This window comes from Homalodisca vitripennis, chromosome 3 (genome assembly GCF_021130785.1).
Source record: "Homalodisca vitripennis isolate AUS2020 chromosome 3, UT_GWSS_2.1, whole genome shotgun sequence".
Classification (NCBI taxonomy): domain Eukaryota; kingdom Metazoa; phylum Arthropoda; class Insecta; order Hemiptera; family Cicadellidae; genus Homalodisca; species Homalodisca vitripennis.
Genome location: NC_060209.1, coordinates 191343310 through 191487488, shown reverse-complemented (window position 1 = coordinate 191487488; position 144179 = coordinate 191343310). Strand labels below are relative to the sequence as shown.

Below are 144179 nucleotides of genomic sequence, written 5' to 3'. Positions count from 1 at the left end.
GAGCTAGTGAGGGATGTCTTCGAGCAGAACATCCGCTCAACAGGGATGGAGCTGAAAAGCCCCTCTTCAGGACGGGCCCAAGAGACCCCGAGACGTGTCACTGGGTCTGCGAAATCAGCCCTGGCAAACTGTGTGTCGTCAGTCTATGCGAGTTCCTAGTCAGAAACAGGCTTATTGTGGTGTTTTCTGTTAGTGAGTTGCTGCTCTTTGTGTTTCCTACTCGATTGGTAAGTGAAGAACAATGAGTAAGGACACAAGATAATGTAATTTCGTTAATACAACTGTACGAATCGCACAGGTTACTTTGGTACACTAACGAACCAAACTATAAAAACAAATACAAGAGGAAAGATTCCTGCACTGGTATAGCTAAAGAGTTAGGTGTAAACAATACCGAAGAAGTTAAGAAAGTCTTTTAGTGCAATTTAGAAGAGAGAAAAAGGGAGTAATACCAAAGTCAGGAATGGGAACTGCCGACAAGAAAAAGGCTTGGTGGGGTTTACAATTTTTTCAGTTTTTAAGTGACAAAAATGTACCTAGACAAACAGTGTCAAGCAAGCAAGACACAGGATGAAGTTTCTGAAATCTATTGAGTGAAAATGAAGATTTACTTTCATCTGCTAGCCCTTCAAGAACCAGCACACCTTTTTCGTCTGCTAGTCTTTCTAGTAGTACTTCGAATAGTAGTGTCAGTAGTAAGCCTGTTGCCAAACGAGGAAATAAAAGAAAACTAGTTGATGAAGCATTTAATATCATGACAACTTGTTTCAACGAAATGCAGCAAGAGCCAAAACCAATGAAAAATAAGCATGCAGTTTACGGGGAGTGCGTTGCCAACCGAATAAAAAAAATACAAAACCCCATGAGACTCTGCATTGTTAATAACAAGATAGACAATATACATTCTGAAGCTGAAATGGAAGAGTACAAGGACGTATCTGAAAAACCTGAACAAACAAAACATCTGAACAACCAGGAACTTTTGAGAAACCAGTGGAAGAGGAAGACATCGGAAATATTTCTTCATTGATAGCCTCATCAATGAATACAGTTTCTGGATACTTTGAGGACTTATAACATTTACACTTCTAATCAGTTGTTGCAGTTATTTTTTATTACATTTAATACAATTTAATGACGGTTAACAGTGTTGTATTCAGTATTTGTTAACAGTGTTATATTCAGTGTTTGTTCAAGAAAATACAAGTGTTTCAGGATACAATGTGAGTAGTATTTATTTGATTTACCTTACAGTTAGGTTAGATTGCAGTTAGGTTTAGTTAAATTATATTTAGGTTATAGTTATGGATTAAGTTATGTATGATATGTTATATATTTACAGCCTTTAAGGTAAATGCCCAAATTTCGAAGAACATCTAACTAACATCACTTCCAATGAAACAAATTCAAACTTAAAAAATAAAAAAAGTCAGCTGTAGTTGTTTATGCCAAAAGGAACCATAGTTCATCCCACACTGCTCATGAGTAGTCATTTTGCCACGGTACACTACCAATGTTGGAGACGAAGTACTGTAGTTTGCATATTCTTCTCTCACAGATTTCGCAAACTCACTGGGTTTTCTTCCTATTCGAGGAAGTGGATAACATGATTGTAATCCTTGGTTGTCTTCCCTCCTATCTCCAGGAACAATACTCCCATCTGGAGCTACGCTGTCTAGGGAACCAGGAGGTGTGTATAAATTTGCTGATGATGTGCTTTGAAGCAAAAAGTTATGTAAATGGACAGAAGCACATGTAACAAGTGTAGATTTTTCTGGGTCTAGGAGCATTGGCTTTCTCAGTACTCTAAAGACTGAACTGAGAATCCCAAAGGCATTTTCAGAACATCTGCGAGCTCGAGACAAGCGATAGTTGAATATCCTTTTTTTTTGCTTCCCTTTCTTGGTGGCCTGGGAACGGTTTCGTTATGTGCTTATGTAAGGCGAATGCATCATCTGCCACAATCACATATGGGACAGCAAATAATCTTCCAGGTAAAGCTTCTTCCTCAGGTAGACCTGTTCCATTTTCCAAGATTCTCCACAAACTACAATTAATTTTAAAAACACCACCGTCAGATATTCGTCCTTGGCATCCAATATTCACATAGATGAACGAGTAATCAGAGTCTACAAGTGCCATTAACACAATGCTGTGGTAACTCTTGTAATTGAAAAAAGTAGAGCCACTGTTTTCTGGAGCTTGCCATCTAGAGCACCGATGTATTGGTTAAACTGCGAAGCTCACTTAAAACACATTCACTGCGGGTGCCTCCGATCGGAGGCCTGGAGGCCTCTCGTCGGGTGCGTCCGCCTCCGATCGGAGGCATTCGGCAATAGCATGTTTCAATAGTCATTGTTCCCTCAGAGGTTGTGTGAGCCAGTTGTTTCGTTGTTAGCTTGTAGTTGACATGCGTATTGTTCTTTGTTTAGGCTGGTTGAGATAACTGATGATGCACAGTGTATATATTTAGTGTATTAGTTTCTGTTATTTGTGATCATGGAACGAGTAGAACTAAGTAGTGAAATAGACCGAATGCTATTAGACAGTGGTGACGATATTGACTATTCTAGTGAGTCAGAAGCTTCGGATAACTTGGACACCCCGATCCGCCATGACAGTGACCTCGACGAAGCCCAACAATATGCCGCGTCTGACCAGGAGGACGACACCATCAATGACATTGATCCCGGTGATGTAGTATAAAACGATCCACAGTGGCAACCCCGAACTGCAGGTTTGAAAGATATACCTTTTACAAAGGAAAATAAAATACTAGTTCCATTTCCTGAAGATAATACACCTTTTGGTTGGTGGGATTATTTATTAGATGATGATTTTTTACAAACAATAGTTGACAAAACAAATGCGTATGCTTGGGAAGTATTTTTTTCAGACAGTTTACAACCTAATTCCAGAATAAACAAGTGGTCAGACCTCACTGTGGCTGAGTTAAAAATATTTATAGGTTTGGTTTTTCACATGGGAACTGTCCGACTCAATAGGATAAATGACTATTGGAAAACTGATAAAATGTTCAATTTCTAATACGTAAGAGAACAAATGTCCAGAGATAGATTTTTATTAATTTTTAGATGTCTCCATTTTTCAGACAATAAACAACAAACTGATGACAGACTATCAAAAATCCGGGTTCTAATAGATTATTTCAATAATAAAATGAAACAAGTTTATTACCCTGGCTGTGAACTTTCCCTAGACAAAGGTACTGTGCTATGGAGAGGCCGTCTACTTTTCAGACAGTATATTTCTGGAAAGCGTCATAAGTACGGCATCAAAGTGTACTCTTTATGTGAGCCTGATGGTCTTTGTTTAGCATTTACGGTCTATTCTGGGAAAGGGGGAGAGCTTAGTGGCAAAGGGCATGCCGGAAAAGTTGTGATGCACCTTATGGAGGGAAAATTAGGGGTTGGCCACATTTTATATATGGACAACTATTATAACAGTTTTCCACTGGCTTCTGAGCTTCTTTTTCATAATACCTACTGCACAGGAACATTATTGACAAATAGAAGACATCTCCCTGCAGAAGTAGTAGGAGCTAAACTGAAAAAAGGAGAAAAAATAGAGCGTTACGCAGACAGCGTAATGGTAGGAAAATGGCGTGATAAACGCAACGTATTGTATATTTCTACCAGATTCGAAAATGATTGGGCAATGTCTAATAATAGGTATGGTGAACCACGACAAAAGCCATTGCCCATTGTGTATTACAATGCTCACATAAAAGGTGTTGATAGACATGACCAGCTAATGAGCTATTACCCTTGTGAGCACAAAAGCCTACGATGGTACAAGAAAATGTTTATTCATTTTCTACAAATGGTCATGATAAACAGTTTCAAATTGTATCTTGTAGCAAATCCCAGAAAAAAAAACAAATTTGTATTCCTTCAGAATTGCAGTCATTGAAAGATTGCTGACAACAAATGTTGCTACACCACCACTTCGCCCCCGACAAGCTCTTACTGTCAGACATGTGCTATCAAAAACTGAAAGAAGAGAACTAGGTTCTTGAGAAAGAGGTGCAGGCAGTGTGCAAAGGACAAGAAAAAACCAATGACTGTATATATCTGTGCTCAGTGTCCTGGAGAGCCAGGATTATGTGCCTTGGCTTGCTTCGATAAGTGGCATACCCCGTGAAGAACTAAACCAGTTCATGAACATGTAGATATGTAAATAGTAATTTTGTATTTAGGTTAGTGACATTTTATTCTAAGATTACTTAAACAATAGTGAATATATATCGTGTTTCACGTGTCATTGGGGGTAAGCATCCTATAGGAGGCCTATGGATTTATGTACCATGTGCGGAACGCCTCCGATCGGAGGCACATGAAGAATAGTGCGATGTGCGGACGCCTCCGATAGGAGGCAAAAACTTAACGTCACCGGCGCCGCCATTTTGTTGCCGGAGAATTATTTCCATGCTGTTTTTGGATTCTAATGACAACAAGGTATGATAATTTGTAACAAAATATTTTAGCATAGTGCATGAGTTTTATATTATTTTTCAGCAGTGAATGTGTTAAAATCAGTTGCAATCGATTTCCACTCTTCTGGTTTGCAAGGGGTCTTTACATAGTCCTCCAACATACTAACAAGGGCAGAACACACTTCAGGAACGATTTGGGATATGCTTTGCTTTGATACTTTAAATAAGTACATCAAAGAATGGTAAGAATCACCAGTTGCTAAAAATCGTAAAGTTATAGCCAAATGATCATTCACACTTATCACTTCTCGCCAGTTTGTATTTTTCTTAGCAACCATGGGTCCTATCATTTGACACTCGTATAAAGTTAGTGAACAAACAGCCAGCTCTCAGGTCAGTACGCAAGTCTTCACCACTATACTCGTACCTCCTTTGCAACAGCTGCCCCTGCCACCATCTTCGAGGTCTAGGTGAGTTGATGAACACAAACGCCGCGGTTAGCAAACACTGAAATGTTTGGCCAAACAGTAATTTTTTGTTTGACAAACAATGTTTGACCAAACTTTTTAAAATGTTTGTCCCTGATCACCTCAACGAACGTATTTGTCAAACAATTGTTCAGTGTTGACGCGACTTTAACCAATAATTTGATTGCTATAGTGATAACACAGTATGATCCATATATGAGTCATTATGGACTGAATGACAGTATTGACTTTGAGGTTAGATACGATTTACATTGCTTATGCTGTTTGTTTTGTGGTGTTTTGGGTCGGTTTACTCCTTATTATTGTCAAAATAACCTGCAAATAGTGACGTATAGTGTGCTGATGGGTTGGTGAGGTTAGATAATATACTATGTATTGATTGTCTTCCTTCAAAGTTTACTCCGCATGATAGTTGGAATAGGTTTATACACAGTGTATGTTTTAGAAGAGCTATTGTGCACTTTTATTTAGTACTTATTTAACTAGGCCTATACTATGGATCGACTAAATAATTTATCCAGCTCCAGGGTGTTATAAGTACCTGTCCTCTACAGTACAGTGTTACAGAGGCTTCAAACACAGACGTGGACTGCAGTGTAACAGAGGCTTCAGGCATGGACCTGGGCTACAGTGTCACAGAAGCTTTAAACCTAAACTCCAGTGTTACAAAGGCTTTAAACGGAGGTGAGCTGCAGTGCTACAGAGGCTTCAGGCATGGACGTGGGCTACAATGTTACAGAGGCTTCAAAGACGGACGTGGACTGCAGTGTTACAGAGGCTTCAAACATGGACGTGGACTGCAGTTACAGAGGCTTCAGTCAAGGACGTGGGCTACAGTGTTACAGAGGCTTCAAACACGGACTTGGACTGCAGTGTTACAGAGGCTTCATGCATGAACGTGGGCTACAGTTTCACAGAGATATCAAAACTGGGCAAAGATGTAACTTCTCCAGAAAGCTATAAACCAATTTCGCTTACCAGTAGTCTCTGCAAAGTACTCGAAAGGATGGTCAACAGACGTCTTCTTTGGTTTCTGGAGGAAAATAACCTTTCACGTCCTGCGTATGACGATAAACTGCCTCTTCCCACCTAACCATTCCCCAATTCATACTAAATCCCCCTCCAGGGTCTTATAAGTACCAGGCCTCTACAGTACAGTGTTACAGAGATTTCAAACACGGACGTGGACTGCAGTGTCACAGAGGCTTCAAACATGGACGTGGATTACAGTTTTACAGAGGCTTCAAACACGGAGGTAGAGTGCAGTGTTACGGGGGCTTCAAACTTGGACTATAGTGTTACAGAGGCTTCAACCACGGACGTGGATTGCAGTGTTACAGAGGTTTCAAACATGGACGTGGGTTGCAGTGTTACAGAGGCTTCAAACAAGGACGTAGGCTACAATGTCAAAGAGGCTTCAAACACGGACGTGGACTGCAGTGTTACAGATGCTTCAAACATGGACTATAGTGTTACATAGGCTTCAAAGAAGGACGTGGACTGCAGTGTTATAGAGGCTTCAAACATGGACTGCAGTGATACAGAGGCTTCGGGCATGGACGTGGGCTACAGTGTCACAGAGGCTTAAAACACGGACGTGGACTGCAGTATTACAGAGGCTTTAGGCATGGACGTGGGCTACAGTGTCACTACTACGGAGGCTACGGTGTTACAGAGGCTTCAAACATAAACGTGGACTACAGTGTTACAGAGGCTTTAAACACAAACGTGAACTGCAATGTTACAGAGGCTTGAAACATGGACGTGGACTGCAGTGTTACAGAGGTTTCAGGCATGAACGTGGGCTACAGTGTCACTAGTAAAGAGGCTACGGACATAGACGTAGGCTACAGTGTCACAGAGGGTTCAAATATGGACGTAGACTGCAGTGTCACAGAGGCTTAAAACGTGGGCTACAGTGTTACAGGGGCTTCAAACATGGTCTATAGTGTTACAGAGGCTTCAAACACGGCCGTGGACTGCAGTGTTACAGAGGCTTAAAACATGGGTTACAGTGTCACAAAGGCTTCAAACACGGACGTGGACTGCAGTGTTACCGAGGATTCAGGCATGGACGTGGGCTACAGTGTCATAGAGGCTTCAAAACTGGGCCAAGGTCAAACTTCTCCAGGAAGTTATAGACCAATTTCGCTTTCCCGCAGTCTCTGCAAAGTACTCGAAAGGATTGTCAACAGACGTCTTCTATGGTTTCTAGAGAAAAATAACCTTTCACGTCCTGGGTATGACGTTAAACTGCCTCTTCACACCTAACCATACCCTAATTCCTACTAAATCCCCCTCCAGGGTCTTATAAGTACCCGGCCTCTACAGTACAGTGTTACAAAGATTTCAAACACGGACGTGGACTGCAGTGTTACAGAGGCTTTAGGCATGGACGTGGGCTACAGTGTCACTACTACGGAGGCTACGGTGTTACAGAGGCTTCAAACATAAACGTGGACTACAGTGTTACAGAGGCTTTAAACACGGACGTGGACTGCAATGTTACAGTCTTCAAAAATGGACGTAGACTGCAGTGTTACAGAGGTTTCAGGCATGAACGTGGGCTACAGTGTCACTAGTAAAGAGGCTACGGACATAGACGTAGGCTACAGTGTCACAGACGGTTCAAACATGGACGTAGACTGCAGTGTCACAGAGGCCTAAAACGTGGGCTACAGTGTCACAGAGGCTTCAAACATGGACGTAGACTACAGTTTTACAGAGGCTTCAAACACGGACGTGGATTGCAGTGTTACAGAGGCTTCAACCATGGACGTGGGTTGCAGTGTTACAGAGGCTTCAAACATGTACGTGGGCTACAATGTAACAGAGGCTTCAAACATGGACGTGGACTGCAGTGTTACAGAGGCTTCAAACATGGACGTGGGCTACAGTGTCACAGAGGCTGCAAAACTGGGCCAAGATCAAACTTCTCCAGGAAGCAATAGACAAATTTCGCTTACCAGCAGTCTCTGCAAAGTACGCGAAAGGATGGTCAACTAACGCCTTCTTTGGTTTCTGGAGAAAAATAACCTTTCACGTCCTGCGTATGACGATAAACTGCCTCTTCCCACCTAACTATTCCCCAATTCCTACTAAATCCCCCTCCAGGGTTTTATAAGTACCCGTCCTCTACAGTACAGTGTTACAGAGGTTTCAAACACGGACGTGAAATGCAGTGTTACAGAGGCTTCATGCATGAACGTGGGCTACAGTGTCACAGAGGCTTCAAACATGGACGTGGACTGCATTGTTACTGAGCCTTCAAACATGGACTTCAGTGGTACAGAGGCTTCGGGCATGGACGTGGGCTACAGTGTCACAGAGGCTTTAGACATGGACGTGGGCTACAGTGTCACTACTACGGAGGCTACGGTGTTACAGAGGCTTCAAACATGGCCGTGGACTGCAGTGTTACAGAGGCTTTAGGCATGAACGTGGGCTACAGTGTCACTAGTACAGATTTTTTTTTTTTTTTTTTTTTTTTAATAAGGGCATAAAACACGCAGGTTATCAATGCCCGTAGGGTTAACGGGCACCTACACTTTGAAATATGGTGTCACGTTATCAGTGCAAGGAATAAATAGCGGATCGCTGTGTCAAATAACATTATCACATTAAGACTATAAGAAAAACAACAACAGTGGACGGAGGACTAAAACTAAATAACAAAATTAACCGAGGGGCTGTAAAGGGGCCCGATAGTTAAAATATGTCAGATAAATAATAACGATAATAAATATAACAAAATCTAATGCTAAAACTAGGTAAGTTAGTGAAGGAAGGTTGTAAAGGGACCCACCCTCACCAATAATAAATAACAAATCAATAGAAGGACAAAAGTGCCCGTCTCCTTACGTGACACCTACATATTAAGATAGTGGTGTCTCTCACCTCACAGAAATTTTTTTTTTTAATTTTTTTTTTTTTTACTGTAAAGGGGTTTACCCTTGATGAAAACACATAAATTTTCTAACGAAATTTAAAAGATTGCACCTAGGCGGTGCTAGTTAAAAGCCTTAAAACTAAATAACAACTCAGGGGTGAACTGTAAAAGGGCTCACCCTTACCTAAAACTAGCGGTTAAAATGTTTACTAAAACTAATCAGGTACTATATCACTCATATTCTGGACATTAATTTGGTGCTCTCCAGAAAACTAAAGAGCTTTGTTAAAACATCTTCTTTGTCACCAAGCAACTCATCTAACCGGCCTGGCAAACGATGTGCTCTCCTCTGCCCGGCGTAGAGGCGGCAGTCTATCAACACGTGGCTGACGTTTAACGCCATATTACACTCCGCACACTGCGGTGGATCACCACGACTCATTAGGAAACCGTGAGAGAAGCGAGTGTGTCCGATACGGAGTCGACACAGTACTACCTCCTCTCTGCGGTTAGTGCGGTAAGCAGTCGACCAAGGCTTTACTGTGTATTTAATCTGCCGAAGTTTGTTATTGGCCACTTGATCCCACGATATATTCCACTGATGTTGTAGTCGTGACTTTACAATTGGCTTTAGATCGGACGCGATTGATCGCCTAGTACATGGAGTCAGAGAGATTGCCTCCTTTGCTGCCCTATCTGCGATCTCGTTACCAGGTATTCCGGTATGTCCCGGTACCCATAGTAACGTAATTGCGATACCCCGCGACATCATCTCGCTCAAAGCGTAGCGGATCTTACGAACCAGGACATGTTTGGAGTACATGTCCTTGATAGCCAGAAGACCGCTTAACGAGTCCGAGCACACTACCACCCTATTTGTTCTTGGACATACAATATTTAACGCTTTCAATATAGCTGTTAGTTCTGCTGTGTATATTGAAGATTCAGGAGTGAGGCAGAATTTGTACTCTCTATTGGAAGTGACAAAGGCACAACCCGTTCCTGCCTCACTCTTTGAGCCATCCGTGTAGATGACATCGCAGGGTGAACAGGATGACAAAATTTCTCTACAGGCGCTTGTGGACAACAGTGATGCGTCTTGCTTGTCCAATTGTAATAACGACAGTATTACATTGGGAGTTCTCACTGTCCATGGTGGCCTATCCATCTCGTGACATACTTCAACATCAATCGCTCTCATGTCCACTTCTGCGAGATGTAACAGGATTCTAATGCCAAAAGGTGCGGGGGCATTAGGTTTATTGTGGTACAAGGGAGCAAGCGATGTGTCTAGGACTACCTCGAAGGCCGGATTTTCTGGCCTTGATTTTAAATTTAAAAAATAGTTCATAGCCAATTGAACACGTCTCAAAGATAGGGATGGCTCACCACTCTCAGCTAACAGACTGACAACGGGGCTGGAACGAAAAGCCCCAGTAGCCAATCTGATGGCAGAGTGATGGATTGAGTCCAACATTTTAAGGGCTGTTGGCTTGGCAGAAGAATAAACCTGGGATCCATAATCAATACAAGATCGAATATATGCCTTGTAAAACTGAAGCATGCATTTTCTATCTGCACCCCACTTCGTTCCGCTTAAAGCTCTCATCGCGTTAAGTCTCTTTAGGCATTTCGCTTTAAGTTCTTTAATGTGCGAAACCCACGTCAGTCTGTAATCAAACCACAACCCGAGGAATTTCACACAGCGACTCGCTGGGATTATTATTCTATTTATCCTAAGAGTTGGATCAGTGACGTTCCTCAGTCGAGAAAAAGTTATACATTTAGTCTTTGAAGGAGAAAAAGAAAATCCGGTTTGGTTGCTCCAATCTTCAAGACGGTGGATGGTGAGCTGAAGGTACCTCTCTGCAGTAGCCAGCCTCCTGGCAGGGACAAACACAGCAAAGTCATCTACGAATAGAGAGCATCTGACAGGAGCTCTGACGCAGGAAGTGATGCTGTTTATGGCCACAGCGAAGAGAGTACAGCTAAGGACACTCCCTTGAGGTATACCGTTCTCAAGAATTTTGATGTCGGACAAATGAGTTCCTAGTCTTACATTAAAAGAACGTTCATCCATAAAACCTTTGATAAAATATAATATATTACCGCCGACGCCCCAATTTGAAAGGGTGTTTATAACTCCCCTACGCCAAGCTGTATCATACGCTTTTGTTATATCGAAAAATACAGCAACAAGTTGCCTCCGTTCAAGGAAAGCATTCAGGATTGACGATTCCAGGCATACTAGGTGGTCTAGAGTTGAACGGCCTTGACGGAACCCACATTGCTGTGGAGACAGGAGATTATTGTGTTCTAGGAACCATACCAGTCTACGATTAACCATCCGCTCCAGTATCTTACAAAGACAACTGGTAAGCGAGATAGGCCTGTAGCTAGCAGGGGAGAACTTGTCTTGGCCAGGTTTGTATAATGGTACAACGTGAGAGTTGCGCCATGAACTTGGAAAGCTGCGTTCTTGAAAAATTCTATTGAAAAGGGACAAGAGGCACGCTTTAACCTCTACAGGAAGGTTTCTCAACATGGCGTAGTGGATGTCGTCAGCACCGGGAGCTGAGTTTATAATGGGAGAAATAGCGGATTCTAGTTCGTCAAGGGAAAACAATAAATTTAAGGGACTTATATAGTTATTTTCATTTATGGGCTGTGCTTCATGTTGTACTTTATATCGCTGGAACAAAGGACTGTAGGACGTCGTCCTCGATACGTTAGAAATAGACGAGGCCAGAGCGTTTGCCACATCTTTCGGCTCGGTTAATATGATGTCGTTCACCCTTAAGCCAAGAATAGGCAGAGGTGGCTGTTTTCCGCAAACTGCCTTTAGTCTCCTCCACACCAGAGATAAAGGGGTGGTACGGTTAATCGAGGAAGTAAATTCCTTCCACGAATTTCGTCGACATCTTTTAAATATGAGACGAGCTTTAGCTCTGGCAAGACGAAATCGTGCGAGGTTTTCCTCGGTCGGAGATCTATTAAATATCCGCAAGGCTTTCCTGCGCTCCCGAAGCGATATCCTACACTCTTCTGTCCACCAAGGTACGTTTCTTCTTTTTGTGATTCCTTTTGTTTTTGGAATACTTTCCAGAGCGGCACTTGAAATGGCAACAGTTATCTTGTTAACGGCGGAGTCTATGTCTATTGATGTTGAAACATCTGGTGCCTGTAAAACTTGTTTAAATTTGCCCCAATCTGCCTTATCAAGTACCCATTTAGGTCTTTGGGGCACATTACCTGGATTATCGAGAACTTTAATTATGACCGGTGCATGGTCGCTACCGTAAAGGTCAGAGGAAACTGACCAGTCGAAGCGGTAAGCAATTTGTGGTGTGCACACGGTTAGGTCTAATACTGACCAGGAACCTGTTCTCGGGCAAAGATAAGTTGGCGAGCCATCGTTTAATAAAACAAGATTCAGATCGTCAAGGACCTTGGAAACCATGTTGCCCCTTGGAGAGCAAGTAGTAGAGTCCCAAAAACGATGGTGGGCGTTGAAATCCCCCACAAGTACGAAAGGACGAGGCAATTGATTAATAAGGTCCGCTAGATCTTCTCTTGGAAGACATTCTGGTGGCGGGGGGACATAAACACAACAGATATGTAATTTAAACGGTATGTCAATCTTTATGCATATTACTTGTAGAGGTGTGTTCAAAGGTACCTCCACTGTATTCAGAGAAGGATTCGCGAGAACCATAACTCCTCCACATGCATGTCCGTCATTATGGTTGTCATGGCGGAAGATATCCCATCCCCTGATGGAAAATTGGCATGCACGGCGAAGCTTGGTCTCCTGAATACATATGATATTTGGTTTTATTTGTGATGCTAGTAGATTCAGGTCTTCCAGATGGCTTCGCAGTCCGTTAATATTCCATTGTATAATATTCATATAAAACTAGGTTTTAAAAGTAATTTTGTTTTTTGTTTTTTCCTTGATTTTGTTTAAAATTTACAGTAGTTTTTTCAATTTCTGAATGTGGCCTAAGGTCGTCATCAAACAAATCCTCCTCCATTAGGCTGGATTTGGAGGACTGGTATGAGGGAGGGGTTCTGTTGGCACCCTTTGACCGTTCGACCACTTTAGAGGCAATTTTTTGATTTATCCCAGAAACGAGTTTTTGGCGTACTTCCGGAGATATATCTTTCTTTCCCGTCACGCTGGAACTTCCAGCATTAGGGGTTTTTAAAAATTGAGCAGCAACCTGGCCTTCAGTAGACTGTTGCTTGTTTAAAGTGTTCCGTCCCTTGGGTTGACTAGGTATAGCCGGTCTTACAGACACAGAAGGTGCAAGGTCTGGTATATCAGTGCCTCCACTATATGGGAAGGACTTGGCACTAAGTTGTTGTACCAAAGCAGCAACCTGTTGGGTTAGTTCTCTAACCATGCCTTCCAGAGCTGAGCAGGAAGAACACGGTTTCGGTTGCACAGGGACAGAGGCAGCTTGAGAATAGGATACGTCCTTCTTCGGGGTTTGCCCAAGTCGTTTCCTATATTCTTTACGAGCATCGCCGAAAGATAATTTCTCGCTAGTGACTATTTTTAGCACTTCCTTTTCTTCTATGTATACTTTACAGCTGCGAGAGCTTGAAGGATGCTTGCCCTTGCAGTTGACGCACTGCTCTTCGCCACCGGCACAGTCCTTGTCACTGTGACCACTTTTTCCACAAAGACTACATGTTTCAGGGTTATTGCAAGTTTTGCTCGAATGCCCAAAACGTTGACATCTATAACACCTCTGAGGATTTCTAAAGTATGGGCGAACTTGTAGAGAAAGATATCCTGCTCTAATTGTGGCTGGTGGGTGAGGAAGGGCAAAAGTCAAAATGTGACCTGGTGTAGGTGTCGGTACACCGTGTTCAACCTTCATTATTCTCACCACATCAGTCACAAGACAATCTTTCAGTTCTTGTTTCAACTCTTCAATTGAGCAACATAACATATCGCGACAGAATACAATTCCTTTGCAGAAGTTTAATGTCTCATGAGGATGGACAACGACTTCTACTTTGTCGTAAAAGGATCTCATGGAGAGAAATTTCTGAGCCTGTGGAGCGTTCGCAGCCTCTACCAAGATGCTTCCATTACGGAGCTTCCTAACAGAAGACGGCGAGCCGCCCACTCCGACTAGAGCCTTGTTAACAAGGAAGGGGCTCACCTTTGCCAAGTTCTGAGTATCGTCTTTGTGTTTGAATACTAGAAAAAGTGGGGTGGGAAGATTTTGAATATTAATTTTCTTGTCTGCAGTTTTTCTCTGTTTGTTTGTTTCCTCTTCAGATTCTGAAGAGAGAGCACGCTTCTTTTCCAGATCCATAGAATCTCTTTCTACAACTCTATCATTTGCTTGAGAAGGGTTTAATGTAGCCATTCAATATTTGAACCAGCGCATCGTGATTAAAGGTGCAGGCCGAGACATCGGGAACGGGTATACCCTCGGGAACCTGTCAGCCTAAGCTTGGCAGGGCACCCTACCCCAGTTCCCCGGGGCCCGATGTTATCTCGTTTAACCGAGTCGGGAATTCACGCACGACTCGGGCTCGCACGTGGCAACAGAAATCTCCGACATTTCTGTCCAATAATCACTTCCTGGCCAGGGACCGAAGTGGCTGGCACCAGGATTCATACTACCGTTTGCTTCGGCAGAGCAAGCTCACATCAGCTCTCTTCTGCTACACCTTCTCAGAGTGTAGCAGTTCAAGCACTCCCCGCAAACAATAGCACGATCCAGTCAGGAAAAGGGAGGAATTAGGAATAGGTAGGATTTATGGATGGGACAGGGAAAAGTGCCAGGATTGGAGATGTGTCTGGCACTAGCTCGGGGTACGAAAGGTCGCCAACCTTTAAACGTCAGAGTAAGACGTCCCCCTACGGGCTCACTAGTACAGAGGCTACGGACATAGACGTAGGCTACAGTGTCACAGAGGCTTCAAACACGGACGTGGACTACAGTGTTACAGAGGATTCAGGCATGGACGTGGGCTAGAGTGTCATAGAGGCTTCAAAACTGGGCCAAGATCAAACTTCTCCAGGAAGTTATAGACCAATTTCGCTTTCCCGCAGTCTCTGCAAAGTACTCGAAAGGATGGTCAACAGACGTCTTCTATGGTTTCTAGAGAAAAATAACCTTTCACGTCCTGGGTATGACGTTTAAAATGCCTCTTCACACCTACAGTGTCACTAGTAAAGAGGCTACGGACATAGACGTAGGCTACAGTGTCACAAAGGGTTCAAACATGGACGTAGACTACAGTGTCACAGAGGCTTCAAACATGGACGTGGACTACAGTTTTACAGAGGCTTCAAACACGGAGGTGGACTGCAGTGTTACAGGGGCTTCAAACGTGGACTATAGTGTTACAGAGGCTTCAACCACGGACGTGGGTGTCAGTGTTACAGAGGCTTCAAACATGGACGTGGGTTGCATTGTTACGGAGGCTTCAAACATGGACGTGGGCTACAATGTCACAGTCTTCAAACACGGACGTGGACTTCAGTGTTACAGAGGCTTCAAACATTGACTATACTGTTACAGAGGCTTCAACCACGGACGTGGACTGCAGTGTTACAGAGGCTTCATACATCGACGTGGGCTACAGTGTCACAGTGGCTTCAAAACTGGGCCAAGATCAAACTTCTCCAGGAAGCTATAGACCAATTTCGCCTACCGGCATTCTCTGCAAAGTACTCGAAAGGATGGTCAACAGACGTCTTCTTTGGTTTCTGGAGAAAAATAACCTTTCACGTTCTGCGTATGACGATAAACTGCCTCTTCCCACCTAACTATTCCCCAATTCCTACTAAATCCCTCTCCAGGGTCTTATAAGTAACCGTCCTCTACAGTACAGTGTTATAGAGGCTTCAAACACGGACGTGAAATGCAGTGTTACAGAGGCTTCATGCATGAACGTGGGCTACAGTGTCACAGAGGCTTCAAACATGGACGTGGACTGCATTGTCACAGAGGCTTTAGGCATGAACGTGGGCTACAGTGTCACTAGTAAAGGGGCTACGGACATAGACGTAGGCTACAGTGTCACAGAGGGTTCAAACATGGACTATAGTGTTACAGAGGCTTCAAACACGGACGTGGACTGCAGTGTTACAGAGGCTTCAAACATGGACGTGGGCTACAGTGTCACAGAGGCTTCAAACATGGACGTGGACTGCATTGTCACAGAGCCTTCAAACATGGACTTTAGTGGTACAGAGGCTTCGGGCATGGACGTGGGCTACAGTGTCACAGAGGCTTCAAACATGGCCGTGGACTGCAGTGTTACAGAGGCTTTAGGCATGAACGTGGGCTACAGTGTCACTAGTAAAGGGGCTACGGACATAGACGTAGGCTACAGTGTCACAGAGGGTTCAAACATGGACTATAGTGTTACAGAGGCTTCAAACACGGACGTGGACTGCAGTGTTACAGAGGATTCAGGCATGGACGTGGGCTACAATGTCATAGAGGCTTCAAAACTGGGCCAAGATCAAACTTCTCCATGAAGTTATAGACCAATTTCGCTTTCCAGCAGTCTCTGCAAAGTACTCGAAAGGATGGTCAACAGACGTCTTCTATGGTTTCTAGAGTAAAATAACCTTTCACGTCCTGGGTATGACGTTAAACTGCCTCTTCACACCTAACCATACCCTAATGCCTACTAAATCCCCCTCCAGGGTCTTATAAGTACCCGGCCTCTACAGTACAGTGTTACAGAGACTTCAAACATGGACGTGGACCCTTTATGTTATTGCAATTAAAATATGAACTCAACTTTTTTTGCATGTCTTCACAGATTTTGAAAAGTGATTTAGAGAATTTCTCCTGATTACTTTAAATTGTGTTGTTAACAAATAAATATAAATGTTCATCTCGATTTACTTTGTTAACGGGTTACATTAAAAGCGCATGTTTCTAAAACTAGTTGATCGTTACATCCTCCCTCGTCGCGATCTTGTTCTCAACTGCTTTCTCGGTCTACTTCCTAACTCTCTTACCCCCACTATCTACAGCCATTACGATGAAAATCTAAAAGAAAGAGGGTGATATCTTGCAGTGCATGTTCCTACATGCAGATGGGGTTTGCGGGAGCATGTTTTACAATAATATGGTTCCTGTTCTTCCATTTGGAATTTTGCGATTGCTGCACACTTTACAATCACGGCTTCTCGGGGCATCGTTTGAATATGGAAAATGTTTCCTTAAGTCTCGGCGTTCTTCATGGTCTGACATTGAAGGTCTCTGTATTAGGTGTTGCAGTGGTCAGCAGTGTCCATACCTGCCACCTTTTCTGTATATTTAGCAACAAAGGTTGGTTTTACAATGGTTTCTTAAGCACAACGGCTATTCGTCGTTTCAACTTCTGTTCTTCCGAGACCATAAAAATAAGTCAGCAGGGAGACATTTCTCTTATCTTTCTAGACTAAAGCCATCAACTCGTTTTCCAGACAAAGTGTTATCTGTTCGTTTTGTTTCAATTTGAGTTTTTTCGATTTAATCTGTGGTGGTAGATTTTGCCGGTCGGTTCCTAACTGTACCCGTTATGTGAGTTTTGAAAACTTCAAGTTAAAATAGGGCTATTGTAGAATCTGTCTACAAATAAATGATACTCAGAAGGAATCCTTGGCACAATCCAAAAAGTCCTTGATTCTATGAGAAACTGCATTGTTTGATAAGGGAATTCTCTAAAAGAATGTGTACGTGTTCTTCACCTAACATACAGTTCACAGCATCTTTAACGCAATCAGATATCAGATTTTGAGCTATTATGATAACTTATTTCATGGAATGCTTCTACTGCATTCCCATTATCATTGTTAGCAGATGTATAAATTTTACTGACGTTGGGGCCTTTTAGTAATATAAAAAAAAACTTAAATCTTTTTGTTTGAAGTTAGGATGTTTTGTATGTAAATGGCACATCAAAAGGTAAGGTTTCGTACATGTAGTCAAAAGAATTTTCCCACAAACAATTCGATAGTTATCGTCAGCCGTCAATGAAAATCAATAACTCAAATATTCGTCACAATATTTTTTTTTGTGTGAACAGCGCATTGGTGTTTTGAGTTCTTTAATTAGAAGTTGTCTTACCGCTTAAAGTCGCTCTGTTCGTTGACGCAGCCTTATCTGAAGATGATTGTAAATGAGATTGGTTTGAACAGCTAGTTGCTACACTATGCCGAACGTCTGTGTAAGTTGCAGAAGTCTTACGTGTACCGGTTTTAACACAATATGTTCACTCGGTCACTGGGATCACATTTACAAATACGACAAACAAATAAACAATATGGCAGTAACAGTGAAGCTAACTTAAACCTTAGATGCATGATTTTTTAAATCTCATAAATAAATTTCATCGGCCTATCAATCCTTTAATATCACTAGAACAAAATATTTTCTTTATTTACGTAAAAAAATGGTCAAAACTGGTATGATGCATATATGGGTCATCATGCAGTCATCGATACAATTTTCACTTTAAACTTTGCATTAAAGTCCACGAAACGAATCTTAAATGTCTACAATATATAAATTGTACTTAAATGTAAATGGGTACAAAATAAATAAAACTAAAGATAGAAGATTTTTATTCTCATTTAATTTTGCTATAGCCTATATTCTTATGCAAGCAAAGAACTATAAATATACTAGTGTGAAAAAAGGCCTTAGGCAAATATTAATATTCTCTTTAGGCTTAATTACAGTGAAATGACCTAAAACAGTTCCTATCTTTATTTAGGCACAAAAATAGCTCACACTTTATGTATGAAAATCCCTTGCACTGCAAGTTTTGCACCGTAATCTGTCTTTGGTCCACACAGGCCAGTGACTTGTGTTGTCTTGCCTCACATCTTGAGGGGGTGGTTTTAATGCTGGGCCTTTCTTCCTTTTAGCCTCAAGCAGGTTGTCAACCGATGTACTTGAAGGTCTTCCCCTCTTGGGTGTAGGTTTTTCGCCTAAGGTACATAAATTAAACTGCTAAGTCTTCTCTGAATTTAGTTTGTATCATCGAATCCCCATGGGCACGGCGATACAATAGCCAAGCATTTACCACTGTTAAGTACAAAAGGTGGTGAAAGATTCAAAAATACAACTTTTTTGACTTCATTGATATCTTGTGTTGAGCCAGTATACTATCTAATAGGTCTACACCGCCCATGAACTTAACGTATTCTTCAATGAGCTTTGGCCGTGATACGTCAACTTTAGATTTCAGTTTTCTGTCAAACCGCTTGAATTTTCCCATAGGGTTTGAACCCACAAATGTAGATGCAATCGTTACCACTTTGTTATCTATCCATTGAACTACTGACACATCAACCCCGTCTACACAAGCAACATTTTCATAGGATGTACCCCGAGGTGATTTTTTAAACTTGTTTTTCCTCAGAAAACTACAGTTAAGGCCAGGGAAACTGTTTTTTCGTACAGTTCCGAGAGAGTGAAATTGTTTCTTCTCCAAAAGTACAAGGAGAGGTAATGTTGTGTACCAATTGTCGAAGTAAAGTTTGTACTGTTGGCCATCTGGGATGATTCTAGGGAGTCTGATGACAACATTGGCACATGCGCCTAGGTCTGGTTCCTCTGGTAACATTACAGAGTCTGCCCCCGAAAAAATCTCAAAATTGGATGCAAGACCAGACACACTACTTAACACAAACAATTAAAACTCCCATTTGTGAGGCTTCATTGGATTATACTGCTTCATAAAGTACCTGATTTTTGTGGCACAAATTTATTCATCAATGGAGAGTTCTGGTTTTAATAGCATAGACTGGTATTTGTTCTGCAGGTGATCTTTAACTGGTCTAAGGCGGAATAGCCTGTCATGATCATGATCTCTTGGTTTCATTTTTGCCAAGTCATTGAAATGAAGAAACCTGCGGATTTCTTCAAACTTATTTATGGTCATCGTTTCAGCAACTAAACGATTGCCAATATATTAGGAGACCAGTATGATCGAACATTGTTCAGCTTTACAACTGACATCATTATTAATATACCGAAATATTTCCTAAGATCTAGTTTATTCAAATTGTATGGTTTACTAGGATCTTTCATAACACTGTAAATTAGTGTCTCATCACAAATTGTCTGAATAAATTCATTGTCAAAGAAGTAAGTAAAAAATTGATATGATGTTTGTAGAGCAGAAATACTTTCTGGCAAAGTTGAAGAGCCTGTAAATATCATATCATTTTTATAGTCTAAGTTCTTGACCATCCACATCGGTCGAAGTGGCTTTTCTTTCTTTTTAGACTGAGACGCTCGTAAAATTGGTTCAGGTGTTCTTGAATTTGAAGGCCTATCTATTATTGTAGTGTTGTTGGAGTTAATATTTTCATTATTTTGTGGTTAACTTACACTTAGAGACAGTTCTGTTAGGCGTACATTTAGAATCAAGCTTAGTTGAGCATGAAGCCAATTCGCCATCATCTAAATTTGTATCATTATTACTGTTAAGACAATTTCGCAGACAATTGAATCATGTTGTACATTATGTGTATCTACATCACTGCCTACAGGTATCTCAAAGCCAGTTGACATAAGGACATCAATAATTCGATCTTCGGTTAGATTACCTCGATTTACAAATAATAAATTATTTAGTCGATCCATAGTATAGGCCTAGTTAAATAAGTACTAAATAAAAGTGCACAATAGCTCTTCTAAAACATACACTGTGTATAAACCTATTCCAACTATCATGCGGAGTAAACTTTGAAGGAAGACAATCAATACATAGTATATTATCTAACCTCACCAACCCATCAGCACACTATACGTCACTATTTGCAGGTTATTTTGACAATAATAAGGAGTAAACCGACCCAAAACACCACAAAACAAACAGCATAAGCAATGTAAACCGTATCTAACCTCAAAGTCAATAGTGTCATTCAGTCCATAATGACTCATATATGGATCATACTGTGTTATCACTATAGCAATCAAATTATTGGTTAAAGTCGCGTCAACACTGAACAATTATTTGACAAATACGTTCGTTGAGGTGATCAGGGACAAACATTTTAAAAAAGTTTGGTCAAACATTGTTTGTCAAACAAAAAATTACTGTTTGGCCAAACATTTCAGTGTTTGCTAAAACAGTCAGTGCTGAGCTATCAAATGGAACAGACATGAACGATAATTTGTTGTACCGTCGTCGTCGCCATGCTTGTATAGCCGCGACCGCGGCATTTGTGTTCATCAACTCACCTAAACCTCGAAGATGGTGGCAGGGGCAGCTGTTGCAAAGGAGGTACGAGTATAGTGGTGAAGACTTGCGTATTGACCTGAGAGCTGGCTGTTTGTTCACTAACTTTACACGAGTGTCAAATGCAGATTTTGAAATACTTGCTAACATGATAGGACCCATGGTTGCTAAGAAAAATACAAACTGGCGAAAAGTGATAAGTGTGAATGATCATTTGGCTATAACTTTACGATTTTTAGCAACTGGTGATTCTTACCATTCTTTGATGTACTTATTTAAAGTATCAAAGCAAAGCATATCCCAAATCGTTCCTGAAGTGTGTTCTGCCCTTGTTAGTATGTTGGAGGACTATGTAAAGACCCCTTGCAAACCAGAAGAGTGGAAATCGATTGCAACTGATTTTAAGTGAGTTTCGCAGTTTGACCAATACATCGGTGCTCTAGATGGCAAGCTCCAGAAAACAGTGGCTCTACTTTTTTCAATTACAAGAGTTACCACAGCATTGTGTTAATGGCACTTGTAGACTCTAATTACTAAAAAAAGTAAAGAATGTCTTATTTTACCAGGCGAAGTTAAGGCTAAGAAGCCCTCTCTAACACTTAACCTGGGGACCAACGGCTTAAAGGTGACTTACGAACCACCACCAATGGCCGGGCAGGCGGGCCGCTTGCAAGGACAGGATCGCTCAGCGGTCACCTGTCCAAGCAGCAGCCACGCTCGGCGTTGCTTGATCTGGTTATCTTGCGATAACCGCCGTACCCACTACACTGCGCCATTGGCTACTTACTCGTTTATCTATGTGAATATTGGATGCCAAGGACGAATATCTGACGATGGTGTTTTTTAAATTGTGGACAATGCCGGACAAAGGGCATATAGGGGAACCCGGGGCGGAATGGGGTAGCGGGGCAGAATGAAGATGTAGATTTTTGAGGTCAAGCACGTGCTTCTACCTAGCGGCAATCACTGTAACTAGATCACGCCACTTCGGCTCGACACCGGCAGCCATGTTTAGTTAGTTTCGTTGATGTTTGCGGAGTGAGTGTGCTGATGATAGTTTTCGTGCTTCTGCGTTGCAAATTTGATCGGTATTGGAACCAAGGTAAGGTCAATTTACAGCTTTTAAGCTCAACTATCATTAGTGGATACTTGAAGTACATTTAATTAGCTTATGTTACGTGTAGTAGAATGTTTCTTTACACATCGTTTTTTAGTCACCATACCTCCATAACCTAAAACATATCACTGGGGCGGAACGGGGTGGGGCAGAACGGGGAAGTACCCCGTTCTGCCCCATACTCATTTTTATTGGTGACCATATTACTTAGGCTATTTTTTATATTTCAGATGGTTCGAGACTATAAAAGAAAAACGGATAGACAATCATGGTCCTACGAGTCTATGAATAACGCAGTTGATGCAGTTATTTCCGGCCAATTCGGTTACAAAAAGTCGTCTCAACAGTTCAATGTGCCCCAATCAACTTTGGAAAGATATGTAAAAAAAAGAAAGAAAACCCTGACTATAAAATTAATAAATCAGCAGGAAAATTTCAAAAAGTATTTAGTGATGAGCAGGAACAAGAGCTAGTAACCTACTTAAAATCTATGGAGGCTAGGTTATTTGGTTTGTCAATGAAAGACTTGAGGGAATTAGCTTATCAATTAGCTGTAAGGAATGGCATTGGCCATAGATTTAATAATCAAACCGCAGGACAAGATTGGGTCTCAGGATTCCTTAAGAGACATCCTACTTTAACTCTTCGGACACCTGAGTCAACATCTGGTGCACGAGCTATGGGGTTCAACAAAGTGTCTGTTGACAAATTTTTTTTGTTACTCACAAAAGTAGTGGACAAGCACAAACTAACTGCCTCCCAAATATATAACTGCGACGAAACTGGAATTACAGTTAACCCAAAGAGCAATTCAAAAATCATTGCCCTAAAAGGAAAGCGTCAGGTTGGGTTGTTAACTTCGGCAGACAGAGGAGAAACTGTAACTGCCCTCCTTTGCATGTCAGCAAGTGGAGCGTACATGCCTCCTATGCTGATATTTCCTAGGAAAAGAATGCAGCAGGAGTTTGAGATGGGATTGCCTCCTGGGGGTTGGGCAGAGGTACACAGCTCGGGGTGGATTACATTAGATACTTTTTTTGCATGGTTCAAGAAGTTTGTTACATTCTCTAATGCATCTAAAACATCGCCTGTTCTTCTTATCCTTGACGGCCACTCGACACACACTAAAAACCTGAACGTTATTGACTATGCTAGGGACAATGGAGTTTCCATGCTATGTATTCCACCGCATTGCTCCCAGAGGCTTCAGCCTCTTGATGTTGCATTTATGAACCCCTTAAGTCGATACTACAGCGAGGAGCTCCGAAAATGGCTTCGGAGCAATCCAGGAAAAGTGGTAACTTTATTCCAGATATCGACTATTTTTGGGGCAGCCTATATTCAATGCGCCAATATGAGAACTGCCATAAGTGCGTTTAAAGCTACAGGAATATGGCCTACTGATCCCTCCATCTTCAAAGAGGAAGATTTTCTCCCAGCAGACGTAACCGACATTCCTGTTGAAATACCTCCTTCCCAAGAGGCTGTCTTATCACCAGGAGAAGAACTGATCCAAGGAGGCGAAGAACTTATCCAAGGAGGTGAAGATCTTAACCAAGGAGGTGAAGAACTTATCCAAGAGCCTTCTCCGAACATTCCAGTTAAAAAATGCCAATCAGCAAGCTCAAATGATGTTGATGAAGTTTTTTGCACTGATAAGGAGCAAACACCGGCAAAGAAACCCCGGCTCAATGATGGATTGAGTGTCCCTGGATGCTCTCATTGGGTAGATGGTAACCTGGCCTCTCAATTAGGGGAAACATCCAAATTTGTAGTCTCACCCGAAGTTGTGATGCCAATTCCCAAAGTTAAGGCCACCACAAAGAGGTCAAATCGGAAAAAAGGGAAGACTGCGATCTTAACAGAATCGCCATACAAAAGAGAACTTATGGAGGCTATAAATGAAAGGGAAGAAAAAAATCGTATCAAGCAAGAAAAAGCAAGAATGAGGTTGTTTAAGAAGGAGAACAAATCGAAGAGTAAGGAAACTAAAGAAAAAAAACCTGAAGAAACTTGAAAAAAAGAAGGAGCAGAAAAATGAAGACAATGATGACAGTGATGATGATGATGATGCAGACTGTGCCTGTTTGTATTGTGGAGAGTTCTATTCAAAATCAGTAGAAGGGTGGGTATCGTGCTGTAGGTGCAAAAAGTGGGCTCACAATTCATGCGCAGGCATAGACAGTGAGGACGATGAAGCTGTATTTTTATGTGAATTATGTGACGATGAGGACTGAGAATAGGATTTGAAAACAATTGATGTTAGTTTAAGTAGCCTTAGGAAAAAAAGCTATGACAAAACACGTTTTAGTAGTTATAATTAACAATATACGTTTGGAGGGAAGTTTTTCAAAAATGTTGACATGTATTTAATGACCACCCCATTCTGCCCCGATACCCGGGGCAGAACGGGAAATTGTAATAGGTGTAATTTTCAAAATATAAAAAAAATTATTGATGTTTAGTTAAGATATGAATATTTTCTTGTTGTGTGCTAATGTTCAATAAACATGTATAAAATATTTCAGCCTTTTTAATCAACCCTTTTTACATGAAAAAAATATATATTTACTAAGTACCCCATTCCGCCCCGGGTTCCCCTAGGTGTATGTGCCCTTTTTCCGGCAATTGCTTTATTGGATCCGCCATGTTGTTTAGAATGTGCCCTGAAAGTTTGAAAAAAAAATCTCTATTCTTTGGTTTCTGAGAGAATTTCTTTTGCAGCTGTGCAGCTGACAAAATCCAAAACAATGACATCTAACATCAGTGCTGTTTCTATTTTCAGCTTGTTGAATTATTGAGGTTATGTTCATTGTTCATAAGTTAAATCCTTTTAAAAACTAGAGCTATTAAGTGCAATGGATCAGCCGAAAGTTAAACGCAAACGTAAACTATACAGTAACAATACAAATTTGAAACGTGAAAGTGCTAAAGTGAAACGATTTAAAGGCAAAGAGTATGTCGGTAGGTCTGGAAAGACTGTAAGTGGAAAGCAGTTTTTTTTATGTTACCGAGTGTTGTAGTAAGAAATGTTTTGAAAGTTTTACTGCAGAACATCAGAACGAATTATTTTCATCATTCTACAACCAAGGTAAAGAGTTGCAAGACTCATTTATTTCTAAATGTATAGAAAAGATTGATCAACAAACTCAGACCATTCAACCCAAAAAATCCCGAATTAATATTTGGGCCTATAGTATCAACGTTGGTGGTTTTAAGGTATCAGTCTGTCAAGGTTTCTTAAGAAAACTTTTACAAGTAAGTCCTAAAAGAATAAGAGTAATCCAACAAAAAGTGTTAAATGATCAGGACTTTACAGAACGGAGAGGTCATCACACTAATCGACCACACAAATTGAAACATAATGTTTTTGATTTGATGAAGACACACCTTGAATCAATTCCATATAGCCTAAGCCATTATAGTGGCAATAAAACCTCTCTAAAGTACTTTGACAACCCGGAGCTCAATATTAAAACTCTTTACACATTGTTTCAAGAGTTTTGTAGGTCTGAAACAAATGAAAACTTGAAAATGGGCTACCCCCACTACTTTAAGTGTTTCAAATCTAAGTTTGGCCATGAATTTGGTATGAGGTCACCTAAAAGTGATGTGTGTGATTATTGTACAGAATGCAGAGAAAAACTGTCAAGAAATCCTAATGATCCAATCAAAGTACCTTATCAGATTCATCAGCGTAAATATAAAAGAAGACTAGCTTTAAAACATGAGTTCATAGAAAAAGCAAAAACTGATTCTTCTTTTTTGGTATGTGAATTTGACTATGCTCAAAACTACCCAGTGCCAAGAATTAATGTGAACAGCCAATTTTACAAAAGGCTTTTATGGTTATATGCATTTAACGTACACATTTTCAATGATGACGAGTCTTACTTCTACTGTTTCATGGAATCACAAGCATCTAAGAATTCGAACAGTGTGGCTTCATTTCTGTACGATTGCCTTAAGAAGTATATTGAAAAATCAGAAGTAAAAACTGTTGTTTTGTTATCGGACTCTGCTGGGGGACAAAACCGCAACGCCACAATGGTTAAATTTTGTTCGTGGTTCAGCAAAGTGTTTGACGTAGAAATTATACAGTTGTTTCCAGTTAGGGGCCATTCATTCTCACAATGTGACCGGAACTTTGGTCTTGTTAGGTCTCATATCAAAAAGAGAGAGGTCATCGGAACTGCAAAGCCATGGCTGCAAGCTATGGTTCAGGCTCGGCAGAAGCCTAGCCCTTTTACAGTAATAATGGATCGAAGTCTCATAAAAGATTGTGATAAGAGCCTTCAGCCTTTCTTCGAAGACTTTCAAAAGTTGGCTAAAAAACAGAAGTTTACAATCATGAAGTACGTAATAATTAAATACAAAAGTGATGGAACTGTTGTGTGTTCTAGCACTTTTGTTCCTACCTACTCTCCTTTCAAGTTTATGAACACTGTATATAAACAAACATTAGGAGAAATTCAACCTGCAACAGTGCCATTTCTGGAAGCTAAAATCATTGATGTCCGAAGTTTGATGAAGTACTTGACCGCAGATGACGAAATATGGCTGGAGCAAATTTTTGAGGAAAATTCTTGAAAACCTTATTTTTATATTTCACTGCATTTATCCATTAGTTTAGGTTATAGGCTATGTATTGCTAAAAAAGGGCACATAACATCTCTTATAAATTTTATTTTTACTAATTAGTACTTTTCAGTAAATACAAGAGTAATAACATTATAATAAAGTTTATAAAATATTCCAATACAATAAATTTTAAGCACAGGATCCTTTAAGTGTTACAAAATATCTTTACAACTATAAACTTTAAGAGCCGTTTCCCGAAAGTACAATATCTTACTATGTGCCCTTTGTCCGGCAAGGTCCTCAATTGTAGTTTGTGGAGAATCTTGGAAAATGGAACAGGTCTACCTGAGGAAGAAGCTTTACCTGGAAGATTATTTGCTGTCCCATATGTGATTGTGGCAGATGATGCATTCGCCTTACATAAGCACATAACGAAACCGTTCCCTGGCCACCAAGAAAGGGAAGCAAAAAAAGGATATTCAACTATCGCTTGTCTCGAGCTCGCAGATGTTCTGAAAATGCCTTTGGGATTCTCAGTTCAGTCTTTAGAGTACTGAGAAAGCCAATGCTCCTAGACCCAGAAAAATCTACACTTGTTACATGTGCTTCTGTCCATTTACATAACTTTTTGCTTCAAAGCACATCATCAGCAAATTTATACACACCTCCTGGTTCCCTAGACAGCGTAGCTCCAGATGGGAGTATTGTTCCTGGAGATAGGAGGGAAGACAACCAAGGATTACAATCATGTTATCCACTTCCTCGAATAGGAAGAAAACCCAGTGAGTTTGCGAAATCTGTGAGAGAAGAATATGCAAACTACAGTACTTCGTCTCCAACATTGGTAGTGTACCGTGGCAAAATGACTACTCATGAGCAGTGTGGGATGAACTCTGGTTCCTTTTGGCATAAACAACTACAGCTGACTTTTTTATTTTTTAAGTTTGAATTTGTTTCATTGGAAGTGATGTTAGTTAGATATTCTTCGAAATTTGGACATTTACCTTAAAGGCTGTAGGTAAATATATAACAAATCATACATAACTTAATCCATAACTATAATTTAAATAAACCTAACTGTAATCTAACCTAACTGTAAGATAAATCAAATAAATACTACTCACATTGTATCCTGAAACACTTGTATTTTCTTGAACAAACACTGAATATAAAGCCCCCCACAGACTGACGAGCATGTTCGCGAGCATGCTCGTGACGGTGTTGGCGGCGAACATGCTCGCCCGTGTGTGGGGTCGACGAGCATTCCAACTAGAGGTGTGCCTTTGGAGCTGGAGCTGTTTCAAATCAGCGCTCCGCTGCTGGAGCGGAGCGGAGCAGCGCTCCGTGACTCTCGAAACAGCTCCAGCTCTAACCTTATATATTCATATAATTACTCTCTCGGAGCGTCTGTGGAGCTATCAGCTGTGGCCTACAACTTGTTGACAAACCAAAACAAACCAGTTTCAGTTTCAGTAGGAGTTCTAACGTAGACATACAGTGAAAAGTGATATTTTTTGTGCGGTTTACGAGTATGACTAGTATTGATTGGTTTTTGTGCAGTTAATTAACATGGCATCAAAAGTACAGAAATCTAAGACAAGTTCAATTTGGTCTCATTTTACAGTTATTGATGCTAACCTTAAAAACTGTAGATGTGAACATTGTGGCTTGGTTATGTGCTACCGTACATCAACGTACAATTTGAAGAGGCATATTGAGAGAAAACATGTCGGAATTACTTTGAGTGTTATAAGTTCAAAATCAACAAGTGTAAGTGATCGTGATGTGAATGTTACAACCAACACTGGACCTACCGATTCAGCCGCTTCATTTAGTAACTTTGCAACTGAAAATGAACCTCAACCTGGTGAGTTGCCTTCTAATCAATTAGATAAGCCAAAGGGAAGTGCTAAACAAACCACTCTATCGAGTTTTATACCAAAAAAAATGAATAACAACCAAAAGAAAAAAGGTAGAAGCTGCGTTTCTAAAGCTATTTTACAAAGATTTCCAACCGTTTTCTATTGTGGAGGACTCTGGTTTTCGGGAATTCGTTACAGCTTTAAACCCTTCTTTTGAAATTCCATCAAGGAAAGTGGTTTCAAAAAACCTAATACCCACCACGTACGACAAATGTAAGCTTCAAGTAGCTGAGTTAATGAAAAATGTGGAAAACATCTGTTTAACGACAGATGCATGGACATCTACGATCAATGAATCGTATATAGCTGTTACAGGGCATTTCATTACCAATGATTTTGTGTTGAAATCAGTTCTCTTAGACTGTATTTTAATGGAGGGCTCACATACTTCTAGCCATTTAGCCGAAGAAATCAAGAAAATAACGAATTTCTATAAAATCTCAGACAAAATCTTAGTTGTTGTAAAAGACAATGCCTCCAATGTCGTTGGAGCCATAAAAAATGTTTTAATGTGGAGTCATTGGCCGTGCTATGCACATACTCTTAACCTAGTGGTTCAAGATGCCATATCAAAGGTAGATACAGTAATCACCAAATGCAAAAAGATTGTCTCATTTTTTAAGAGAAGCAACGCAGCCACTGAAAAACTATTAAAATACCAAATCAACAATGGCGTTAAAGACCCTAAACGCTTACTTCAAGATGTAAGTACGAGATGGAACAGCACATATTACATGCTTTGTAGATTTGTTCAGTTAAAAGAGGCTGTAATAAGCACTTTGGCATTGCTGGACAAAGACTTGCCATCTTTAATTTCTAATGAATGGAAACTTTGCAGTGACCTTTGCAAAGTCCTAAAACCATTTGAAGAGGTCACAGCAAAGATGAGTGGGGAATCCTACTTCACTGGAAGTCAAATAATTGTTTTGACGCTTGGGCTGCAAAATGTTTGCAGCAAACTATGTACACTAAATTTGCACCCTGATGCAATACAGGTAGTACAGAACCTGCTCATGGGGTTATCAGCCAGATACCATGACATTGAGTACAACAAGTTAGTAGTACTTAATACCTTTTTGGACCCAAGGTTCAAATTGTATGCATTTTCTGACGACAAATGTCAACAGTTTGCTAAGAATCATGTGATTACGGTCGTTGCAGCTATGATTTCCGCCACTTCTGCCACCGCAATGGAACAATCCCCTCCTGGTACACCATCTTTGACTTTGACCAACCAATCTGGTCCATCACAATTTGAAGAAGAAGAATGTTCAGTATTTTCTATGTTTGATTCTGTAATAAAATCTGTACAAAGGCAGACTCCCGGAACTCCCAACGATTGTGCTACCGCCGAAATCGACAGGTACATCGCTGAACCACCACTTCCCAGAGAAGGCGATCCTCTGTCCTGGTGGAGGATTCACGAGGCAGTCTACCCAAATCTCAGCAGACTCGTTAAAATAAACATGGGGTTTGTGGGTACGTCAGTACCTTGTGAAAGAATTTTTTCCCGAACGGGAATAATAATAAGTGACCGAAGATCACGTATCAAATCCATGAAAGTGACTCAACTTGTGTATCTAAATGCAAATCATGAATACTTGTGTAAATAATTTGTATATTATTTTATATTTTCTGTTACCGTACTATTTTTTATGTTTTATTACTACAGTGTGAAAATAAATATAAATAAAATGTACGTGTAGTCTTCTTACCCAAAAATTAGATTTTCATAATACGTATTATAAAAAAGTAAGTAGTAATTAAAACTGTCAGCACCTTAGCATATTTGTTTACAGTAGTATTTGCTGTTTATAACATAACCAAGCAATAAGCTCCAATCTACAAGGGAGCAGACAGATGCCGCACATCGCGCCGGAGCGGTTGCCGGAGCTGGAGCTGTTTAAAGAGCTAGCTCCGCAAACGGAGCCGGAGCTAGTTTGGCTTCTCCGCTCTCGGAGCTACTTGGCACACCTCTAATTCCAACCGGCGAGCATGTTGGGCTCGGCGCTCGGCTCGTCGGAACAGGCGAGCCGAGCGCCGAGCCCAACATGCTCGGCCGTCTGTGGTGACGACCAACATGTTCGCGAGCATGCTCGCCGGTCACCCTCAGCTGGAAGTCTCGGTGTCATGTGGTCAGTGGGAATTGTTGGTGGGAATTGTTGTTATTTCGGTTGGCAACACTGATGTTTGTCAGTCGGAGCGTCGGAGGGCGGGAGAAAGAGGTCAGTGTGCTGTAGGCTATTGTTCTTGTTGAGGAAGTGGTGGCGAAGTGTAGCTTGTGCGGTTATAGTGCAGTATTGGTGATTTTTTATTTGTCTAGTTGACAATATGTCGTTCAGCGATAACAAAACCATTTTGGACTGAATTTATAGAACTGTATAGGGAACAGCGGTGTTTGTGGGACGTGAAAAGTCCAAATTATTGTAACAAACATTTACGAAAGGAAAGTTTTGACGTGTTAATAGATAAATGTAAGGAAGTATTTGTGAAAGCTGATGAGAAGTTCGTCAAAGCGAAAATTGACTCTTTGCGTGCGTCGTTTCGACGAGAACTAAAAAAATTAAATGCCTCGAAAAGCACAGGGAAGGGACTTGACGAAGTGTATGAACCATCATTGTGGTATTTCGAGTTACTTATGTTTACAACAGATGTGGAAACGGCGAGGAAAGGTTTATCTTCGCTGCAAAAGATAGTTGCCCCGCCCGAAGATTCAGAAGATAACACTGAGATGACGGACGAAAACGTAAGTTGTAGTTTAGTTTAGTTTAAGTTGTAGTGTAGGGCAATTAAATTCATAAAGTAACATTTGAACTACTTTATTATTTTATTGACAATGTCAGATTTGACTCAAATAATTTTACAAACAAAAACTGAAACACATACTTACCAAGAAAGTACAACCAACTGTAGTAAAATGTGCATATATTTATAGTTAAACACATATTAAAAGCAAAGCACATCGTCATTATTTTCCATTTCAATTATTTACAGTGGACCATTAAAGAGGTAATGCATTGGGTTACCCTTGGCTACAACATATACATTACGCCCATCTGTTGTTTATTTTAGAATGTATAACATTAGCGGCGATTTATCATGCGCTCTTGAAACTCTACTTGTCCCTCGTTGTTGTAGAAGTCCCTGTAGTATTTTCGGATTGGTTCAGCCAGTGATGTTTCTTTCCCGGACCGATTGCGTTGCTTCATGCCTAAAAGTTGGCGAACATTCTTCCTCCATTCGCCTTCAGTGAGAACTGCAGTTTCCGTGTTTTCCCAGTCTACCGAACTAGGCGTCAAATAAGTTGAGCTTTTCCTTCGTAAATAATTGTGGAGTGCGCAGCAAGCTAAAATAATAACTTCAGTGGTTTCCAAGCTCGTCCTGATTGTTGTTTGCAATACTTGGAACCTATTTGCTAAAATGCCGAAGGCATTTTCAACAACTCTTCTTCCACGGCAAATACGATAGTTGAAAATCCTTTCATCGTGGGTGATTCCCTTATTAGGGTATGGCTTCATTAGGTTTTCTTTTAAGGGGAAAGCTTCATCTCCCAAAAAAACAAAAGGTAAACATACATCTCTGTTGTTTGGAAAGGTCGTTGGTGATGGCAAATTCAACTGGCCGTTTTCCAACTGTTGCCCAAAATCGGTTTCAAAGAGAACTCCCCCGTCAGACACCCGTCCATTCACTCCACAATTTACGTACATAAATTCATAGTTTGCGTTTACCACAGCCAATAATACAACGCTGAAGAAACCTTTGTAATTGAAGAAATACGAACCACTTCCAGGAGGTTGAAGGATGGCAATATGCTTTCCATCAAGAGCCCCCACGCAGTTTTCTACTTGCCAGTATTTTTTAAAATCTGTAGCAATATTCATCCAGTCGCTTTCATTCTCAGGCAACTGAAAAAGAAAAAAATATATACTACTATGTTTTGAAGATGTGTCGTTATAAGTGTACTATTTCCATTGTTCTTTCACAGGAGGCCGAGAACTCGCCCAGTATCCTGGCCAGTCCAGACGGAGGTTCATCCACCCCTGCTACGCCTACTAGTTCGCTCTCACAAACACCTGCTCAGAACATCAGATCACAAACATCAGACTCCGCGAGCAATGTACAACGGCGTCAGCGTAAAAGAAAAAATGTCTCGGAGTATGATCGAAAGAAAGAATCATTTTTGGACGTAGCAACCAACGCTTTGAATCAACATGTTAATGAAAATCAAGCATTTGGGAACAGTATCGCCTTCCAGCTGGAAGACATGGATAGACGCCAAAAGATATTTGCACAAAAACTTATTTCAGATGCACTTTTTCATGGTAAATTAGGACATTGAAATGAAAACTCAGTCATTCACTTAAACAACATACAGAACCCTGACAATTACGGACCAAATTGTTCACGTGGATTCGCTAATGTACAACCTACCACTTATCAATTCCAGGAATACAATTACGGGCAACAGAACTACCCTTTTCCCCAGCGATACTTACCACCACAACCACAACAACAACAGGCCGCAAACAATGCAATGTTTGTCAATGAATCTACTGCCGCCAAGGGGTCTACTACCACTGAAGTAGATGAAGAAAATTTAGGACAGTTCTTAAAATTCAACTAAAGTTCACAACCAATTACTTATTGAACGTTAATTTTAATGTTATAGTTCATATTGAGTAATACTATTTCTTTTTTTAAGTTGTTTCAATAAATTTGCTTATTAAACTTTGTTTTAAGTCATTTTACTTGCACCCGTTTCACCGTTTTACTCAACTGATCACTTCGATAGTTATTAGGCCTTGTATTATTAGCTGCATTTCAATTCGTATACGGTATAAGATTTAAAAACAAATGTTAAACTTACGTGCAGGTATTCCTCACGTAGAGCATTATAAATTGCAGTGCAGGTTTCTGGTATGATTTTTCCCAGCGACTGAGGCGAAATGGCGCAGCTAAACTTTAGGTTTTCATAGGTTCTGCCACTTGCTAAAAACTGAAGTGTCGCTGCAAGGCGCTCTTTACAGCTGATCGGCTCCCTCAAAATACTATTCTGTTTCACAATATCTGGAGAAATACGTCTAAGAATGTCTTCGAAACAATCTTCAGTCATCCTCAGGTAATTTTTATAATCATTTGGTTCATTTGATGCTAATTCTTGCAACAGTGACATGTGGCTAAACTGGTTCCTATTTTTAAGCCAATTCTTGCACCATATTTTACGTACCTTGCGTTTTTTCTCCTCCAAACAAACGAAACCCCCACAAAGGGCCACCACAGCGTTTGCATCCATTTCGCACCCGCACTGCAAAACTTGACTATCACACCGTAGAGAAGCAACAGTACTGAGCGGCGACGGCGAGCATGTTCGCGAGCATGTCCGGTCGTGTGTGGGCAACGCCGAGCATGTTCGCGAGCATGTACGCCAGCATGCTCGTCAGTCTGTGGGGGGCTTAACACTGTAACTGGTAACGTGGGGTGTACAAAACACCCCAGACTCTAAATGTGGGAATATTTTTTTTCCTAGGTTGGCAGCAGTCGGGACGCTCCAAGTACCTTCCTGTGACCTTGCAGACATCCGATATTCAGTTGAGCCACTAAGTTCGCTGCACGTGTTTGTCCGTCATAACCTCAAAAAGTGTTTGGGGTGTCGCTAACACCCCACGTTACTAATTGTGTTCCAACTTTTTGCTGGACGGATTATTCTATTTTTATTGAAGTAAGTGTAAATCCTGTGCATAATAGTTAAAATATATGAATTAAATTACTGTTAATTTTGCATGATAACGAACCTAACCTTTACAATCTGTTTAACTTAATCTAATCCTACATAAATAGTATTTATATTTATAGCTTCTGATTTATGTTGCAGTATGGATCAAGAAGAATGCCAAAGAATACAAAGGCTCCTTCAGGAGGTTGAGGATGCGAGTGAGTCAGCTGCTTCTTCAACAAATGAAGATTCTGAAGAGGATGAGGTTGAACTTTCTGACCATCTTTCAGAATCTGAGCAATCTGGAGATGAAGAACCGGTGGTTGTTACCAACGACGACCCAACATACACTGGCAAGGATAATCTTACTAAGTGGAGGAAACATGCGTTGCCCAGAAATGTGAGGACACGGCAGCAAAACATTGTGACACATTTACCAGGAGTGCGGGCTGCAGGTAAAAACAGTAAAACTCCTAAGGAGTGTTTCTCATTATTTATAAATGACGATATCATTGAAAAAATAGTAGTGTAACACTAACATAAAAATTGAAAAAGACTCAGAAAAAAATAAAAGCGACAGAAGTACTTATAAAACCAACGTTACAGAAATTAAGGCATTTATTGGGCTACTAATTCTCAGTGGATTAGTCAAATCTGGTCATCAAAATCTTGACGATCTTTGGAATGTTGACAGATTAGGGATTGATATTTTTCAAACCACTATGAATTTGAAGAGATTTCGATTTTTACTGAGATACATCAGGTTTGATGACATAAACACTCGGCCTGCTAGAAAGCAAGAGGACAAGCTAAGTGCATTCCGAGAAATTTTTGAAATGTTCAATAATAACTGTAAGAAATATTACAGTGTTTCTGAATACTGTACTCTGGATGAGCAGCTAGTCGGTTTTCGAGGAGGCTGTTCATTTCGTACTTATATTCCTAGCAAACCGGCCAAATATGGCTTAAAGGTGTACTCATTGGTAGATGCTAGAACATGGTACGTTCTGAACTCTGAGGTTTATGTGCCGAAACAACCCAATGGACCATTTCAGGTATCGAACAGTACAGTTGATGTATCAATGCGTTTGTCTCAACCCATTCATGGAACAGGAAGAAACCTAACTACCGACAATTGGTTCACCAGTGTTCCCTTGGCAGATTTATTGTTAACACAAAATGTAACATTAGTAGGGACTTTAAAAAAAACAAAAAGGAGTTACCTCCAGAACTTATTAGTAAAAAATAGACCTTTGAAGTCTTCAATTTTTGCATATCAGAAAGATAAAACAATCGTTTCATACGTACCAAAAAGAAATAAGGTCGTTGTGCTTCTTTCAACCATGCACTTGGAAGATGACTCAATCGATGAAAGTACTGGAGACGACAACAAGCCCAATATAATAACCTTCTATAACATGACAAAAAGTGGAGTAGACGTTGTTGATAAACTATGTACGACATACTCTACATCAAGAAAAACTAACCGCTGGCCTTTAGTGCTTTTTTTTAGAATTTTAGACCTAGCAGGTGTAAATAGTTTGGTGTTATTCAATAGCAACGTACCTCAAAATAAGCTGAGTCGTAAAAGCTTCCTAGAAGAGCTAGGATTAAGTTTTGTGGACGAACAAGTGACGTTAAGAGCTACAACAAGCCGCGTGCCTAAAGCTATACGGAAGAGAGCAGCAAAGAGAGCTAAGCTTGATGATGTACCTCCACCTGCTGCTCCCGTTCCTGGTCGAAAGGTAAGGTGCTCAGTTTGTCCCAGGATGAAGGATATGAAGGTTAAGACAACATGCTACAAATGTAATAAGCCTATGTGTAATACACACATGAAAACCATCTGTGAGCCCTGCCTTGAACCTCCGGATAACTTTACAGAAGAATCCGACAGTTAAATTTTAATGTAAAATTTGGACTAAATATGGACTGAACTTAGTAATTATATCAAGTACTTTAGTATTTTTTTTATATTTTTACTATTGAATAAATATGTAATTTAAGAAAACCACATGTTTTGTATATGGTAGTTACACTTTCATGGGCGTTTATTGCTTGTATATACTAAAACTTACTAAAAAATCCAAGTTTTTGTAAAATTAGTATAAAAATTTGTTTAATGAAATATAATTTTTTAAATACAAAACTACAGTCGTTTTATTGATCAACCTAACTGATCTAATGAAGAACTAACATAAAAAACGAGCTATTAGTAATAAAAAACCACAAAAAAATTGGGGGTGCTGAGACACCCCACGTTACCAATCATGTTACATTCACTCACGTTACCAGTTAAGGGTTAAATAAACCTAACTGTAAGGTAAATCAAATAAATACTACTCTCATTGTATCCTGAAACACTTGTATTTTCTTGAACAAACACTGAATATAACACTGTTAACAAATACTGAATACAACACTGTAAACCGTCATTAAATTGTATTAAATGTAATAAAAAATAACTGCAACAACTGATTAGAAGTGTAAATGTTATAAGTCCTCAAAGTATCCAGAAACTGTATTCATTGATGAGACTATCAATGAAGAAATATTTCCGATGTGTTCCTCTTCCACTGGTTTCTCAAAAGTTCCTGGTTGTTCAGATGTTTTGTTTGTTCAGGTTTTTCAGAAACGTCCATTTCAGCTTCAGAATGTATATTGTCTATCTTGTTATTAACAATGCAGAGTCTCATGGGGTTTTGTATTTTTTTTATTCGGTTGGCAACGCACTCCCCGTAAACTGCATGCTCATTTTTCATTGGTTTTGGCTCTTGCTGCATTTCGTTGAAACAAGTTGTCATGATATTAAATGCTTCATCAACTAGTTTTCTTTTATTTCCTCGTTTGGCAACAGGCTTACTACTGACACTACTATTCGAAGTACCACTAAAAAGACTAGCAGACGAAAAAGATGTGCTGGTTCTTGAAGGGCTAGCAGATGAAAGTAAACCTTCATTTTTACTCAATAGATTTCAGAAACTTCATCCTGTGTCTTGCTTGCTTGACACTGTTTGTCTAGGTACATTTTTGTCACTTAAAAACTGAAAAAAATTGTAAACCCCACCCAGCCTTTTTCTCGTCGGCAGTTCCCATTCCTGACTTTGGTATTACTGCCTTTTTTTCTCTTCTAAATTGCACTAAAAGACTTTCTTAACTTCTTCGGTATTGTTTACACCTAACTCTTTAGCTATACCAGTGCAGGAATCTTTCCTCTTGTATTTGTTTTTATAGTTTGGTTCGTTAGTGTACCAAAGTAACCTGTGCGATTCGTACAGTTGTGTTAACGAAATTACATTATCTTGTGTCCAAAAGTCCTTACTCATTGTTCTTCATTTACCAATCGAGTAGGAAACACAAAGAGCAGCAACTCACTAACAGAAAACACCACAATAAACCTGTTTTCTGAATAGGAACTCGCATAGACTGACGACACACAGTTTGCCAGTTGTAGCTCTGAGAGCAAACATCGAGTCGAAACAAAGATGGCGGCACTGTTCTCCCTTACCTGGAAATATTTTGTTTGTTGACGGGTCCATACTGGCCACGGGCAAACATTGTTTCTAAAACATAATAAGATATGCCCAAACTGTTAGAACAATCATGTTTGTCAAACATTTGTTCAGTGTGGACCCGGCTTAAAAAACACCATTTAATTCCAAAAGGCACTCTTGATCATATTTCTTTCTTCAAAATAATTTTTAACAGTAATGCTTGTCTAATCTCCGGGCTGACTTCGCAGACCCAGTGACACGTCTCGGGGTCTCTTGGGCCCGTCCTGAAGAGGGGCTTTTCAGCTCCATCCCTGTTGAGCGGATGTTCTGCTCGAAGACATCCCTCACTAGCTCGTTTGGTTCCAGGACCCTGGGTACGTCGTATACCAAGATCTTTGGCAATCACTTCTTCGGCTGTCTTGTGTTTACTACAGGCTGCAGCGTTTCGGCTAATTTCTTTGCTTGCTCTTGACCTTCAATCTCAATAGCCACCCCACCGTTTCGGATCTTGGTCAGCCTTAGGCCTAAGGCTTTGGGGTCCACAGTCCGGTGAACCAAGTCCTTCACTTCCTCAAAGGTCGCTCTTTCCGTCTTCGGATAGACGAGAATTGTCTGAGTCGGTTTCGGAGGCCTGGGTGGGATGGTTCTGTGCTGTGGTACTTGCCTAGCCGCAGCCTGCGCGTATGAGGATCCTGGGTTCGATGCTGTAGTTGGCTGAGTCGGAGGGATGGCTTCCTTGAAGATCTTCAAGATGCTGGTCCTCTCTTCAAGACGTGCCCTTAGCGTCAAGTTCTCCTCGTGTAGCGATCTCGCGCACCGGAGGGTAGAATGGAGTTCCTTCTCGATGTCGCGGATCTTGTCAGACGATCCTGACTTCTTTTGCAGCAATCTCAACTTAACCAGGACCAGGTTGATCGAGTTTACGACGGCGTCATAGTTGGTCATTCCCGATGTCGCGGAGTCTTCCTTGTCGGATTCGTCGGTATCTTCGTCCGTGCCCATATCTAACCTGAACCTGGAGGCCTCTATTTTGTCTTTCTTGCTTTTCCTGGCATCTGTGGTCAGACTCGAACGGTTCTTACGCTTCTTCGTAACAACAGCATAGCCCTCCGAGTCGTCGTCTGTTCCATCCGTGGTTCCCATCACCATCCTCTCGGTTGCTATCCGAGTAGGCGTGAGGTCGTCCGTCAATTCCTTGTTTTCAGCTCTCCTTCCGGATCCAGAACGAAGCCGAGAGGGAGAACCAACCGTCAAATCCTTGTTGGCAATTGCCATGTCTTTATAGGTATTGTCATTGCCATTACTTTGTCTTCGCCAAGTGTCTTGTTGGTGAATGTCATGTCCGGTATGTGCCCCCCCCCCCAATTTTAACGAGGTCTTTGTTGGGGGAGTGGCTTGTGGTCTGTGCCGAGGTGGACCCAGGGGGTGTCTTGACCCCCTTTTTCTTTGGGTCCACCGGCTTGGTTGGTCCAGAAGGGATCTGGATCCATATTTGATGTCCGGTCCGGTTGTTGCTCACACACCTCTCTCGGAGGTGGTGGGTACTGGGTAGCAGGACGGTTGCCTGGAGTCCGTTGCCCGGTCGCAACCGCGTGGAGGTAGGGGTACCGAGAGAGAGGGAGATTGTCTTAATCTTGGGTAGGGGTGCCAGCAGGTCACCAAGTTTGGGTAATTTGGCCGAATGGCCTGGTGTTGCAGTGAGTTCCCGAGTCCTGAACTGGGAAGAGATTAAAACTCACCGTAGAGAAAGGTCCAAAGGTACTTTGTTGAATTTACGCTCTTTCTCGATCTGTTATTTATTTATACTCATATAAATCTCTCTCGGCCTGTGGCCACCTAAGGGAGGTTGTGCAAACTCCTTACTACAAAAGCCAAAATAGATTGGTGGTCCGGGTTGTACTATAGGAATTGATCAATCCTGTTTCTCCAGGCGCAAACATAAAGTTGGGAGAGTATACCCACAACTGTGGGATTTTGGTGGTATTTGTCGCGAGACTCAAGATTGCTTCTTGTACGCAATACCTGACAGAACAGCTGCAAAATTGGAGTTTAGTATTAGAGACTCGATTTTGCCAGGTACGACAATTATTTACCAATGGTATACCAAATATGCCAGGTATTAATTTCCAGCACTTAACTGTAAATCCCAGTAAAAAATTTCGTCGACCCAGTTACTGGTGCTAACACGCAGTCGGTTGAATCTATGTGGGCGTCTGCCAAACGCAGGAACAGGCGGGAATGTGGAACTAGTCATAGTCACGTTGATTCCTATCTATATGAGTTTATGTAGAGGAAGAGGAACAAAGACGTTGATTTGTGTGATGCCATTTGGAGGGATATCAATGGGTATTGGCCTCCAGAACAATAAGTTTTGCTCTTAATTACTTCCATCTTCTCATGAGTAAGTTATACTTAGTTTTTTCTTGTTCAATAAAGCGTGGAAAGTTGATCTAGGCTTGGACTTTGCAAGCTCGAGTTAATTTTTTTTCTAAAAGAGCAGGCAGCGCAAAGCGCTGCGCAGCGGGGTGGGCATTGCGTAATCTGAGTCTTGAAAAGGCAAGCTAGGGTATTTTGTGCTGGCCCTTAAACGAAAAAGACCCAAAACCTCTGTAGCACTGCAGTCCACATCCCCGTTTGAAGCCTCTGTAACACTGCAGTCCACGTCCGTGTTTGAACCCTCTGTGACACTGTAGCTTACGTCTATGTCCGTAGCCTCTGTACTAGTGACACTGTAGCCCACGTCTATGCCTGAAGCCTCTGTAACACTGCAGTCCACGTTTTAAGCCTGTGTGACACTGTAGTCCACGTCCATGCCCGAAGGCTCTATTACACCTTAGCCTCTGTACTAGTGACACTGTAGCCCACGTCCATGCCCGAAGCCTCTGTAACATTGTAGTCAACGTTCATTTTTGAAACCTCTGTAACACTGTAGTCCACGTCCATGTCCGAAGCCTCTATTCCACCTTAGCCTCTGTACTAGTGACATTGTAGCCCACTTCCATGCCCGAAGCCTCTGTAACACTGCAGTCTACGTTCATGTTTGAAGCCTCTGTAACACTGCAGTCCACGTCCGTGTTTGAAGCCTCTGTAACACTGTACTGTAGAGGACGGGTACTTATAAGACCCTGGAAGGGGATTTAGTAGGAATTAGGGAATGGTTAGGTGGGAAGAGGCAGTTTAACGTCATACCCAGGACGTGAAAGGTTATTTTTCTCCAGAAACTAAAGAAGACGTCTGTTGATCATCCTTACGAGTACTTTGCAGAGACTGCTGGTAAGCGAAATTGGTCTATAGCTTCCTGGAGAAGTTTTATCTTGGCCAAGTTATGAAGTCTCTGTGAAACTGTAGCCCACGTTCATGCATGAAGCCTCTATAACACTGCAGTCCACGTCCGTGTTTGAAGCCTCTGTAACACTGTACTGTAGAGGACGGGTACTTATAAGACCCTGGAAGGGGATTTAGTAGGAATTAGGGAATGGTTAGGTGGGAAGAGGCAGTTTAACGTCATACCCAGGACGTGAAAGGTTATTTTTCTCCAGAAACTAAAGAAGACGTCTGTTGATCATCCTTACGAGTACTTTGCAGAGACTGCTGGTAAGCGAAATTGGTCTATAGCTTCCTGGAGAAGTTTTATCTTGGCCAAGTTATGAAGTCTCTGTGAAACTGTAGGCCACGTTCATGCATGAAGCCTCTATAACACTGCAGTCCACGTCCGTGTTTGAAGTGTCTGTAACACTGTAGTCCACGTCCATGTTTGAAGCCTCTGTAACACTGCAGTCCACGTTTCAAGCCTCTGTAACACTGTAGCCCACATCCATGCCTGAAGGGGGGTCGGCATGTCCTATCTTCCCTATGTAAAATACCATATCTTTAGGTACACATATCTCAATAACTAATAAAGATATCCAGTTAATTCTTTTTTTGTTGTGTTCCCCACACCTTAATCTTTAATTAGAGCGATTGGTTTTTATTTCTCAAAATGTTTTCCCAAAAAAATCTTTTTTTTAATTAGTCATTAAATATTTGCGGATGTTATTTGTATATTTTTTTAATGACAAATTTAAAAATAGGAATATCATAAAACCCATCGCTTAAAACAAAGATATAAGTGTGGGGAACACAACAAAAAAAGAATTAACTGGATATCTTTAGCAGTTTTTGATATATGTGTACCTAAATGTAAAAAAATCTACTTTTCGGAAAACGCCAAAAAACCAACTTTATTATGAAAAACGGAAAAAACCTACCTTAGTGCATGCCTGCTCCATAGAAAGGGTTGTCAGGGTCTTCCATATCTTCATAAACATCTTCTAACCTCTTATTGGCAATGCTGAGCTGTTTACGGCACCGTTTTTCAATTTCTTGCATAGCTTTATCCGATTTTTTTATCCGCACCTCGTCAAGCTCCTTCATGACACGGATGCAGTTTGACCCAGGATTGATTCCAAGTTTGTGTAAAATTTTACACTTTATAATATTACCACGGTTGTAAGTAGCTATTGCTTCACACACTCCTAGTTCCAAGGTATTCTTCATTACAAAAACTGCTTTAGGAACCCGAGACCAGATGACACTGTTCAGGGATTCGCTAGGATTCTGCGTGCCCCCGTGCAGACACTTACGCAGCAGATGCTCTTGAGAGAGATCCCTGAAAATAGGCTTTATTTCATCCATAACAATTGGAGGCAGATGGGTGTGGTCCTTATGATTGTATGGTTTTTCCTCAGCTATAGCTTTCTTGAATTTGCACCATGTATCAGGTCCATTGGGGCATAGTGCATGAGCAGGTTCAGCGTTAGATGAAACAAGATGAAAGTAAGTCGCCCAGACTGCTGCTTTCATTTTCTGCAAACTATCTGTATTCCTCATAATTGCCAGACCATAATATGTCTGTATTTCATCTATAACAGAGTTAGTCAAGCGACCACGGCCTCCTATCTTTTTACCATCGGAAAGATCTTTTTTCCCTATTTTAGTCTTTAGAGTTCGGAGCCTGGTGCCCATACGTTTTCTAACATGAGCTATACACTCTAACTTTTCTGTTACATACTCTGGGCCATAAGGGGCTTCCTTTTGAATGGTTGGGAATGCAGCACTGTCGCCGTCACCTAAGTAATATCTGTATTTGATACCCCTAGTAGCCTCTGATTTCCTGAACATGTCAACAACACCGGCCACCTCCATTCCACCACTTGTCCCGGCATAGTTAGCAGCACAATTACCTTCATGTTGTTGATTTAGTCTGTTTTTGCACCTACAAAATCTGCTAAATACCCTAACATCTACTACTTTCCCGGTATTAGCGGCAATAGCAGTAATAACACCGTTGTGTGAGACATGGCCGCGGCGCTGCCAGGTTCCGTCAAAAATACCAGTTATATTCATATCGCCATCATTTTCAACCACAGCTTCTGTGGCTGCTTGTTTCATTTCTTCTTCACAAATTTCTTTTGCTGTTGCTGCAAGGGTTTTGTTGTATACCTTGAAAGAAGGAGGCTTTGGTAAGTTCATAACTGAACAAAATGTGTTCGCTGCCTGCTCCCCCTTCCCAATACAGCGAAAAGCATAAACTGCTCGAACATTTACTTCTGATCTACGGTTTCCTAATTTTTCACTGTTACTAGATGATACAGAAAATCCACACTCATTACACTTTATTTCAATTGTCACAGATAGGCCTACTCTGTTACTTGTTTGAAGTGAAAGTGAACCATTGCATTGAGAGCAAACCGCTATGTCTAAAAGCAACTTCTCAAAACTCAGCAAGTTTACAATATCATTACTACAATTGTTACTCATACTTATGTATTGCTCATACTCATCTAAACTACTAACTAACTTTTTCCCTGATGTGCTCTGTTTATTTAGATTACAATCATCACTTGGTCCAGGAGTAGGCGTAAGTTCAGTGACATTGGAGCTAACACTAGGCCTAGCAGAAGTATCACCACCACTTCCATTGTTTGTCTTCCAAGCTGGTACCCCACTGAATAAACTTTTACGTTTTTTAAATGTCTTACTAGGTACGCGAGGCATTTCGAATAAAAATATAAACTACAACCACTTTCAATAACTTTGGTAACTAAATTTCACCATTGAAGCATAAACAATCACTGTCACAACATTACAAACACAAACATAACCAACAAGTCAGACAAACAATAAACAGAACATCTGACTGACACAACTAAAGTGTATCACGTGATGAAGTGTTGCCAACACAGCTATAATAACAAAAAAAATCTTTCGTAACAGTTTTAGAGTGAGTACTATATTGAAGCCCAGTCGGCGTGGTGGAGCCACGAAAAAACTACGGTGCATACTGTAATAAAATGTCTCATAACAAAATAAATATAATAATAATAACAGTAATTTTGGTATCAAATTAATGCTAAAAAGTAGAGGAATTTAGATAGCTAAAAATCTAAAAATCGATAATTTTGACGAAAATTCGTTCCGACCCCCCTGAAGCCTCTATAACACTGAAGTCCACGTCCGTGTTTGAAGCCTCTGTAACACTGTACTGTAGAGGACAGGTACTTTTAAGACCCTGGAGGGGGATTTATTAGGAATTAGGGAATGGTTAGGTGGGAAGAGGCAGTTTAACGTCATGCCCAGGACGTAAAAGGTTATTTTTCTCCAGAAACCAAAGAAGACGTCTGTTGAACATCCTTTCGAGTACTTTGCAAAGACTGCTGGTAAACAAAATTGGTCTATAGCTTCCAGGAGAAGTATGAATTTGGCCCAGTTTTGAAACCTCAGTGACACTGTAGCTCACGTCCATGCCTGAAACATCTGTAACACTGCAGTCCACGTCCGTGTTTTGAAGCCTCTGTGACACTGTAGCCCACGTTCATGAATGAAGCCTCTGTAACACTGCAGTCAACGTCCGTGCTTGAAGCCTATGTAACACTGTAGTTCACGTCCATGCCCTAAGCCTCTATTACCACATTAGCCTCCAGTACTAGTGACACTGTAGCCTACGTCCATTCCGAAGCCTCTGTAACACTGCCAGTCCCACGTCCGTGTTTGAATCCTCTGTAACACTGTAGTTACACGTCCATGTTTGAAGCCTATGTGACACTGTAGCCCACGTACATGCCCGAAGCCTCTATTACACCTTAGCCTCTGTACTAGTGACATCGTAGCCCACGTCCATGCCCGAAGCCACTGTAACACTGCAGTCCACGTCCGTGTTTAAAGGCTCCATAACACTGTAGTCCAGGTCCTTGTTTGAAGCCTCTGTTTACACTGCAGTCCATTATCATATTTGAAGCCTCTGTAAAACTGTGGTCCACGTCCATGTTTGAAGCCAATGTAACAATGCAGTCCAAGTTTGAAGCCTCTGTGACACTGTAGCCCACGTCCTTGCCTGAATACTCTGTAACTCTGCAGTCCACGTCTATGTTTGAAGCCTCTGTGACACTGCAGTCCACGTCCGGGTTTCAAGCCTCTGTAACGCTGTTGTCCACGTCCATGGTTGAAGCAATGTAACACTGTAGCCCACGTTCATGCATTGAAGCCTCTATAACACTGCAGTCCACGTCCGTGTTTTGAAGTCTCTGTAACACTGTAGTCCACGTCCGTCTTTGAAAGCCTCTGTTACACTGCAGTCCACGTCCGTCTTTGAAGCCTCTGTAACACTGCAGTCCACGTCCATGTTTGAAGCCTATGTGACACTGTAGCCCACGTCCATGCCCGAAGCCTCTATTACATCTTAACCTCTGTACTAGTGACACTGTAGCCCACGTCCATGCCCCAAGCCTCTGTAACACTGCAGTCTACGTCCGTGTTTGAAGCCTCTGTTACACTGCAGTCCACGTTTTAAAATTCTGTGACACTGTAGCACACGTCCAAGCCTGAAGCCTATGTAACATTGCACTCCACGTCCGTGTTTGAAGGCACTATAATACTGTAGTCCAGGTCCTTGTTTAAAGCCTGTCTGGACACTAGCCCACGTCCATGCCCGAAGCCTCTGTAACACCGTAGCCTCCGTACTAGTGACACTGTAGCCCACGTCCATGCCTGAAGCCTATGTAACACTGCAGTCCACTTCCATGTTTGAAGCCTCTGAACACTGCAGTCCACGTCCGTGTTTGAAGCCTCTGTAACACTGTACTGTAGAGGACGGGTACTTATAAGACCCTGAAAGGGGATTTAGTAGGAATTAGGGAATGGTTAGGTGGGAAGAGGCAGTTTAACGTCATACCTAGGACGTTGAAAGGTTATTTTTCTCCAGAAACTAAAGAAGACGTCTGTTGATCATCCTTACGAGTACTTTGCAGAAACTGCTGGTAAGCGAAATTGGTATATATAGCTTCCTGGAGAAGTTTTATCTTGGCCAAGTTATGAAGTCTCTGTGAAACTGTAGCCCACGACCATGCCCGAAGCCTCTGTAACACTGCAGTCCACTTCCGTGTTTAAAGCCTCTGTTACACCTTAGCCTCCGTACTAGTGAAAACTGTGTAGTCCACGTCCATGCCCGAAGCCTCTGTAACACTGCAGTCCACGTCCGTGTTTGAAGCCTCTGTAACACTGCAGCCCACGGCCACGTTTGAAATTCTCTGTGACTCTGTAGCCCACGTCCATGCTCGAAGCCTCTGTAACACTGCAGCCCACGGCCACGTTTGAATCCTCTGTGACACTGTAGCCCATGTCCATGCTCGAAGCCTCTGTAACACCGTAGCCTCAGTACTAGTGAACTGTAGCCCACGTCCATGCCTGAAGTCTCTGTAACACTGCAGCCCACGTCCATGTTTGAAGCCCTCTTTAACAATACAGTCCACGTCCGTGTTTGAAGCCTCTGTGACATTGCAGTCCACGTCCGTGTTTAAAGGCTCCATAACACTGTAGTCCAGGTTTCTTGTTTGAAGCCTCTGTGACACTGTAGCCCACGTCCATGCGTGAAGCCTCTGTAACACTGCAGTCCATGATCATATTTTGAAGCCTCTGTAAAACTGTGGTCCACGTCCATGTTTGAAGCCTATGTGAACACTGTAGCACACGTCCAAGCCTGAAGCTATGTAACATTGCACTCCACGTCCGTGTTTGAAGTCTCTGTAACAATGTAGTCCACGTCCATGTTTGAAGCCTTTGTTAAACACTGCAGTCCATGTTTGAAGTCTCTGTGACACTGTAGCCCACATCCATGCCTGAAGTCTCTATAACACTGAAGTCCACGTCCGTGTTTGAAGCCTCTGTAACACTGTACTGTAGAGGACGGGTACTTATAAGACCCTGGAGGGGGATTTAGTAGGAATTAGGGAATGGTTAGGTGGGAAGAGGCAGTTTAACGTCATGCCCAGGACTTTAAAGGTTATTTTTCTCCAGAAACCAAAGAAGACGTCTGTTTGACCATCCTTTCGAGGACTTTGCAAAGACTGCTGGTAAACGAAATTGGTCTATAGCTTCCAGGAGAAGATTAATCTTGGCCCAGTTTTGAAGCCTCTGTGACACTGTAGCTCACGTCAATGCCTGAAGCCTCTGTAACACTGCAGTACACGTCCGTGTTTTGAAGCCTCTGTGACACTGTAGCCCACGTTCATGAATGAAGCCTCTGTAACACTGTAGTCAACGTCCGTGCTTGAAGCCTATGTAACACTGTAGTTTACGTCCATGCCCGAAGCCTCTTATTACACCTTAGCCTCCGTACTAGTGACACTGTAGCCCACGTCCATTCCGAAGCCTCTGTAACACTGCAGTCCACGTCCGTGTTTGAATCCTCTGTAACACTGTAGTCCACGTCCATGCTTGAAGCCTATGTGACAATGTAGCCCACATCCATGCCCCGAAGGCTCTAATTACACCTTAGCCTCTGTACTAGTGACACTGTAGCCCACGTCCATGCCCGAAGCCTCTATTACACATTAGCCTCTGTACTAGTGTCACTGTAGCCCACGTCCATGCCCGAAGCCTCTATTACACCTTAGCCTCTGTACTAGTGACACTGTAGCCCACGTCCATTGCCCGAAGCCTTTGTAACACTGCAGTCCACGTCCGTGTTTAAAGGCTCCCATAACACCGTAGTCCAGGTCTTTGTTTGAAGCCTCTGTAACACTGCACTCCATGATCATATTTGAAGCCTCTGTAAAACTGTGGTCCACGTCCATGTTTGAAGCCTCTGTAACACTGCAGTCTACGTCCGTATTTTAAAGGCTCCATAACACACTGCAGTCCATGATCATATTTGAAGCCTCTGTAAAACTGTGGTCCACGTCCATGTTTGAAGCCTCTGTAACACTGCAGTTCCACGTCCTTGTTTGAATCCTCTGTAACACTGTAGTTCACGTACATGTTTGAAGCCTATGTGACACTGTAGCCCACGTCCATGCCCGAAGCCTCTATTACACATTAGCCTCTGTACTAGTGTCACTGTAGCCCACGTCCATGCCCGAAGCCTCTATTACACCTTAGCCTCTGTACTAGTGACACTGTAGCCCACGTCCATGCCCGAAGCCTTTGTAACACTGCAGTCCAACGTCCGTGTTTAAAGGCTCCATAACACCGTAGTCCAGGTCTTTGTTTGAAGCCTCTGTAACACTGCACTCCATGATCATATTTGAAGCCTCTGTAAAACTGTGGTCCACGTTCCATGTTTGAAGCCTATGTAACACTGCAGTCCAAGTTTGAAGCCTCTGTGACACTGTAGCCCACGTCCCTTGTCTGAATACTCTGTAACTCTGCAGTCCACGTCTATGTTTGAAGCCTCTGTGACACAGCAGTCCACGTCCGGGTTTGAAGCCTCTGTAACGCTGTTGTCCACGTCCATGGTTGAAGCAATGTAACACTGTAGCCCACGTTCATGCATGAAGCCTCTATAACACTGCAGTCCACGTCCGTGTTTGAAGTCTCTGTAACACTGTAGTCCACGTCCATGTTTGAAGCCTCTGTAACACTGCAGTCCACGTTTGAAGCCTCTGTGACACTGAATCCCACAATCCATGCCTGAAGCCTCTATAACACTGAAGTCTACGTCCGTGTTTGAAGCCTCTGTAACACTGTACTGTAGAGGACGGGTCCTGGAGGGGGATTTAGTAGGAATTAGGGAATGGTTAGGTGGGATGAGGCAGTTTTTAACGTCATGCCCAGGGCGTAAAAGGTTTATTTTTCTTCAGAAACCAAAGAAGACGTCTGTTGACCATCCTTTCGAGTACTTTGCAAAGACTGCTGGTAAACGAAATTGGTCTATAGCTTCCAGGAGAAGTTTAATCTTGGCCCAGTTTTGAAGCCTCTGTGACACTGTAGCCCACGTCCATGAATGAGTAACACTGTAGTCAACGTCCGTACTTGAAGCCTATAGCCCAGTCAATCTAGGTAAAAAATCATGCAAACCCGGAAAATGCGATGTATAAAGCTGAATTTTGGCACAGATGTTCTTTATGATATCCTTGACCATATACTAAAAGTCCCCTACCGTCCCCTGTGTGCTTCTTTCGGTATAACGAAAATAGGGGGGAGGGGGGCGAATATTACTTAAACGCTTACTGCTTTAGAACGGTAAGATATACAGAAATGTAAAAAAACTGATTTAGATTCAGTAAAATGTGGCCATTAATAAAGGTCATGTGATAAAATGTGATAACTGTAACCGTTAAGCATTAATAATTTATTTATTTATTGTTTTACTTTCTTTTTAGCTAGAATTGTGTTATAATGCTATATTCTAGTGTTATTTCTTGATGTAACAAAGTTGTAAAAAGCTCTATTACATGTTAATAAAGTATACACAACTTATAGACAATCGTGAGTGTTTACTTAATAGCGAAGCCGGAACGCCCGCCGCGCCGCGCCGGCACGGTGCGATGACAGCGGTCGCGGTGCGGCAGAGGCACAGTCATCGCTGACAGGAATTCAACGTGAACGGCGTGTCGCGCATGCGTTCTTGAACATGTTTTACAACTGCACTGTAGTTGAGGCGGAGTGCCCGTTCTGTTTTACACCCAGTGCGTGCGTTTTGTTAATATTTCACGTTTTGTGCGTGCGTGTCTTTTGAAGTGATGTTAGTGTACTTTCAGATTGGTTGTATTTTTTGCATTAAATATGGAAATAGATTGTTTTTTGTGTGCCCATGGCTTTGGTGCTGGTTGTGATTCTAAAAACACACTGAACATTGTTAGCGTAACTGAGAAAGGTGTAGAAGGACTAAAAAGTGCAAGTGAAAAAACGCGGAGATGGCTTACATGACAAGTTTAGTACAGTTACAGACCTGAAAGTTCATGATGTTTGCCGAAAGAATTATACCAGACCTACAAGCATTAAGAAGTATATATCTAAAAATGTTGGAAGTGAAGTTTCAAGTGAACCGTCAAACCTCGTATAGAACAAGATCTACAGAAGAAGAAGGTTTCGATATTAAAACTCATTGTTTTATTCTGTGCTAAGCATATAGATTTCCAAGCAATAAAAAAGCGGGCTTTAAAGTATAGGAATTCAGCTCATCACGTTGAAACATTGACAGTGCAGACTAGAATTCTCAACATTGCTTGCATTCGTGGTGATGATTGGGGCAGAGTAGACACACGTGTCCGTGCAGCCGGTGATCTAGTTGCTGCTGAAGCCATTTACCATGGAAACTGTTTAACTCAGTTTTTTAAGTAAAAAAAAAAAAATACGAAGTCCGATGATAATGATTACAAACATGATGCCTTTTTAAAGTTGTGTAATAGGTTAAATGAAAACGACGAATGCCAGTACAGTTTAGGAGAACTTTCAGATATCATGGACACCTTTTTGGATGGAAAAGATGGATATACTACTAAACATCTAAAGAACTAACTTATTGACCATTATGGCTCCGATATAATTATTACTGACATACCTGGGCGCAGTACAATAATCAGCTTCCGAATGGCAAAACACATAGAATTTTACATGATATGTGGTATGTAGACAGAAAATCCAATCCCGAAGAAGAGCAACTGAGGATAATTTCTGCTGCTGCTGAAGTAATTAGATCAGACATTCGCGGCTGCGTTTACAATCTTGGTGAGTATTCTACATTGCACCCTGATTGCGTGGATTCACAAACTCTAATGTCTTTAATACCTAAGTCCCTTCAAGTATTTCTTAATATTGTAGTTAATAGTATAAGGGCACCAATGAAGAAAATACTGAACTACAAAAAGCTGCGATAGGCCATGCTATTATAAGTGCATGCAGGCCACGCTCTTTCTTATCACCAATTTTGATAGGTTTGAGCATGTATGTTCATAACCATTATGGTTCAAGGCTTTTGGTTGATATTTTGAATAGACTTGGTTTCGGAGCAAAATATACTGAAGTACAGCGTTATGAGTATTCTCTTATGGTATAAAAAAAACGGGTAGAAAGTTCCCAAAAAAAGCTACATTCAGTTTGTATATGATAACGCGGATGTAAACATCCGAACACTAGATGGAAAAAAATACCTTTCATGCAAATGGGAGGTATTAAGTGTCCCACTCCTCAAAATACTACTAAGCCTAGCAACGTCACACGAGTCTTATCAGTTCCAACAGCTGCAGAAACAGCTAAAAAGGGCTCCATTCAGATTTCTTGGTATAAAAAACCTGCAACATCAGGTCTGAAAAGAAAAGTTATAAAAGAAATATGTTCTCCATCTGACCCCAAAAATGAAAATCTTAGTACATCCATCGATGTTTTATGGATGGTGGGCTCTTGGAAAAGTCTGTCTCCTAGGCCGTCTTGGAATGGTTATATGCAAGGAACGTTTCTGGGATCTGGATGTGGAGTGAAAAGCAGCATAGAACCATTTTCCTTTTATCAACCTTGATCCAAGCAACTTGAGCACGATCTATACGGCACTACAATTTTGCAAACTGAACAATGTAGAAAGAATGGTCAAAAAAGTTGTTTTGTGACATTTGACCAGCCTCTGTATGCAAAAGCTGTCGAAATCATTGCTTCAACTACAGACCTCAACTCTTGACAATGTCATAATCAGATTAGGTGGTTTTCACCTTTTAATGTCATTTTTGGGAGCCGTAGGCTACATAATGAGTGGGAGCGGTCTTGAAGAGATTTGGATGAAAATTTATGCGAAATCTTCAATCCCACATATGATAACAGGGCATGCTTATGCTAATTGTTAAACCATTAAAATTTTATACTGTATTCTGTACATTATTTATTTAATACCATGCTAATGTTATACTTTTTAGACCATTGACCACGTTCATTCTACATACTTCAACTGGAGTTTATTCATATACCAGTTTTATTTCCCAACTGAAAATATACATTTAAGGAAAGAAAATAAAGTGTAGTGTTGACGGAAAACCATTGATAAAATAAAAAATATAGGAGAAAAAAACTTCAGTATTAAAACCTTAACAATAAAGAGTAAATCAACATTTTTTTGTTGGTTAACAATATTTCATGCACTAACTAAAACTGATTAAAAGAAAATCATCATAATATTTTGTAGCTTATATTTTTCTGAATTAAACACAGTTGTTATTTTTCCTCCATCTGCTTTTGTTCTCGAGTAATGTGCGTTTAAGTAAGCCGCGCCCCCCTCCCCCCTTTATTTCGTTAAAACGGGGGACGCACACGGGGGACGGGCGGGGACTTTTAGGATGTGATTTGGTATACCATAACGGACATCTGTGCAAAAAATTAGCTTTATACCTCGCATTTCCGGGTAAAAACCTAGATTGACTGGGCTACCATGTGACACTGCAGTTCACGTCCATGCCCGAAGCCTCTATTACACCTTAGCCTCCGTACTAGTGACACTGTAGCCCACGTCCATTCCGAAGCCTCTGTAACACTGCAGTCCACGTCCGTGTTTGAAGCCTCTGTGACACTGTAGCCCACGTCCATGCCCGAAAAACCTCTATTAACCTTAGCCTCTGTACTAGTGACACTGTAGCCCACGTCCATGCCCGAAGCCTCTGTAACACTGCAGTCCACTTCAATGTTTGAAGCCTCTGTAACATTACAGTCCACGTCCGTGTTTAAATGGCTCTATACACTGTAGCCCATGTTTATGCATGAAGCCTCTGTAACACTGCAGTCTACGTCCGTGTTTGAAGCCTCTGTAACATTACAGTCTACGTCCGTGTTTGAAGCCTCTGTTACACTGCAGTCCACGTTTTAAAATTCTGTGACACTGTAGCACACGTCCAAGCCTGATGCCTATGTAACATTGCACTCCACGTCCGTGTTTGAAGGCACTATAATACTGTAATCCAGGTCCTTGTTTTGAAGCCTCTGTGCCACTGTAGCCCACGTCCATGCCCGAAGCCTCTGTAACACCGTAGCCTCCGTACTAGTGACACTGTAGCCCACGTCCATGCCTGAAGCCTATGTAAACACTACAGTCCACTTCACTGTTTGAAGCCTCTGTAACATTACAGTCCACCGTCCGTGTTTAAAGGCTCTATAACACTGTAGCCCATGTTTATGCATGAAGCCTCTGTAACACTGCAGTCCACATCCTTGTGTGAAGTCTCTGTAAACATCGTAATCCACGTCCATGTTTGAAGCCTCTGTAACACTGCAGCCTACGTTTGAAGCCTCTGTGACACTGTAGCCCACGTCATTGCCTCAAGACTCTGTAACTCTGGAGTCCACGTCCATGCCTGCAGTATCTGTAACCCTTTGTCCACGTCCATGTTTGAAGCCTCTGTAACATTGCAATCCACGTCTGTGTTTTGAAGCCTCTGAGATATTGTAGGCCACGTCCGTGTTTGAAGGCTCTATAACACTGTAGTCCAGGTCCTTGTTTGAAGCCTCTGTGACACTGTAGCCCACGTCCATGCCCGAAACCTCTATTAACCTTAGCCTCTGTACTAGTGGACACTGTAGCCCACGTCCATGCCCGAAGCCTCTGTAACACTGCAGTCCACTACAATGTTTGAAGCCTCTGTAACATTACAGTCCACGTCCGTGTTTAAAGGCTCTGTAACACTGTAGCCCATGTTTATGCATGAAGCCTCTGTAACACTGCAGTCTACGTCCGTGTTTGAAGCCTCTGTAACATTACAGTCTACGTCCGTGTTTGAAAGCCTCTGTTACACTGCCAGTCCACGTTTTAAAATTCTGTGACACTGTAGCACACGTCCAAGGCCTGATGCCTATGTAACATTGCACTCCACGTCCGTGTTTGAAGGTACTATAATACTGTAATCCAGGTCCTTGTTTGAAGCCTCTGTGACACTGTAGCCCACGTCCATGCCCGAAGCCTCTGTAACACCGTAGCCTCCGTACTAGTGACACTGTACCCCACGTCCATGCCTGAAGCCTATGTAACACTACAGTCCACTTCAATGTTTGAAGCCTCTGTAACATTACAGTCCACGTCCCGTGTTTAAAGGCTCTATAACACTGTAGCCCATGTTTATGCATGAATCCTCTGTAACACTGCAGTTCACATCCTTGTGTGAAGTCTCTGTAAAACATCGTAATCCACGTCCATGTTTGAAAGCCTCTGTAACACTGCAGTCTACGTTTTGAAGCCTCTGTGACACTGTAGCCCACGTCATTGCCTCAAGACTCTGTAACTCTGGAGTCCACGTCCATGCCTGCAGTATCTGTAACACCTTTGTCCACGTCCATGTTTGAAGCCTCTGTAACATTGCAGTCCACGTCTGTGTTTGAAGCCTCTGAGATATTGTAGGCCACGTCCGTGTTTGAAGGCTCTATAACACTGTAGTCCAGGTCCTTGTTTGAAGCCTCTGTAACACTGCAGTCCATGTTTTTTTTTTCTTTCGAGATGGGGGAAAAACCTTACATAGGCACCACCTACCCCGTAGTAGGTGGTAGTGTGCGATTCTTACTCACTAAAAAACCCCCTTTCTCCGCTTCACTCTGGGATCACCTTGTTGGTATTGCTTCAAAATGAAGGGACTGTTTCTTCTACTCCTCTGTATCAACCGGGCATCTCATCATACTATATTTCTCTTTTTCCTTGCATTATTTTTCTTATTTAGTTGTTAACCTCCTCCCATTTTTCTTTAGATTCTAACATTAGAGGCACTAATGTATCTACGGTCAGCACACCATGTATCACTTCCTCTACCTCCCTTTTTTCTGCAGTCCATCTCTGGCAAGCAAAAAGTGTATGCTCCGGTGTGTCAATCTCATTGCAGTAATCACACAACTCATCATTTGCCAAGTGAAAACTCTTTAGGTACGACTTAAAGCAACCGTGTCCGCTCAAAGCTTGTGTGAGGTAGTAGTTGCATTCTCCATGTTCTCTATCGACCCATGCTCTAAGGTCGGGAATTAGGCGTTTGGTCCATTCAGCATTCCCTGTGCCCTGGCTCCATTCCATTTGCCATTTGGCCATGCATTCTTCTGTCCTACAACTTCCTTCCCGGTATGTTTCGGTTCTTGCCTTAGCCTGCAGATCTATTGGAAGTGTCCCCGCCAGAACCAAAACTGCTTCCGTAGAAAACTGTACGATAGGCGCTGCAGACGCGGAAAGCCATTCTCCTTTGAGCTCTTTTCAGTTCTTCTTTGTATTTCTTGTACTGAAGCGCTCTTTGCCATATAGGTGCTGCGTACAGCAGTACTCAACTCACTACTGAACTAAGCACCTTGCGCTTGCTCGCCCTTGCTCCTCCATCATTTGGCATAATCCTTGATAGTGCTCCAGCCATTTTTTGCGCTTTTTCTGAGACTTCTTATATGTGCTCTGTCATCCTACAATTCCTCTCCAAAGTAACACCCAGATATTTGACCCTGTCTTTAGTTTGCTTTACACCGTCCATCTCAATTGTAACATTCCTGATTTTCCTTCCTGCATATATCAGCACGGATTCCGTCTTTTCCGATGCCAGCACAAGTCCCTTACTTGCTATTGCTCTTGAAATCATAAAAAGGGCGTAGTTTGCATTTCCTACTAACTGCTCCTCATCCCTACCTCTCACAATTAAAGCCATATCATCAGCATATCCTACGACTGTTACTTTCTCTGGAAGCCCAATTCTCAGGACACCATCATAGAAAACATTCCACAGATGTGGCCCAAGAACAGACCCTTGTGGAACGCCGCAGGTTACCTCCAAGCAATCAATTTCACCAACCAAGATCTTTCTGTTTGAAAATAGTCTGCGATGATTCTTTGGAGATATCTTGGTAATCTTCTCCTCATCAGTTCTTCTTTGATTCCCTTCCATGAAGCGCTATTGAAAGCGTTCTTTATGTCTAGCAAAATCAACAAGCACAAATCACGATACTGGTACGTCTTCCGTTTGATACTATCAACAGTATTGATAACCTGCTGCAGAGCATCAATTGTGCTTCTACCTTTTTGGAAGCCATATTGGTTATCTCCTAATCCACCTTCACCTATTTCAGATAGAAATCGTCTAGCTATAAGGTGCTCAAAGAGCTTACCAAAAACATCTAACATACATAATGGTCTGTACTTCTTTTTCCCAACTAAACCTCGTTTCTTCTCAATAAGGACTAGTCTAGCAACTTTCCAACTATCTGGAAATTTCCCGGCCATAAGTTGACTATTGATTGCCTGGAGTACTTCCTTCGGGTAGCGTTGTGCAATAATCTTAACCAGGTCTGGAGGTATCATGTCTGGTCCAGGAGCTTTCCCTGTCTTAATACCTTTTACAACAGTTTGGAGATCCTCTTCACTAAATGGTATGCATTCATTTCGTTCCTGTTTTCCGTATTCTTCGATTTGTAAGTCATATCCTGGATCTCCCATTGGGAATAACTCTTTGGCAATCTTTATCTGCTCTTCATCACTAGGTTTACTCGTCACAGGTCTAATTTTACCCATTACAATCCGACACCCTAGGCCCATATGTCTCTATCTACTTCCTCACACTTCTTTCCATGCCCTGTTCTTAGCTTCAAAAATGGCCTTTTTAAAATTATTCCTCTTCTCTCTACAAGTAACCAACCATGTCTCTCTATCATGAAGATCAAGATTCAAGCGGTTTCCTCGGGTAACTTGTCGTCTAGCTTTGATGCAATCTTTCCGAAGTCGCGTTAATTCTTCATTCCACCAATAAACTGGCTTTCGTTTACCTTTCAAAATTTTTTTACGCAGTGTCATAATGCAGGTGTCAACGCAAATTCTCAAGAGTTTCTCAACAGTCATTGATTCGTTTTGTTCTCTCCATTCCTGTATTCCTTCTTCAAATCGATCAATGAAACCTTCTACGTTATTCAGGCACCATCCCATATTTGCAGTCCACGTTTGAAGCCTCTGTGACACTGTAGCCCACGTCCTTGCCTGAATACTCTGTAACTCTGCAGTCCACGTCCGGGCTTAAAGCCTCTGTAACACTGTAGTCTACGTCCATGGTTGAAGCAATGTAACACTGTAGCCCACGTCCGTGTTTGAAGCCTCTGTAACACTGTACTGTAGAGGACGGGTACTTACAACAACCTGGAGGGGGATTTAGTAGGAATTAGGGAATGGTTAGGTGGGAAGAGGCAGTTTAACGTCATACCCAGGACGTGAAAAGTTATTTTTCTCCAGAAACCAAAGAAGAAATCTGGTCACCATCCTTTCGAGTACTTTGCAGAGACTGCTCTTAAGTGAAATTTGTCTATAGCTTCCAGGAGAAGTTTGATCTTGGCCCAGTTTTGAAGCCTCTGTGACACTGTAACCCACGTTCATGCATGAAGCCTCTGTAACACTGCAGTCAACGTCCCTGCCCGAAGCCTCTATAACACTGGATTCTACATCCGTGTTTAAAGCTTCTGTTACACTGTAGCCCACGTCCTTGCCTAAAGCCTCTGTAACTCTGCAGTCCAAGTTTTAAGCGTCTGTGACACTGTAGCCCACGTCCATGCCCGAAGCCTCTGTAACACCGTAGCCTCCGTTCTAGTGACACTGCAGCCCACGTCCATGCCTGAAGCCTGTGTAACATTGCAGTCCACGTCCGTGTTTGAAGGCTCTATAAAACTGTAGTCCAGGTCCTTGTTTGAAGCCTCTGTGACACCGTAACCCACGTCCGTGCCCGAAGCCTCTGTAAAACCGTATCCTCAGTACTAGTGACACTGTAGCCCACGTCCATGCCTGAAGCCTATGTAACACTGCAGTCCACTTCAATGTTTCAAGCCTCTGTAACATTGCAGTCCACGTAAGTGTTTGAAGGCTCTATAACACGGTAGCCCACGTCTATACCTGAATTCTCTGTAACACTGTAGTCCACGGCCATGTTTGAAGCGTCTGAAACACTGCAGTCCACAGCCATGTTTGAAGCCTCTGTAACACTGCAGTCCACGTTTGAAGCCTTTGTGACATTGTAGCCCACGCCCATGCCTTAACCCTCTGTAACACTTTACCTTAGAGGACGGGTACTTATAAGACCCTGGAGGGGGATTTAGTAGGAATTAAGGAATGGTTAGGTGGGAAGAGGCAGTTTAACGTCATACCCAGGACGTGAAAGGTTATTTTTTCCAGAAACCAAAGAAGACGTCTGTTGACCATCCTTTTGAGTACTTTGCAGAGACTGCTGGTAAGCGAAATTGGTTTATAGCTTCCTAGAGAAGTTACATCTTGGCCCAGTTTTTAAGTCTCTGTGAAACTGCCCCAAGCCATGCCCGAAGCCTCTGTAACACTGCAGTCCACGCTCGTGTTTGAAGCCTCTGTGACACTGTAGCTGACGTCCATGGATGAAGCCTCTGTAACACTGCAGTCCACGTCCGTGTTTGAAGTCTCTGTGACACTGTAGACCACGTCCATGTTTGAAGCCTCTGTAACACTGCAGTCCAAGTTTGAAGCCTTTGTGACACTGTAACCCACATCCAAGCCTGAAGCCTCTGTAACACTGCAGTCCACGTCTGTGGTTGAAGCCTCTGTAACACTGTTCTGTAGAGGACGGGTACTTATAAGACCCTAGAGGGGAATTTAGTAGGAATTAGGGAATGGTTAGGTGGGAAGAGGCAGTTTAACGTCATACCCAGGACATGAAAGGTTATTTTTCTCCAGGAAACAAAGAAGACGTCTGTTGAACATCCTTTCAATTACTTTGCAGAGACTGCTCTTAAACGAAATTGGTCTATATCTTCCAGGAGAAGTTTGAACTTGGCCCAGTTTTAAAACCTCTGTGACACTGTAGCCCACGTCCATGCCCGAAGCCTCGGTAACACTGCAGTCTACGTCCGTGTTTAAAGCCTATGTGACACTGTAGCCCACATCCATGCCTCAAGCCTCTGTAACAATGCAGTCCACGTCCGTGTTTGAAGCCTCTGTAACACTGTACTGTAGAGGACGAATACTTATAAGACCCTGGAGGGGGAATTAGTAGAAATTAAGGAATGGTTAGGTGGGAAGAGGCAGTTTAACGTCATACCCAGGACATGAAAGGTTATTTTTCTCCAGAAAACAAAGAAGACGTCTGTTGAACATCCTTTCAATTACTTTGCAGAGACTGCTCTTAAACGAAATTGGTCTATATCTTCCAGGAGAAGTTTGAACTTGGCCCAGTTTTAAAACCTCTGTGACACTGTAGCCCACGTCCATGCCCGAAGCCTCGGTAACACTGCAGTCTACGTCCGTGTTTAAAGCCTATGTGACACTGTAGCCCACATCCATGCCTCAAGCCTCTGTAACAATGCAGTCCACGTCCGTGTTTGAAGCCTCTGTAACACTGTACTGTAGAGGACGAATACTTATAAGACCCTGGAGGGGGAATTAGTAGAAATTAAGGAATGGTTAGGTGGGAAGAGGCAGTTTAACGTCATACCCAGGACATGAAAGTTTATTTTTCTCCAGAAACCAAAAAAGACGTCTGTTGAACATCCTTTCAAGTACTTTGCAGAGACTGCACTTAAACGAAATTGGTCTATATCTTCCAGGAGAAGTTTGAACTTGGACCAGTTTTAAAACTTCTGTGACACTGTAGCCCACGTCCATGGCTGAAGCCTTTGTAACACTGCAGTCCACGTCCGTCTTTGAAGCCTCTGCGACACTATAGCCCACGTTCATGCATGAAGCATATGTAACACTGCAGTCATCGTCGGTGCTTGAAGCCTATGTAACACTGTAGTCCACGTCCATGCCCAAAGCATCTATTACACCTTAGCCTCCGTACTAGTGACACTGTAGCCCACGTCCATTCCCAAAGCCTCTGTAACACTGCAGTCCACGTCCGAGTTTGAATCCTCTAACGCTGTAGCCCACGTCCATGGCTGAAGCCTCTGTAACACTGCAGTCCACGTCCGTCTTTGAAGCCTCTGCGACACTGTACCCCACGTTCATGCATAAAGCATATGTAACACTGCAGTCATCGTCGGTGCTTGAAGCCTATGTAACACTGTAGTCCACGTCCATGCCTGAAGCATCTATTACACCTTAGCCTCCGTACTAGTGACACTGTAGTCCACGTCCATGCCCGAAGCCTCTATTACACCTAAGCCTCCGTACTAGTGACACTGTAGCCCACGTCCATACCCGAAGCCTCTGTAACATTGCAGTCCACGTCCGTGTTTGATAGCTCTATAACACTGTGGTCTAGGTCCTTGTTTAGGCCTCTGTGACACTGTAGCCCCCGTCCATGCCTGAAGCCTCTGTAACACCGTAGCCTCCGTACTAGTGACACTGTAGCCCACGTCCATACCCGAAGCCTCTGTGACACTGTAGCTCACGTACAAGCCCGAAGCCTCTATTACACCTTAGCCTCCGTACTACTGACACTGTAGCCCACGTCCATGCCTGAAGCCTCTATTACACCTTAGCCTCCGTACTACTGACACTGTAGCCCACGTCACCCCACGAAGCCTCTGTAACACTGCAGTCCACGTCCGAGTTTGAATCCTCTGTAACGCTGTAGCCCACGTCCATGGCTGAAGCCTCTGTAACACTGCAGTCCACGTCCGTCTTTGAAGCCTCTGCGACACTGTAGCCCACGTTCATGCATGAAGCCTCTGTAACACTGCAGTCCACGTTTGAGGCCTCTGTGACACCGTAGCCCACGTCCTTGCCTCAAGACTGTAACTCGGCAGTCCACGTCCATGTTTCAAGCCTCTGCGACACTGTCGCCCACGTTTAGGCATGTAGCCTCTATAACACTGCGGTCCACGGCCGTGTTTGAAGTCTCTGTAACAATGTAGTCCACATCCATGTTTGAAGCCTCTGTAACACTGCAGTCCAAGTTTGAAGCGTCTGTAACACTGTCTCCACGTCCGTGTTTGAAGACTCTGTAACACTGTACTATAGAGGACGGGTACTTATAAGACCCTGGAGGGGGATTTATTAGGAATTAGGGAATGGTTAGGTGGGAAGAGGCAGTTTAACTTCATACCCAGGACGTGAAAGGTTATTTTTCTCCAGAAAGCAAAGAAAACGTCTGTTGACCATCCTTTCGGGTACTTTGCAGGGACTGCTGTTAAGCGAAATTGGTCTATAGCTTCCAGGAGAAGTTTGATCTTGGCCCAGTTTTGAAGCCTCTGTGACACTGTAGCCCACGTCCATGCCTGAAGCCTCTGTAACACTGCAGTCAAAGTCCGTGTTTGAAGCCTTTGTGACACTGTAGCCCACGTTCATGCATGAAGCCTCTGTAACACTGCAGTCCACGTTTGAGGCCTCTGTGACACTGTAGCCCACGTCCTTGCCTCAAGACTGTAACTCGGCAGTCCACGTCCATGTTTCAAGCCTCTGTGACACTGTAGCCCACGTTCATGCATGTAGCCTCTGTAACACTGCGGTCTACGTCCATGTTTGAAGTCTCTGTAACAATGTAGTCCACATCCATGTTTGAAGCCTCTGTAACACTGCAGTCCAAGTTTGAAGCGTCTGTAACACTGTGTCCACGTCCGTGTTTGAAGACTCTGTAACACTGTACTATAGAGGACGGGTACTTATAAGACCCTGGAGGGGGATTTATTTGGAATTAGGGAATGGTTAGGTGGGAAGAGGCAGTTTAACTTCATACCCAGGACGTGAAAGGTTATTTTTCTCCAGAAACCAAAGAAAACGTCTGTTGACCATCCTTTCGGGTACTTTGCAGGGACTGCTGTTAAGCGAAAGTGGTCTATAGCTTCCAGGAGAAGTTTGATCTTGGCCCAGTTTTGAAGCCTCTGTGACACAGTAGCCCACGTCTATGCCTGCAGCCTCTGTAACACTGCAGTCCACTTCCATGTTTGAAGCCTCCGTAACATTGCAGTCCACACTGTAGCCCACGTTCATGCATGAAGCATCTGTAACACTGCAGTCAACGTCCGTGCTTGAAGCCTATGTAACACTGTAGTCTACGTCCATGCCCGAAGCCTCTATTACACCTTAGCCTCCGTACTACTGACACTGTAGTCCACGTCCATGCCCAAAGCATCTATTACACCTTAGCCTCCGTACTAGTGACACTGTAACCCACGTCCATACCCGAAGCCTCTGTAACACTGCAGTCCACGTCCGAGGTCGAATCCTCTGTAACACTGTAGTCCACGTCCATGTTTGAAGCCTCTGTGACACTGTAGCCCACGACCAAGCCCGAAGCCTCTATTACACCTTAGCCTCCGTACTAGTGACACTGTAGCCCACGTCCATGCCTGAAGCCTATGTAACATTGCAGTCTACGTCCGTGGTTGAAGGCTCTATAACACTGTAGTCCAGGTCCTTGTTTGAGGCCCCTGTGACACTGTAGCCGACGTCCATGCCCGAAGCCTCTATTACACCTTAGCCTCCGTACTAGTGACACTGTAACCCACGTCCATACCCGAAGCCTCTGTAACACTGCAGTCCACGTCCGAGGTTGAATCCTCTGTAACACTGTAGTCCACGTCCATGTTTGAAGCCTCTGTGACACTGTAGCCCACGTCCAAGCCCGAAGCCTCTATTACACCTTAGCCTCCGTACTAGTGACACTGTAGCCCACGTCCATGCCTGAAGCCTATGTAACATTGCAGTCCACGTCCATTGCAAAACGTTGTTGACCATCCTTTCGAGTACTTTGCAGAGACTGCTGTTAAGCGAAATTGGTCTATAGCTTCCAGGAGAAGTTTGATCTTGGCCCAGTTTTGAAGCCTCTGTGACACTGTAGCCCACGTCCATGCCTGAAGCCTCTGTAACACTGCAGTCAAAGTCCGTGTTTGAAGCCTCTGTGACACTGTAGCCCACGTTCATGCATGAAGCCTCTGTAACACTGCAGTCCACGTTTGAGGCCTCTGTGACACTGTAGCCCACGTCCTTGCCTCAAGACTGTAACTCGGCAGTCCACGTCCATGTTTCAAGCCTCTGCGACACTGTAGCCCACGTTTATGCATGTAGCCTCTATAACACTGCGGTCCACGGCCGTGTTTGAAGTCTCTGTAACAATGTAGTCCACATCCATGTTTGAAGCCTCTGTAACAGTGCAGTCCATGTTTAAAGCATCTGTAACACTGCAGTCCACGTTTCAAGCCTCTGTGACACTGTAGCCCACATCCGTACCTGAAGCCTCTGTAACAATGCAGTCCACGTCCGTGTTTAAGCCTCTGTAACACTGTACTGTAGAGGACGGGAACTTATAAGACCCTAGAGGGGGATTTAGTAGAAATTAGGGAATGGTTAGGTGGGAAGAGGCAGTTTAACGTCATACCCAGGACGTGAAAGGTTATTTTTCTCCAGAAACCAAAGAAGACGTCCGTTGACCATCCTTCCAAGTACTTTGCAGAGACTGCTCTTAAACGACATTGGTCTATATCTTCCAGGAGAAGTTAGAATTTGGCCCAGTTTTGAAACCTCTGTAACACTGTAGCCTACGTCCATGCCTGAAGCCTCTGTAACACTGCAGTCCACGTCCGTGTTTGAAGCCTCTGCGACACTGTAGCCCACGTTCATGCATGAAGCCTCTGTAACACTGCAGTCATCGTCCGTGCGTGAAGCCTATGTAACACTGTAGTCCACGTCCATGTTTGAAGCCTCTGACACTGTAGCCCACGTTTTAAGCCTCTGTGACACTGTAGCTCCACGTCCATGCCTGCAGTATCTGTAACACCTTTGTCCACGTCCATGTTTGAAGCCTCTGTAACATTGCAGTCCACGTCTGTGTTTGAAGCCTCTGAGATATTGTAGGCCACGTCCGTGTTTGAAGGCTCTATAACACTGTAGTCCAGGTCCTTGTTTGAAGCCTCTGTAACACTGCAGTCCATGTTTTTTTTTTCTTTCGAGATGGGGGAAAAACCTTACATAGGCACCACCTACCCCGTAGTAGGTGGTAGTGTGCGATTCTTACTCACTAAAAAACCCCCTTTCTCCGCTTCACTCTGGGATCACCTTGTTGGTATTGCTTCAAAATGAAGGGACTGTTTCTTCTACTCCTCTGTATCAACCGGGCATCTCATCATACTATATTTCTCTTTTTCCTTGCATTATTTTTCTTATTTAGTTGTTAACCTCCTCCCATTTTTCTTTAGATTCTAACATTAGAGGCACTAATGTATCTACGGTCAGCACACCATGTATCACTTCCTCTACCTCCCTTTTTTCTGCAGTCCATCTCTGGCAAGCAAAAAGTGTATGCTCCGGTGTGTCAATCTCATTGCAGTAATCACACAACTCATCATTTGCCAAGTGAAAACTCTTTAGGTACGACCATTTGGCCATGCATTCTTCTGTCCTACAACTTCCTTCCCGGTATGTTTCGGTTCTTGCCTTAGCCTGCAGATCTATTGGAAGTGTCCCCGCCAGAACCAAAACTGCTTCCGTAGAAACTGTACGATAGGCGCTGCAGACGCGGAAAGCCATTCTCCTTTGAGCTCTTTTCAGTTCTTCTTTGTATTTCTTGTACTGAAGCGCTCTTTGCCATATAGGTGCTGCGTACAGCAGTACTCAACTCACTACTGAACTAAGCACCTTGCGCTTGCTCGCCCTTGCTCCTCCATCATTTGGCATAATCCTTGATAGTGCTCCAGCCATTTTTTGCGCTTTTTCTGAGACTTCTTATATGTGCTCTGTCATCCTACAATTCCTCTCCAAAGTAACACCCAGATATTTGACCCTGTCTTTAGTTTGCTTTACACCGTCCATCTCAATTGTAACATTCCTGATTTTCCTTCCTGCATATATCAGCACGGATTCCGTCTTTTCCGATGCCAGCACAAGTCCCTTACTTGCTATTGCTCTTGAAATCATAAAAAGGGCGTAGTTTGCATTTCCTACTAACTGCTCCTCATCCCTACCTCTCACAATTAAAGCCATATCATCAGCATATCCTACGACTGTTACTTTCTCTGGAAGCCCAATTCTCAGGACACCATCATAGAAAACATTCCACAGATGTGGCCCAAGAACAGACCCTTGTGGAACGCCGCAGGTTACCTCCAAGCAATCAATTTCACCAACCAAGATCTTTCTGTTTGAAAATAGTCTGCGATGATTCTTTGGAGATATCTTGGTAATCTTCTCCTCATCAGTTCTTCTTTGATTCCCTTCCATGAAGCGCTATTGAAAGCGTTCTTTATGTCTAGCAAAATCAACAAGCACAAATCACGATACTGGTACGTCTTCCGTTTGATACTATCAACAGTATTGATAACCTGCTGCAGAGCATCAATTGTGCTTCTACCTTTTTGGAAGCCATATTGGTTATCTCCTAATCCACCTTCACCTATTTCAGATAGAAATCGTCTAGCTATAAGGTGCTCAAAGAGCTTACCAAAAACATCTAACATACATAATGGTCTGTACTTCTTTTTCCCAACTAAACCTCGTTTCTTCTCAATAAGGACTAGTCTAGCAACTTTCCAACTATCTGGAAATTTCCCGGCCATAAGTTGACTATTGATTGCCTGGAGTACTTCCTTCGGGTAGCGTTGTGCAATAATCTTAACCAGGTCTGGAGGTATCATGTCTGGTCCAGGAGCTTTCCCTGTCTTAATACCTTTTACAACAGTTTGGAGATCCTCTTCACTAAATGGTATGCATTCATTTCGTTCCTGTTTTCCGTATTCTTCGATTTGTAAGTCATATCCTGGATCTCCCATTGGGAATAACTCTTTGGCAATCTTTATCTGCTCTTCATCACTAGGTTTACTCGTCACAGGTCTAATTTTACCCATTACAATCCGACACCCTAGGCCCATATGTCTCTATCTACTTCCTCACACTTCTTTCCATGCCCTGTTCTTAGCTTCAAAAATGGCCTTTTTAAAATTATTCCTCTTCTCTCTACAAGTAACCAACCATGTCTCTCTATCATGAAGATCAAGATTCAAGCGGTTTCCTCGGGTAACTTGTCGTCTAGCTTTGATGCAATCTTTCCGAAGTCGCGTTAATTCTTCATTCCACCAATAAACTGGCTTTCGTTTACCTTTCAAAATTTTTTTACGCAGTGTCATAATGCAGGTGTCAACGCAAATTCTCAAGAGTTTCTCAACAGTCATTGATTCGTTTTGTTCTCTCCATTCCTGTATTCCTTCTTCAAATCGATCAATGAAACCTTCTACGTTATTCAGGCACCATCCCATATTTGCAGTCCACGTTTGAAGCCTCTGTGACACTGTAGCCCACGTCCTTGCCTGAATACTCTGTAACTCTGCAGTCCACGTCCGGGCTTGAAGCCTCTGTAACACTGTAGTCTACGTCCATGGTTGAAGCAATGTAACACTGTAGCCCACGTCCGTGTTTGAAGCCTCTGTAACACTGTACTGTAGAGGACGGGTACTTACAACAACCTGGAGGGGGATTTAGTAGGAATTAGGGAATGGTTAGGTGGGAAGAGGCAGTTTAACGTCATACCCAGGACGTGAAAAGTTATTTTTCTCCAGAAACCAAAGAAGAAATCTGGTCACCATCCTTTCGAGTACTTTGCAGAGACTGCTCTTAAGTGAAATTTGTCTATAGCTTCCAGGAGAAGTTTGATCTTGGCCCAGTTTTGAAGCCTCTGTGACACTGTAACCCACGTTCATGCATGAAGCCTCTGTAACACTGCAGTCAACGTCCCTGCCCGAAGCCTCTATAACACTGGATTCTACATCCGTGTTTAAAGCTTCTGTTACACTGTAGCCCACGTCCTTGCCTAAAGCCTCTGTAACTCTGCAGTCCAAGTTTTAAGCGTCTGTGACACTGTAGCCCACGTCCATGCCCGAAGCCTCTGTAACACCGTAGCCTCCGTTCTAGTGACACTGCAGCCCACGTCCATGCCTGAAGCCTGTGTAACATTGCAGTCCACGTCCGTGTTTGAAGGCTCTATAAAACTGTAGTCCAGGTCCTTGTTTGAAGCCTCTGTGACACCGTAACCCACGTCCGTGCCCGAAGCCTCTGTAAAACCGTATCCTCAGTACTAGTGACACTGTAGCCCACGTCCATGCCTGAAGCCTATGTAACACTGCAGTCCACTTCAATGTTTCAAGCCTCTGTAACATTGCAGTCCACGTAAGTGTTTGAAGGCTCTATAACACGGTAGCCCACGTCTATACCTGAATTCTCTGTAACACTGTAGTCCACGGCCATGTTTGAAGCGTCTGAAACACTGCAGTCCACAGCCATGTTTGAAGCCTCTGTAACACTGCAGTCCACGTTTGAAGCCTTTGTGACATTGTAGCCCACGCCCATGCCTTAACCCTCTGTAACACTTTACCTTAGAGGACGGGTACTTATAAGACCCTGGAGGGGGATTTAGTAGGAATTAGGGAATGGTTAGGTGGGAAGAGGCAGTTTAACGTCATACCCAGGACGTGAAAGGTTATTTTTTCCAGAAACCAAAGAAGACGTCTGTTGACCATCCTTTTGAGTACTTTGCAGAGACTGCTGGTAAGCGAAATTGGTTTATAGCTTCCTAGAGAAGTTACATCTTGGCCCAGTTTTTTAAGTCTCTGTGAAACTGCCCCAAGCCATGCCCGAAGCCTCTGTAACACTGCAGTCCACGTTCGTGTTTGAAGCCTCTGTGACACTGTAGCTGACGTCCATGGATGAAGCCTCTGTAACACTGCAGTCCACGTCCGTGTTTGAAGTCTCTGTGACACTGTAGACCACGTCCATGTTTGAAGCCTCTGTAACACTGCAGTCCAAGTTTGAAGCCTTTGTGACACTGTAACCCACATCCAAGCCTGAATCCTCTGTAACACTGCAGTCCACGTCTGTGGTTGAAGCCTCTGTAACACTGTTCTGTAGAGGACGGGTACTTATAAGACCCTAGAGGGGAATTTAGTAGGAATTAGGGAATGGTTAGGTGGGAAGAGGCAGTTTAACGTCATACCCAGGACATGAAAGGTTATTTTTCTCCAGGAAACAAAGAAGACGTCTGTTGAACATCCTTTCAATTACTTTGCAGAGACTGCTCTTAAACGAAATTTGTCTATATCTTCCAGGAGAAGTTTGAACTTGGCCCAGTTTTAAAACCTCTGTGACACTGTAGCCCACGTCCATGCCCGAAGCCTCGGTAACACTGCAGTCTACGTCCGTGTTTAAAGCCTATGTGACACTGTAGCCCACATCCATGCCTGAAGCCTCTGTAACACTGCAGTCCACGTCTGTGGTTGAAGCCTCTGTAACACTGTTCTGTAGAGGACGGGTACTTATAAGACCCTAGAGGGGAATTTAGTAGGAATTAGGGAATGGTTAGGTGGCAAGAGGCAGTTTAACGTCATACCCAGGACATGAAAGGTTATTTTTCTCCAGAAAACAAAGAAGACGTCTGTTGAACATCCTTTCAATTACTTTGCAGAGACTGCTCTTAAACGAAATTGGTCTATATCTTCCAGGAGAAGTTTGAACTTGGCCCAGTTTTATAACCTCTGTGACACTGTAGCCCACGTCCATGCCCGAAGCCTCGGTAACACTGCAGTCTACGTCCGTGTTTAAAGCCTATGTGACACTGTAGCCCACATCCATGCCTCAAGCCTCTGTAACAATGCAGTCCACGTCCGTGTTTGAAGCCTCTGTAACACTGTACTGTAGAGGACGAATACTTATAAGACCCTGGAGGGGGAATTAGTAGAAATTAAGGAATGGTTAGGTGGGAAGAGGCAGTTTAACGTCATACCCAGGACATGAAAGTTTATTTTTCTCCAGAAACCAAAAAAGACGTCTGTTGAACATCCTTTCAAGTACTTTGCAGAGACTGCACTTAAACGAAATTGGTCTATATCTTCCAGGAGAAGTTTGAACTTGGACCAGTTTTAAAACTTCTGTGACACTGTAGCCCACGTCCATGGCTGAAGCCTTTGTAACACTGCAGTCCACGTCCGTCTTTGAAGCCTCTGCGACACTATAGCCCACGTTCATGCATGAAGCATATGTAACACTGCAGTCATCGTCGGTGCTTGAAGCCTATGTAACACTGTAGTCCACGTCCATGCCCAAAGCATCTATTACACCTTAGCCTCCGTACTAGTGACACTGTAGCCCACGTCCATTCCCAAAGCCTCTGTAACACTGCAGTCCACGTCCGAGTTTGAATCCTCTGTAACGCTGTAGCCCACGTCCATGGCTGAAGCCTCTGTAACACTGCAGTCCACGTCCGTCTTTGAAGCCTCTGCGACACTGTACCCCACGTTCATGCATAAAGCATATGTAACACTGCAGTCATCGTCGGTGCTTGAAGCCTATGTAACACTGTAGTCCACGTCCATGCCTGAAGCATCTATTACACCTTAGCCTCCGTACTAGTGACACTGTAGTCCACGTCCATGCCCGAAGCCTCTATTACACCTAAGCCTCCGTACTAGTGACACTGTAGCCCACGTCCATACCCGAAGCCTCTGTAACATTGCAGTCCACGTCCGTGTTTGATAGCTCTATAACACTGTGGTCCAGGTCCTTGTTTAGGCCTCTGTGACACTGTAGCCCCCGTCCATGCCTGAAGCCTCTGTAACACCGTAGCCTCCGTACTAGTGACACTGTAGCCCACGTCCATACCCGAAGCCTCTGTGACACTGTAGCTCACGTACAAGCCCGAAGCCTCTATTACACCTTAGCCTCCGTACTAGTGACACTGTAGCCCACGTCCATGCCTGAAGCCTCTATTACACCTTAGCCTCCGTACTACTGACACTGTAGCCCACGTCACCCCCCGAAGCCTCTGTAACACTGCAGTCCACGTCCGAGTTTGAATCCTCTGTAACGCTGTAGCCCACGTCCATGGCTGAAGCCTCTGTAACACTGCAGTCCACGTCCGTCTTTGAAGCCTCTGCGACACTGTACCCCACGTTCATGCATGAAGCATATGTAACACTGCAGTCATCGTCGGTGCTTGAAGCCTATGTAACACTGTAGTCCACGTCCATGCCCGAAGCATCTATTACACTGTACTGTAGAGGAAGGGTACTTATAAGACCCTGGAGGGGGATTTAGTGGGAATTAGGAAATGGTTACGTGGGAAGAGGTAGTTTAACGTTATACCCAGGACGTGAAATGTTATTTTTCTTCAGAAACCAAAGAAAACGTCTGTTGACCATCTTTTCGAGTACTTTGCAGAGACTGCTGTTAAGCGAAATTGGTCTATAGCTTCCAGGAGAAGTTTGATCTTGGCCCAGTTTTGAAGCCTCTGTGACACTGTAGCCCACGTCCATGCCTGAAGCCTCTGTAACACTGCAGTCAAAGTCCGTGTTTGAAGCCTCTGTGACACTGTAGCCCACGTTCATGCATGAAGCCTCTGTAACACTGCAGTCCACGTTTGAGGCCTCTGTGACACCGTAGCCCACGTCCTTGCCTCAAGACTGTAACTCGGCAGTCCACGTCCATGTTTCAAGCCTCTGCGACACTGTCGCCCACGTTTAGGCATGTAGCCTCTATAACACTGCGGTCCACGGCCGTGTTTGAAGTCTCTGTAACAATGTAGTCCACATCCATGTTTGAAGCCTCTGTAACACTGCAGTCCAAGTTTGAAGCGTCTGTAACACTGTCTCCACGTCCGTGTTTGAAGACTCTGTAACACTGTACTATAGAGGACGGGTACTTATAAGACCCTGGAGGGGGATTTATTAGGAATTAGGGAATGGTTAGGTGGGAAGAGGCAGTTTAACTTCATACCCAGGACGTGAAAGGTTATTTTTCTCCAGAAACCAAAGAAAACGTCTGTTGACCATCCTTTCGGGTACTTTGCAGGGACTGCTGTTAAGCGAAATTGGTCTATAGCTTCCAGGAGAAGTTTGATCTTGGCCCAGTTTTGAAGCCTCTGTGACACTGTAGCCCACGTCCATGCCTGAAGCCTCTGTAACACTGCAGTCAAAGTCCGTGTTTGAAGCCTTTGTGACACTGTAGCCCACGTTCATGCATGAAGCCTCTGTAACACTGCAGTCCACGTTTGAGGCCTCTGTGACACTGTAGCCCACGTCCTTGCCTCAAGACTGTAACTCGGCAGTCCACGTCCATGTTTCAAGCCTCTGTGACACTGTAGCCCACGTTCATGCATGTAGCCTCTGTAACACTGCGGTCTACGTCCATGTTTGAAGTCTCTGTAACAATGTAGTCCACATCCATGTTTGAAGCCTCTGTAACACTGCAGTCCAAGTTTGAAGCGTCTGTAACACTGTGTCCACGTCCGTGTTTGAAGACTCTGTAACACTGCAGTCCACGTCCGTGTTTGAAGCCTCTGCGACACTGTAGCCCACGTTCATGCATGAAGCCTCTGTAACACTGCAGTCATCGTCCGTGCGTGAAGCCTATGTAACACTGTAGTCCACGTCCATGTTTGAAGCCTCTGACACTGTAGCCCACGTTTTAAGCCTCTGTGACACTGTAGCCCACGTCCATGCCCGAAGCCTCTATTACACCTTAGCCTCCGTACTAGTGACACTGTAGCCCACCTGAAGCCTATGTAACATTGCAGTCTACGTCCGTGTTTGAAGGCTCTATAACTCTGTAGTCCTGGTCCTTGTTTGAGGCCTCTGTGACACTGTAGCCGACGTTCGTGCATGAAGCCTCTGTAACACTGCAGTCCACGTCCGTCCAGGTCGCCCTCCAGTATGGCGTCTTCCTCAGATGTATCGACTCTGGCTGAGGTGGGGGATTGAGGACTTCTATTAGGAAGTCCGCCTGTCTTTAGTGTTTGTTCAGGACAGCTAGAGTCAGAGCCCCTTACCATTCCCTCTATTTTTTGTGGATTTTCAACCACTTTTTGAATGCTGCTAGAGCTCTCTGGTTTGTTTAAATAATCTTTAACATTATGTTCCCACGAGTAGCGGAGATCTAAGGAAGGCTGTTTCCTAGAGGTCGCCAGGTATCCAGATTTCATATATTAACGACCAAGAACACCCTTGATCATGCAGCCCTCGGCATATGCTGTTCCACCTTGACTTGGATAAAGAAAGAAATTTAGGTTTTAGTAATAGTATAGTTTAGTTGAAGCTAGATTTTGGGAAGTTTTCCCGATAGGTGAGAGTAGTGTGAAATGAAAAATGAGCGTGGTAAGGATAGTCAGAAAGAAATCTGCCAGATCATCTCAGCCTGATCGGAATTACCAAGGAAGACAAGATTTGGATCAGGCAGTTCCCAGGTGCGCGCGCATGAAAATACAGCGCTTGAGAAGAGAGAAGATTGTGAGAAGAGCTGTGCGAGTGCTTCATGGACGGACGCTCAGGCTTGGCACATGTGTTTGGGTATGAAGACCTCGCCACTTCCGCACCCACATTTGACACTTACTCAAATAATGGCAGTGTCAAGTTCCAATGGAGCAATTACTTCTGCACCAAATTTTTTTTAGATTCAGATCAAGAATTTGGCAATGAAATTTAAGTTCCCACGAAGGACACAAGATATAATTTGTGGAAACAATGATTTTAAGGACAAAAACGTCTAAGGTTATAATTGCCTTTGAGCTTAACGTAACATCTGACACTTACTCAATTAACGGTAGTGTCAAATTCTAGTTGAGCAATTTTTTAGTACAACTAAGTTAGATACATTGCTGAATAGGACAACTACGTTGCCCACTGGAGAGAACAGATAACTGTACTCCAAAAGTAGTGTGCGTACTGAAGTTTCCTATCAGGAAAGGAGAGGACAACTGATTATACAGGTCTGATAAGGAATTTCTATCAAGGACGGAGGTACTGGATAGATATATCCAGCCAATACAGATACAGGAGCCTAAGAGTGGACTGTTTAATTTAACACTAGGAACAGGAAAACCTTGTGGTCCTTGAAAGAAATGGACTCTACCCGTCTTCTGGAGCCTGGTGTTGTTAGCTTGTTAAATCGAAAAGGGAAAAATGGTGATGACTTAGACTCACACATAGCAGCAGAAACTCTGACATCTCTGCTTGCTTATGCTTTTGACCAGGGCTGATTTCGCTAGTATTTTCAGATAAGAGCTGGGACGCTTACAGCACAAGTGCATAGTGATTGGATCGAAGAAAAGGACTAGAGGAAGAGGCAGTTTAACGTCATACCCAGGACGAGTTTTTGTTTTGTTTGTCTTATATCACTTTACTAATATTACAGATTCTGATTTTGAAAGTTGTGAATTTTTTCTAGTTCAATCCGTAAGTGTGACATCTGAATTTTTATATTTAGGTTGAAAGCAAAAGCCTTTGCAAGCACACTGTCTGTATAATTCGCTAATGTAAATGTGTAATTGAATCAAATAAACTCTGTGATACCAACTTGTGTGAATGCACTTCTTAGGAGGACACAAGTAAAATGGATGCCTATTGCACTTTTAAATCAAAACTTGCCAAGAGCCAATTAGCATTTTATAAGCACACAACCAAGTTTTCCTAAAAAACTATAGAAATTTGCCCAAAAAATCTTTTTGAATTGTCAGCCACGCTAGTTTTGGTGAAGGTCGAAACGGGGAGACATCAACACTAACAGACACATAAATGTTAAACCAGCGTAGGCTAGCTATATGTAGAGCTTCAGTGGCGACTTTGTTTCGTTATCTAGTTGTCTGATGGTGAAATAACTGTTATTTATGTGTCTGGCGGTTGGTTAGACGGTTGGCGATAAACATATCTCTGAATAAAGTTATTGTTACGTATTTTTAACCCCTTTGCTACCCTCCAACTTTGATCTTCAGCAAAATTATCTTCGCTCATGATAAATTTATTGATTTGAAAAAATTACTCTATCGATTTCAAGTAAAACCAGGCTGTGTGTTCATATAGTGCACATATAATGTGTTATAATTATGTGTAGCTCGGTATCTAGGAATAACAAGATACAGTAGTTATTATTCCTAGATAGATTACACAATCTGTTACTCTTCATGTTATCAGGAGGTTGGTACCTGAGAGGTCTGTGGACTTAATAACTATTCCTTGTGGAATCAGTAACTCTTTGCCTTCACAGGGAGTTTGCACCTGAGGAGTCTGTGGAAGTAACAAGTACTCTATTGTGGAATCAGTGACTCTTTTGCTTACCGGGGGGTTGGCACAATGGCTACATTTGTGTCTGCAAGTAAACTTATTTCTACCATTACAAGATTCAGAACTGAACCATCTTTACTTTAGTAGACTGGATTGTGAGGCAAAATAGAACTCAAAAGTTTAAGCACTGTGAATTTAATGATGAAAACATTGGAGCTACATCAAAAGTACAATCACATAGCTTTTATATAAAGTTATTCTTCTTAATAAATCATGTCTTAAAATCACAAATATTTGAGCAAACTTACATATTTACATTGCCAAAATCCAACACTTGTTAAATATTTATATCTTATTTAGTTAACAGCACCAACAAATTATTATAAACAAGAAATTGCCTAATAACTGTGTGTTTGCTAATTATATAACATTGTTGATTAACATCATATTATTTATACTTTGGTATTTAACATTCTACAAGCATTTTAAAAATTAACATTTAAATCAAATAAAGTGTATCACCTAACAAACACAGATACTTTAAAGTGTATATTATGTCTTCTAACAAACATTTCATATTTTAGATGTTACCATTAATTACAGTAGGATTTTAAACTTGGCTTCTAATCCGATTAGCTTTCTAAGCTATTTTTAAACCCTGCTGAAGATATGTTCTGCATCATTTCTAAACCTTTATCTATCTAATTTAACGTACAATCAACATTGTTGAATATTTTTCGAAACTCTTCCAAGTTGTCAAAACCGGTTTAGACTATTTAAAAGTCGCTCTAGTCAAAACAGATTCTGCAAATAAACAAAGTCACAGCTGTATGGATTGCACAATAGCTAACTGAAGGGAGTGTAGTTATCCAGGTTCAAGTAAACAGTACAGTATTACCGTTGCCATATCAGCCCAGTTGTACTCTGTACACTAAGCGATTCAAGGTCAACATGACAACATCCCTAACTCTCCCATACCGAGCGTCAGACCTATTTGGTAATCAATTCAACAACAATATTAACGTGTCAATTATACTGAGGCACTCAACACAACTAAGATTGGCAACAATAAATGTACACTAAATTGATTGTGAAATTGATGACAAAAAGTCACGAAATAAAAGCAAAATTAAAATTAAGATTAAATATTGTGTTTGACAGAATTCAATCTTGGTAGTGTTAAAAGACCAGACAGCAATCAGCTGATTACCAACTTTGGCTCAGAGACTCTGAGTGGTCAAGAGGCAGGTGTCTGGGGAGCCAGCTCTAGAGCCAGCTGTAGTTGTAGACATAAAGACAAAACCATCTACACTTACTCGGATAGCATGCCTACTCTGCAGGCCTTGGCCAACCATGGCTGCATCTAAAAGATAGTGTGGGAATGCCAAATGGCCATGAAATCACAGGCCAAAACCAATAAAGTTATTCTACTATTTTAGGTGCCTGGACACAGAGGGATCTAAGGTAATGATGGAGCAGATAGTTGCGCTATCTTAGTAGCCAGTTATCCTATTATTGGTTCTGAACTAATGTGTGGAGTTTCCTATAACTTAGCACAGAGATCGGTTGCCAAGCGGGTGTCTTACAAACACCAAAAACATTAGGAAAGAACTGAGGGAAACGTTCAAGCAAAGCGGTTTTTCAATGGCCATCAAGAAAAATTACAGCAGATGCCCTTAGAATGAGTAGAATGAAGATCCGTAAGATGGCTTACTTTTTTACAGAACATTGGATATTCCGAAACCTCCAGAACAGAACAGGTATTCATGTTCAGGAAACCCTGTGCAGTAAATATGGCGAGGTTGATGAAACAGCTGAGCACGTCATATTCAAATGTCGGTGTTACAGAGCAAACACTCAAAATCCCTTGGTTTCTTAAGCATACTGAAGAGGTATTGGAGCAGATAAGCACTGTACAGAAGATCTCATGGTTTGTAAAGGCCTGGCATTTGACACAGCTTAAACCTGGAAGAGGGTGCACAATAAGCCGGATGGCTGAGAGGAAATTACCAGGCCCAAGAACCCCGGCTCTTTGTTATAAAAAAATGCTATATTAAGCATCAGCTAGTGAGTTGCTACATGTGTGCTGAGTTTATAATCCTGTAGCCTGTTCTTATCTTTGGCTAGCGGTCCAATTAATTATTTTTTTTATCTAGTGAGGTAATTTACAGATTGACTTGGTGTTCAGTTTAACACCCTGATTTAAGAACTGAGATTATAGTTGTCCTGACACTAGTTAAAGTAGGGTTGACAACGATGGTAAGAGTAAAGGTATTTATAATTTAGCATCAATGCAGGAGGCAAAACAAGTTCTAACCAGGTACAATCAATGTACATCTTTATTATTTAATTTAGTTATTTAACTAATAAAAACAATCAAATATAGTTTCTATCTAGAAAAAAAGGACACTATACCATAAAATAATCATCTTGTACATATGAAAAATGAAAGAGGATAGAATTAAGAAAAACTATAAAAATGTCATTGTAGCCATAAATATTGTGATCAACATGAGATACAATCTTATTAGCAAAATTATGAAAAATGCTTATGATAAAATTGTCTTTTCGGCTGCTATGTCTAATTTTTCAGCCAGTCTCTAAAGAGTTGACATCAGTTTTGACTTGTGTAAACAGTAAAATCTATTTACAAACGGATGGACTGGTTAGAACTAGTTTTGACTGACAAATACATTTATCTCAGCTTAACTTATTTTATTTGAAATGAATATCTCTACCATTCTAGCACTAAGTTCTGCAGTCTCTCTAAATAACAGTAACTCACACACTGAAGATGTAACCACAAGAAGGCTTCATTTGTGCGAAAGTCTCAAACTCGTCAGTCTTACAAACTTATATTCCACAATAAACTTTTACACTATATTTCCTTAATTGACACTAGTTATTATAATTATAACAATTAAGTGCATATTAGGTATGCAAGTAAATATAAAAATACAAAAATAATTAAAGTGCCTTATCTCTGTATACTTTCAAGTTCCTAACTCTAATATTGCATTCATTTCACTCACAGATTCTAATTTCCATACAGAAAACTAGTTTTCAGTTTTACGTCCTTACAGCTGGAAAACTGGAAGGAAATAATCTTCACCCAAGGATGGGAATTATTTTTTAATTATTTCACCTAAATTTTAAAACCAACATTCAATAATCATACTCATGCACATTAAGCAATTGCTCACAACTTTACTGATTATAAGCTTTCAATCCCAAAGCAACCTTTTTTCCAAGGCAAAAAAGCTTGTTTAGCAAAAATAAAATTAATTTAAAAATGTTTTAGAACATATTTAAGTTCCAATATAATGGCTACTTTTAAAATGTACAATAATATTTGGGAATTATATTGTTATATTATAACTTTTCTATGAATTGAACCTTCAAAACATTCAATATAGGTTATATACATGAACATTTCAACAGAGATTGATTCATAAAAAGTACTTGTAGGAACAAAGAAACATAAATCTAGGGTATATTAAATGATTTCAGTCCAAATTTTTATTCTATAAGAGTTATTGGATATTACTGTTAACATATATGCAAATGTTCAATGGTTCATGTGTGTTCTGGATAGCTGTTCCCCATGATAGATGGTGTCGGAAAACTTAAACTGCAGTACTTTGAACAAATAATTATTCAACTACATTTTCAAACAACTGCAATGTTATTGGGAGATAAAAATTCTGTTTAATCACATCTCTAGGAATTCAAGAAAGTGGTTAAAAGCACTCTTGGTCAGAGTGCTAAATCATCAAGAGATCACAGCTGGTTTCAAACAATAATTATTATATAAAAACCCATTGAGAAGTTGGCAAAAGATAAGTTTCTTAAAATCTGGTAAATCAGTTATAAAGTTAGAAACATTGTACTGTATCTACAATGTTAATAATTATTCCATTATTCCTATGCAACAAAATATAGCAACTGAATATTAAAAGTAGAAAAGTGTGGAGCCAGTCTAACATATCACAGAAGGTTGGGAGGTGTGTGGGAAGGTCACGTGCGGAACATGCGAGCGCACAGGAGTCGCTCGGCCTGTTGGTAACTGTGGAGGAAGCGGTTCACTCGTGAGATCTCACTCAGTATGGCCGGTCTCTGGTCGGGGGGAGCCAATACTAGCGCCGCGTGCAAGTCCGCCAGCGCCTCCTGATGTTCATTGAGCCCGATATTTGCTAACCCTCGCCGGAACAGTGCCTTTACGTTGCCCTCAATATTTGGTACCTGTTATAGAACAACACAGTGATGATATTCCAATGGCTTTGGTAAAACAATCATTCCCCCTTATCTCCAAGCTACTCATGCACATTATTAACTCATCATTAGTTTATGATTTTTTCCCATGAAAATTAAAAATTGGTAAGGTAATACCTCTTCATATAAAAGTAAACACAAAATACCTATCAAGTTATAGACATATATCATTGTTACCTGTATTCTAAAAAGTTTTTGAAAAGTAGTTTATAATCAGCTTATGAAATATTTGGAATTGAATCAATTACTCGATACTGATCAACATGGTTTTTGACTGGACAAATCCACAGTTACAAGCATGTGTAAAATTTATCCATTATAGACTCAATTGACAGAAATGAAAAAGTTATTGGGAGATTTTCTTGGTCTTACCAAAGCATTTGACAGTTTGTCACATGATGGGTTGCTTGTGAAACCATATTATTCTCGGCTTTAAATTAGGACTGTGTAAGATGTGTATATTTATGAAACTGTTCTAGACGTAAAAAAATATAACAACTTAAATAATATTTTTAATCACCATGATTACAATTTAAGATATAACAGGTATGTGGAACAACATAGACTAAAGTTTTATGAAAAGAAAACTATTTTCACTGGTAAAAAATTCTTGTTTAATATTCCTCTTAGTATTCAAAATGAGCAAAATTATGACCGTTTCAAAAAACCACTGAAACATTATTTGTTAGCCTTATCTTTATACTCTTTTGATGAGTTTTTTTCTGTAAATATGTAGGTAACTTTAAGTATTATTAGAGATTTTTGCTAATGTATAAAATCCATTGATGTATCTGATGTATGATATATCTGAAATCAAAGTAGTTAATAAGCTAACTAGTAAGTAAGTTAACTTCACCATGATGAAAATAAAATTGTGTTCACTTGATCTGTAGAAGTCTACAGAGGTAAAAAAAAGAGATTAAAAACAGAAAAAAAAGTCAAACAGGTTTTTGTTTGTTGCCATTAGTTGTGATGGGTGTTTATTTAAATTTATTTTGATGCCATTCCTGTAATCTGTACTTAAATGTATGAATAAAGAAAATTTGAATTTGAATAGTAACTTATCCTGAGGGTATTGTTTATTTATACTCAATATATTATTACTTATAATAATATAATGTATATTATTATAAGTTAACTCGCAACTGTATCTCAGCAATGACAAACTTGGAATCTTGTTTTGAGTAATATATCAAACTTTCACCAAGTACATTTGAGGAGTGTGTGGGAAGAACAATGAGTGTCTCTGAAACACTATTCTGAGAAAATCAAACTAGTGAAACCTATTTTGTTGTTAAATTTATATATATATATATATATATATAGGGTGAATTTAACCTTTCCAGCGTTATTGACGCGGATCCGCGGAGGGCCACTACAAGCTCAAAACGTTATTGCCGTGGATCCGCGTTTTTGCATTTTTTATTTTCTTACTGCTATGTTAGTTGAATATTTTGCTGTTAGATGGTTCTAGTCGTCATGCGACATACAGACGGGTTGCCCTGCCTCGAATTCTGTTACAATGGGAGTGGCAGTTGCTTCTAATTGGCCAAACACTGTCTAGCGGGCGTGGCCCCGCGCCTTTCACAAAGTCATTGACGGGAGCTCCCGTCAAGGCATCTAGCCAGTTGTTAGTGAGAAGCGTCCGGTACACGCATATGTATTTCGGTTATCGCTAATTTTCTGTTGTGTCTTATTCTTTTTAAAGTAAATTATTCATATTAAATACAGCAGTTTCCAGTATTTATTTAGTGTTTTTTACCATTATTCGTGTGAATGGCCTATCCAGACGATTCGGAATTTGAAGATTTGGTAATTCTGAGCAATTACTTGGTCAACCCCAAACTTTTTAATATTTTACTACGGTCATAAGGATGTTATCACAAAGCAAGAAACATAATTCAAGCCCTGCAAGGCTGTCCTACACGTTGCCGAGCGATAAGAAGGTTCAAAGTCCACGCGATAACAGTGGCTTGCGGGAGACGCGTGGAATGTCAGTTGTGACAGCCCGCCACTAAATAAACACTCTTTGTCTACTTTTGTATTTTTCTAATTTTATTGGTTTGTAATATAGTATACGTTTATCTATAAAACTGTGTTTCATTCCCATACTTACTGAATAAATTATAAAAATATTAGTGACAACTACACTGCTATTCTACGATATTCTCAAAAGTTAAAAATTATCCTACGTAATCCAAAAAAGGCTAAACGAATTTTATTTACCGTTAAATAACTCTATTTTGACATACAGAAACGAAAATAAATTTAACTTTACACATTGGAAATTTTAAAAAAATGTAACTTTATCAAAGATCAGGTCTAATTTTTCATGACGCTTAAAGGGTTAAGTTAGTGTCGAAAAATTTTTTGGGTGATACTACTCAGTATTATAGACCAAAATATGAAAATAAAAAATCCCATCTATCTTTTAACTACGACCAATTTCGCTATTTTGTTAAAAAATCATGTTTTTTTTTCAATAAAACTCAATTTCCTCCATTATTTTTAATGTTTTTTTAATTCTGAATCCATTTTTTAACTTGCCCATTTTGTGGGCTTTAAAATGACATAATGCAACGTTACTTTTATTTTCATCTTCTACTGGTTATTAAAGAATCAGTATTGGAAAACAAGGTCTACTTAAAATATCACGGTGCCAAATAACCAGTCAAAATTGTGTTTAATTCAATAATAAATCAAACATAGGATAAACACATAAAAAACAGTTACAAAAAAGAATAATCATAAAAGTAAGTAATCTACAAATTGTTTTCAAATTGCCTGCCTCCGTTTCTAATGCAGGCTCTCGCACGCTTCCTCATGGCCCTAACCGTCACGTTTGAAGATAACTTGTTACGCACGATTTAGGCAGCTAACTCAATCCGGTTTCTTAAGTCTTCCTCAGAGTTTACAGTAGTTGAGTAAACTTCCTGTTTCATAGTCCCCCAAACAAAGAAGTCCATAGGAGATAGGTCAGGAGATCTGGCTGGCCAAGCTACAGTTCCAGCTCGACCTATCCATGTCGGGTAATTGTCCGTTAACCACTGACGCACTTCATTGCTGAAATGCCGAGCGTGGTATTCTCTCTGAGCAGCCAGAGCATTCCCGCCACAAAAACCATATACAAAATGCATCTCTGCATACTCTCTCGATGTGAAATCCATGATAGCTACGACTCAAATAACTATTTTTAAGTGGATAGAGTTAAAGTCAGCTGAAAGACAAAATAAAACCTGAAAAATGGGGTGTTCCTTCATACTTGTGATTTTAGAGATAAGATAGTCAGGAGTAAAAACTGATAAGATATGACAATGCATTATGTCATTTTAAAGCCCACAAAATGGGCAAGTTTTTTGTGGTATTGGCCTCTCTTCAGAATTAACTTCATTTAATTCCTCGGGTCTAATATCTTTTTAATGTTTTTGCCAAAAACTTAAGAATTTGATTTATTAGCAATTTGTTTGTATCAAACTTATTTTCAAGACAGTTTTTCTCCATTATTCCCATGTAAAATTTTGTGTAGATTTCAAAAATGGATTCAGAATTAAAAAAACATTAAAAATAATGGAGGAAATTGAGAGTTTTATTGAAACAAAACATGATTTTTTTTTTATAATAGCGAAATTAGTCGTAGTTAAAAGATAGATGGGATTTTTTATTTTCATATTTTGGTCTATAATACTGAGTAGTATCACCCAAAAAAATTTTTTGATACTAACTTAAATTCACCCTGTATATTGCAAATTAAACAAAAAACTTTGTGTTTATATTATTATTTTTATTTATTCTAAATTTTTCTATTAATTAACTTATACTGAGAGCATATGACACAAAACGTTGATTTTGATTGATATGCCTTGCCCCTGAAGCCATACACATTGTAGTTGTCACAGACCTCTATTCTTATGCTTTTATAATATCTGACATAAAAGAGCGAGTTAAAAGTTAGATTCAATAAGAGAAGCAAGGCATAAGTTCTGACAATTCCTGCCATTAAGACAATTTAAGTTTGCAATAATCTTTTACCTTTCTGAATTAGAAGTATTTTGAAAGAACTTAAGCTTATTCGACTTGCATTCCATTCCAACTTCTTGTATTTGAGCCTTCATTCTCTTTGCTGTGTCAGTAACTTATTTAGGCTGCTTTTCCTGCTCAAGAACTACACCACACTCAATATCCAAAATGAATACAATCATGAATACCCAATTTGAGTTATTCTAGTTAGTCACAAACGCTGCATGAAACTAGAATCTGGACATATAACAGCCTCAACACTGAACAACTTCACTGGATTTTGGGAGTAAACAGAAAAGTTGTGACATAAAAACAAAATGTGGAGGCTACAACAATTGTGATGGCAAGCAAACTAAGTTATTCACTCTCAACCTGACGGCACTCATCATTCTTCCCGCAATGCCGGTATCTTTTGTATTTAATTTAAGTACTATCTAAGCGACTTGCTTCCAATTCCATTTAACTGCACAAATTCTAGTAAAATAAAGTACCTAATGGTATTACCAACATAAAAACAAAAATAAATTCACCTTCATTGTTTTCCTACACACTCCACATATTATAAAATAAGTGGTCATACAAATGTTACTTGTGCAATTTAACCAGATGTACTGTATTGCTATTTGTGTCATTATGAATTGAGTAACTAGCTATTGAGCATTACTCACCACAATTATTTCAATTAGGTCTCTTACCTGATTACAATAGAAGATTGCTTCCCGATAGCGCTTTATTTTAATGCACGCCAAGGCAACGTTGAGACAGCACTGCTCTCGGACTTGTGCCAGTAGACTCTGTTCGGCCGTGTGAGCCAACACATACCTAGACACATCACACATGTTCACATATAATTGTTAACTAAAAGGGATTAAAGTACGATGAGGCAAAAGAACGTTGATAAATGGTATCGTGATGCCCAACCAGATATTCTGTGGACAATTAGGCTACATTAACGCTCAGCAAATCCCACGAAAGCACCATTATGAAACTTAATGGTGTCCATGGTGAAATGAAGATACAAGCATAATTTCAAGCCATAACTCAATGATGTCCATGGTGAAATGAAGATACAAGCATAATTTCAAGCCATAACTCAATGATGTCCATGGTGAAATGAAGATACAAGCATAATTTCAAGCCATAACTCAATGATGTCCATACTAAAATGAAGATACAAGCATAATTTCAAGCCATAACTCAATGGTGTCCATGCTGAAGTGAAGATACAAGCATAATTTCAAGCCATAACTCAATGGTGTCCATGGTGAAATGAAGATACAAGCATAATTTCAAGCCATAACTCAATGGTGTCCATGGTGAAATGAAGATACAAGCATAATTTCAAGCCATAACTCAATGATGTCCATGCTGAAATGAAGATACAAGCATAATTTCAAGCCATAACTCAATGATGTCCATGCTGAAATGAAGATAAAAGCATAATTTCAAGCCATAACTCAATTTGTTCTCCAAATGTCCCTCTGAGTTAAAGGCCTTGCTAATGCTCAGATAAATTACAAAGCCGAAAAGCACCATCAACATATTCAATCTTTTTTTTAAGTAAAAACTCGTTCTCAATATATTTTAAAGACAGTTAGGCTATGAAATGTTGTCTATGTAAAAACGAAGTACATAGTTAAATTTGTTCCTGACATACTCTGCGAAAACAGAGAGAAGATAGAAAAAGAATGTAAAATGTTTTTACAGATAGTAAAATATCCAAATTTATAGTAAGTTTTGCTTATAATCGATAAGACTCTATATAGCTCATTTAGTTCTTGAGATATCCGACAGAAAGTTAAGCTTCTTTAATACTATCACAGCCAAATCAAATATAAGGGGGGACAGGCACATCATCGAACTTGATGTTGCCTTTACAGAAATGATGAAGGATCATGCTGGATTTCAAGTTTATACATAAATTATCTCAATGTATCATGCAGACACACAAAGAGACAGACATTTTGCAAGCCCTCTGAGTGATGGGCTCAGCCAATAAGACAAGTTAAAAAATAATAATGTCATATATAAGAACATCAGCCACCAGCTATTTTTGATGATGAAGCATCATGCTGGATTTCAAGTTTATACATAAATTATCTCAATGTATCATGCAGACACACAAAGAGACAGACACTTTGCAAGCCCTCTGAGTGAGGGGCTCAGCCAATAAGACAAGTTAAAAAATAATAATGTCATATATAAGAATGTCACCCAACACCTATTTTTGTTGTAGTTCAACTACATAACAGTAATAGTGCACTCAGATTAATTTATGGTTAGTGAGTTACGAAGTAGGTATTTCATGAATTTTGTTGACTCTCATATATTGTCATAATTATAAAAATCCACTAACAGCATTGAAACATTTTTACAACACTATAAATAATATGTTGAATTGTAAGCTTATATTTGAGAAGGAAGTACAAAAGTAATGAACATTTTAGAATCTATTTAAGGTTACTTAACCCTTTGACTGATACGCAACGATAAATCGTTGTGAGTGAATTTACCGAAAAGTGATACACAACGATATATCGTTGTTGATGTTTTGGGCGAAAATTGATATGCAACGATATATCATTGTTGCATCATAAATTTATTTCAGCGTTATTAATTTGCCAAATAAATCTTACTATATTTCAATTGATAGAGGAATATATCTAATTAATTTAAAAAATAACAATCATCCTTTTATATACTACGTTTTGACATCGAACTTTAACGAAATTGCAATTTGGAAGGCTGTGCCGTCTGAGCTCGGTCTGTCTGCTCCGTCTGCTCAACTCCGACGGCGTAGTAATTATTGTGTCACTATCGGTTCGTTTGAGGTTATTACTGTCTTATATTGCCGGTTATTATAATTTTAGTTCAAAATGAGTAAAAAGAGACCGCATTCTCCTGTGAGTGAAGATACTTTGATTGGCATTGTTAGAGATGCCGGTGTTAACTTCCAATCTAGTGACACTGGTTCTGAAAATGGATCTAATCGATACAGTAGTGAATCTGAAGATAGTTCTAGTGAATATAGTTTTGAAGACGACACAGATGAAGACCCTACTTTTTAACCCTGACCAACCCAGTACATCATCTTCATTTCGAGGTAACAGACCACTGATGTTATCTAGGCCTAGTGTACCTCTGTTGACATCAGAGTCAGAGGAAGATGAGCCTCCATCTAGGACTAGTGTAGTTGAGCAAAAAGGTGGTAGGCCCAGTGGCGTAACTAGTTTGATTGCGCCCCAATGCAAGTCTTCCTGGATACTGCTTCGCTACATACGGCATTGTACAATCTCTATCCAATTAGAGAAAGATATATGATATACTAGGTTATTTAGGTTATCATCCTGTCAAAAATGACGGTATTTCTAATTTTTTAATGTTTTATAATCAATGGATTATTAAAACTTATGATGTTATGACTTTTTACTGTTTGTATTTCTTGGTCATATTAGTTTCAAACTTAGTAAAATTTAAATCAATCATTCAATCACCTGGTAATTGGTAAACGTAAACACTAATGTTAAATTTGGCAAAACACCTGGTAAATGTTAACACCAATGATGAATCTTTTGTTTACATTTACATGTTTTGATTGTCAAAGATTATGTACAAACATTTCAATTAGGGCTAACTACAAGACTAGGATCACATTACATACTTTCAATTAATTATTGTACTTTTTAGGACGATAAAATAAGACTACTTCTTTTTACTTTTTACATTTATTTTACATTTATTCAGTGACATATAAATGATGTAAGAAGCTCCAACATTATCTTAATGTTAATTTTATGCTAAACATGAAACATAGACATTTTAATTGAGGGTTTTAATTCCTACTCCCACTCCCTGACAAAGCCCCTACGGCTCTTTGTTTCTAGGAACCGTCTAGCTAACCTTTTTACATCTAAAGACCGAGCTCTCTCATGTTCAATACTAATTACACTAAGGTCACACAGTCTAGTATTGGACATAGAATTTCTTAAGTAGTTCTTAATTTTTTTTAGTTTGGAAAAAGACCTTTCACTACTTGCCACAGTCACGGGTAATGTAAGAAACATTATGAATGCAGTACATACGTTTGGCACACTTGATGAAATAAACTTTTTTTCAATCAATAGATAATCAGCCAGCCGGCTGATTTTGCTTATTTTATTACTTCTGATGTCGTCTTTGACTATATTTCTAAAGCAAATGACTTCGTTAACTAAAGCATGAGTCACATCAGATTCATATTTTTTACAAAAGTCAGAGGCTGACTGTACGAGTTGTTCGTCAGAAAACCGTAACAAATTATCTGGGTTTAAAAAACTGAACGTGTCAGTTATACATAACATAGATTTAAACCTTTCGTTTAACTGTGAAATTAAAATATCAACAGCTCTCACAAATACCCTAACTTTAAAGCAATGCACAGGATCACTAAACTCATAGTCACTAGAAAGTTCGTCAAAAAAAGTCTTTACTTTTCTTTTACGTTTGGAGGTCATTGACGAATCAATATTCCACTTAGCAGCTAACCTCCTGGCTTGATCTAGGACATCGTCGAATTCTCCTCGCAGTTGGCTCACAGTATTTAAACACTTCTGAAGGAGATTCTTTGCATCGTCTAGATTAACGTCGGACCTCTGTAGGGTTTTCGACGTGATCTGGATTCTTTCTAAAATTCGACTTTGAAACACTAACATCAAAACAAACAAAAGAAGACATTTCCTTTATAAGACCAGTTGCTTCTGCGACTTCATTGTTCTTGCTTGAAGTCAAAATTATTTTCGATAGACACTTCAGCACAGCGACAAAATTTACATTGATTGATAGTAAAGCGTCGTACCTTGACGACCACCTAGTAGGACAGAGTTTTTTCAAGGTTAACTTGATAACACAGGAGTCGGTCAACTCTTTTAAACATTGCCATCTTGGTAGGCTTTGGCCGAAAAATACATAAATACTGTTTATTGTATCATAGAATGATGAAATCTCTGAAATCGATTTCACACTGTCGTTTAAAACTAAATTTAAATTGTGACTAGCACAATGGACATACTCAGCGTTAGGAGACTTTGATTTTATTCTGGTCTGCAGTCCTGTGTAAATTCCATTCATGACAGAAGCGCCATCATATCCTTGACCTCGGCACTTATCAAAAGATATTTTCTTTTCTTCTATAAATTGAACTACAAGATCCTCTAGTCCTTCGGCTGACTGGTCTAGTACTTGCACAAAGCCTAAAAAGGATTCCATTATCTCAAGCTGATTTAGGTCTGGTTTGTATAAAACATATCTTAAGATTATTGATAACTGATCAATTTTCGAAATGTCTTGTGTAGTATCTAAAATGAGAGAAAAAAATGGAGACTGTTGAACATCAGTCAATATTTCACTCAAAATCTGATGAGATGTCAAATGAATAAGCTCGTTTTGAATTGAAGGGCTTAAGTATTTTACCCTACTATCTTCGTTTTCCAGGTGATTCTTTAAAATAGGGTCGTATCTAGAAAGGAGATCAATAATATTCAGAAAATTTCCTGACTCACTCTTAACATTTTTTATGCTCTCGGATCGATGACCTCTAAGAGCTAGATTACAGGTTGACATTGTTATGATAACATCCAAAATTCTCTTTATTACTTCAACCAGTTTATCTTCTTTGTCATAGAAAAGAGTTTTGATATCTCTATTATTTTTTCTTATTCCATATGCGATACATGCATTAATATGGCACTTACTCAATTCGTGGTCTTTAATTTTTGTTGACAGATTTCTCCAATCATTAATTTTCCCAGTAGACCATGCATTGTTAAAGTTTTTATCAAGTCTGTTAGCAAACAGCCAACATGGTTCACAATACACGCCATTTAAAGACGGAGAGTAACAAAGCCAAAAGCGCTCAATTTTTTGACCAGTTTTCGTTTCGGAAAAATAATAATCTTTCGAAAAGGATCTATTTGTTTTAATGTTTTTAGGGAATGGCCCTTGAGGTCTACACGGTTCGGAGTTCAAAATCCGAGATTTCAATTCATCATTGTTAATATCTTCTGAGAAAAGAGCTATGTCTGTACTCTCTACTCCACCATCATTGCAGATTATACCAAAGACATCAGTATTTTCTTGTACTGAAATACTTCCGCCAGTTGCTGATGTAGAAGGAGCAGTATATGTAATATTTAAATCAGCAGACTTACTCACATTTTGGTGGACTTCTGAAGTTTGGTTATCGGCAAGAACATTCAATTCGACGATATCTTCTGACGTGGATATTTTACCCCCAAGCCCACATTCATTCTCACCAACACCATCGTCACCTGATTGACTTTGAGAGGTATCAACAAAATCCCGTTTTTTAAAAAACGTGTCAATCTTTGGTAGTTTCTTCACTTTTTCTTCTTCTTGTTTTTTCCTTTTTCGGAACTCGGCACCACTAGGTCTTTTGTTTCCGTCCATTTCGTTCAATCACAAACAATCATAACGAAATCCATTAAAAACGCACAAATTTATACGGTAAAAACGGTCCACTGATTTAAATTGTATAACAAATACACAGACAAAATTGTTTTGTAATAAAACTCACACTACTGAACCGCACAATCGTACTAACAAGGACCGACTGACAGGACAGGGTGACTAGTCTGTGAGTGCGCAGCGGCCACCCCTCCCCCGCCGAAACTTGGACTCGCCCAGGCACCCGGCACACGAGAGGGGAGGGGCGGCGGCCTACTACATGCTGCATGACCTTGAGATGCGCAGCAGTTACGGAGTAAAACTGAGTTGTGGGGACAGCGCGCGGCTCAGTAGTGTCCCAACATTCAAACTGAACGTATCAGTCCGGCATAGTAACATCGCAGATAACCTAGACTTGAGTGGACTAGTTATCATATTTCATTTCAAATATACTCATCATGAGAATATTTTTAAATAGTGTATTAATAGTTCATACTATTGTACTGTTAGAATAACGAATACAACTCGGTGGTCAAATGTTTTGTTACCCACAAATTTAGCTTCAATTAAAAAAAAACACTTTTGCGCCCTTCTAGGGCCTGCGCCCCCTGAAGGCCTGCGCCCCAATGTACCGCATTGGTTGCATTGGCGTTAGTTACGCCACCGGGTAGGCCTAGGCCTACACAAACTGATGTCCAACAAAATGATCCTGCTGATGACAGTAGTAGTTGGGTTGAAGTGGAGGAAGGCAATGACCCACCTTACAATCATCGGTTCACGTTTGCTGAATTGAGTGGGCCAAAACATTGTCCTCCACAAAATTCTAAACCAATTGCGTACTTCAACCTGTTCTTTACAACAGCTATACTTACGGTGTTTGTAAATGAAACAAATCGATACGCAAGATCATACATTGCTAAAAATCAAGAAACTTTGCCTCCTTTTAGCAGAGTCAGGAAGTGGGTTGATGTAACATTGCTGGAAATGAAAGCATTTTTGTCCATAATTTTAAACATGGGAATGATTACAAAGCCAAGTATAACTAGCTACTGGGACACTCATTTCACAAGTGCTACCCCCTTTTTTGCCAAGATGATGACATGCAACCGATTCCAAATTATTTAAAAATTTTTCCATATTGTAGATGTAAGCAAATTAATTCCACATGGAAATCCAGGTTATGACCCTTGTGGTCGTTTTCAACCGATCATTGATCATGCAAACAGACTGTTCAAATAGTATTATTCCCCAACACAGGCTCTATCTGTTGATGAATCATTGGTTGGCACGAAGAAGCGAGTCGCATTGACTCAGTACCTCCCAAAAAAAAACACCATAAATGGGGAATAAAACTTTGGGTCCTTTGTGACTCAATAACACGTTATTGTGTAGCTTTCTACTGCTATAAAGCAGCACAAAGGACTCAGGAAAATGAAAGAGTGGTACAGACTGGCTTAGGTAGCACAGTTGTCATGCAACTGGTACAGATGGCAAATTGCATGAACAAGGGACACCATTTATATCTCGACAACTTTTCACCTCGATATCTCTTGCTAGGACTTTGTATGATCACAATACTTTTATGACTGGCACTCTCAGAAAGGATAGGAAAGGCATTCCTAATCAACTACTAGGAAAATATGCTGTGGGTCAGAAAACCTATATGAGGAAAGGGCCTCTCCTAATGATGGCTCATAGAGAGAAAAAAATCAAACTCATCTCAGTTTTTGATTTTGTCTACTGACTGCCAGGCTGCCTCAGAGACTTACTCCATCAGAAGAAGTGGACATGTATTGATACGGACCAAAACAAAAATTGCTCGTCAGTACAATAAAGGTATGGGGGGTATTGACTCAACCGACCAGATGTTGTATGTGTACATGGATGAGCGGAGGACCATGAAACATGCCAAAAAAGTAATATTTAATGTTTTTGGACGCATGGTGCTGAATGCACATGTGTTGTACAAGTTAAATACAACACAAGGCCTACTGAAGAGGGCTGAGTTCATGAAAGAAGTGAAGGAGATCTTTCTCCGGAATGGCTTGCAAGTAAGCAAATCCCGCAAAATCTCCGGGGTGGTGGTGATGGTCCATCAGTTGGTTTCGGACTCAGGAAATTACCTGAGAAGAAGGAAAAACTGTGCCGAACCTGTTCAGGTGACAATCATCCTGAAGGAAAGAAGCGGAGGTCTCGGACAGTGTGTGTAAGGTGTGGTCTTGGTGTACATGCTGAATGCCTCGGCAAGCATGTTTGCCACTGAAATTATAAAAACTAAAAAACTGTAAATATTGTAAATAATAACTTTTTTATTAGTGTTGTGTTTTGACAATAAAGTGTATTTTTAAGACAGGATTCACAAACAAATTTAATTAATATAGAACATTCAATGTGTTTGACTCCAGATTTCCAAACAGATTGCCTCAAATTCACGTAAGTAAATTTTTGTTATTTTACCAACAAGTCATACATTTTTTAACTTATATGCTTCAAATTTTCTGGATTTGTTGACAATAATACGTACTTTTAGAATAAATTACTGTCAATAAGAAATTTCAAAAAATTATTTTAGTTTACTACTGACAAAGTAAGAAAAAAATTTTTTTGTTATAAATAAAAAAAATATTTTTAAGTAATTTTTTTGGCTTTTTTATATTTTTTCCTAATAGACCATTTAAATGTCTAAAGAACAAAACTACTTTCAAGTTTCTATTATATTACATAATAAAGCTACAAATTATCTAGTAAAACACTATAGAAAAGCTAATTTTAGCCTATCAATTTAATGGATAACCCTGTTAAAAATCATATCAATTTTGGAAAAAAAATAAGAAATTGTTGATTAGTCAAAGGGTTAAATGCAAAATATTTTTAAAATTTTAATTTTTTAATAATATTATATTATTAGGTATTATATGATTTTTAATGAACAATAATCTGGGTCGTTTATAAAAGTCTGACCACTAGAAGTATATTTGTTTTATTTTAAAAAATATGTATGCAAGGAGTTTTAAGTCACCAAGGTGCACTCACTTGCATGAAACTTCTTATAGTAAACTTACAGCATTACTTTGCCCCTTTACTGTGTTTAGGTGACTTTGATTTTCTATTTCCCTGTCTAGTGTGCTGTTAGCTGCCAACAAGAATAGAAAAAGTTGACTAATAACCTTCAAACCTTGGTATTGTTATTGTTTATTTTATTATTGTTTAGACAGTTGTGCTCTTGTGATCCTGAGTTTATTAGTCTGGTTTGAAGTGATATTGCGTGTTGTGATTTAGATATAATGACTCCTCCAAAAAGAATATACAAAAAACGAAAGTTCGAAAGGAAATAGGAAATTACGAAAGGTAATCAACATACTATAAAAGTGATAGGACTTGAGTCAGGAGCATCATCCAGTCCTAGCTAACCCATAGTAAGTTGTAGGCCTAAGCCAACTCCACCTAGCTCATCTGAAACCAAACTTTCTGCTCAATCGACATCCTACAATGAATACAAGGGGGAATATAATTATTAGCATGGCCATATCATCAGATGCCATTAGAGAGTTTGCTGTTTGCAAAGTTTGCCGAGGTGAAATTAGGCTACTTGAAATTGAAGAAAAGCGTAATGGTCTTGCTTGCCAGCTTTCGCTTTCATGTTTGAAGTATGATACGGCTAAAAACTTTTGGACTTCGAATGAGTGTCAACCTGAGTTTAATGAGCACTATTTTGAGATAAATATGAGAATGTTTTATGGCCTTAGATGCATTGGAAAGGGCGGAGAAGGAGGTAAGGTTCTTTGCGGAATGTTAAATTTGCCTAGGCCAAGCACTGCGTATATGAAGTATACGAAAACATTCAGACATTGTGTTAGCTTAGTGGCTGAAGAGTCTATAGTTGACGTAACCAAAGAGGCAGTGATTAATAATGACAATTGCTCAGATATTAGTATAGCCTACGATGGAACATGGCAAAAGAGGGGATTCAGATCGAAGAACGGCTGTTGTACGGTTACGAGTACCAACACCGGAAAAGTCCTTGATGTTGATGTGCTTACTAAATTTTGCAGTGGATGTTCAAAGATTTCTAATAGTGAAAACTACGCACATAAAATGGAAGCTCACCAAGCAAAATGCCTGAAAAATTATGAAGGTTTATCAGGCGGAATGGAAAGTGCTTCTGCAGTCACACTTTTTGGACGTTCTATTGATAAGAGGGGGGTCCGCTACAAAGAAATGGTGGGAGATGGAGACTCTAAAGCTTTTTTAGCTGTTGTTGAAAGTGACCCCTATGATGACCTAAAGGTTTCAAAAATAGAATGCGTAAACCATGTAGCCAAATGAATGGGCTCTAGATTGAGAGCAACTAAGGCAAATTGTAAAACAAAAACTCTATCCGATGGTAGGTCTATTAGAAGCCGTCTATCCGATAAAAAAATTGATGAGCTTGTAATGACTCATTTCATACGCCCATCTCACATTCATTTCAATACTTAGGCCTAATTTAATTTAGAAATTTGTTAGTAATAATAATTAAGGAATAATTATTTATAAATTGTCTCAAATTTTAATACAAACAATAATAAATACAAAATTAAATATATCAAAATTAATCAAAATTCTCCTTATTACATATAAAATTCAAAAGTTATAAAGTGAACTAAAGTCAGTGATACAGTGTGCAGGGATGATTGTTGAAGAGTGAAGAGAGCAGATATTTGAAAGGTGGAGAGGAGAGAGGGATCTGGAAGAAGTGAAGCAAGATCAATATTATAAAGAAACTGGTTACATTTATTCAGCAGTATTTGAAAGGTTACTTTATTAAATTCTTATTATCACTGAAGTACAAAGAAGCAGAAGACAGACATTGGGTGAGAAAATTCCTTTGAAGTTTAATAGTGATTCATTGGAAGAACATAAAACCCAGGAACACTCGATTTGGCTAATAATTCAAAACTAATATAATTAAAATTTAACAACAATTATTTTTCAAAATTACAATATCTTTTATAAAAAAAAAACCCAATATTTCTATTTCATTAAGCCAGCACGACCACCCTGCCCTAAAAATTAAGAATTGTATTAAAAAATTTACCATTATTGTATCCTACATCTTGTTTCAAAATTCAAACTTGTATGTCAATTAATTTATCATCATTAAAGTTCACATTTATATCATACTGAGTTATTTGTTATTTCTAACTATAATCAGAATACAAATTAAGTTTAACCATTTATTTAAAGTAATAATAGTAGTAGGGTAATTACAAGCTACAGACATATTACAGCAGTGCAATCAGAAACAACTGCACAGACCTAAAAAAAATGCAAAAAGCAGTCTGGGCTATTTACTATCACAAAGTATCGAACGACGCCTGATAGCCAGATAGTATAGGCGACGAATCGCCTCATCATGGGCTCTGTCCAAAGCCCCCAGACACCTGGTGTAAGTACTGGTAAGCCGAAGAAAAAGGTGAGTTAGCTATTTACAAACATAAAAACTCTATCCCTGTTGCTGTGATGGAAGTCATCAAGCCTGATTTTTACCAACTAGCCAAACCTGAACTGCTCAAGCGATGTCTCCACAGAAAAACTCAGAATGTGAACGAAGCATATAGTATGGAATAGGCTACCAAAAAACATATTTGTAGGTAGGCTAACATTAGAGCTTGGAGTGTTAGAGGCAGTCATATCTTTCAATGATGGTAACATATCAAGGCTGAAAGTGCTAAAAGAACTTGGGTTCAGCGACTATGGAGAACATACGATCAACGCCTTGAAATCACTTGACGCGGAGCTTGTGCGTACTTCGGACAGAGTAGCATTAGAAGCAACTAAAGAAGCCAGATTTAGTAAGAAGAGGGCCAGCCTACTTCAGGAACCAGATGATCCAATGGAGTATGCACCTGGAGCCTTTTAAATGTTTGTAAGATGAATTGTTTATCTGTTTATTGAATAAATATCCTTTCTGATGTTCAAGTGGGTTTTCCCGGAAACCATATTTTTATACATATTCTTCCCATTATCTCAGGAACTAATACAGGTATCGCAACCAAATTTTTACCACAGGTTAACTATATATCAGTGGAGATGTGGAACCTGCATTTATCAATTTATACTCATAATTAACAGAATTAACCTAAATAACAACTTTAAAAACAAAAAAATCAATATATTTTTTTTAATTAAAAAGATTTTTTAGTTGGGGGTTTCTAATATTTTTATTGGTTCACAGCGTTTTAAATAAACTTAAAAATATAGAGTAAAAATTTGGGAAATTTGGCTATAATAAGTTCAGAGTAAATGGGAAAAAGTTAACACGGGCTCTTATGGGCGTTTAAGTAACCTTAATTTTTTGTACCTATGAAATTAAACAAACTGTATTGGTTGTATTTGGTGACAAATTTCACATGATTGTGGCATGAATTAATATTTGCCTTGCTGGGTCAAGTATAAATTTAAAGTATATCATTTATATTTATATTTATATTTAAATCATATTTATAAATATGATTTAAAGTATAATGGTACCTAGGAGTACCATTACTTTTTAGTCCCAGGTTTTATAATTAATATTTAAATTACTTTAGATTTACATTTGTGAAGTTCCTTTCTATTTTATTTAATAAACAAACAATTTTGTTTGGTAAATAATATTGAAAAATAAAATATGTTTGAAAGAAATTCTTTCATCAAAATGTTTTAAATTTATTACCACATATTAAACTTACAGCAAATAGCTCATGAAAACCAATATTTTTAGAAAAACTAAACTTTTATGAATACATTTATTTATTACAACCAAGTCATAAATTACATATAATTTAATGTTTTTATAAGAGAGGAGAATATGACAAATCAAATAAAAAAAATAAACCTATAGCTAGTAAACAATGTAAGTGTTAAAAATTCCATTGAAAATCCAGTCAATTAAAGGGCTGAAGGTCAATCACTTCAATTTAAATCCGAACCAAAGTGATGTACATGGTTACACAATCTCCGAGTAGACATGCATTATATTTATTGTGTACTGGTGTTTACACCATTTTAGTACAGGGAAGATTGAAGAAGCTATTTTGTTATTGATCAGCAGATGTAGCAATATTTCAATAATCTATTACAGTAATCACCATTCCTAACATCAATTATAAATTTCTTTAAACTGAATTACCTTTCTTTACCATCTTAGAAATCATTTCCCCCATACCGCTACAGTAAAAACCTGTTATAACATCTCACACATATAACTTTTCTGCTAATAACATCTATTTTACATTTCATCGTAAAATTGGGCCTTTTTAGAGCAAAAAGTCTTACATTTATCGTTTTCCATACATGGGCTAATAACGTCCACATAGGTGGACTAATTTAAATTAGGGAGTTTTAATATTAAACTAATGTAAAATGTTAACATTGAAAGTGGTTTTAATAGTATGAATACTTTTTTTAAGTAGGTTAGGTTAGCTATGATTCATTTTCATACAACAACAGTAGTCTAATGTTCTTACTAAATTACCTTTTAAACACTTAAGAAATAGTTTTTCTGGTCTCATTTTTTTTCAAGACACCAGAAAATTAGAATCATATGTGACGTCATGGTTTTTATAAGGTGAATAAGAAGTATACTCTACCTTTGAAGTATACTCTAAGAATGTTATATAGACAAAAAAATATCAGAGGTAGACCTGAAATTATTTTGTTGTGACCTGGTCTTCTGTTCTCTTTTTGACTGTGTCCATCTTAGGCAAATACTTTGATAAAAAAGAGGGTTTGATTGCATAATGGCTGCATCTTCTGAATTCATACAAGTCTTTCCTTTTCTTGCCAGATAAAAATGGCTGCCAAGAAGAAAGTTTCTAAAGATATGTATTACATATTAGTAACCTCAATTATGTCATTAAACAATTTTACATGTCAACTATGACATTAATTTACTTTAACAAACTCAGGTAGCACTCAGTTAAGTGTGATGAACGTACCAGTCAAGGTAGCGCAAGGCCTTGATGTATTGTTGGTGAGCGTACACCGAGTCACCATCTCTCAACATCTGGTTACCGGCATCCTTGATCTTCTTCACCGCTACCAGAATATCATTGGCCTGCAAAATTGTGTTTATATTATTATTTTATATAGTTTTGGTGGACAGTAACTATGGTTGCATTGTAGCCCTCGTAGGTGAAGAGGGTCATTGTTAACCTACACCAGAGCTCAGGGAAATTTTCGGAAGTCTTTGATTAACCCTTTTAGTGCCAGACAAAAAATCTAAAGTTGGTCTGAGAAATGCCAGTGATTTTTCACATAATACTACTGAAGGATGCCAGGCCTATTTCAGCCGTTTTGCAGTGTTTTACTAAAAAAATTGTAAAAATTGCAAATATTGAGATATTTTCCTAATTTTTTCATCGTTTTGTAGTAAAATAAATTTCCTTATAAAAAACTATAAAGCAAATGATATTTCTAAATGTAATTAACTTAAAACATTTTAAAAAAGTAGACATTTTACTTACAGTTTTTATATTTTTCCAGTTTCACATGAAAAATAGTACTTTAAAAAAATTATTTCACTATAACACGTACTATCATTTGAAATAGGAATTAAAACTGAATACACACATAAAGTTTTGATTAATATTTCAAAAACCAAAAAAAAATTACGTTAATTTTTTTAGAAAGTTACATTTTTACTTTTTTGTGTTATTTACACTATTTAGCTTCTTTATAAAGCTTATAATATTTTCCGGTACTTTGGGATTATACCGACCACACCAGTATGAAGAACACAAAAATATAAATTTATAGAAACAAACATGATAGAACGAAAAAACAACTCTGTAATTACTAAATTACAAACTTACAAGCATTTCCAGGTATTATGATCGGTATTGTTGTCGCTGTTATCTTATCTTTCTCGAGAATCCCGATTACGGCAGGCCTCGCGGCATCACATGATTTGCAAGGTACATAATTGCCTTTCCATTACAATTCAATTTATATTTCTGATCAGCCCCTCTAGAATTTGATATTTTACTGATAGGTACTATCTCGAGGGATGTTTTTCCTTTGTTGACATCAGCGTGGGCAGCACCTACCGAAGCCCGTGCTGATGGCCGGAGGCACTCGCATTTTGGGTGGCGGAATGTGATCAAGAATAAAAACAAGTTTTGAGTGTTTTTTCAATAAAGTTTAGTTTTAGTTTGGTAATGTTTGTTTTTGTTGAATTTTTGTGTTTGGAGAAATGTAGAGGTAAAACACGGAAGTACAACAAAGCGACGTGACTCTGTAATCACGTTATCTACTAGACCGCTCGACTTTGACCTCTGTCTGAGGATGGGGAGGGGTTTGCGATAAGACGATTCCTGTTTTATATTGACGAAATATTGTTCTTTGCTAATCTAGTAATCAGTAGAAGCAAAATGTCAAATAACGATTCATGTCTGGGTGTGGTCGGTATAATCCCAAAGTACCTATTTTCCACTATGAACTACTTTCTACTTAAAAAATAATGTACACTTTGTAAAATATCAACAACAAAATTTACACACTTTTGTACATAGGCATTATAGTTAATGAAAATGAAAATGAAAATGAAAAACGTCTTTATTTACAGAGGCGAAGTTAGGACTTAAAAGTCCTCTCTACCACTTAACCTCCAATCCTCTCCAGACCACTATGGGCTCCATTTGTAAGAAATTCCCAATAGCTATATCAGTTGAAAAAGCAAAAAGGTTTAAGATTCCCCCCGCTTACTTGTCTAATGATTTAGACAACCACAATCGGGACAGAGTGCTAGCCAAACTGGAGACGGTGGAATGGTGGATTGAACACGCTCCACTACCCGATGAAGAGCAGAGGAAAGTGATCAACGTCTTATATAAATTCCCTAGAAAAGAGGTACGGGACTACATGGAAACTAATTGGGAAGAAACCACCATCCGCTTTGGGTCCGTCATGATGTCTAAGGAAGTTGTCAGTACAAGAGCGCCTCTCGTAAGAGTGCCAAGAGCCCTACAGGAGTCCATGGTACTACAGACTTTATTGCCTGACTTAGTGGTAAAATACGAAGCCACCAATGTGGAATTTGAGGACATGATCAGAGAGATAGTGGATGCCAATCTTAGCACCAAATTGAATTTCATGCAACAAGTCAGAATAATCCTCCAACATCTCGACGCAAGGCCAAGAATGCAACCAATGACTGTAGGAACCTCTGATGCGACGGGGGTTTTCAGATATGCAATTTCTCAGTCAAACTTTGCCATTAAGGGGGTTAAAACAAACTTGCCAATACATCGGCAGGAAATGACACACACTCTGATCACCCTCTCCCAAGCTTGCCAAGCAGCCGTGTATCGCAAGATACCTCAGGACAAAAACAGGAATGTATTGATCCACACTACCATAAATGAAACATCACTCCCCACCATCCTAGACACCTGGGAAGAAAGGCACCTGACAGCCGTCCAATTCCTACTATGCTTGATGGGGAGACGGGTGTCTATGCAATCTAAATTCCGACAAGTAAGTTTCACTCCTCTCCCGTGCACTAGCAGAGTTGATGTCGTGGATTATCAGACAAAGGGAGGCTATAAATATAGGGTTTACAAGGGCCGTGAAACAGTCAGCTTTGTGTACAGGGACATCCAGGGACAGTTCGTCAAGGATGGAGACAATGTGGTAAGCGTATTAATAAAGAAAGGGGATACCAGAGACATGAAGCACTGCTTCGCCTGCATTGCAGTGTACACGAGATGGAATTTCCTAGAAACTAAGTCCAAATCCCGCTTGAAAATTGAGGAAGAAGTTTTCTCCGAGGTGTTCAAAGACTTCAGAGACTTCCTGGGCATTGATAAAGGAAGTTATCGGGTGAACCTCACTAGAACTGGGCAGATGGGGAAACTCACCATAACAGAAAACTGCGACTCTGAATCTGGGCTCCGACAATCATGTGTGATCGAAGACGCCGAGACCATTAGGGTAGTGACTACAGATCAACTGCTCACAATCCCACTACCCAAGAATGACCTGATCATCTCATCCAATGTCGTCCTACGCCCCGGAGTACTAACACTGTTCGACTCCCCTTCTCGAAGACTCCATTACGTCATATCCCATTTACTCCGATTCATCGATGAAGTGGTGAGCAGGATCAACAACAATGACTTCACTTATTACAACGATACCATCATCGTTCTGGTTCCCCAAATACACAGAAATTCAGTAGCACACACAGGGAGAAACATGGCCAAGAGACTAGCAAGCAAGGGAAGAGACAACCTAGACAACTGGCACCCAGTACTCATTGCTGCTGCTTACGCTTTCTCTTATGGATTCGACCCTCTAACACCCCATGCTTTGAAACTCGAGTTCTCCTATGGGCCGTCTACCATCGACCTGGGAGCTCGGAATGGGCTTTTCAAATACGACCCAGAGCTCCTGAAATACACAGTGGCAGGGGTGCCAATCAGAGCTGAAGCGCAACCAATACCGGATAATTCATTTATGGTAGGACACCTTCTGGAGGGTTTCAAAATTGAGCCTGACCCTGATCCCAATGCCTCAACGATTGGGATGTCCAAGCTCAACAGAATGGCTCCTGAAATCGAAGATGGCGTTGTCAGCAATACCATCATTGCAGGTCGACTCTTCAAGGCAACCAGAGATAGAGGGATCACTGCTTCGAAGATGGAGACCATCTACCGAACCATGAGACCATACCCAACTGATGACATGGACCCCAGCTTCGCTCATCTTGAGTCACTCTTTTGAAAGCGTAAGGTTGACGATTCCCAAGAGGAGCCCTGCTCCAAGCGACGAAAGATAGAGTCTGACAGCCACAGTCTGATGGATGAAGATGTTTTGATGGGATTCATGGAGGCCCAAATGTAATCGATTGGGAGCTAATACCGTTTGTTTACCTTTGTCCCGTTTTCTTATGAGTTCAGTTCACCGTATTCCAATTATAGACAAATTATAGTTAGGTGGTAACACAAATATGGTGAGGCAAACATAAGGGATGCAATCCTTTTTTACAGCGTTTGTACACAAATGTGGTTTTCATTTTATTGAAGTTTACTTTTTATGTTAGTAAAACATTGTTAGTAAACTATTTATCAACAAACAAACACTGTGGAAGGAGCAACACAAACAACCAAACACAGAGGTTAGACGTGAACTATCAGCTGACACAACTTTGTCTGATGCAACAACCACGGCCATTTCTATCATGGCTAAAAACCTGACTTACCTTACGATATTACTATTATTATTTTTTTTATGTAGATTGGTTCTTTCTGATTGTTTGTATACCAACAAATTTAGAACAAGTTAAAAAATTATTGCGGTATGACTTTTACTCCGAACGTCTGTATATACGGACGTCGGCATTCTTCGGTAGTTATTCAAACGTCCGTATACGGACGTTGGCACTAAAGGGGTTAAAGACATTTGTGAAGAGGAGTAGACAGAGAATTAGAAATTATTCAAAAGTACACAGCTATGAAACCAGAAAACGCTTCAAATCAATTAACAGTTTTTGTTCACACAGCAAGTGTCCTCAAGTTTTTATGGTAGCAGTGTTAGATTATTTTAACTTTTTGCCTACAGAAATAAAAGAAGTTTCTCTTCATTCGTTTTAAAAATACATTGAAAATAAATAACAGAAAACTATTTGACCTCTTAGAAACTCATTTTACATTAAGGTTTTAATTGTTAATTGTTGATTTTTCTTTGTTGATTGTAGTTTGTTGAATTTTATTGGTTGATTGTTATTGGTTAATGGATATTTTTTTGTTACTATTTTGCTTTTACCAATGTGAATGAAATATATATTGTATTTTCCTTATATTACAGAAAATGATTCATGTTTCAAAATTTTAGTATTAGTATTAATTAGTATTTAGTGTAAAAGGATAGTTTTAGTCCAATAACTGTAACTATCTTTAAGAAAAAACATGATGGATGTCTGTACATAGTCAGCTAAACTATGGAATCACCCTTTGGGGAAACTCTGGCTATTGTGATAAGTTGTTTGTTTTGAAAAAAAAAAAAATCATTAGGCATATTTGCAATTTGCCAAATTTGACTCACTATAAACCATATTTTATCAAATTAGGCATTCTTTCCCTCCCATCTCTTTTTTTACACTAATGTACATTAAAGAAAACCTCTATGCTTTTTAACATATGGCTGATATTCATGGGTATGAAACAAGGAATAGGCTAAATATTGTTACAGAAAGATGTAATTACTCTAGCATTCAAAACAGCTTTATATATCAGGGCATTAAGTTATTCAATGCATTACCTAGTGACATCAAAGGCATGTCCCTAAACAAGTTTAAAACCACTATTAAGTTATGGTTGACTGAAAGATGCTTGTATAGTATAAGAGTACTTTGATGTATAGGGTAACTTTTAACCTGCTTTTAGTCCTTTGGCATCACTTTATTTTATAAATTTTTAGTTAATTTTACACCTAGACCGTTAAATTGCAATTTAAAATTAGGTCTAGTTCTATTAAACAAAATATTCACGGTTTTGACAATGTCCTGCATAATGACAAAAAACTTTATTCTTGTATATAGTAAATAAAACATGTATTTAAAGGGTTGATGAATTTTTTAAATGTATTTGTATTTAATAATTATTATAGGTTAGTGTGGATTGTTGCTTTATCCTTTAACCGATGACGTTGTTATACACTTTGTGTTCTGACAATAAATGATTGATTGATTGTACTAAAAAGTTGTTTGGCAATAGCTTCAAATTAATTAACAGTTTTTGTTCACACGGCAAGTCTTATAGTAATACCATCATGAATTACGGTATTTGAGTTATTTAACGTTAGCTACATTTTAGGTTGTTTTCATGCTCCACTGTCCTTTCTACTGACTCTAAGTTCTGGATCTCATACAAACTAGAGACTTGTGTGAAAAGACAGTGTGTATGCAACAAAGTACAAATATACAGGGAGCAAGGTGCATTGAAAAACAAATTGTTCCTTGTATAAACAATAATTGAACTTAAGATAGGTAGCATAGAAGAGTTGTAAACATTATACCGCTGGGATATTTTGAGACACTAAACTATAACAAACTTGATTAAAAATAACTATTTTTCAAAGACAGGCCCCACAAACAGGAATATCATTACAGCAGAGAAAATTAATTAACTCATGTATTGTTTTTATAACCAATTAGTTACGAAAACCAATTTAATTACTCTAATTTTTTATACAGTACACCCTCTATAATCCGGCACTGTGCCAGTTTGGCACTCCAGTAATCCAGCAGATTTTGATGAGTGTGGAGTGGTGGATTTAAGTTGAAACACGCTACTGAAAACTGTTGTTAACAAACAACCTACGAACTGTGCTTAGTTTATATTTCAAGACAGTAAGCGAAAAATGTCTCAGTGTAAATGAAAACATAAAACATTAACTCTGCAGTGAAAAGATTAAGTTTGTTTTCAAAAGCAGTGACAATGTGAAAACTGCCAGGAAAAATTGAAAAAGGGTTTCCTGACAATTAGGTTTACATGGGTTTACAATTCTCTTTTCAAAGCACGTGAAGGATAGTAAGAAAAATTCATAAAGCGTTTCAGAATTTGGTTGTCAAGTACGACGGGCAAAAAACTATCATGTGATATTCCTGCAGTCAAACCATTCAAGGAAAAGTTTAAGCAATTCATTGAGACTGAGCTCCCGATCAAGTCTATAATGCAGATGAGAGTGGTTTATTTTATCGGCTTTAGTCCAAAGCTGCGATGAATTCCTTTGCTATTTCTGTGAAGTGAGCAGAAGAAAATTGCGTACCTTCTGGTGATATTCTTGTTTTAAAGAGGCTTCAAGAGAAAATATTAAAAGTGTCTTTTCAAGTCAAGGCACAAAATAAAATCAAATGTTTTTTCACTTCAATGGAATAGACCTACTGCACCATAAGTTAAAGTTATGTCTACTAGTAGTGTGGTACAGCACTGATAAAAACCAATTATTAGACACTTAACAAGAATGTTTAAGGAAATTGTTTTAATGCCTTTCATTTAAATTTAGTACACAAGTATTGTAATAGTAATTTTTAATAGTGTTCGGTGTAATAAAACACATATTTTCTACACTTTAAGCATTTTTATTGATGAAGTAAATGGTCCGGCGTTTTCATTAATCCGGCAGAACTGTGCTCTGATATCTGCCAAATTAGTGAGAGCCTACTGTACTCTTAAATCTTTGATTTAAACATCTTTATTGATTGAAATATTTGATAAGAGTTTTATTTGGATATAATATACATCAGTTGACAAATAATATACATCAGTTGACAAAGTAATCTATTACAAGAAGCATTACAATGTTGGTACCTGAACAGTGTTAAGATCTCTGTCCCAGTCATCAGGATACGGAGGGTAGAGATCAGCATCACAGTAAGCCCAGTCCTGCCCAGGCTTTAACTCCCCGCAGTTCCAGATCTTACACACCTTCACACAACATCATACAATAGTATTTACAGCTTATACACATAATATTTGGAGATTAGTCTTAACAGATTTCCTTGATGTGATAAATGGGCATAATTATAAAAGCTTACCGCAAAACCTGATTTTCTAAGGATTTATTCTTTTTATCCAGGACCATTTTTAGACAGTCATTGAATTATTCATTATTTTTGTCTCACTTGAACTCTAGTTCTTATCAAGAGCATGTAATATTGAAAAAACTTCATAACTTTAACCCTCTCCCGGTCGAATTACCGCGACGTGCTTTTGGCGCTACTGGGCTGAATTAAATCGCCCGCTCTGCCGCGAGGGCACACTTATTCGCGTTTTTACTACGTTAAGAACTTTATTTTAATAAAACTATTATTTATTGTACATCGTTACAAAGATGATTAAATCCTCTATAATAACGTATTTATTTAAAAATATATCAACCTTATGAGGTAAATCAAAATCAAACAAAAAGTCAAACTTACATGAAAAATCTTGTTTTAATTGTTGTATAATTTATTGTATATAAAGGGTTATAAATATAAAAATTAAGATAACATTAAGACTTTGTCTAGACCAGACAGGCGGGATCCGAGTGGCGGTACCAGAGGCGCGAGGCAATGGCGGGACACGAGTCGCGGTTCCGGCGGCGCGAGGCAGCGCCGGATCACGTGGCGAGTCATCAGTGTCCCTATCTTCTTGGTTAGAATGGTGAATGTCCTCATCACTAAACACATTGTTATTCATGGAACTTTCATCGTCACTGAAACTATCACCTTCATCATCCACTTCATTGTCAAAAACGCGATCAATTTCGCTATCACACAAACATCTTGAACCTGCCGTGTATGAAGTACAGAACCAAGTGTAAAGACTGCGAAAAAAACTAACGAAATGATTTCAGTAAATAAGTGGTTATAAAAAGTCCCAAATAGTTCATCAAATACCGTAAGATAGCAGCACAAGTCAGAAAGAATTGTACTACTAAACAACAAGATCACCGTCAATGAAGTAATGAATAAACCGTTTCAAATTATTAATCCTAGATATCGTCCCTAGTCATAAAACTATGATTAAACAAGGCAACAATAATACTGCCAATAGATATTTCCAGTATTAGTTCCCCAAACAATCGTAAGACAGCAGCACAAAGCAGAGGGCGTTGATAAAGCAGTTGGAGGCGATTGGAGGCATTTGGACTTTAGCAACAGGCGCCCTGCCGAGGCATTTCGAGGCGTTTGCCCGGGAGAGGGTTAAAAATGTTGTAATTTTATGAAACATGTTAAGCAAGAGATTCACAACTTTTGGTTTTGGGATACAATTGCTTTTCTTTATCTTGATGTGTCCTATTACACAAATATTAAACTGTATCTCTCATCATTTAGGAGATATAATTATGACTTTGATGTCGGTTATTACTATGTTTCCCGAACTAGCTACAGAAGTAAGCATCAGTAATGTTTCCATAATTTGATTTTACCATATTCGCGCACTGCTTTAAAGTTGCTGAAAAAAAATTTCACAAAAAAATTAACCTTGAAAAATTAAACAGAGAATGTGAGAAATCATAGCAAAACTGTAGCCCTACATAATCCCAATCAAGAAGGTTGAGGTTTTCCCCCTATATTACATTTACTTATAGATTAATATACTAAAATGACAACAAAATACTCAAACGCACACCCCACTTGAAGTATAATGACAAAAACATCTGAACTGAAAACAGACACTACTTTGCAGAATCACAGTACATACACTGCACACTGTCAATGGATATATTTTCTTGCCAAATGCAGAGCTGTCATCGATAGATTTAGTTTAAGTAGTAAAGGAGGTCAATTATGACTGTTCAGCACTCAGACCTATCGAAATCAACCACACCGCAGTGATTGTATTTACAGAAAATTTTAAGATTGCGCAGAGTTGCTGCAAAATTTGTCCCAACCTTAGGTTTTGTCACTTCCTTTACAATTCATCCTGAACTGTGAGTGGAAATTCCATCCATACAGGACTTTGATTGTTCAGAATCTTAACAAACTTTTGGCGTATGAAGAATTTTTAGAGAGAGAATGCTTTATGTTCTTAAATCTGATGTTTTTCAATGATGAGTGATAAAGCTCACTTCCATTTGAATTGATTTGTGAACAAGCAAAACTTCCACTGTTGCACAGCTAAAACCAAAAACAATTTTATAAACAACCACTGTAAAAATTCGTGTATGGTACGGAGTTTCAAAAATGGGTATTATTGAACACTGCTCACATGCATGGTTAAGATATACATGGAAATCGTTAGAGGAACATTCCTCAACATGTAATCTTACAGTGGTACAGCCTAAAACCCACCTAGGTTAAAATAAACAAATCACACCAAAGCATTAAGACAGACACAACTCAGGAATAACAAGAAATATTCCTGACTTATGCTTGTCAGAACGTATTATTAGTATGATTTGTTTATTTTAATCTAGATTATGTTAGTTAGTTACCTGCCTGAGGAATATATTACACAGCAGATGTTGAAACCTAGTCTTACTGATATTTTGTATAATTGCATAATAGCAAATGTCTGGCAAAATCCAGTTGCCCTCCATAGTCATAAACAAAACTAAAACAAAAATATCCTACTTGACCTACATTAAAATAACAAAGACCTACAATATCACTGATAATGTATCTTTATAAATGGCCAAGAGCACTACACCTTCAGAGAATCTACAGAGTTGTTTACAAGACTAAAGATCTATGGTTATCGAGTGGTACTCACAGGGATGGGTCTCTCGCCAGGGCCGAGCGGCTGGTACGAGATGTTGTTGATGATATTGAAGCCCTTGACAATACGACCAAACACAACGTAGGAGCCATCCAAGTGTGGTGTCTGACCGAGCGTCACGCAGAACTGAGAGTTGTTTGTGTCTGCCTGTCTGCACTTCGCCATACTGAGTACACCCTTCTCCGAGTGCTCAAGCTGAACAAAAACAGAATCCATCTATATAAGCAAAATTATAACAGAAATTCAAAGATTAGTTGTGAAATTTGTTCAAGTAATGCAACTTTATCTTTTCACAGTGTCTAAAATGCTTATCTTAAATCTTTAATATCAAGTGCGGGTTATTGGTTTAAAACATTTTACTCATTTGGAATTAAATTCCTTCTGTTTCAATATCAAGAATCGTATATAGTAATAAAACTCCCCATTTCTTAAAATTGTCCGAATGAAACATCAGCTAGAAAAGATCATTTTCTTTTTAGGATCTTTAAATGTGAAAACTTTGTCTAGAATTATACACCTGCCTTTTACCATACCAGAGTAGTAGCTTTTAAAGTTACAAGAGTATGCCACAACACATGACACGTAGCAGGCTTCGCTCAGCTTATTGTCATTGAAATCATGAATTAATTACCTACGCAGTCATTGTTTTTTTTTTTTTTTTTTTTTTTTTTATATATATATAAAATATAATTAAAAAAATGTTGAAAATTATAGGAACACTTATTTCCTAACTGCTATAACTGTTTAACTCGCTTTCCCCCCCCTCCACCCTATCAAAAAGACAAGGTAAATGCTACTGAATTGAGAGCCCAAAATCCTCTTTTAGATAAAAAAATACTGGCTTTACTAAAGTAATTGATTCCAGGAATAATGAAGCCAATTTAAAAATAATGTTCAACTTTCTGGTCCTAATTTTGAAACTGAAAATCTGTACAGTTGCTTGACTCTGGAAAATGGTATTGATACCACCAGTGATAACAACAGCTGTGAGGTTGTCATTAAGAGAAACTCAAGAACCAGACAAACGTTAGTGTGTAGGGACAGCCATGGGAAAGACTTATCGTGGCATATCAATAACAATTCAAAAACTTTTGGTGCTTTTAGTTTCGTTCATCTTTAGCCTTAATGTAAATAACCGTATTGTAAATGAAAATAAGGTTCAAAACATTAATTTTACATGCAATAATAATTTACGCTTGTGTGGGACATTTCTGTTATGCCTTGTGTTGTATTGATGACTATTATCTAGAATTGCACTGTTTTATCTTCTTCTTGTTTCGCATAAAGAACTGTTTCATAAATATATAAACTGTATACCGTTAAAATTCCATTTTCTGTACATAATTTCTTAACGGAGTCAATCTTTTTAAGTCTAAGGATAACTCGTAGAGCTCTCTTTTGTTGGACTAGTAACCTATCCAGATTCTTTTTTTATTGTTGCGCCATGTATGCTTATTCAATATGATAAGTGTGAATGCACTAGAAAAAAATATACGGATCGTAAAGTTTGTAAACTACAAACCCTTGACAACTGTCTCAGTGTATAAATACCAGAAGACATTTTATGAATAATATGGTCAACATGTTTATTCCAGGAGAGGATTTCATCAATTAAAATTCCTAAAATTGTGGTGTATTCAACTTGGCTTACTTTCTCTTCTTTTACACTGATGCCAATATTAATTTTGGTTCTGGTTTGTCTTGTAGAAAAATAAATAAAATTTGATTTGGTGGAATTTAAAAGTAAATTTTTGCCATCAAAACATTGTTTAATCAAATTTATGCTGATGTAAGAAGAGCAACACTGTAAACATGCCCCACTGTACAAGAACATACACATTTCTGATAACAAAATCAATATTGAAACCTTTATCACCATGTTTAAACTGACAAGTTTAGAGTTAGACTTAGTTAAAACATTTTAGATGGTTTTCTGAGAAAATTGACTCACAAAACTCGGAAGATCAGTATGACCTTAATTATTTTTAACCATGCTGGTGCTGAGGTCTATTACTGATTAAAAATTCACAACTAATATTTGTTAACATACTGAAATCAATTTGCTTAACAATACTTCTATAAACCAACAACATATTTTGTACATATATTATAACATAATTACTTTTATTATAACAAATATTTTAATTTCAAAGTAAAATTTGTTTCCAAGTTTTTAAATTTACAATATAACTCTTAGTAAACATACTTTGAAGTATTTTCTTAAAAAAACATATTTATATAATGCAAACAAATTTGAAAAGGCTACAAAATGTCGAAAGGTGAAGCTTAATTAGGGAAAAACAAAGAAATCTTGACAAAGAACTATTTAGTGGCCTAACAAGCCTTAACCCTTTTAACAACCCATTTTACTTTCTTATGTTTTCACTAGAAAAAGAAGGCACTGCACTCTTGAGCCTTTAGTAATTTGTTTTTAATTACTTAAACTTTTGTAGCTCAACTGGCATTAATGTAAAGTTTCACTTATTCACCAGTAAATTGACTGTCACTCCTAGAATAATGCAAAGGATCAGGAGATTGTTGTGTGACTAAATAACTCTTCAGCGGCCCTTTTTCAACAAATATTGAGTGTCGAGATAAACTCATCATATGCTTTTAAGGGATAAACATGGTGAATTCCAGTGTCTTGTAAAACAAATGGAAAGGAAAGCTCAGTGAAGGAATTGTGTTGCTCCATGACAAAGCTCGGCTCCATATTGCTGGTGACACCCAAACGTTAATTTGACAGTTTCGTTGGGAGCAATTCTACCACCTGCCTTATGGTCCGGGTTTGGCACCGTCAGACAATCACTTGTTCCTGCACATGAGCTAAGCACCCAAGTGCTTTAGACCTGACGATAAGTTGAAATATGCTGTGATATCGTGGCTATCGTCACTGGCGGAAAGTTTCTAGGCAGAAGGATTTTAAAAGCTTTGGTCACCCACTGCGATAAGCTTTTGAAAATTGGTGAAAACTATGTCAACTAGAATTTTACTTATCTTTGCCAGTATGAAAATTTAACTCGTTTTGAAAAAACTTATATCCATCACAGTAGCAAATTATGTTAATGATTTTTGACATATTTTGGTAATCTATGAGAACTGATTAAGCATTGTACCCACGCATCCCGTCAAGGTGATGTCCATTCAAGGTCTGCCACTCCAAATCAGTCCCCCACTAAGCCAACATTACGTTTCACGTCTCTGCTAGTGTTGGTTGTGTGGTTATATAGCTTTGTTTGTCGCCATGTCAATCATGTACGTTTTTTAATAAAAAAAGGACAAATGTTCATGATAAAGAACAATCTGGACTGTCATGAATGAAGGAGAAAAGTTAAAGAGAAAATTCTCCAAAACAGACGCTTTATTATTGACGAACTTCATCAGAAATTTCCACAAGTTTCAGTCTGTAGTTTATAACACTGCTACTGATAAACTTCGTTACAAAACATGTGTGCGAGATGGGTACCAAAATTGTTAACAGAAGAATGTAAAGCAAAGCATATGGCACATTCTTTGTCTTTTGTGACTTGGTATGAGACGTGGTTTGGGTACTACACTCCAGAGACTCAACTTCAATCCAGTGAGTAGCATCACACAAAATCCCCGACGAAGGTACGGAAATTCAAGCAAAACCTTCCTTCACGGCCAGTTTTTTGGGACCGGAAGGGCAAAATTTTAATAGAATTTTTGCAGCAATGAATGATAATAAATGCAGAGAGATACTGTGAAACGTTATTGAAGCTTAGGCACAATATTCAAAACTGCCGGCGAGGCCTGCTCTGTAGCGTTCTACTTCACAACAATACTCGGCCTCATGTCACAGTAAGAACACAGACACAGCTGGACAAGTTTTGGATCATCCACCATACAGCCCTGACAGCATCAGACTTTTATCTTTTCCCAAAACTCAAGAAAATAATATGTTGAAAGAAACCATTACTAACTAGTGTAACGGTCAAACGGCAGAGTCTTTGATGATGGGATCCTAAAGCTGGTGCTAAGACTTAAAAAATGATTAAATGTTCATAGTGACTTATATAGACAAGTGAATAAATGTTCATAAATTAGTTTGTGATACATTAGTTCATACATAAAGTTTCCCTTGGTCCATTACTGCTTTTATTGTACTGGCCGTTTTTGTACCTATGATAGGCTGGTACAATTTTGCTGCCTCCTTTCAATTGTAAGACCACTTTGGCCTACCGTTTGTCTGTTGTTTGTTGACATTACGTTTTTAGGCTTACTAGGCCTAGACCTATCCTGAAGAGCAGTTGACGATCCTTGGCCTTTGTTTGTTTTACTTTTTTGGGCTGGTTGGCCATATACTGCCATTGTTTCAAATTTTTATATATAGTCAATAGTCAAACCACTTTATTCCAGAACATGTAAACGGTGCAGAGAATAGCGTCACTACAATAAAAATAAATACTAATATTAATTTTAAAATATAAATATAAAATGGTAACATTAGTTCATTTAAATGATAAAATTTATATCTTAACGATTTATCTTCAATTCTTCTTTAAATGTATTAATCGGTTTTTGTATTGAAATATTCTTCAAAAGAATATACAAATTAGTTAAATAATCCTTTACTTCTTTTTTAAATTTTAACAGATCTGTTTCAATTATAAATTTTGTTGGTAAATTATGTATATATCTTACACCTCTTTAATATGTTTTCTTTTCATAAAATTATTGATTGTGTTAATCGATATGTCTATTAAAACGAGTATTATACAGGGTCTGTATAATAAGTAACCGGACTGAGCCTGCCCCGCTCCGTCAAAGCGTCTGCTAACCGGTATCTGGTGCTGTAGTGGTGGTGGGGGGTTTAGTGAAAGGGAACCGGGCTGCAGCAGTTGCCTCCAAGCGCTTGGAGAGTTAGTATCGAGCGAGAGCGGAGTGCATGTTCAGTTACCCCGTCGGAGTGAAAATGGAGAGAACGATCGAGCAACGTTTTAGCATTAAATTTTGTGTCAAACTCTAGAAAACGGCCACGGAAACTCTTCAAATGATTCAAGAGGCTTACGGTGAGGATGCTCTGTCCAGAACTCAGGTGTTTCAGTGGCACAAAAATTTCCGGGAGGGCCGCGATGACGTCCATGACAAACAGCGCGTCGGTCCTCCATCAACGAGTCACACGGACACAAATGTGCTAAAAGTGCGTGATGTGTTGAACAGTGATCGTCGTCTGAGCATTCGGGCTATCGCAGATGAGGTCGGAATTGATAAGATGACCGTTCAAAACATTATTAAGAACGATCTGGGCATGAGGAAGATCTGTGCGAAGCTGGTACCCAAACACCTGACTGATGAGCAAAAGAAGCGTCGTGTTGCTGTCGCTTCGGAAATCCTTGATCGACTGCAAACCGAACCAGAGTTTTTCAACCACGTTACAGGATTACAGGAGACGAGACGTGGGTTTTTGAATACGATCCTGAGACGAAGCGGCAGAGTTCGGAGTGGCACACACCGGCGTCACCACGACCGCATGAGCAAATCGAAGGTGAAGTCGATGCTCATTGCTTTCTTTGACATGAAAGGCATTGTTCACAAAGAGTTTGTGCCACCTGGTCAAACTGTAAACGGCCAGTACTACAGAGAGGTGCTCCGTCGACTAACCGCCCGGGTTCACCGAGTCCGTCCGGAGATTGCCGATTCGTGGATTCTCCATCACGACAATGCGCCGTCGCACACCTGCCTGCTCGTCACCGAACAGATGGCAAAACAGTCGAGGGCAATGTTGCCACAGCCTCCTTACAGCCCGGATATGGCACCACCGGACTTCTTTCTGTTCCCCAAGATCAAAATGACTCCTCAACACTGAAGCCTGACAATGAAAGAGAAGATTCAAATGAAAAACAGGATGATGATTCTGATTCGTCAACACTGAAGGCAGGAAGCGAAGTAGAAGACATAAACGAAGAAGAGGTATATGTTTCTGTAGAATACTTTTATTAATATAAAAGTTAATTATTTTGATATTAAAATCACAGTTTTGGTTATAGAGGAGTACTTTTATGGGGGGTTAGGGTCAGATTTCTCAGGACTTAAAACATTAATTTTGTGACTGTGTATTTATAGAGAAGTTGGACTTTATACATGGAGTAAGAAAGTGTTTACATTGCGATTGGCAATTCATATTCCTGGATATTATGTATTTTAAAGATATTATGAATACTGCTGGTGCAAATATTGAATAAATTCGCACACCTGCCTGCTCGTCACCGAACAGATGGCAAAACAGTCGAGGGCAATGTTGCCACAGCCTCCTTACAGCCCGGATATGGCACCACCGGACTTCTTTCTGTTCCCCAAGATCAAGATGACTCCTCAACACTGAAGCCTGACAACGAAAGAGAAGATTCAAATGAAAAACAGGATGATGATTCTGATTCGTCAACACTGAAGGCAGGAAGCGAAGTAGAAGACATAAACGAAGAAGAGGTATATGTTTCTGTAGAATACTTTTATTAATATAAAAGTTAATTATTTTGATATTAAAATCACAGTTTTGGTTATAGAGGAGTACTTTTATGGGGGGTTAGGGTCAGATTTCTCAGGACTTAAAACATTAATTTTGTGACTGTGTATTTATAGAGAAGTTGGACTTTATACATGGAGTAAGAAAGTGTTTACATTGCGATTGGCAATTCATATTCCTGGATATTATGCATTTTAAAGATATTATGAATACTGCTGGTGCAAATATTGAATAAATTCGCACACCTGCCTGCTCGTCACCGAACAGATGGCAAAACAGTCGAGGGCAATGTTGCCACAGCCTCCTTACAGCCCGGATATGGCACCACCGGACTTCTTTCTGTTCCCCAAGATCAAGATGACTCCTCAACACTGAAGCCTGACAACGAAAGAGAAGATTCAAATGAAAAACAGGATGATGATTCTGATTCGTCAACACTGAAGGCAGGAAGCGAAGTAGAAGACATAAACGAAGAAGAGGTATATGTTTCTGTAGAATACTTTTATTAATATAAAAGTTAATTATTTTGATATTAAAATCACAGTTTTGGTTATAGAGGAGTACTTTTATGGGGGGTTAGGGTCAGATTTCTCAGGACTTAAAACATTAATTTTGTGACTGTGTATTTATAGAGAAGTTGGACTTTATACATGGAGTAAGAAAGTGTTTATATTGCGATTGGCAATTCATATTCCTGGATATTATGCATTTTAAAGATATTATGAATACTGCTGGTGCAAATATTGAATAAATTCGCACACCTGCCTGCTCGTCACCGAACAGATGGCAAAACAGTCGAGGGCAATGTTGCCACAGCCTCCTTACAGCCCGGATATGGCACCACCGGACTTCTTTCTGTTCCCCAAGATCAAGATGACTCCTCAACACTGAAGCCTGACAACGAAAGAGAAGATTCAAATGAAAAACAGGATGATGATTCTGATTCGTCAACACTGAAGGCAGGAAGCGAAGTAGAAGACATAAACGAAGAAGAGGTATATGTTTCTGTAGAATACTTTTATTAATATAAAAGTTAATTATTTTGATATTAAAATCACAGTTTTGGTTATAGAGGAGTACTTTTATGGGGGGTTAGGGTCAGATTTCTCAGGACTTAAAACATTAATTTTGTGACTGTGTATTTATAGAGAAGTTGGACTTTATACATGGAGTAAGAAAGTGTTTATATTGCGATTGGCAATTCATATTCCTGGATATTATGCATTTTAAAGATATTATGAATACTGCTGGTGCAAATATTGAATAAATTCGCACACCTGCCTGCTCGTCACCGAACAGATGGCAAAACAGTCGAGGGCAATGTTGCCACAGCCTCCTTACAGCCCGGATATGGCACCACCGGACTTCTTTCTGTTCCCCAAGATCAAGATGACTCCTCAACACTGAAGCCTGACAACGAAAGAGAAGATTCAAATGAAAAACAGGATGATGATTCTGATTCGTCAACACTGAAGGCAGGAAGCGAAGTAGAAGACATAAACGAAGAAGAGGTATATGTTTCTGTAGAATACTTTTATTAATATAAAAGTTAATTATTTTGATATTAAAATCACAGTTTTGGTTATAGAGGAGTACTTTTATGGGGGGTTAGGGTCAGATTTCTCAGGACTTAAAACATTAATTTTGTGACTGTGTATTTATAGAGAAGTTGGACTTTATACATGGAGTAAGAAAGTGTTTATATTGCGATTGGCAATTCATATTCCTGGATATTATGCATTTTAAAGATATTATGAATACTGCTGGTGCAAATATTGAATAAATTCGCACACCTGCCTGCTCGTCACCGAACAGATGGCAAAACAGTCGAGGGCAATGTTGCCACAGCCTCCTTACAGCCCGGATATGGCACCACCGGACTTCTTTCTGTTCCCCAAGATCAAGATGACTCCTCAACACTGAAGCCTGACAACGAAAGAGAAGATTCAAATGAAAAACAGGATGATGATTCTGATTCGTCAACACTGAAGGCAGGAAGCGAAGTAGAAGACATAAACGAAGAAGAGGTATATGTTTCTGTAGAATACTTTTATTAATATAAAAGTTAATTATTTTGATATTAAAATCACAGTTTTGGTTATAGAGGAGTACTTTTATGGGGGGTTAGGGTCAGATTTCTCAGGACTTAAAACATTAATTTTGTGACTGTGTATTTATAGAGAAGTTGGACTTTATACATGGAGTAAGAAAGTTTTTACATTGCGATTGGCAATTCATATTCCTGGATATTATGTATTTTAAAGATATTATGAATACTGCTGGTGCAAATATTGAATAAATTCGCACACCTGCCTGCTCGTCACCGAACAGATGGCAAAACAGTCGAGGGCAATGTTGCCACAGCCTCCTTACAGCCCGGATATGGCACCACCGGACTTCTTTCTGTTCCCCAAGATCAAGATGACTCCTCAACACTGAAGCCTGACAACGAAAGAGAAGATTCAAATGAAAAACAGGATGATGATTCTGATTCGTCAACACTGAAGGCAGGAAGCGAAGTAGAAGACATAAACGAAGAAGAGGTATATGTTTCTGTAGAATACTTTTATTAATATAAAAGTTAATTATTTTGATATTAAAATCACAGTTTTGGTTATAGAGGAGTACTTTTATGGGGGGTTAGGGTCAGATTTCTCAGGACTTAAAACATTAATTTTGTGACTGTGTATTTATAGAGAAGTTGGACTTTATACATTGAGTAAGAAAATGTTTACATTGCGATTGGCAATTCATATTGCTGGATATTACGCATTTTAAAGATATTATGAATACTGCTGGTGCAAATATTGAATAAATTTTGAAAGAATTTTAATGTCTTTAATACAATAAGGACCAATGAGGTTAGTTTTGAAGTGAATCTATGAACTTGTTGATAGAGATAAGTTTTGGAAGGCCTTGAGAAATGTTTTGAAGTTATGTCTTGTGCCATTTTGAAATGAGTATATATAGTTCTCTCTCTCCTTTACTTTACTAGTTATTTAAACTTAAGGTAAATAGCATTTCTATTTAGTTAGAGATTAAGATTGAAGAAGGGTTCTTTCCAAATTATAGTGCTGGTAAGCGGCACATAAAGAGAGAGAGATGGAGAATGGGAGAGAAAATATGCTAACCCAGGTCTAAGTGAAATTTGGTTATGAATATCGTCACACTATATATAGAGCAATCAACATGTGACGATATTATATCTTATTATATTATATATATATATATATCTTTTTACTGACCCTAACCACTTTGCCGCTATGCTGCTATTGTACAATGGTGTCAACCAAACTAAACTGAATGACTGAATTGTGGTGTCAGTGGTCTTTCTTATTTAGTTAAAGCTCTTTCTGCTGAAATGGAGTACTTTTGCTGTCCAAGATCAAGTTGAAATGAACTTATTGTCAATGAAAATGTAAAGAAAAGTTTTCTGAGAAGTACATCTATGCAATGTAAATGAAGTGGTAATAACAATGTGGCATACTAAACTGTCAGCATTATAATTTAATTTACATATTCGGTTTCAGATCAATTGGTAGGAAGAGACCTTCTCACAAAGCATTCATTTGCATCTGAAAACTTATAGAATATTTAAAAAAAACTGCTGTCAAGTCAATCCACCCAGGCATCAACATTTAAAATAGTATCGTCTGTGCCATATAAAGCACAGGAGTATACGCTTTAGCTGAAGTAATTGTGAAAAACATGAAATCCCATATACCAATAGCGGAGTCAAATATTTTACCAAATATTTTTCTACAGTGTAGAATTGTGAAAATTATGTTTGGTGAAAAAGAGGTTAGGAAAATTCTGTCATTTCATAACAGGGCCTGCAATTTTTTCGTTCAAGGGTAGAAATGAAAGATCTTTGGACGCAGGCAAGCCAAGAAGACAATGTGGTTATGGAAATGTACGAGTATACTAACTACCAAGTACTTAAAGTTCCACAGTAACTTGAGACATCATAGTAGGTTTCAAAAAGTAAAAAAGAACTTTAATTTCGTATATATATATATATATATTATATATATATATATATATATATATATATATATATATATATATATATATAGAATATATATCGTTTATATAATGAATGATTGTCTATATGTCCTTTATAGCTCCATAACCATTTGACCGATCTTTATGAAAATTTGTATGTACATGTATTTTTTACAAAGAAAATTTATATGCTATGCCCATTGATTTAACTCACTACTACGCGGTGTCGCAAAATATAAAGGTTATCAAAGCGCCTGAACATTATAAACTGCAATTACGAGACAGTTATGTATGTTAAATAGCCAAACACTATTGGAAGGTGCTAAGTTCTGATGTATATTTGTCTTAATATAAATGAATTTCTGGTTGAACTTAAAGCTTGAGTGTTAGACCACTTTATAATAAAGTACATGTACGTGTACAGTGGCTATAAACATAAACTTTTAACAGATTTTCTTGATCATGGCAACAAGGTAAACGCTACAACGGCATTGGAAATATAGTTCGCTTGAACCAGAAGTGATCATATACAAGTAAAGCTTACGAAAAGTGTGTGAAGCCGTTAGAAATAGCTAGTATTTAATAAAATGATTATTCTTTTCAGTTATTGACGTAACATTTGTTACAATTTTCTGTTGAGCCATCCCTTCTCTTTATTATGTATGTGAGACATATATATTGTTGTTTTTGTTGTTTAGCTTGAACTTAACACTTATAAAACCAACTTTATAGTTTGTTCATAGATATAATTATGTTGATCCAGAAACTGAAAACATTCTACTTCTAAAGTGTTTTGTTCACTCTGAGACCTGCTATGAAAAAACTATAAATTATCTATGAATACAGTTAATGGAAGATGATCTGTATTATTGTAGCATTCCTTGCAGTCCTCTTTCAAGTTCTCTTTTGATCAGTCAGTTCAATTTGAAGTTCTGAAGGTATATTTTCAGTTTCAGCTTTTAATATAAATTTTAGGATTTTATCTGTTTCTTGCAAATTTCAGAGTGGTTCCAAATTTTATTTCCCTACTCTTTTTGAAAGAGTGCAAGGTATTTTTTAAATCTTTCACACATACAAACAATTATTTTCTATGAAGTTTCAAGTTGAAGAAAATGATATGGATAGCATAATTTTTACTGCTAATGCAAGCTTCCAAAGCCAGTGATCATCTGAAAACTTTTCTAAGGCTGGCTGGGCCTGTTAAATCATGAAAATGTCAATCGCTTGAATTAAAAAACACTTAGCAGAAATTGTACTGTACTTAGTGAACATGCGTCAAAATGATAGGACACATCTGGATATTAACTCCTGATTTCCAAAAGAAAATGCCTGAGTTAAAGTTATAAAATTTCCTTTACTCACAAACAATTTTCTGTCCCAGTAACATTGATTTTAATGAAACAAAATTCGGACTCATTCATACATTACTTGTACAAAGCAATCACATGCCACTTAAATTTCATGCAGACATTTTAGAACAGGTGATTAATGACAATCAAGTCTTATGTCTTCTGGTCGGTGAGCAACCATATTAGGTAAAAGTTGAGTGAATGAAATGTTTGCTTGTTTTGGAGGAATAACTATTAAAGAGACACCTTAAGGGGACGCGGTTCGGGACTCTTGAAAACGTTCAACTTGCTACGACGAGGGCTCTAGACAACATCGAGGTTGCCGACTTCCAGGGAGCGTTCAGGGATTGGAAAATACGGTATCAGTGTGTTATCGACTCCAATGGGGACTACTTTGAAGATTTCTAAAGAAAAATTGTACATATTTTGCCAATAAAAAATTTCCTGAAGTCAGTCCGGTTACTTATTATACAGACCCTGTATGTATGTTTATTAGTTTTTAGTATGGGATCAATCATTTGTTTTATATAAATTATTGATTCACATAAATTACGTGAAATTTTTTCAAGATATGGAAATTCTGACAGTGGTTTCTTACTACGTCCTGGCAGTGATTTTGTCTGCCTGTACAAATGGACTTCAAAGACTTGCTGCTTTTCATTAACACAATACCAGATTTGCCAACAACTGCAATCTTCCATTTCACTGCACAGCATTGTACATGAAGAAACCAACATACGCCGGCACTAAGTTTTACAACTCTCCTAGTTGGGTTGAAGAGTAAAAAAAAAACCATAATCTCAAACTCCATTTAAAAAATGGCCTACTCAACGACCATTCTACACAGTGGATGAGTTCCTACCATGGAGAAACTTTTGACAAATATATTTATTTTAACTTTGTTCTTGAGGAAATGTGGTGTTATGTAATTTGTTGACGCCTTTTAAATCTTAATTATTTTTTTATAATCTCTCTCCCTTCCTCCCTCCCACCCTTAATGTAGCACCAAAGAGAAGACTAAGACGTGCCATACTGAATGCAAAATGTGGAAAACTGTTTTCTGTTTTGATTTGCTTTGCGCCATTTTACAAGAATCAGTGATCTTGCCAGTATTTTCAATTTCAATTTAAGACTAATACACAATATTATTAAACAAACTCACATTTTTATTTTCATCATAATACTAACATATTACAAAAAATTTAAATCTTATTGAGTTATTTAGGATTTTCTGTCCTGGCTGAAATTAAAATAATACAAGTTTGTTATGTGTGTACACAAAGATTTGCTATGAATGCTCACATTATCAGTCAAATAAAATTCAACTGAACTTATATACAGATTTACTAATCTGTTTCACGATTAAAACTTGCTCGGTGAGATACTGCGCCTCGAGCGCCAGTCTGAGTAATACGTGATAAGCGCCGCTACTGACCCGACCTTACCCTCACTGCTACTGAATAGTACTGAGTAAGTAAACTGCTGATTGTAATTGTTAATTTGTATATTGATTCTCACCTTTTGATTATTTTAGGTGTCCCAATTATCTGATGTGAATTAGCTAAACCAAAGTTATAGTCTGCCTCTTTTAAAAACTGCTCTAAATCGAGTTAGACTGTCAAAGCCTTTTGTAATTTTTTTGTCCATACATACTCTCAAGGAAATTTTTTGAAATATATATTATAAATATTCAGTCAGTACAGTAAAGTACCAATAAATCAATATATTACAGCAAACAATGATATTGAAGTACCGAACAAGTAAGTCGAGAGCACAAGTTCAGTTAGAAGCTGATTAATAAAAACTGTGTGAAAAATATTTGATTTTAATTATTTGTTTTGAATAAATTTATTACAAGTGACTTTTAATTTATTTAATTCGTTAAAAGTTCTAACTGAGAAGTATTACAATTTTAGTATTATTTTATTTTAATAAAGTTCTTTTATTGTGAAAAACAAGCGAAGTTTTCTTTTATTTTATGAACAAGTAATAAGATCCATGAATATAATTTTATACTCGAGCATTGGGTATAGTTTATCTTATTGTACATAAAAATAAAAATATTATTGTTCTAGTTTTAATAGTAACATTTTAAGAACAATTTAAAAAGAGTATTAAAAACATTGATTTACGACACAGTTGTTTAGGTTAGTCAGATATGTGACCGGAACTGGCAGTCATTTTTTAATGAAATGCCAAGGGATTTTCTCCACCATTGCAAGCTTTTTTTCAAAATTCATTAAAAATATACTGTAAGTCATTTGATGTTAAAATAGTTTTATAGAATATAAGGATTTTACAACTAAAGATATATTCTCATGTTTCTCTTACACAAGTTTTTTTTTGTTTCAAAGTATATGTAATGTAATTTTTGTACTCAAAATATTTTTTAAGTTTTGTATTATCCCAAGAGTATAAAAACCCCGTAAGTAAAAGATTTAACATAGCCAAATGTTGTAAATTTGATTTACTTTTTGTATTAGTAATAAATTAAAGCACACTCACTCTTTAACACAAATAAGAAAGTATTTTTCATTGTAAGTTTTTTAGAAACAAAAATGAGTTTTAGACACACATATAAAAATTTAAAATTGTGAAGCGAAACGAAACCCTCTATTTTCTTGATAGGTTCTTTCATAACTTATTAATTAATAAATAAATACACTTAGATTATTAAAAATGTTTGTTATTTTATTATATTTGACAACCAACATTGTAAATTATTGTTTTATTATATAAATTATGTATGTGTATGAACAATGTCAGTACTTTTGTACTTTTTTTAAATAAAATTGATATTGATATTGCAAAAGTTAATAACACGATTTTAATTTTAAATTATGAGAATGAAAAAACAATTGTTCACCATTTTAACACTTGTAGATACAAACAAACAATATAAACAAGATGTATTGATTGGTTTGTACAATAACAACTGGTCCATAAGACTAATACAAAAGAACCTTGAATTTAGGAGGATAATTCCTCATCCCAAAAATAAATTAAAATCTCATCACGGTTCCTCCGTAAATAATGTCGCTAGTCACTAACACTGGAGATTGTAAAGAGGAGGCCTTGGAAAATGGTTAGGCTAATGTCAAACAAACTGAGATGATTGTAGTGTTATCTCTAATCTCTCACAACAACGTCTTCAGAGGTACGAGCAAACACAGTTTAAAAGCATTCGTCACAATAATCTCTACTGTCAGGAAAAGTACACCCATTGCTTCTTTACTGGAGAAGAAGAGATAAAATTCCTAATTAAGGTCTGACTAACAGAATATCCAATAATTTGAGTAGACAACCTCAAGGAGAAAATTGAATAATGTAGATAAACAGACATAGAGTTTAACTTTACCACAATTTATGCCGATGATACCTCTTTCCTCATAAAAAAATTATTTTTTGTCTGAGGGCACTTTGTTGGAGGCACTTGGTTTGAACTAAATATGCCTTCGATTAAACAAAGTAAAACTCAAAAGTTACTTGTTTCTTTAAGATCTATAAATATTGATTCTAAACTTTCATGGAAATGTCACATTGATGGAGTTTGTAAAATATTGTCTAGAGTAATAGTTTTACTAGCTAATTTAAGGAATCTGTAACTACCATTTATGTACAAATGGCCTATTATTCATTTTTTGAAAGTATTATAAGGTATAGTTTAGTGATATGGGGGAATGGGGTAGGCATAGAGAAGATTTTAATCCTCCAGAGAGAAGCAGTAAGAATATTAACTGGCTCTAAGCCATTAAACTCATTGTAGACCACTTTTTGTAAAAACCAGTATTTTAACCATTGTAAATTTGTATATATTTGACGTTTTACTTTTAGTTAAGAAAGATTTTAACAAATACCTTTTAAGAAACATGACAGATTACCATAATACCAGAAATAATAATAAGCTCGAATTACCAAGGTATAGGTTAACTAGATCCGTGAATTACCATAAGCATAAAGGCTTAAAAATGTATAATAATCTACCTGATTCATGGCAAAATCTAACAGAGAAAACGTGTTCAGTAGTGTTACATGACTGGCTGTCTAGAAATCCATTCTATAAATTGGACAAATATTATAAAGCTATCAAAGATGTGATATGAAGTTGTAGCCTACGAAGTAGTAAGAAAGTGGACAACATTTAATCTGAATATTAGTACTTATATTATATCTACTTTCTAATCCTTGAATACAATTGACTCAGACCAACATGTAGATGGAGAGGTACAAAATTGAATCAGACCAAACGTGTAGATGGATGGGTACACAATTGACTCAGACCAACATGTAGATGGATGGGTACACAATTGACTCAGACCAAACATATAGATGGATGGGTACACAACTGCCTTAGACAAACATGTAGATGGAGAGAGTACACAATTGACTCAGACCAACATGTAGATGGATGGGTACACAATTGACTCAGACCAATCGTGTAGATGGAGGGGTACACAATCAACTCAGACCAAACGTGTAGATGGAGGGGTACACAATAGACTCAGACCAAACGTGTAGATCGAGGGGTACCCAATAGATTCAGACCAAACATGTAGACGGAAGGGGTACACAATTGATTCAGACCAAACATATAGATGGATGGGTACACAACTGCCTCAGACAAACATGTAGATGGATGGGTACACAATTGACTCAGACCAATCGTGTAGATGGATGGGTACACAATTGACTCAGACCAATCGTGTAGATGGAGGGGTACACAATTGACTCAGACCAAACGTGTAGATCGAGGGGTACCCAATAGATTCAGACCAAACATGTAGACGGAAGGGGTACACAATTGACTCAGACCAAACATATAGATGGATGGGTACACAACTGCCTCAGACAAACATGTACATGGATGGGTACAAAATTGACTCAGACCAAACGTGTATATCAAGGAGTACACAATTGACTCAGACCAACATGTAGATGGAGAGGTCCACAATTGACTCAGACCAAACGTGTAGATGGAGGGGTACACAATTGATTCAGACCAAACGTGTAGATCGAGGGGTACCCAATAGATTCAGACCAAACATGTAGATCGAGGGGTACACAATTGACTCAGACCAAACCTATAGATGGGGGTACACAATTGATTCAGACCAAACGTGTAGATCGAGGGGTACCCAATAGATTCAGACCAAACATGTAGACGGAAGGGGTACACAATTGACTCAGACCAAATACATTATTTTGAAATGGTAAATTACAACAACATAGTTACAGTGTTAAGAAAAACATATTTGTGATAATAAATTTAAAATTAAGTTAATTGTGCAATATAAGCATTCCTTACAGATAAGCCTGCTTTTTCATCTTCAAAGTATTGCCCGTAAATGCTCTCTCCTCCTGAACCATCGTTGTTGATGATGTCTCCCCCTTGTACAATACACTCGGGAACAGCTGCAACATGAGGTCAACTTTAAAATGTTATTTTATTTATATTTTTAAAACTTCTATTAAATAGTACATTTTATTACCAGAAGCAAAGCGAAGGTATCACAATGGAACTTTCGAGATGAGTATTGAACGATACTTTTCATCATGATGCAAACAAACAGACGAAATCTTTTAAAAGATTATCTAACAAGAAATTATTCTTCCATAAGAAAATAAAACGCTATTTTATAATTGATTATAGTGTTAAAATAAGATGTTTGAACATAGGACTGTGAAAATATTTTTAAACAGAATCATGCTGATGTGTTTCAATTATTTGTAAAGCAGAAGAGATGTTCACATAGAGGTAGTATTGTTTGGAAGAGGGAAGATCATCCGACTTAGTGCACGGGAAACAATAACTCACAGATCCCAGCTGTATTGGAAAGTAGCACATTACATTACAGAAAAATGGGGAAAAAATGTTTTAACACTTTAGTTATAGTTGTTTATAATCACATATCTGGTAGTGAGTCCATAATGTGCTTTAAAAAAAGAAAAAATAGTTGCTGTCTATACAAAATACCCACATAAAAATTGTAAAACATAAAAAGTTTAATTTGTATTTGTTTGTAAGAAAATTCAATTATATTTTTTCCACAGTTTATATTTGTATTGTTTACACAGAATAAAGGATTATCATTACTTTTAAAATACTTTATTGCATACAGGTGGAGTATTTATAGATTTGAAGAAGTACATTTTTTCTATTACTAAAATGCTTTAATTTATCACAATTACTTTAAGTATACTTACAATGACTACATAATAACTTAAATAAGTTTTCATGTTTCGTAATTATACTAATATATAAAACTGTTAGACAATAAAACCTAACGCTTCAAACAAATGGTAAGTGAATCCAAAAACAGAGAATAATAATCGGTCTAGCCATCTTTAAAATAAACTAAAGCGTAGTTAGTTGTCATATCAGAATATGCAAAAAGCACATTTGAATGTTATATATCAGAAATTTGGTAAATTCATTTTTTTTTAATACAAGATCAAAAGAGGAACTAGTGCTCTCGGCTATCGGTCATGGACTGACATCATGTCCCAGTGGGTATGTCTACCTAAATGGGTTAAATTATTTAACCCTTAAGTACTGCCACAGGGTGTTTTCAGACCCCCACCTTTGTAAATCTAGAGACAACAACCAGAGGGTGTTAGCTGCAATGTTGCACATCTCGGTAGGTAGTTAACTCATGTGTGATCTGTTAAAACTCATCTGTGGTTATTGTCAGTTCACGTCACTCTGCAGCAGTGAAAACAGGGTTCGAAATGCCCTGAGGTGTCGTTAGACCCCCGGCCAGTATGTGGGGGTTGCTGTTACAATTCGTCCATGTAATTAATTATTATTGTAAAGTGCTTTTTGTGTTTTATTTTCTAATACCTTTTGGTTACAGTTTTGATAATGGATTAAGAAGAGAATAAATTAAGCCAGAATTAGGCAATATCCTTAAAGATATCGAGAGAAGTTGATAACTTTCTTACTGAACCAGAATCAATAATGAGGACCTTATCAGTGCTTCTGACCATGACACTAATTCTACTGAAAATAACCATGATGGAAGGAAATTGGATTTGCACTGGTAAAAATATAAGTTGTATGGCAATCTGTCATTGCTCATATTCCAAAATATACCCAGCAGTCTTCAAACAAGATTGCACAAGGTCTATTGGAGAGAGGAAACACCAACAGAGCTATCATAGAAAGAAGGAAAGTTCAATGTGTAGAGTGAGCAAGGAACATGTACACGAAATAAGTGCTTCTTGTGCAAAATTTAGTAAACCAGCACAAGAACACTGCTTGAGAACTGAAGCTGAATCAGAATAAGGATTGGTTGGATACATTTTTTGCAACAAAATAATTAATTAATTTTTCCCAGTAATTGCTTTATTTTTGTATTTGGATTTTAATTAAAGCAGTAAATTTGGTAAATTAAAAAAATGCATAACAAAATAAATGTGTGTTATGTTTTTGTACACAATGAATGCATATTTTTAGTTTAGAAAGGTTGAGTAATTTACTGAAGCGTAACAAGAAATGTACCATTATAAACTAAAACAAAAAAAATTGAAAATACATAGTCAATGTTCATAAAATCCACGCCAAATCATCCAGCCAAAAGTAGAATTGACACCCAAGGTTCTCTGATTTCAATAAAAGTTTACATAGATAATATATACATATAAATAAGAAGAAAATCCAAAATTTTAGCTTATTCTAACAAAGGGTTTCAGAGATACGGCCATTTGAAGTTTTATGCTAATTCAGTTTCCAAGGCCCATTTTGCCGCCAAGTGAGCGTACACGTATTCTCGTCTTTCCATGTAGAATGGACAATTATGAAGCTAGAGGCTTCAAATTTTTACTCATATGTTCAAAACTTAATGCAGAATCATATAATACTATTAAAATGGGATTTATTATCTTCTATCACCATAAAAATAATTCATAAACACAAATAATTTGATTTTTCTGAAATCGGAACATTAAGTTACAAAAAGTGTTTGTAGCAAAAATCTCTCTCCACCCTACCCTTATAAAAGTATATATCACTGGAAAGAGGATAGAATCATCTTTCAAATGGTATAATAATATTAGTGGGGTTTTGAGTATTAACATTTTTATCATATATCAAAGTCAAAAATTAAATTTTAAGACACTAAAATGTGATTGTATACAAAAATATTTATGTGATGAAGAAAAAAATAAATTCTAAGGTGTAAAAATGAATTATATTTGTTTGAAAATATCTGAAAATATATGAAGGTGAAATAAAATATTGTGTTTCTAAGTTTTTAAGTGTGTATAAATAAAAAAGAAAATTAAGTTTCTTTAAAAAATTTAGTAAGTCAATGAATTAAAGTATTATTTTACACAAATAATTATAGGCCTAACTAAATTGGCCTACAATACTTTTACCTAAAACATGGCTAATTATAACTTTACAAGCATTAAAATAATATTTTTATACAACATTTAAAAGTTTAACATTCTGAATAAAAAAAAAACAACACTTTATATAACTATTAAAGGTCAAACATCAATATTACATTATATGCTAATTACTAAATATTTTATAAACACAAACCACAATGGGTGACATCTAGACCAGTTCAAACCAGTGTTTGAAATTACTCTTGTGGAGACATGAAACATTCATTCAAGTCCTCAACATGAAAGAAACTTACTCTTGTGGAGACCATGAAACACACAAGTCTCAACATGACTCAGTAAGTCACACTGCAAGCTATTGTCAGTATGTGAGATCTGTGGTTCAGTTAACATTGGTGCTGTGTACTACATATTTTTTGTGAATTGTCTATTTTAAATGAATGAATTAATTTATTTATTATAAATATGTAATTAATTGTGAAGTGTTTTATTTTTATCATGGAAGAAATTGCTGGACCAAGTCAAGTGAGACCAAATTTAATTTGTACAGTAGGTAAACTTTCAGACTCTTCTTGTGAAAAACTTTACTCTGACAAAAGATAAAAGTGTACATTTAATTTTTCAAAAGCTTTCAAGTGAAGAAGTAGAAACATTGAGTTGGCGGACAAATAATCAGTATCGTGAAAATGACACAATTTGTTCTCATCATTTTTGTTATTTTTTTAAATATTTTGAAAAAAGCCAAAAATCATGTTGTGACCCTTTTCAAAAACATGCTGTACCTTTTGACAAAGAAAAAAAGATTTAAGAGTAATTTACCTTAGAAAAGGCGAAAGATGTTAGAGAACATAAAGACATAATTTTAGTCCCAGGAAAGCTTTTGTGCAGTAATTGTAGAAAGTTATTGAATGTAGAAAACAAAGGTTTAAATAATGATGAAACTGCATTTCATGAGAGTGATGAAGATATTGGCAAAGATCTTACGACTGCCAAAAGAGTAGTGGAAAAAGAAGTTCTAAATGAGTCTCTGTTAGGTTTAGATGTGACACCTCTGAAACTCCAGTCCTTATCTACTCATTCAAAAAAAAAAAATATGCCAGGAAAAAGTTAAAGCAGGCAAAATTACAAGTCAAGAAGAAACTATCTTTTTGACCTACAAGTAAAATGATGATTCTTTAAATGAGTCTTCGAGTGATGGCGAAGAAAAATTTCATGATGAGGAAAAGAAAAAATCTGAAGATCTTGATTATTTAATGGATGCTATTAAGCAAAAGCTGAGGGACCAATATAACAGAAGGGAAAAAATACAATTACTAACAATTGCTCCTAAGTCATGGTCCCGCAGAAAAGTAGCTGAAAAACAATGTTTCAGAATACTTAGTACGAAAAGCTAGGGCTGTTTGTAATGAAAAGGGCATTTTGGCAATGCCAGAACCAAAAGAAGGTAGGAAAACTACCTGAAGAGACAATTGAAGCAGTAAAACAGTTCTATGAAGATGATGAATTTTCTTATATGTTTCCAGGAGCGAAAGACAGAGTTAGTGTACAAAAAAATACCTACATGCAAAAGACTACTTTTATGTAATTTAGAAGAACTGTTTATTGCATTCAAAGAAAAACATCACAAATTTTAAAATAGGATTTTCAAAATTTTGCTCTCTGAGGCCAAAAATGGTGTGTACTGCTGGTGTTCTCCAGGCACGCATTGCGTTTGTGTATGCCTATACCATCAAAATGTCGAGCTTTTGGCTAATGCCATAAATCAGCATGATAAAGAAGCCATACATATTATGATGGAAAAATTAGTCTGCAACAGACAGTCCAGAAAATTGTATGCTGAAACGTTGTGATGAATGTCCAAAAAACAAACGAGCCATTAAGACAATACTTGGAGGATATTTTAGAAGATTTTGATGATGAGGAAGAAATCAAATTCTCACAGTGGATAAGTGATGGTCACATGAAGCTGCAGACAATGCTTCTTCCACGCCAAGAGTTTATTGGCTTTTGTAATTGATAAAATTGAATCACTCATTCCACATTCTTTCATAACTAAATCACAAAAACACCTATATGAGGGAAAGGAAGGAGAATTTACAATATGATGTAGCCTTAGTCCTAATGGACTTCGCTGAAAATTACAATTTTGTCCTACAAAATGAAGTGCAATCCTATCATTGGAGTCATTTAAGTTGTTCAATTCATCCTGTTGTTGTTTACTCAAGAAGCGAGGGTGAAACAACAAAAGAATCCTCTTTGTGTTTTATTTCCGATGATTTGAAACATGATGTACCATTCATCTATTCCGTTCAAGAAAAAACGTTGAGTACATTAAGTCCAACTTTTCCTAATGTAACCAAAATTGAATACCTAACAGATGGTTGCAGTGCCCAATATAAAAAATTACAAGTCAATGGTAAATTTGTGTTACCATAAAGATTTTGGGCTAGAAGCAAGTTGGTCATTCCATGCAACAAGTCACGGAAAATAAACTGTTTGTGATGGGATCGGAGGAACAGTTAAGAGGACTGTAACAAAGAAAAACTTACAAAGTGCCAGAGATTCAGACCAAATCATAAATGCTGAAGAAATGTACTCATTTTGTGCAAATCAGTTCTCGAAAATTAGTTTTTTCTTTTTGAAAGAGAACGATATTGAAAACAAAAGAAAGTCTCTTGAAATCCGTTTTGAATGTTTGTGAAACTATTAAGGGAACAAGAAGTTTTCACTTCTTTCAGCCAGCAACTAGTGAAGTAATTACAGCGAAGCGACTAAGCTCAGACACTGATGTCTGTTTAAAACAAAACATATTCAAGAACACTTTGCCAACTCTAGAGCCTAATATTCATTCTTTTGTAGCATGTGTCTATGAAAATAATTGGTGGATAGGAATGATCCAGTGTTTCAATGAAGTTGAAGGAGATTATGATGTAAAATTTATGCACCCTCATGGACCTAGTGAAACTTTTTTTTGGCCCCAAAAAGAAGATCAGTGCCCTGTTCCAGCAGCTCATCTGTTATGCATTGTTAATCCACCTGAAACAACCTCTCTTGGACATTCGTACAAAATTGATTCTGTATCTCGGAAAGAAATAGACAAAGCGTGGGAATATTTTCAGTTTGTAATTATAGTGCTATGTGTGTGTATGAGAAAGAAAAATGTAGTTTTGATGGACCAACATAATCAATTCAGTATAAATGATTTTTATTTTTTTTAACATGAAAATGTACATACCTGTTGAAAATATTATCAAGTAGTACTGAATATAAGTTGTGTACTCATTATAAGTGACTTAATTGTTTTAAAAACTTAACTGTGACTTATTCTGCAACAACATTTGATTTAACATATTTAATTTTATGTAAAATGGCCTCTTTCAAAAAAAATTTTTCATAGGTATTTTTAATATTTGGCTATATTTTGTGTTTTAATAGAGTAAAATTTTATTTTTTACTTTGACGTGTAATAAAAATGGTAATACACAAAACCCCACTCATATTATTATACCATTTGAAAGATAATTTTATCCTCTTTCCAGTGATATATACTTTTATAGGGGTAGGTGGAGAGAGATTTTTGCTACAAAACTTTTTGTAACTTGATGTTCCGATTTCAGAAAAATCCAATTATTTGTGTTTCGGAAATTATTTTTTATGGTGATAGTAGATAACAAATCTCATTTTAATAGTATATTATGATTCTGCATTAAGTTTTGAACATATGAGTAAAATTTGAAGCCTGTAGCTTAAAAATTGTCCATTCCACATAGAAATACGAGAATACGTGTACGCTCACTTGGCGGCAAAATGGGTCTCGGGAACTGAATTAGCTAATAAATTTAAAAATTCATATGTCTGGAAACCATTTGTCAGAACCAACTGAAATTTTGGATTTTATCCTATCTAAATGCCTACATTATGTGTACAAAATTTCATTAAAATCTGTGACGGGTGGGTGTCGACCCCTGGATGACTTGGTGTGGAATGGCCCTGTTACTTTAAATTTTTATAAAGTTAAAAAGCTTGTATCATCTACATTTTGCAAGTCAATTATTAAAACTATTACATTTTACTTCAACTATTTAGGGTATGGAAAGAATGCAGTTAAAATATTTAAAATTCTGGTAAAAATACTTCAAACTGTGATGCAATAATTAAATAGAACCTACAATATTTCAAAATCAAATTAATGTTTAACAAATTATTACCAATTTTGGAACGTTTATTAAAAATGTATTAACCACACCTGTACTTAAGGGTTAACAATCTCTATTTAGTTAACTAGCAGCAATAAATCTAATAAAACATTTAGTTGTTTAGAGAATTCTTAAACTAACAAAACCTTCTACAAAGTATAATATTACCTTTGAAGAAAATTGTGTCTTTGTAATGGAGAGGAAGTTTCTTTTCACCTAGGCCCTTCTCTCCAGTGCATAGTGCTCGAAAGTTCTCTGCAGTTTTTGGAACTAAATTCTTAAACAGCTCGATTACAACTCTTCCACCTGAAAATAATATTTTACACTTACTATCATATAATCACAAATATGTAGTCTTCTGCTGGGTTACTTCTACAACTATGAGGTGTGCTCAGAAAGTAAGTAGCATTTTGTCCCGTGTCCAGGGAACTGTATAAATCCAAAAATCTTTGGGTTCTCTTGAGATGGCCACAATGCATCTTGTCAAAAGTAAGAACCGAGTCTGCGAGGTGTGCTCTAGAAACCAGTACATCGAGTACAATTGTAGAGTCCACACGGAATGCTACAGGTGACAACTGCTAAACCCAGATCTTGTAAAAATCACACGAGCTAGTATCAGAATATTATGCATCAACTTTGTCCCGACCAATTTATTGAAGTGACCGAAGATGGCGGACAGTAAAGGTGTATGTCAATGTAGTGTCTGTGAAAATAAAGTAACTAACCGAACTGGTGGAGTTAAGTGTCAGGGCCGGGGAGAGCTAGAAAGGGCTCGTTCACTCTTTTGATGTTTGGCAGATACCGACGCGCCAGGGAGTGGAGGGGTCGATGGCCGCGTGACGTCAACTGGTTGCCACCCTCCCACGCTTTCACAACATGTTTCTTTGCAATCGTTGCGCTAAGCAGTTCAGTTCGAGAGTTAGCTGTGGTGACAAGTGTTTTAAGTCAAGTAACATGTGCCGGATTATACAGTGCGTTTATGATTTTCACGTTTTTCCTGCGGAACTATCGCTCGTATAATGAAATGTGATTTAGGACTATATGTTAGTATTATTATTTATTATCTATATTAAACATGAGTTGTGCTGTTGCTGGGTGTAATAACAGACACCGAAATACGAAGGACTGTGAGGTAGGTGTTCTCTACCATCGTTTTCCAAATGACAGTGACATTTTTAAAACAATGGATCGCCAAATGTTACAGAAAAGACGAAATTAACTCAAAAAATGCTCGTATTTGTAGTGAGCATTTCTTGCCCCATGATTATGAGGATGACATGAAAAATAGGCTTTTGGGTCTTCCGTTAAAAAAAATACTAAGAAAATCTGCGGTTCCTTCCCAAAAGCTGCCAAATAATGCACATGTAGTTTCTCAAAACTCTGAATTTAGAGCAGACAGGAGCAAAGCCAGATCAGTTAGAGCATCAGCGTTAGAAAGGTTGAAACAATTAAGTCCAAGGAAAAAAGCAAGCTAGGCCTGGACAAGATCCTGGAGAATGTGGCACTGGTACAGAGATGAATCGCGATGGAACACCCGACATGATCAATTGCAAAAACTGTGAAAGTAAAACGAAAATAACTGAAAAACTACAAACTGAAGTAGTAATCTTAAAATCGCACCTGAAAACAACAAGGAGTAAAAGTAAAATTTTAGCTAGGAGAAATTTAAGACTATCTTGTAGCAATAAAAAGCTAAAGAGCACAATAAAATCTTTACAAAGTGAACTATGTGTTTTGAAGAAAAATTGTAAAAAACAAGAAGGTCTAACTAAGTGGGCTGAGAAAAATATGACTCCTATGCAAATAAAAAGTATACAGGGTGAAAAGCAAGTGCGATGGACAAGCGATGATATATCTCGTTGTGTAATAATAAGGCCTCTGTCTCCAAAATCCTACGATTTTTGGAGGGAAAAATTGACATTCCCTCTCCCATCAGCTTCAACCCTTAAAAGATGGTGCGCTAAGTTTACTTGCTTCCCAGGTATTCTGCGGAATATACTTTGCCTACTTAAAAAAAGGTTTGAGGAGCTATCAGATTTTGACAGATTATGTGTTATTAATTTTGACGAAATGCACATTAATAGTAGCATGGTTTATGACTCAGGGATGGACAGAATACTCGGTCCTTCGTCTAAAGTACAGGTATAAATACTACGGAACAGGCGCAGCTGGCAACCACGTGACGTCACAGGGCCAAGCGGCGGGGTGAAGTTACACCGGCTGAGTGGTCTAGCCCTTACTAGCTCAGCTCTCCCCGGCCCTGTTAAGTGTAATGGTTTTTGTTTTAAATGGTAACACATTAGGTGTACATCAATGACGAAAGAAAATTTCTTGATCTTAAAGACAAAGTAATGTGGTATTGTGAGCCGTGCTAGAAAGAGGTAAAGAGCTAGTGATTGAGCTTACCTCTTCATCAAAAAGGATACTGTCCAAAAAGGATAACTACTGTGTTAATACACATTTAAGGTTAATTTTGGACTAACTAGATATTGTGAGTAAAAATTACTTAAAGCTTGAGGAAAGAGTGACAAATAGTAAAAAAGTCAGAAAAAGAAATTTTTATGATATAAGGAATGACGCTGAATTGATCGTTAATGAATTGATCATGAATGAAGATGATTCATGTACTAATTTTATTTATTGAGGCATATTGAAGTAAAGTACAAAACTATGGTTACAGGCAGGGAATTATAAAGGTGATAGTAACAAAACGAACATTAGTAGTTTGACCTCTAACAAAACTGTTGTGACAATGAAATCAACCAGCAGTGGCAAGACCGGTGAAATTAATGTACACAGAAACCGTGTTTTTACTAACTTCTGAATGGACATTTATTAATCACAGGAAGAAAAAAAAGTTTACTGTTTGACACATATTTGGAAGCAACAGACCTAATAACGACCATGATGGTCAAGGTAAGGCTAGGTCTAGAAACTACTATCAAGCTAATGTACATTTTAATAACAGTGTTCATAGGGCAAAGCGATATAGTTATAGGGATGCTTTGAAGAGAAATGTAAATAATAATATGGTTTTTGGAACTAAGTGTTGAGTGAAAGCAATACATTAATAAAACCAGCTCAGATGTTATTTTTGATTTTCCTATCAGAGCTTGATTCAACTGTAAGTTCTGACGATATTATTGCTTATGTCAAGGACCCGAAGGACTGACTCATATATGTGTGCCTACTACGTTTAACATCCAACATTGTTTTACGAGCTTTAATGACTTACATAATTACTATACAAGACGTGCGTGCCAATAACTTAGTTCTGCCTACAAATACCGTTGACTGACTAAATGGATTAACTCATAAATATTTACAAATAAAGCTCTTTAACAAACTTCCTAAAACATGGAGAGTGTTAAAATTACAAACTTTTACAACAAAAACGTTCACATGGCTCACCTCTCAAGCCTTTTACTAAGTAAATGAATGTCCTAACTCAGAATTAGATTATAATGATTAGTTATCCAGTCATGTACAATCTTTGTTTTTATTCTACATTATGTTTTATACTTTATTGTAATATGCTGTATTGTATTGTTCCTTGTCTGACTTTGTTCATTATGTAAAGAAAATGACAATAAACTTGATTCTGGTAACATTAAATAATTTTGTACATAGACATTTTACAAAAAAAAAAAACCATTGTAGACTTTGAGTTAATTACTGTATCAGTCCACAAAAAAATAGCTTTGCAGAAATGGTCATTAAAATGTATAACATGTTACCTAATCATACGAAATGTCTTAATTAAATTAATTTAAAGAAATATGTTAAAAATATGTAAGTAGGTAAACCTAGCGGTACCTATACAATGAGAACGAATGTTTAGACCAATTTAAGTGTATGTAGTTTATATTTTGAGACTATTGTATCGCTTTGATCGTGCCGATACCAAGCATGTATTTTTTAACGATAATAAATATTCTGATTTTGAAATATCATTTCCAATAAATGGTGTTGTTCCTCTGGTAGTCAACAGGTGACTATTTCATGTTTATCGCAAAACATGGTAAAAAAGACAGGTAAAAACCCACCAGTATTTGTGAAAAATGTAAAACAAGGTTGTATGTAAGGACAACCAACATTATTTTATAAAAGCTACTATTTTAATCAATCCATATTGCAAAGATAATACAGATAGAAGCTAGAAAACCTGATATAATACTTAAAACATGACAGAAGGAGGAACCAATAAGTTCGATAAATTATGCAATACTTGTACAGTATACAGATATCCGTAGATAGTCCATGCACTTCTGGTAGGCTATGTTAGATAAAACAAATAAAAATGCTTTGATTCTAACTACTATCCTACATGACAATTAAACCTTAACAAACACTAGTCATCACCTGCAAAAGACATTTCTAAAACAATTGAAGGGGTGAGTGCATGAAGGTGCTATGTAACATTTTTGAAAATTTGGAGTTATTAGTATGGAAGAAATATTAGCTAAATACTGGGAATATAATAAAGAATTTTTTGCCATATTTATTGACTTTCAAAAAGCATACGATAGCATAATCAGAAAAGAGTTGTGGACACAACTAGATAAATTTGGCATCCCGAGAAAATTAATAAATTTAGTTAAGATGAGTGTCACAGAGTCAAGAGGCTCAGTAAGAATTAATGGTCGGGACTGTGTACCTTTTGGGATAAACTCAGGAGTCAGGCAAGGAGATGGTCTTTCTCCAATCTTATTTAATATTGCCATAGAAGAAGCACTTCAGAGTGTAGCAGAGAGGGATTTAGGGGTGGAAGTTGGAGCTAAACTAAACATCCTAGCTTTTGCAGATGATGTTGTCATATTTGCAGAAAATGTAGATGATTTGAGGTCACTAACTAGACTATTTATGAGTGAGGCAGAGAAAGTGGGGTTGAAGACGAATGATGCAAAAACTAAATATATGCACTTTAAAAGGAATCAAAATCAAAGAGGAGGACCCCTACAAATTGATGGGCATGTTTTCGAACAAGTGGAGAACTTTAAGTACCTTGGGGTCACAATATCAAATAAAAACACAGATGAACCAGAGATACAAAATAGGATCAACTCAGCAAATAGATGTGTATATGCATGCAATAGGATACTTTCAACCAAATCTCTCTCTCACAAAACTAAAACTAGAATATACAAAACAATTATATGTCCAGTGCTTTTGTACGGATCCGAAACGTGGAGGATAAATAAGAAGGATGAGAAAAAGCTTCTAGTTTTCGAGAATAGAATTTTACGTAAAATTTATGGGCCATCATATGAACAAGAGGTATGGAGAAGAAAACATAATAGAGAAATCAGGGAGCTCTACAATAGTACGGATGTAATAGGAGAAATAAAGTGCAGAAGACTCCGTTGGGCAGGCCATGTTTTGAGAAGAGAAGAGGAATGCAAACTGAGGAGGGTAATGTACGGTAACCCAGAAGGAAGACGACCCCGTGGGAGACCGAAAGTGAGATGGTGGAACCAGGTGAAGGCTGATATGGAGAAGGTGGGCGCTTCAGAGGAAGATGCAGAGGACCGTTCAAGATGGAGGAGCTTTGTTGGTGCGGCTAAATATCACCTCCGATATAAATGGCCCTGGGAGTAAGAGTAAGTAAGTATGGAAGAATGGGTTATGTGTCAATCTACCTTCTGGTGAGGTCCTGGTAAGCCTAATAATTATATTGAGCTAGATACCCAGATGCAGAAGGGGCCATGTACACTAATATGAACAATATCAAATTGAAGAAAGAGTCATGTAACTATTTAAAGCCATAACCAAATGGAAGAAGGGGCTATGTGACACATGGCCCCTTCTTCCATTCAACTTATTTAATTTATTACAACATGACCCCTTCTTGCATTAAACAGCTGGTATTTACCTTGACTTTAGTAAACACAGTGTGTTGGTATAAGTAGCATTGTTGATGTTTGTCGTGTTATATTTGTTTAAGTAAAGATGTGACACATAACCCCTTCTTCCATTCAACTTATTTAATTTATTACAACATGACTCCTTCTTGCATTAAACAGCTGGTATTTACCTTGACTTTAGTAAACACAGTGTGTTGGTATAAGTGGCATTGTTGATGTTTGTCGTGTTATATTTGTTTAAGTAAAGAGGAGTTTAAATTCTTTAACATTATGATGAATGCTATAGCCAAATTATTGGTTTATTTGGCTTTATCAAAGGCCAGAAGACATAAAAGAGAAAATATAGAAGAGAGAACAGGCACAAGGTGAGGCAGAGGTGAAAGCTACAAATCTTACAAAGGTATAGAAGTCCCTTCTAAATCAGTTGAAGAGGGCCAATATTTGCCCAGAAAGTTGCAAATTGAGATGTTCTCAAAAGTTTAATCTTGAGCAAAGAAGAAACATTTTTAGATCTTTCTACAAAATGGATGTCAATGGTAAAAATGCTATTTTAAGTAACACAATACTTGGTACTGTCCCAGAAAGGAAAAGGAAGGGGGAAATAACACATAAGCACAATACTTACAAGTATTTCATAACTTTAGAGGGTAAGCAAACTTTAGTTTGCAAAAGAGCTTTGTACCAAATTAGCAAGAAGAAAATTATACAATTATAGTTATACAAGCCAAAATGAAAAGAAAATCAGTCACCAGTAGTCCCGACAAAAGGGGCCATCATGATAACAGGCCGAATAAAATCCCAGATGCAGTTAAAGAATATGTTAAGGAGCATATTTCAAGCTTTCCTGCAGAATATACTCACTACTCTAGAACACACAACATAAATAGAAAATACATTTCCCCTTTGTTGACATTACCAAAAATGCATCGCCTTTACCTTGAGTTATGTGAAGGAGAAAACAAGTCAGCCAGTTACAAGATTAAAGAATGTTCATACAGATCAATTTTTGTAAATGAATTTAATTTCTCGTTTCGTCAGCCCCGAAGTGACACTTGCAGTACGTGTGATTCAGGGAAAGCTAACAATGAACATGTAGAAAGTTATCGCTATGCTTTTGATGCTACGAAAGCAGAGAGGGACTTAGCACGAACATCGGACAAAGTTGTCTACATCACTATTGACTTACAAAAAACAATGCCACTACCGAGATTAACCACCTCGAAGGCGTTCTACCTCAGACAGCTATGGTTTTACAATTTCGGGGTTCATATTGTCACAAAAGATGTTGATAAAACGGTCTTTTGTACTTGGACAGAACAACAGAGCTCCAAAGGAAGTACAGAGATCTTAAGCTCTTTACTGACTATCTTTGTGTTTGAAAATGTCTTCAGAAATAAGGAACACCTCATTTTGTGGTCGGACTCTTGCGGAGGCCAAAACAAAAACTTCTTGATACTTTGTCTCCACCAGTACCTACTTCATAAGAAGTTTTTCAAAATAATTTATCACAAATACCCTGAGGTCGGACACACTTACCTGGACTCTGATCGCACTTTTGGTAGGATTGAAAAGATTCTACGAAAAAATGACCTTATATTCCCCAGAGCAGTATAGAGATATCATTGTCAAAAGTGGAAAAAAGAATGTAGTGATTGACATGACAAACCATTTTAGGAAAACGGACAAACTTGGAGAAAGAAATGAAACTGTTGAACAGAAAAAAGATTGTTTAAAGGAACAGGTTAGGTTCAGAGATGGAATCAAGTGGTTCAGAATTGACACGTACGGCTACTACATGTTTAAAGAATGCTACGACTACAACATGCCCTTTAAACAAGTGAACATCAACAGATCAATGAAGGATGATGAAACTCCTAATCTGGAAAACCTCGTTCTTGAAAGGGATCTGAACAAGAAAAATCCGGTAACAAGAGAGAAGATTGACAACCTGCGGGAGCAACTTAAATACATTCCCGAAGAGCACCAGTGGTTCTACCTGAACATGACACACATGAAGGTCAATGAACAGTGCCATAAGTGCGAGAAGGATATTACTATGTGACAAAAATATCGAAACGATTAGCTTACATTGTTTTATGCATTGTTGCACATCCACCGTTTCATGTAGCTTATGGCGAACAATTTTAATTTTTTGACAAAGATTTGTGTAAAATGTCTATCAATGTTTTTATATATTTGGTAATCAAAATTAGTTTGTTCTCATTTAATTTGATTGATTGAAACCTAGAGTAACCCCTTTATTCAATTTGGACGGTCCTCAATAACAACTACACTATAATGGAAGAAGGGGCTATGTGATTTGTAAATTTGTTAATAAATAGGTGCAAACTCCATTCAAGTCTAAAAATCTATTCAAAAGAATTTGATAATTGTTGGTAACACACCCTAAAAAAATTGGAGGTATAGAGTGTACACTTAAAAACCTCCAACAAAAAAACTTTGAGGCCAAATATCTCAAAACTTACTTTTTGTTACATAGCCCCTTCATGCACTCACCCCTTCAATTATCTCATAACTGCTAAAATTGTCTGAAAATGTCCCTTATCTTCTTATGGTGAAACAGAACTGTCCAATGTTTAAGCTGAGATGGTTTTCCCAAATAACTTACAATGTTTTAATTGTTTTTCATATCAAGATTGTATACATTTTTATCATAACACTAGCTGACAAGGCCATGCTTCGATGTGGTATATTAAAATCTTTATTGCGTTCACAAACCCCTAAAAAAATTGAAGGTAGCCTACTCTTGACGGATTTAGGAATTGATGAGGTCAAATTTGGAAGAATGAAACATAGTCTCAATAAATGAATCCAGAGATAGCTGGTTTTTGGGAGCATTAAAAGGCAAAGTAGAACTACGCACTGGGTGAGTTCTTCCGATTAAAAAACATTTTACTTTAAAATCCCCAATGCCACTGGCTGTATTTGAGTATTGTGGTTTATGTTTGCGTAACATAAGATATAGATAATATAAGATTTATAACTGACTTGGCTGTATTTATAATGAGACTTTGTCAATGATCTTTATTTTATGGCGATTGATCGATTGATTGTCCAATGTTTACGATGAGATGGTATTCCCAAATAACTTGCAATGTTTTAATTGTTCTTCATATCAAGATTGTATACATTTTTATCATAACACTAGCTGACCAGGCCACGCTTCGATGTGGTAATATTAAAATCTTTATTATGTTCACAAGCCCCTAAAAAAATTGAAGGTACTCTAGACAGATTTAGAAATCAATGAGGCAAAATTTGGAAGAATGAAACATAGTCTCAGCAGAAGAATAAAGAGACAGCTGGTTTGTGGGGGCATTAAAAGGCAAAGTGGGGAATCTCTCCTTGGCCCAGTACAAAAGTGGGATCGAGATATCCTGCTAGAAAATATAAAGGAATGGGTTCCGACTGATACAACATTAGTAAGCGACTGCTGGAGGGCATACCCATGCAATCAATGTTATCTATCCAGATACCAGTATCCATACAAATAGTATCGAGAGACACTGGCGCGAAGTGAGAGCCAATATACCATGACAAGGTGTCCGTGATGATCACTTCCTCGGGTACCTAGCAGAATTCCTCTTCAAAGCTCAACATCCCCACTCATATCCCAGGCTCCACCACTTTTTTTGTTGCTGCCGCTAAGCTCTACCCGCCAACACGATGGTAAGTGTTCTCTATAACTATCCATCCATTTATAAATCTGTTGTTTTATAAATAAGTAGTATATATTTAAAAATTTATATTCAATTAAGTTTCAGATAGTTTTGGCCATTTATTATATTAATATTGGATTTTTACATGATTTATTACATTTTTTAACAGTTTGGTTAAATTTGTTTATATTATTTTCAAATTTTTATTTGCGATAAGCCTCACTAGAATTTGATCTTTTGTGATATGTACTATCTTGAGGGGTGTTTCACGTTCATACGATGATGTGATACTCCGCACGGATCCATGTACAACAAAGAAACATTGCTCCACACATAGAAAATAGTTCCATAACTTCGTTACTTGTCATTTGCACCCCATGAAACCTTATATTATTTTGTTCAGGAGGATATTAGTGATTTTTTTTTGATTAGGTTTAAAATAACTTGTATTTTGCCACTCCTTCCATTAAGTTCACAATTACCAAAGCTGAATTAAACCATTATGATTGATTACATAATCTGAGCTTGAATTTAGATATATCATGACGGATCCAGAAGTGTCACCAAAGCCCGAGCTGATGGCCAAGGACATTTCTGATCCGTACTTTCTTGCCCTCAAATCACGTATGAACTGTAATGGGAAAGTACCAATTCACAAATCCCGCTGGCCATAATAATGTGGGCTTCGGTAGCACCGTTTTTGACTTCTCATAAAAAAAATCCTCTCTCGGTATAATTGTTAATTTCTATTTCAGTAGGCCTACATGTTCATGAAAACTAAACTTTAATATTTTTGCTATGTTCTATAATATGTACATGTTTCCTTCTTTTCATACTTTGCATTTTTGTAAATATTGTCTTTTAGGCTCAAATCATTTTTTAAATGTTCACTTTGTTATATATTTCAATAGGAAAAAAGAAGAAGTTGATAGCCTTTAGTAATTATAGAAAACTATAAATTGTTTTCAAGGCTGATGAAGCAGTGCAGGACAGCACTGAAGTTTAATCTAAGTGGTGTCCCAAAATCCAACGATAATGATCTAAAATTAAGCATATTTTTACAACATGAATTTTAGTTTGGAAATGCAAAAAATGTATCAAATAATTTTTAAAAACCCGAATTTAACTTAGGCTACTGCTTTTGACTTGGAAACCAGGAGGGAATCGATAACGATCTAAAACCACTTAACAACATAGCCTAAACCATAGTTCAAAACGTGAGTTTTAGCTTAGAAGCTAGTTAAAAGTACTGTGATGTAATATCAAAATTTCAGAGGGTGAGATTTCATGAATTATTTATTTAGCCTAATACATTGACAGCGAAATCTTTGCCTTGTATTTGGTCTTGCATTCCTAGGCAAGGCATCACGCCAGGGTGCCAGCAATCCACCCGCACTGAATGTGTTAAGAAAGAATTATAATTTCCAAGGAATGCATTGATAGGGTAATTTTTTATGTACTTGGATTATCACTTTTTCCATATTTCGATGAACTTGTTTCCACACTAGTGGATATTGTAAAGACTGAGGTTTTATATCATTACCAGTGGTGTCCTAACCCCCAAAATACATATAGACTAATCCTTAGTTAACTAACTGTTAAATCACTAAGATTGGGTAGTAAAAAACCCAACCTCTCTATTACATGCGAATTATAAATATAAGTATTGTTAATAAGTGGGCTAGCCTAGGTTACTTACATTTCACATCATCTATTGACACGTCTAAAAATACGTGTGTGTTTCCTACCATATGTAAATCTTGGTAATTCTTGGAAGTCATAATTATTACTAATACTTGCAATTCCAACAATAACAAAACATTTAAGATTGTCACATGGTACAAAATCTATCATATCACAAAGCAACCAGTTTACCTCCTTAGCAATTCTATTTCTATGACCTAATTCCAGTTTGTTACTCAATCATAGAATCACTACACAAACAAAATCTAGGAGAAAGGAGAGGGGACAAGAAACTATGGAATATGGTAGAAAACGATAAAGCCGATGTAAATTGATGTACAAGGGATAAAACAACACCCTAAAACTATGGATACTAGATAGAGATTGTGTGAACATAAGAAGAAAACAAACTAACAACAAGAAAGAATATAAAAAAACGAGATGACTGCAATTGACCAATGATATGGTCCGAAAAATAATAAAGAAGAGAGGCTGATGATGGAAGAATTCCAAGAAATAGACAAATTATGAGACGATACGGGACTACGGGAGTAAACAAAACAACTTTTACATAGAGGAATATAACCGAGCATCAAAGAATATCAGCATTCTCGAAGTAAGTCGGTAAGTCCGGTAAATGGAAATCAACGTGAAATATTTTTTTTTCATTTGGTAAAAATAAAGAGCCTATGTCAGTTTCATGTTTAACTGCTTCAAAAAATAAGTTATAAAAAAAATCAAAATCTCTAGTTTGAACAATTAAGAAAAAGTTTACATAAACGTTATAACGTGTATGACTTAAGAACTCTGTGTGCTCTTTAAGAAGTACATCTAAAATAATCAATATAAAGGGCTTAATGGGCTTTAATTTTCGCCCATCTTGTATCTGTAAATATTCGCCTATCACATTTGTGTTGTAATTTCTGACTTCTATGCGTCATAACGCATTGATATGATTTATTCACTTTAAATGTAGTTTGTAACATACGATCTTAGATTAGTTGCCTGAGAAAGAGGTCAGATTGTAAATCGTATATTGTAGTGTTACCGTTTCACTTAACGATGACTAATTAATTAAAACCTCCATCATTATTAGAAACACAATTTCACGTGACTGAGCAGATTTTATTTTATTTTATTTATTTATTTCCACGGCAATCGCCACTTTTACAATACCATTACATACATGTACATGAAATAATCAATAAACTATAAAATACAACAACAATATCGAACAATTTCAATGCAAAGACTATAATATATAACAAAGTACTACTAAAAAAAGGCGAGTAAAAACAGAAAAAACGGTATATAGTTGAAACAGAATTATAGAGTGCCATATACTAATTTGATGATTTCTTCTCGAAATCTAGCAGGGCTGGTGGAGAAGAAGTCAACAAGATGTCCCATCTCATTTCCGCTGCGTAGAAGTCGAGGTATCGTACTCTGTTGTTGGTAGGTCGTTGAGTAGTACAGTCTTGCAAAGGTGTCTCGCAGTCTCGTATGCCCAGGAACATGGAAGTAGATTTTGTTGAGTAGTTGCGGGCAATCAATGCTTCCGATGATGA

General features: G+C 38.6%; 2 protein-coding genes across 2 annotated transcripts; both read right to left on the bottom strand.

The window, feature by feature from the left end:
* Positions 1-31572: 31572 nt before the first annotated feature.
* LOC124357920 (putative nuclease HARBI1) lies at positions 31573-34104 on the bottom strand. Its single transcript, XM_046810038.1, has 2 exons — positions 33549-34104; positions 31573-32586 (listed from the first exon to the last, which is right to left on the bottom strand). The coding sequence occupies exons 1-2, from the start codon at positions 33972-33974 to the stop codon at positions 31765-31767; spliced, it is 1248 nt and encodes a 415-aa protein (XP_046665994.1). The 5' UTR covers positions 33975-34104; the 3' UTR covers positions 31573-31764.
* A 40110-nt stretch (positions 34105-74214) lies between these two features.
* On the bottom strand, positions 74215-143149 carry LOC124357919 (peptidyl-prolyl cis-trans isomerase D-like). Its single transcript, XM_046810037.1, has 8 exons — positions 142628-143149; positions 131553-131690; positions 124145-124251; positions 106993-107193; positions 104101-104217; positions 96727-96845; positions 83020-83146; positions 74215-78277 (listed from the first exon to the last, which is right to left on the bottom strand). The coding sequence occupies exons 1-8, from the start codon at positions 142707-142709 to the stop codon at positions 78053-78055; spliced, it is 1116 nt and encodes a 371-aa protein (XP_046665993.1). The 5' UTR covers positions 142710-143149; the 3' UTR covers positions 74215-78052.
* Between the last annotated feature and the right edge of the window lie 1030 nt (positions 143150-144179).

What these genes read in the sequence shown, in the direction of transcription:
- LOC124357919 (XM_046810037.1), bottom strand. Translation starts at nt 142,709, where the DNA reads ATGACTTCCAAGAATTACCAAGATTTACATATGGTAGGAAACACACAC. An exon ending in AGACACAATTTTCTTCAAAG is followed by an intron (nt 124,252 to 131,552) that starts GTAATATTATAC and finishes CTCATGTTGCAG; the next exon opens with CTGTTCCCGAGTGTATTGTA. An exon ending in CTGGCGAGAGACCCATCCCT is followed by an intron (nt 104,218 to 106,992) that starts GTGAGTACCACT and finishes TGTTGTGTGAAG; the next exon opens with GTGTGTAAGATCTGGAACTG.
- LOC124357920 (XM_046810038.1), bottom strand. Translation starts at nt 33,974, where the DNA reads ATGGATGCAAACGCTGTGGTGGCCCTTTGTGGGGGTTTCGTTTGTTTG. An exon ending in TACGTGAGGAATACCTGCAC is followed by an intron (nt 32,587 to 33,548) that starts GTAAGTTTAACA and finishes TTTCTTTTTCAG; the next exon opens with TTGCCTGAGAATGAAAGCGA.